Genomic DNA, 101,687 nt, shown 5'->3' with positions numbered 1-101,687 from the left:
CAAATGTTTATGCTATGCTATGCTATTTATAGCACTCCTATATATATTTATGCACCATGAGATCTTAGAAATCTCGTTTTTATAGCCTACTTTTAGGTCATTACGGGCAAAAATCAACTATCAGATATACAGAGGATACGCAAGATAGCTGGGATAGGTAAAATTTTCACTTTTCAAAAAATGTTCAACTAGCTGTAACTTTCCGAAAAAGGCATCAAATATTCTCAAATTTTCACTTTAACCCTAAAAGGGATACCTTCATGGCCTCAGTTTCGTCACCTCGCTGAGTGTGTTCCATCAAAGACGAGCTCTGAAAGGCGCCTGGGGTCCAATGGACCCCAGGTATCCCTTTTAGGGTTAAGTTTATCAACTTATTGTGTATCAGTGGTCTAATTTTGGAAAAGATTGGGCTTTTCTACGTGAAGTTAGAAAAAATCTAGAAAAAGGTATAATTATCCGATAGCCAACTTTGAGCTGTTATATCTCCGAAATCAATGAACCGAATGCAATGAAATGTTGATCACTTATGACTAATATAATGAACATTTGACTTAATTTGAAATTATATGTAAGAAAAAAAGTTATAGCGATTTCATTTATTCATTTTTTTTAGTAAATTTTTCTATTTTTCATAGGCATACCATTACTTTTTCAATTTAATGCCGGCAATTTGGTTACTTTCCTTCAAAACATAAATACCGTGACCGGCCCTAATTCTGCGCAGTCCCTAATTCGGCGCCCTTTCTCGAATGTACCACAAAATCATGGACGCTAGTTCAATATTAGCTTCAAATATATTTTTTGAATATTGTTTCAATAGTAGTGAAAAAGTTTGTGAAGATAAATTTTTCAAACTAATAACCATTATTTTGTAAAAAAATAAAATGGTGTCGCAAGTACTTGAAATTGCCTGAAATCTGTGTCCGTTAGTGAAGCTGCGTAAAAGTTGCCTAATGAGCTGAAGCATTTTGCGACATAAATAATGAAGAGAATGTCTGATTTTCCATGCGCATCTTGTACTGCTGTCTTCAAGGAATCAGAATCGGCAACAAACGATTGAGCTTTCTTCTTCTTTTGTTAATCTTATTGTTCTTCTTAGGTGCGCAGAATTAGGAACCTGAATGGTGGTCCTAATTCTGCGCAGACATTTCAACACTAAGTTTTTGAACATATAATTAATAAACAAACATCATATAAATGGATATTCTATGTTTCTAGCAATCCGGTGAATGTAATTACGTTTCAACAAGTTAGCTTATAAATTTTAAAGGCTAGTTTACGATTCTTGCAATTTTGATCTGATAGTTCGACCGGATTAACCACTTGTTTTAAAACATTTGCAATCAACCTCGGGAGGAATTTTATGTATTCATGCAAGCATATATCAAATGGGACGATGTGAGTTTACATGAAATTTGCTTAAACAGAGGAAACCCTGAAGTTTAACAAGAAAGAAGTCTCAGTTTGCAAGCAAAGATTGTGCACCTTTTCATGGCGAAAAGTTTTCATTACTTTTAGAAATGAAAGTAAATTTTACTAAAATGTAATGATTGTACATATCACGCGGATAACTAAAAAAAGCTTTACATAGTAGTATTCGGTAATGCTACCAAATCGTTTTGTATAACATGATTTAAATTCACTTTGCTTAGTTATCAAAGTTGGTAGTACCAATGTTAGGGACATGCAAAGTTCCAATACGGTCGTAACGTCGCATGAAAGTTGAAAATTAAGAATTCAATTGAATTTGATCTATGAATCATGTTTTCATTACAATATGTTATCTTTCTAGAGTTTTTTCCATGTGCGCAGAATTAGGAACATTCCAAAAAAGGGTGCGCAGAATAAGGAACATTGACACACTTTAGAAATTCCATGATTTTACATAAAAAATGAGTGTTTTGTATAAAAAATATATTTTTCACTTAATTAAAAGGCTAATAACTATGCGCGGTCAAAAATTCAGCCAAATCGATTCCATTTAGAATTTATTACAGCTGATTGAAATTGAAAAAGTCTTAGGTGCGCAGAATATGGGCCCTCCACGGTATATTCAAGTCAATTGGGTTTTTAAATTAGGAAAAATGTATTGATTTTTTGATTTTATACGAAAGAGCACCTTTTTCTGAACCACCATGATTTTTTTTTTCAGATTTTTAGAACTTCATTTTGGTACCTAAAATCGATTTCGAAGAGATTTTGCAAAATCACCTTTTGACAGCTCCGATTCGACAAATCGCTCCCATACAAACTTCAAACTGATTTTTAAATAGGTTCCCGGGCACCAAAATTCATGAAAATTTGGATTTCGGCTCAGTTTTGCATGCAGATTCTGAATATGGAATTATCTCAACACCACTAAAGAAGTCAATTAGAGAAAAATTAAAATTAACTATAATTACCCATCATCCATCATTTTGAAACGATGTTGAAGTTTCGGATAAATTGGTGTTATATTAGAAAAATAATCTTATCGTTCTAATTTTTTTTTCATGTAAAGATTTTTAAGTTTAGCCAGAAGTTTTTGATAGCTTATTATATAAGTAATAAATGATAAATATAAATGATAAATAAAATTGTATTGCCTTTGGTTGGTTGAATCCGGAGATATAATAGCTCAAAGATAGTTATCGGATAATTATACCTTTTTCTATAATTTTTCTAACTTCATATAGAAAAGCCCGGTCTTTTCCAAGATTAGATCACTGATACATAACTAGTTGATGAACTCACAGTAAAAATTTGAGAATATTCGATGCCCTTTTCGAAAAGTTACAGCTATAGTTGAATTTTTTTTTTGAAAAGTGAAAATTTTACCTGTTCCGGTTATTTTGAGTATCCCCTGTTGGAATAGTTCCCTAACAGGGACATAAAAATGTCAATATCTCATATTGAAACCCGGCCCCCCTTAGGATTTGAAATTTCTATACAAAACTCAAACTATAAAAGCAACAAACGTTGCGAACAATAGGCATCCTACCAGGCAAAAAATTATTACAAGATTGACTGATGGACCAACAAGAATTTCGAAACCTCGTCATCCTGGGTTCGGAAATTGTTATCCACTAGGGTAACAGGGCAATATCTATGTTATGTTTTGTATATGTCCAACTGTGATGTCCTATTCTATTATGCATTTGTAATGTTACACTATACTTACCTTACTTACCGATCAGGCTAAGGCCTGGGTGGCCTCTGCTGTACATAGTAGCGTCTCCATTCCCCTCGGTCCATGGCTGTTTGTCTCCAGTTTCGCACTCTGCGTAGCATCCGCAGATCGTCCTCCACTTGGTCGACCCAACTAGCTCGCTGCGCACAACGTATTTTTAGTCCGGTTACTATTCGACATCCTGATGACGTGACCCGTCCACCGTAGCCTCCCGATTTTCGCGGTAAGGACGATGGTTGGTTCTCTCAGCAGCTGATGCAGCTCGTGATTTATTCGCCTTCTCCAAGTCCCGTCTTCCATCTGCACTCCGCCGTAGATGGTACGCAACACCTTCCGTTCGAAAACACCAAGGGCACGTTGGTCCTCTGCACATAGGGTCCATGTTTCGTGCCCATAGAGAACCACCGGTCGGTCTAATCAGCGTTTTGTAGATAGTTAACTTCGTGTTACGGCGAACTTTATTCGAACGTAGGGTTCTACGGAGTCCAAAGAAAGCATGATTTCCTGCCACAATGCGTCTCTGAATTTCTCTGCTGGGGTCGTTGTTGGCGGTCCCCAGTGAGCCCAATTACACGAATTCTTCAACAGCCTCGATTTCATCACCGTCGATATAAATTCGGGGTGCCGGGCGGTGATTCCTCCCTGGAGCCCTTTGCCATCATGTATTGTACTTTGTCTTTAAAAACACATTAATGACTAATCCGATTCGCCTGGCTTCACTCTTTAGTCGGATGTACGTTTCCGCCATCGTCTCAAATTTACGAGCAATAATATCAATATCATTAGCGAAAACAAGCAGCTTAACGGATTTCGTGAAAATTGTTCCACTAGTGTTTATCCCCGCTCTCTTAATTACACCCTCTAAGGCAATGTTGAACAGCAAGCACGAAAGACCATCACCTTGCCGTAACCCGCTGCGAGATTCGAAGGGACTCGGGAGTGTCCCTGATACTCGAACTACGCACATCACTCGATCCATCGTCGCCTTGATAAATCGTATCAGTTTATCCGGGAATCCGTATTCTTGCATAATCTGCCATAGCTGTTCTCGATCGATTGTATCATACACCGATTTGAAATCGATGAACAAGTCTGGAGCTCGATTTGAATAGGTCGTATGTGCTTTTGTCGATATAAAATTCGATCAGTTTATTTTAGTCATTGTAGCAATATGGCAGATGTTTTGCAAACTTTTAATGATGGAACAGAAAGCCTGTTTTGTGAGGATTCTGCTGTATGTATCAACTTTGCTCAATTTCAACGGTTTTCGTCAGAATAATCGAATCCAACTGATCGAATTTTTAATCGACAAAAGCACATACGACCTATTCAAATCGAGCTCCAGAAGTGATGTGGTGGGCACGTTGTATTCACGGCATTTCTGCAACACCTGACGGATGGCGAACCGTTGTAGCGCGTTCACCCATGAATCCAGCCTGATATTGCCCCACGAACTCTCTTGCAATCGGTGATAGACGGCGGCAGGGATGGGAACACTCACTTGCAAGGAGTTACACTCACTTGGTATTTTCTCAGCTCAGAAGCGTGCAATCAAGAAACGATGTATGGACGACTTTTGCCATGTGGTTTTGTCTAAAACTTTGCCGAATGGAGTAGGGGTCGCACACGAATCCTAAAGTCGTGACAGAGCTGTGAAAGCAACTCTCCACGAGGTGAGTGTAATTTACATTCACCTTGTGGAGAGTTGCCTTCGCAGCTCCCTCACGACTTCGGTATGCGTGTGCGATCCCTACTTTATTCGGCAAACTTTTAGACAAAATCACAAGGTAAATGTCGTCCATACATCGTTTTTTGATTGCACGCTTCTGAACTGAGAAAATTGCAAGTGAGCGTAACTCTTTGCAAGTGAGTGTTCCCATCCTTGGACGGCGGCATAAAATTTAGAGTACCTTGTAGGCAGCGCTCAGTAGTGTGATCGCGCGGCAGTTCCCTTTTTGTAGATGGGACACAGGATACCTTTCATCCATTCCTCCGGTAATACTTCCTCCTCCCATATTTTGGTAATGACCCAGTGTAGTGCTCTCACCAGTGTTTCTCCACCGTATTTTAGGAGCTCGCTTGGTAGTTGATCTGCTCTAGCAGCTTTTTTGTTTTTCAACCGGGCAACCTCCTCCTCAATCTCTTGGAGGTCAGGGGCCGAAAGTCTTTCGTCCTGTGCACATTAGTATGGGACACGCTTGTATGGAAAAAATAAATCCTCGCTCCAGTCGACTGTTTAGATCCCATTTAGGTCCCATATGAACTGTACAAAATTCCAGCGCAATCGGTAAAACTATAATTTAGCGTAAGCGGTTCAAAGTTTTCATAGTATTTACTATGGGAAAAGTTACACTTTCAAACAAAAAATCCTAGAGGTCACCCTTTGTCTCCTTAATTCAAATCGATCAATGCTTCTTGTAGAAAAATCATTTATGAAACTTTCTGTCGAAGACCACGAAACGATTGAATGCTTGTGGAAAAAGTTATTGATTTATTACCGATTAGTGATCCAACGAACGACTTTTTGTTTTGTTTTATCAGCAGCACTGCTGCTGCCTTTGCTGCTGCTGTTTCTGGGGGTGGTGATGCCTCCCGCCACCCCATGCAACGTTTCTGTGATTCGGAGTCGCGAAGCCTAGAGCTGTAGCTGAGGTACTACCTATGGCGGATCGGATGTGCCTCCAGCCATCTTCAAGTGTAGCTGCGCCAAGCTGCTCTTCCGTTGGTAGGGCCACTGTTAGCTGCTGCGCGTAGTCTTGAGCCACTTCTACGATACGCAGCTGCTCGATGTTGAGCCGCGGCGTTCGACTTCGACGCATGGTGATAACTGTCGAAAGTTTTGAGCGCATGCATAGGTACAGCGACTAAGTAGTGATCCGAATCTATGTTACACTATAAGATGTTGTATTTTAAATATGTATTTGTAGTGCTTCATTATATTTTTCCGTAATAATGTAAGACCGTGTGATGCCAGGTGCCGTTCTTCTGGCCGCTCCTAGAAATCCTCTACATAGAGATAAGCGGAAGTTACATATGTCGATTCGGCAACGCTGTTCATTTTGTTTGCATCAGCTGCCAACACTTGCTGCAAAGCTAGATGTTCAAACTTTGTGCGTGACTTCGTAGTGGTTCAAGTTGTTTTGTTTACATTTTCTAATTATGATAGAATTTTTTTTTCAAAATTTTGAAAAAAAATAGCGGAGCAATCGATGAAATCTGAAATTTATTGCAAAGTGTTAAGCCTAGGGGCAAGACACTGTGCAATCCGGAGCAACTCTGAGCAATCCTGAGTAACTCTTTTTGCTCGAATCCATTCAGAAACGTCTCTACGAAGCGGAAAATCAGGCAAGACTGCTCGATTTTTCACTGGTATCAGGCAACACTTCAGGAAAACCAGAGTGATCCAGAGCAATCCTGAGGAATTCTGAGCAACACTTCGATAACAGAGTTACTCTCGCTGTATCTGTCCTGCCCCTAGTGTTAAGCTAAACATATCGGCAGAACTAAAGCAAGAAGCAGCAATGAAAGTTTTTTCGAGAAGTGCAGCAACAAAAGTTTCGTCATAAGCTTGAGCTTTTGAAAGCAGAATTAATTAAATTCTATCTTTTTACTAAACTTACATATACCGTCAATTTCTCGATATTAAAAATAAATAATTTTAATTTATTTAGTTCGGATTGCAATACCGTTCAATCGACGCCTTCTTACGAACGATCAGCCTGTTCATTTGGCTCACACTTTGACAGTTCTTTCTGCACGACTGGCTTACAATGGCCGCCTCCGCAGATCTCTATAATGTAGGATTACTAGCCGCTCCTTCGAGAGCAATGTTGTACTGTAAATTTGAACCTGCTTCAATTAATCCATGGTCACAAACGAGATTGATTGATTTTGATCCATCTAACGTTGCACGTTAGATTGGAACAGTAGTGCATCGCCTGTTATCGTATATTAGTCCCGTCTTTGCTGAGTTTCCTATTCAAATGGAACAGTTATGGCTATTATACGGATTGTAATCGCATAACTATCTTATGTGAATAGGAAACCAAACAAAGGTGGAACTGTTATGCGACTACGGACAGTATACGGGACTAATGTGATCAGGGTCGTGCAATTTCGAAAGGAAAACATGACGTACGACGACTGTAGCAAATCGTTTCCCATGCGAACGGACTGCTGTGATGCTTCATCTCTCACCCAGCAACACACTCGTTCGTTGCTGATACAGAAACAAGTGTGTATGAAACATGGGATGATACACTTGGATTTTCGTTTCATTTATGAGTCATTGAAATACTTCAACATGCTAAAAACACTATTTAAACCACATTTTTAAATAGTGGAGCACGCCAATAGAATGATAATTATGTTTTATGAAAGAGGATAACAAATTCGACCACTTAAATCCAATTAACCGGCGCCCGTAACCATTGAGAGACTAGCGCGCACCAGTGAGACACTAATGCTCTGACGGGTGAAGCACAAGCAATGCGACCGGGTGGGAGACTACCGAGTGCTACGATGAGTGGAAAAGTTTGTTTTAACGACCGAGTCATTAGAAAAATGTATGAAACACTTGAAGTGACTCATTCAAATGTTGCATGAAAGTGTATCATTGAAACGAAATTGTACGCCCCTGAATGTGATACATATAAAAATCAGTAGGTCCACCTAAACTTAATGTTCTTTTCTTTTTATTACAGCTCTTGATAATACAAATACTCAACATTGTCATCATGCTTTTCTATAATTTACCTAAAATACTTTTCAAGTTATTGGAAAGGTGTAATGGGGTAAAAATCTTTCATGTACGTAATTAAAAAATTAAATAAATATATAGGCATATATAAACAGCATGACTCATATATCGCTAAAACACATATGATGTGATGTTATTATAGGTAGGTACGGATAACTTTCGTCTTCTTGTTGTTGTTCTTTGCTTTTATTTTCTATCGCAATCACACGATCGGCGTAGTGTGTAACTGGTTCTACCGCTTATTACTAGTCTACGTCCTGCGCAAGCTATTGTTTAATCCTCTTTTCATGCGACTCGCGTGCTTCTGTAGATTCACTTCTACAACGACAGTGTTTCCCAATGCGGCCAATGAACGGTTCACAGCTGAAACACCAGTTGACCGGTATATTTTGAACATTCATATTATGAAAACTCAAACTGAAGTTCTTCTTATACACAGCTGCGCCTTTTTGTTGAGAAACACTGTCCTACAACAAAACGAGTTAGATTATGAACCACTAAGCTGGTTTCAAGTTTCACCAGTACACGCTTTAGACTGCAATGCAACGACATTATGTTGTTTGCTATTCTTTTCATGCAGTGATCTGCGGTTCCGGTATCACTTTCTGTCGTTTTGTAGTAGAAGCATATGAGTGCTCATTTGCATCATGATTACCAAACAATCTCACTGAGCTAGTTCTCTAATATCACAATACGTCCTCGGGTAATACCTTTCGCGCTCAAACATACATCACATTCTTTGAACTTTTTCTACTTACAATCCTATGGATTTGTGTGTAAATTCGTAGACAACGTTATACATAAAGTTTGTAATACCGGCTGGTTCCTAACTTTCTAGTTCGATTCAAAATCGGTGGAAATGTGGGTGCGTTTAAGAACTGACTGTCCCGTTTACTCCATTGGATGCCGGCAGATAAGGCACACTGTTCGAAACGAGATTGATGTCGTGGTCTTTGTAAATCGGCTCTTTCGCTCTAAGCCTGGATCTGTCGAAGTTGTGACAACTGAAATAACACTGATAAAGGAGGGCACAGATTGATCAAGATTAGCTTCATAGTTGAGCTCAACGACCTCCGTTGAAACAACTTACCGTCAAATAGGCAGCCACCACGCCAATGAATGCTCCGGCCAGAACGTCCCACCAGTGGTGACGGTTGTCAATTATGCGCGACAGGGAGCAAAATATTCCCCAAGTGGCCACCACAACCTGACACAGTGGAAGCGCTATGATGGAACCCATCTTCGGGCAACGCTTTTGCAGATACCAAATCATGAAGATCGATCCGTACACACTGACCGAGGAGTGTCCGGAAGGGAACGACTTACTAGCATCTCGTATGAAGTAAGGCCGGTAATCAGTGTTTGTACAGGTGTACGTAGAAACGTATCTGAAGGGGAATAGAATCATTACTTCATCCTGAAAAAAAGGAAAACATCACTCAAACTTACTCGCTTCCTTCACAGGTGATGTCCGGTAGACAAGTTTCAATAAAGTGAGGCCTATGTTCGCCAGCGAAGGTCTGAAGAAGAAACACATTTTATTGCTAAAACATCCTAAATGTTAGTCTTTGTTCGTTGAATACCTTGATTATATCCACTATCAAAATCTTTAGTATTAGCCCCTTGCCATACTTCTTAATCCAGTACCAACTTTGATTCCACGAGCCGGACCAGCGAGTACTTGTACCACTGGATCTGCTGCTCAGCAGCGACGATGAGGGAGAGTAAAATATTACTTCCGTTATCCAGATCTGAAAGTTATAAAGGTCACATTCTTCATTATAAAATTAGGATAAACTACGTTTCACTTAGTTATGCGAATTAAAGTATGAGAAAAATGTTACGTTCAACATGGAATTCGTGAGTACGCATTTTTATAAGTAGGGAAGTTACTCCACCATCCTCATAATGCATTCTTGGAGGGTATTGTACCATTTGGGCAGGTGTACCTATTTTGGGCACTTGTCGCTATAACTAAGTCAATTTCAAATCGATTGATTTGAATTTTTGTACAGAGTTAGGTACTGTACGTGCCTAACTCTGGACAAAATTTCAAATCAATCGGTTTGAAATTGACTTAGTTATAGCGACAAGTGCCCAAAATAGGTACACCTGCCCAAATGGTACAAGACCCTAAATCGACCTTGAGGCCCTGGAGAAAGCCAGAGTATCCACAGTAGGGTGGTCTTACAAGTTAATATTCCCACAATAGTGGCATCGATGAGGCAGAACACGGTTTCATAGTGGTCAAGAAGCAGATGAACCTAAATAGTGTCCTCCAAGGTATTGAAGCTCAATCTTGCCTATTTTTAACAATGATACTCCTACAAGAAAGGGCACAGACTAGAGTGTGCCATTTACAGAGGGATTACCCTTCTAAATTTGGCATATAAGATATTATCGCATGTCCTGTTCAACAGACTAAGATTTCTTGAAGAGTCCTTCGTTGGCGAATATCAGGCGGGTTTTCGTGAGGGCCGATCAACGACGGATCAAATGTTTAGCCTGCAGGTGATCCTAGATAAATTTCGGGAAAATAACTTGCCAACTCACCATCTGCTCATTGTTTTTAAAAGCAGCGTACGATTCAGAAAAGATATAGGCTCCGGCAGATAATGTCAAAACCTCGGTCAAACCATGGTTTTCCGACGAAACTACTTAGGCTGATACGCGCAACGCTTTATGGAAATCAAGTATTCGGATCGCAGACGAAGTGTTTACCTCGTTTGTGACCTTGGATGGATTGATGCAGGGTTATGCTCTTTCAAATTTACTGCTCAACAATCCACTCGAAGGAACGATTAGGAGGTCTGGCGTGCAGATAAATGACATTCCCAAGTAACCAAAAGTTCCGCTTCCCATGGCAAAATGCACTTTCAAGTTCCGCGAAGTTCAGATAAAGTTCGAAATGGAACTTTCTGGCTGCTTAAGAGGCTAACGATGAGCCTTGCTGGAACTTCGGTCACAAGTTCCGGCAAGGCTCATTGTTTGCCTCTTAAGCAGCCAGAAAGTTCCATTCGGAACTTTATCTGAACTTCGCGGAACTTTAAAGCTGCTTAAGATGCTACTCGGAACTTTGTCGGAACTTTCAAGTTCATTGAAGTTCAGTTCAGTAGCATTGTTTTTCAATGAAGATTAAATTTATTTCTTATACAGAAAGCAACTGTTTAAGCATACACGAATAAAAGACAAATATGAAATTATCAAATCAATGAATACTAGGCTTGAGCAAAAAAAATTGCCGCCCATCGGATTCGAACCGATAGTCGCTGCGTGAGAACCCTATGCTCTACCACAGTACTACAGCTGCGATTGTGTAGACAGAGGTAAAGTCTGACTTGAATCGATGTTCTGTCGGCAGCTAGTTTTGCATATTTGAACAGTAGTGAAGTTAGCTTGACTTTGTCAAGTGTCTTCAGCAGCGCAGCGGTAAGTCGGCAGGCTATCACGCAGGAGGATCCAGTTCAAATTTACATAGCAGCGACATGTGTGAAAATATAATTATCAGAAGCGATTTCCAGACGTGAAACACAAACCCACCAACAGGGTTGTGATTCTGAAAAACACATTTTTGTTTCTGTGTGAATTTTGTCAAAGTTCTGTCAGAAGCTGCTTAGAAGGCTATCCAGCGTGCTTATGTGAACTTTCAAGTTCCAAAATTACTTAAAAATGAAGCTGCTTAGAAGGCTAATGAGCAACTTCGAACAAGCTGCTTAGCTTATAAAGTACCCTTTTATCTGAACTTTTGGTTACTTGGGTTATCATTACACGGTCGCACCTGCTCCTCGGCTTTGCGGACGATATTGATCTCATCGGCATCGATCGTAGGGCAGTGGAGGAAGTTTATGCTCCTCTGAAGAGAGAGATAGAGAGGATAGGCTTGCCGATTAACTCTACCTAGACGAAGTACATGATAGCGGGTAGAGACAGAGGCAGGCCTAGTGGGGTGTCCGGCCATTAGGTCGAATGCCATTTGATCGAATACCATCTGGCCGAATGGGTCGTTTGGCCGAACGCCATTTGGCCGAAAGGCTCATTTTGTTGAATGCCGTTTGGCCGAAAAATTAATGAAATATTTCGATGGTCATATTAACAGTTAGAATATGAAAAACACCCTCTGAATTCTTTTGGTCATGCTTCGGCCAATCGATCCATTCGGTCAGATAGCATTCAGCTAAATGGCGTTCGGCCAAACGCCCTTCGATCAAACGGCATTCGGCCAAATGGCCGGACACGTCAACATTTAAAAATTTGAACATTCGTTTTTATAAATAAATATTGCAAGTTATTACTTAAAATGATTATAAACGAAGAAAATTAACACTGCCAGGTAGTTTTGATCATTTTCAAACAAAGTAGAAGGAAATTTCTGATACACGGTGAATGGTGACCTATCACGGAATCAGGCGATCTTCCCATCCTCTACTAAATTTACACTATCACCATTTGTTCGGGCAAAACGCTATCGGTGCAGAGCCCTACCATCATCAACCACTACAACTCATATACACTACTTTCTGTATCACACAATCTATCTATACCACAACGTAGGCTAAGTAAGACGTATCTCTGTACAGTGATTTGTTTTAATAGGAAATAAATATGTAAACCGAAGTGTTTTTACTCTTTGCCGTACGGAATCGAGCCACCTCCCTACCACTTGCTCGATCACCATTTTTGTGACAAAATTTCTACTTTTGTGGTGATTACTTTATTGTTAGCCTCTAATGATGGCAATTAACAGCGGAGCCGGGGCGATTCTATTTCATCCGACGTTTCGACCCTTTGGTTTGGGCCTTTTTTAGGGAGGTTATAGGGGTATCAAACAACGTTTTCAAGATTAGTGTAAAAAGACAGCCCTTATTCACTCCAAATTTTCTTAGACCCACGGTGAACGGCGACTTGGCGGTACTTGGGTAATGAAGTGTGAACTAGGATATCTGTTTTCTGTGTATATGCATTCGATCAGAAAAAGGTCTTCATTGTATCTGTATCATTTCACCAAACTATCTAAACTGCATAGATACCTACTTACCAGGAAAAGTGGCACAAATCCACTCATAATAATTACACCAGTGGCTACGGTATCTCCGGTAAACGGCCGTTGAATGGATCTATCGTCACAGTAATAGCCCCGTTTGACGAGTTGCGGAAAGAAGCCAAATTCGCTCACCAAAACGAATATCACAACTGAAAGAGAAAGAAACAAATTGGAAAATAATGTACAGGGGATGGCCAAAATGTTTGGGATAGGCAACTTTTTTCTCCCACAAAAAAATTCAACATGCTGTAACTTTTCATAGAGTGCATCAAAAAATCTCAAATTTTGACTGTTTGTCAAACTATTATATGTGTATCATTGGTACAAATTTGGGCTCGATTGATTAATGTATCGCAAAGTTAGAACCGTTCGGGTAAAACACCATTTTTTAGACAACTCATTTTTGAGCTGTCATATCTCGGAAACCAGTGAACCGAATTGAATGAATTTTTTAACGTTTATCAACAATATATTGATACTTAATACGACGTTATAAAATGTAATATTTTCTCACGGCGAATCAAGTTATACCGGGTTGAAATTTTTACCCATATAGAGGAAAATAAGTCAAATTTACAATACCACACAAAAATTACTAAATGTGTTCTTTCTTCAATCTAAATAGGCTCTAATATATCTGATTAAAGATAACTTGAGGACAGAAGTGGAAAATCTTTGGATATCAACACTAAAATTTATTGACATTGATGTAAAAAAAATACATTTTTTCGAGAAAAATCCAAAAAGTGTCAATCCATGATAACTTTTTTCAAAGTTTAAAAAGTACTTATGTTTTAATCGTTGGTGAAGCATATACATATTGTTAGTTTACGTTCAAAATTTCATTCAATTCGGTTTACTGGTTTCCAAGATATGACAGCTCAAAAATGAGTTGTCTAAAAAATAGTGTTTTACTCGAACGGTTCTAACTTTGCGATACATTAATCAATCGAGCCCAAATTTTTACCAATGATGCACATATAATAAATTGACAAACAGTCAAAATTTGATATCTTTTGATGCACTCTATGAAAAGTTACAGCATGTTGAATTTTTTTGTGGAAGAAAAAAAGTTGCCTATCCCAAACATTTTGGCCATCCCCTGTAACTTCATGATCAAAAATCATCAACAATATCAATCATTCTTTGTAATTATTAGTCAAATAATAGTTATGCGGTGAAGTAGTTTACTTTTAATTAAACATCTGAAAAACATTGTATATTAGAAACATAGTCATGTTATTGGTGTATTCATTCCATCCCAACTACGGAAAATAATATATTAAAAAGCACTATCATAGCTGAAAACCAAATAAATAATAACATACGAGAATCTTGTATGTGGTTTTATCTGGGGTTTTATTGTTCTACAATATTTATAATGAACATCATTGCATTGTGGAACTGAAATCCTTACAACTAAACGCAACTTCTAGCCATATCTAGTTGTGTTTTATGGGGTAATAAAATATCCAAATAAATGTAACCAGACCTGGTAGTGTTTATATTATCATTTGATAAAGCTATATGTAATTTCGTTGTCTTATTCAGATATAAACCGCTGGAATCTAGTGATGAATGTCGTATTAGAAGGTCGTCAAAACAACAAGGTTAGACAAGACTTAACAAAAAATGTTTGAGCCGTTGAACTGCTTTATGTACAATACGCCGTTGCCGTTCCTATTCTTTCACACATTTGAAAATGTTTAAAGTTTAATATCTCAAAATGATTATGAAAAAAATATCGATTCCAATACGACAGTAAGGGGATTCACTAAACAGTGTAAATAACAGCGTAAGCCAGAATTATCTGATCATCGGAAATGTTTAATGAAATTGTGAATATAGATGACCTTGGTGATCGCGACGTTTAGTGTGGACTAACGAGCCTGGATAAAACAAAGAGGAGAAACGTCAAAATTGGAACAGTCGATCTAGTGTCATCCCCATAGTTCCAATCGAGCAGGAGACCTGTCAAAACGACAAGGATTCTCCACTTTGGTATACTCGAGACACTTTAGTGTGGACGATATTTGATCAGCAGTTTTATCTGTTTAGTAAATACCATTAGTTATTTTTGAGGGTTAAAAATGTGGTAGCCGTGGCCCGTGGCGTAGTGGCTACTCGTTTGTCATTTTAAGGTCAAATTCATCCCATACAAAAATGTATGGAAAAAAACCCAAGATGGATCATTTTAAATCGCACATATTCTGAATCTAGAGGTTCAAAAATACGGTTCTAGCGAAAAAAATTTGAGGTACATTCACTTTTCATTATACTTCCCATTGGACATAGCGTGCTCTACTCATTGGTTCTTTGTGCAATTTCGATTGCTCTGGTCAATCACGGAGTAGCAACTACAAATTGTGCGGTCATCTATGCTCATTAGAGTGGGTCAACTTTGTATGGAGAAACTTTAAATTTGATCGTATCAACCTGGAATAAAGCTTTTTCAATCTATATTAGCGTCCAAAACAACTGTGCAAAATTTGGGAGCGATTGATTGCATCCCCGTATTCCGCATTGCGATTGAAATTTGTATGGACGTTAGTATGGGAAAACGTACTTTTTTGCATTTTACTCATAAGTTGAATTCTTTTGTCTAATACCATGTATAGCCAAGGATATGCCGAAAAACTTTGCCAAAGACCGCAAAGTGATCCGAAGCTTGTGAAAAAAGTTATTCGCCTGGTAACTTAGGCGAAAAATTGAGATTTTATTATTTATGTTATTCCTTTACATGTTAAACGTTATTGTCGCGCTTATCTTTTATTAGAGTCCTGCGGCGGTCGTACGCTCGCAAGACATACCGCCGCATGACAGTCGCAAGGCAAAACAAAAGAAAAAGTGTTCCCGCCAAAAACAAAAGCACGTGGGTTTCGTGAAGTGACAGATGTTTTCGAATGTATTTGTGACGAACGGCAAGAGTAGCTCAGTGGAATGAGTGTTCTTGCTGTCAAACCCCATATAATGGAATTATATACTTTTAAATCTGGTGACGCTGTTATGATTAGTGACTGTCGCGCTGATATCAGAACCAGAGGCAGATAATCGTCATATTCTGATTTTTCTTGAGAGGCATAATAAGCACCACCGGGCAATCTGTACGTCATAACTTTTTTCACAAGTGTCGGATCACTTTGTGGTCTTCGGGAAAGTTTTTAGGCATATTCTAGGCTACACTTAACCGTCATTGGTTAGATTGTTTTTGACAAAAAATTTCAATTTATGAAAAAAATGCAAAAAAGCACTTTTTCCATACCAAATTCCATACAAATTTCAATCGCAATGCGAAATACGGGGAAGCAACCAATCGCTCCCAAATTTTGCACAGTTACTTTGGACGCTAAAATGAATCGAAAAAGCTTTGTTCCGAAAAATCGACTTTGTTGACCCAGTCTAATGCTGATGCTATGCTCAAAATGTTTATTTTCCTGTAGTCAACAACTCAAAAACCGGTAGAGATATCACATTTCCGAGAGCATTTTAACCTCTCAAGATCTTAAAATCATCCATTTTATTAGAAGCGGTCAGTTTTTGGTCTTTTTGTTAAAATCAAGCTAAACAATACATAGGGACGGCATAATACTACTATTAACCCTCCAACGATCGCGCTGTTGTATTTTGTACAACACGTTAAAAAAATCTCGCTTTTTGTACTCCGCAGTCCGCATTAGCGTGGTGCTGACGCAGGTAGTCAACCGCGCGAGTTATGGAATGTTAAGAAAAAAACAACCACGTCCTTAGCATGCGTCACTCGAAAACTCCGAGTGCTTGCAAGTCCTCCTCGAGCATGTTTCATATCTAGTGTTCGTAGAGGATCACTGGTCTTATTAGCGTCCTTAACACGATACATTTGGTGCGGGGTGAACTCACACGCTCGCAGAGGAAGCAGCTTAGAACTCTCCGGGAGAAGGGAAAAGACCAGAATGAGGCCTTGTCCATAATCCTGAATAAGGAGAGCGAGCCCACTTCGTCAAAACTATCGAGAAACGACCTAGATAAATCCGCCACAGAGGACCCCAAACAAAAAAGGGTGAAGCACCATCTAGATCCGAGAGAGCGCGCCCAACAGTCCTCAAACCGCACGCCTCAGAAAAACGTGTCTGGACAACAAAACCTACCCATGAGGAAAACAGCTGGTATCAGCTACAGTGATATGGCTAAAAGCGTGAAGGTCGGGATAATACCCAAAGACTTTCCCACCGTCCAACTCACTACAGCCCAGCTAGACCTTCTACAAGAAGCACTCCTGCTCAGAGTAGTTCAACAGCGAAACGAGCCAATAAAACCCAAATTCAACAACCTCATCTACAAGTCCGGTTACATGGTTCTAATCTGTAAGGATCAAGAGACTGCTGAGTGGTTAAAGAGAATATCCCCATCCATGAAACCCTGGGAAGGTGCAGAGCTGATGGCAATGGACGAAGTGGCGATTCCACGTCCAGAGATGATCCGAGCATTCTTCCCACAAAGCTCCAGCTATGACGACGACCGAATAAAGGCTCTCACAGAAAGCCAAAATGACATCACAACAACTAACACAGCGCAACATTTTTTTGTCTCAAGAGCAAACTTATGTGTCTCTGACAGATTTTGGGCCGCTGAATCCGAATCCGAATCAGATTTGCTCTAGCACGTCACAATTTTGAGCTATACCCTAATTTATAGGGTAAAATATACGATTTTGGGCTTTTTTGACTGCCAGCCATTAAGCATGGAAATATTTTTTTTAGCAATCAGAAGGTAAATTGGTCAATTAACATCTAAATTAACAACTCATGCAAAATATTTCGTTTTACCAAATCAAATATGATAGATTTAAGCATTTTATGTTAGTATCGAAACTTGCATGCAACTTTTGGAGGGTGACTTGTATGGGAAATATCGTACCTAACATAAATCGTTTAAAACTAACAAATTTAATTTGGAAAAACAAAATATTTTGCATGAGTGGTTAGTTTAGATGTTAATTGAGCAATTTACCTTTTGATTGCATAAAAAAAATATTTCCATGCTTAATATCTGGCAGTCAAAAAAGCCCAAAATCGCATATTTTACCCTATAAATTAGGGTATAGCTCAAAATTGTGACGTGCTAGAGCAAATCTGAGCCGGAATTCGGATTCAGTGGCCCAAAATCTGTCAGAGACACATAAGTTTGCTCTAGAGACAGACCAAAAGTTATTTTTTGTTACGCTGTGTAATTGGCATATTGTGAAACGATCCATTCTGAAAGACATTCATGTCATTCCAGACGAACTAATTGCGATATGAATATGTTTTTATTTTTATTTTTAAAAATCGATCTTTAAAAATGTATGACAATATGTGGTGCGGTATGGTCTTGGACGTGGTGCATTCACAGCATCAATTAAGGTAATCTACTCATGCTCAGTCGAAGATCCGTCAAGCATTTTTTTAATTATGCTTTTGTCATGGAATCTTGATATTATGTTCAATAAATAGTGCATAAGGATGTTTGGGGATACTTGAAATTTGTCGATTTCTGAATGCTGTTTGATTATCTAGGTGACTGTGGGAACAATATTCAATAAACACGACAGCACTGAAATGTCAAATGCATCGATCCAAGCGTACCGTACAATCGAACTGCTGCGGAAGATAAAAAAATAATAATCAAGGTACAAGATATTATTATTATTATTATTTCTTTATTATAGAGATTTTCAGCCCTAGGCTGGTTCATCTCTTCGTCACAAGATATCTTGTTACATACTAATAATAATAAAAAATGCCTCATTTTTACGTTGGTTACGTCTCTTGGCACTCAATTTTAAGCTTCCAGGATGCGCGCCATCAAGCTACCGAAACTGCACCGCACTCGCGCTGTATAGAGGTAATCACGTTCAAATATATGCGTGTCTTTTTTGTAGATGTAGTTGTGAAACTGCGAGGAAAATATTTGCACTCTTGCCCCGGACGTTGGTTTTATCATTATTTACCCGTTTTACCCAATTCGATTGGGTAATATTTGCATATGCAATCTGAATAGCCTTTCAATCGGCGTGCACTTTTGTGTGAGGAAAAATTTGCGCTAGTGTTCGTGTGTTGAAATGTCACTTATCTCTATACGAAAAGCGAGGTTTTTTGGTTGTGTTGTACTTCTTAGAGCAACATTAACGGCGGCTACTATTCGAGCAACCCGCGCAGCGCTACCATTTTGACTTAACCACCCTTTTCCACACCGGTAGCAATCAAATTAGTCACCCTGGTTCGTATCGGGAGGGCTGTCATATTTCCATAACATGTTTAGCAGCGCAACTGTCCCGCTACTATATTTGGTCACCCACCCATAGCGGTACTATTTTGCGAGCGCATCCAGCAGCGACCGGTAAAGTTTGCTGCAATGATGGAGGGCTGCTAAACGGGCTATAGAAGCGCACCGTTAAAGGTGCTCTTACAACAGCGCGCGCGCTGAAGGGTTAAACTACATAATTCTACTCTGTTTTATTTTATGTGATTCGTTTAAAATTTTTGTTCTTTAACCCTTCAAGACGCGCTGTTGTAAAAAGTACAACACTACCAAAAATCCTCGCTCGTCAGTTTTAGCCATGATTTATCCCATAATCCGAACAAAGTTCTGAGTCAAACTATGACGGGCTGAAGGCGTTTATTTGACAAGTGAAAAGCACATTGTTCAGGAGCATATGCTTATCGATACATCACCCAAGTAACCAAAAGTTCCGCTTCCCATGGCAAAATGCACTTTCAAGTTCCGCGAAGTTCAGATAAAGTTCGAAATGGAACTTTCTGGCTGCTTAAGAGGCTAACGATGAGCCTTGCTGGAACTTCGGTCACAAGTTCCGGCAAGGCTCATTGTTTGCCTCTTAAGCAGCCAGAAAGTTCCATTCGGAACTTTATCTGAACTTCGCGGAACTTTAAAGCTGCTTAAGATGCTACTCGGAACTTTGTCGGAACTTTCAAGTTCATTGAAGTTCAGTTCAGTAGCATTGTGTTTCAATGAAGATTAAATTTATTTCTTATACAGAAAGCAACTGTTTAAGCATACACGAATAAAAGACAAATATGAAATTATCAAATCAATGAATACTAGGCTTGAGCAAAAAAAATTGCCGCCCATCGGATTCGAACCGATAGTCGCTGCGTGAGAACCCTATGCTCTACCACAGTACTACAGCTGCGATTGTGTAGACAGAGGTAAAGTCTGACTTGAATCGATGTTCTGTCGGCAGCTAGTTTTGCATATTTGAACAGTAGTGAAGTTAGCTTGACTTTGTCAAGTGTCTTCAGCAGCGCAGCGGTAAGTCGGCAGGCTATCACGCAGGAGGATCCAGTTCAAATTTACATAGCAGCGACATGTGTGAAAATATAATTATCAGAAGCGATTTCCAGACGTGAAACACAAACCCACCAACAGGGTTGTGATTCTGAAAAACACATTTTTGTTTCTGTGTGAATTTTGTCAAAGTTCTGTCAGAAGCTGCTTAGAAGGCTATCCAGCGTGCTTATGTGAACTTTCAAGTTCCAAAATTACTTAAAAATGAAGCTGCTTAGAAGGCTAATGAGCAACTTCGAACAAGCTGCTTAGCTTATAAAGTACCCTTTTATCTGAACTTTTGGTTACTTGGGCAGCTTAATAAGATGCAGACAAATGTTTTGTTAAACTCTTTTGTTAAGGAATCAATGCTTGTCGAATAAATTTCTTGTTAAACTTTTGAAAAGTGTTTTAATTTATCATTGTTGATACCGATGAGGAAAGTCGAACATTGACTTCTTCTTCTTTCTTCTTTATGGCTCTGCGTCCCAACTGGGACTTGGCCTGCCTCGCTTCAACTTGGTGTTCTTTGAGCACTTCCACAGTTATTAATTGAAGGGCTTTCTTTGCCTTCCATTGCATGAATTTGTATATTGTGAGGCAAGTACAATGATACATTATGCCCAGGGAGTCGAGAAAATTTTCCCGACCGGAACGGGAATCGAGCCCGCCGTCTCCGGATTGGCGATCCATAGCCTTAACCACTAGGCTAACTGGAGACCCCAACATTGACTATTTTCTCAATTGAAACATCATTTAAACAGTTACGTGTTGAGCATCATTTTAGTTCAGATATCATTACCATTATTAAGCCACAATTCAGCAAGCTTGCTTGTTTGTGACTTGCAATTGTTAGTTGGGTCTTCACAGTAGAGGGTGCGTCGATGGGAAAGTTGAAGAAGTCCAAATACACCCACGGCGTGTGTATGGGAAAAGTTTATAACAAAAAAATAGGCATCGTCAAATTTTTCGCTATTCAAAAATAGAGGCTTTCAGCTTTCATTTGCAGGGTCCCTCAAAAAAATCCACCGAGGGATCCCGAACAACTTTTTCAGAATATTGTTTTTCCCCATACAAAATGAACGGTTCCAAATTAATCCCTATTTCTACTTAACAAACATACCCAATTTTTGTATGAAAAAGTTCCTCCGATGGAATATTTCGATGTTGGGTTGGGCTTGAATGAAAGCTGGTAGCGTCAACTTTCACGTAGCGTAAAAATTAGCGATGCCCATTTTTTTGTAATAAATTTGTTCTACCAGACACACCGTGCACCCTCAACTACCGATTTGGTGAAATCCAACTAAGGAAGATTACAGATCAACCGACTGCCGATACCGCCAATCCGACTGGAAGGCCGACCCAAGAGCAATCTGAGGAGTCCTCCTGTTCGGGCAAGGTTCGGCTAACTGGAAGGCCGACCCAAGAGAAATCTGAGGAAGCCTCCGGTTCGGGCGAGGTTAGTAAATCTCACCCCAAAAGCACCATAAAGGCTAGTCTGTCCGCCTCTAAAGGAAAAGCTCGAAACTTACATGCGATCCCCTGCTCTAGTGGTACCAAACCAAAGGTACCTAAACAGGGCAAAGGGGATGCAAAAAGCGACAGTTTGACCACAGAGGCGAAACTGGAGGGCCAGGTCAAACGACATCCTGATGATCCGCAACATCCTAAGCCGGACAGTCGTCGTCCGGAAAAAAGCGGGAACCCCAGAAATGGCGGCTAAAGTTCTGCAAGTGAACCTCCACCATGCTGAGAGCGCCACGGGTGTGCTCTGTCGGTGGTTCACCAAAGAGAATTTAACCGTTGCCCTCATTCAAGAGCCATGGGTCAATAAATCCAGAATACAAGGTATTCCACAACACTCATGTAAGTTGGTATATGATGACAGCTAGCTTTCTCCTAGAGCGGCTATTTTGTTACATAACAACTGTAAATACTTTCCAATTTCAGAACTCATAAAAAGGGACATCGTAGCGGTCAGGATGGAGGTACCTTCCGCTAGAGGGAGTAGAGAGATCTTGGTGGTCTCGGCATACTTCCCAGGTGACGTGGACGAAATCCCTCCTCCAGAAATAGCTGCGCTCGTAGCCTACAGCCACCAGCACAACATCCCCTTCGTCATAGGGTGCGACGCAAATGCACATCACACCGTATGGGGAAGTACCAATATAAACACCAGAGGTGAGTACCTGTTACAGTTTCCCTCTTCCAAGAACATTGACATTTGTAATGTTGGTGACAAGCCCACGTTTGAAAACTTCATTCGTCAGGAAGTTTTGGACTTGACTTTATGTAGGGTTTTTTGCCCTATTCCCGGCACAACATGTAAACAAAATTATGTATACCCTAAATTCACAACAAAACGACTGTTTTCAACCACTTCTTCCGTCTGAATCAGATACCTTCTTGACTGAACTTGTTTGTAACAGTGATTGTTGTGAAGATTTTCTGCCGGAAGATTGATTATGAACGAGTTTATCAGCACCAATTCTCGGCACCAGTGCCGAACTTCCAGCAAAATCAAATGGGAAATCACTTCGGCACCCATCTTTGTGCTGCAGAAGTGCACCCGTCTGCGAGTAATATTTGTTTTGAGCACTTGTGCGGCTTCAGAGTGAAAGTGTAGCTCATTGACTGTGGCTTTCGTTGCGAAAAGGTTGTGAGAGACGATTACCTACAGAAGGGTGTTTGGAAAATATGCGGCAAGTGATATTTTGATTTGTTTTGCTGTGAGCTGCCGGAAATTGACACGGGTGCCCAAGTAGTTCGAAACCCTAGTCGGTCTATCTCTGATAAAATAAAAAAACTGGAATGTTTCTGAAGAAATATCAATGTCAGACCACAAACACATCATCTTCGAATGGGAAGGGGGTCCAACGATAGAAAAAAAATCACAAAAAGTCCATAACACAATTGGAAGATGCGTCCAAATCCATTAAAAACAAAATCCTTAACGCCTACCAAGAGAGCTGTTTGAAAACTGAAATGTCCACTAAATCGAGGTATTCCATGTAGATGAAAATGCATGGGAATTCCCTTGCCTGGATCGCCTAAAACCCGCCTTTTTTTCGATCGCAGTACGCAGTTGCGAAGAAATGACAATAGGGCTCTGTACGAAATTCTCACCCTCTCTTTCACTCTCATTGAGATTTAGTAAACAACAAGGCCAGGAAATGTCAAAATCCCATACAAAATCAAAACAGTGCAGTGCCCTATTGCAATGGTCCACTTCACGAATTTATGCTGGCCTGCGTACTCTCACAGGAAATTTGACGTTTGGGAGGTGTCGGCACCGCTCAAACGTCAGATTTTCTGTGAGAGTAAGCAGGCCAGCATAAATTCGCGCAGTGGACCATGGCGAGCGTTTCCTTTTGAACACTAAACTGGGCTTGAGGATCAATAATTAACAATAATAACAATTATTGTTTATCTACATGTGCACTGTGCAGCCGAACTTGTATCAAATGAACCCACGAAAAGAACCCTATAGTATAGAAGTATACTTCTCTATATATCAAAACCTATTGCAGTTAACAATTATTGTCGTTGGCGTCGATAATTTAGAGTGAGGCCTATTTTTTCATTTTTTTGACTTTGTTATCAACGGTTTCGCTTATTCTAAAAATAAATGACAATGTGGTGTTCTTACCTGCAATCGTGACTATTGTATCAAAAAACGCTGTCCAATTAAACGTTGGCTTGGATTTGGAAAAAATCTTCAATGATTCTGTATCCATTTTCCTCTACTTTTCAAATCGAATTTGAAATAATACTGATCACGCAAGTATTCACAAACCAAATTATCACTTTGTCTTTCAATATTTCAGATAACACGGAAGAAATGTGCCTTTCAAATTGAATCAATAGCAAATAAATATCACTTCACAGAACCCATATCTACCAAGAGGCCACTAGAAAAAACGATCACTGATTGTCCAGCACCACTTGAGCAAACTCTATTCGCTACTGCTTGCTTTTGGCACGGCGGCAAAACGACTGGCATTCTCCCTATGAATGCTTGCTTATGCAATTTAATCCCTCTTTGAAAAAGAAATGCACATGGCTAACAAGCAGAACCGACACTTTGTTCCTTGAGCAGCATACGAGCGAGCCGGCTGTTGACAGACCAAACGTAAATTCCGAAATGTTATGCACTGATGCAAGTAGGTATTACTTCTACTGCTAATCACACGGCGTGCAAAAAAAGTCTACTGCAACCGACCGGTTAGTTCGCAATCACAATTTATACTGAGTTGCTCCAGAAGATGCTCACTCTCCTAGGTTCATACTGTCTCCTGCGACATTCACGCAGCCAGCCAGACCCCGAGAAGGTGTGACTGGTGTGATAGATAAGCTAAACTGACTGAAATTGTAAAATGAATCATAATGAGTTTGCTTTATTTACACTTCGCCGGTGTTATAAATTCTCGCAAAACATTCGGTAGCTATACCTATCGCTGGAGTGTATGTATCTCTTTTGCTCGTCATTTCAAACTGGTCCAGAATATTCAAATATAAAAAACAAAAAATCTGGATTTACAAATTCAGGGACCAGTGCCATGTAATCTCTGGAGGAGTTACTAATCGATCCTACCATGATGTTTGTGGGACTTAAGCACAAATAGTTCCAACACAACTGCTAGGGCAATTTTCTACGACCTTGCAAAAAATATTGGAAAAAATCTGAAGTGAGCTTCTTGCGATACTTTATGAAAAGTTTATACACAATGCTTTTTAGTGTAATTTATAATGAAAACTGTGAAAAAAAACTTCAGCAAGAAACCTAATGAGTTCCTGGTGAAATTTCCGACCTATTTTTACAAAAGAGTGCCTACAAAATTTTTCGAATTCTTTAATATCGGTTAGATTTTCTCCACATATTTCTTCAATGCATCTACCCAAGTAACCACAAGCATTATATCATTGCACGAATTAGACTGAACACCGACCTTTGCAATGCGAAATGCAGTAATTCCACACTTGTCATGCAATAATCCTTTAGATTGGCATTATCAAGGTATTGATGCATTACATTTTTCTTTATATTAGGGTGCATTGAAAGGTGATATACGATAGTTCAATTATTCAACACTGCAAAAACTGCATAAAAAACTAGCAAAGGTTGCTCTAAAAATACAGACACTGCGTTTCTGTTGCAGTGATAACAACAGATATTTCATTAACTAAAAGAAAAGGAAACTGTTCTTCTGTCTCAATCATTGCTATAGTTGGCAAAAAGACTATGTCATATGTAATAGAATCCGTGCAATCACATTCTGATAAATCACTGATGAATTCATAATGCATTTTAGAAGAATTTTTTTTTTCAATATACGAAAATTGAAACACTCTTCGCACACTGCTCATATACTAATTGTGGTTTCCATCATTATTGGCATGTGTTAGCTGTCAACAGAAAAGTGAAAAGGTCATCTCTAAAAAGCATTTGCTGAAGAAAGTCGTCGATCGGTAATTCAAACGAGAATTAAGTTGGTCGGGAGTCAAATCAGAAGTGTTGAAGACCACTAGAGCTGACCGTAAAGTTTTTCACTCTTTTTGATTTCATTTGTTTACCATTAGAGTCAAGCTTTTATACCGTCAAGGTACCATCCACCGTGGATCTAAGAGGATTCGGGGCAAATAAGGGCTGTCATTTGACACCAGTCTTATAAACATTGTTGGTGCCGATTTCAATTACCTTCATTATATGCAGGTTAAAATTAAAGCAATATCCACAGAAGTAGAAAATTTTTCACAAAATTTGGTGATATAGTACAATTCTGGAGCTCGATTTGAATAGGTCGTATGTGCTTTTGTCGATATAAAATTCGATCAGTTTATTTTAGTCATTGTAGCAATATGGCAGATGTTTTGCAAACTTTTAATGATGGAACAGAAAGCCTGTTTTGTGAGGATTCTGCTGTATGTATCAACTTTGCTCAATTTCAACGGTTTTCGTCAGAATAATCGAATCCAACTGATCGAATTTTTAATCGACAAAAGCACATACGACCTATTCAAATCGAGCTCCAGAATTAGTAGAGGGTAGTTATTGAGAATTGAGCGACGGTCCACCCTCTAAACATCTACCGACGGCGCGCCTCTTTAGTGCGTGCCTCTTTAGTGCGCATCTTGCGTGCACCTCTTTTATAGCCTCCTTAATAATGTTTACCTTTGAGATCAATCAATAAAAGTTGTTAACCGTGACCGCGCGTGTTTGAATTCTTGTCCGGTATTTAATCCGAAGTTCTGTCCGCTATCTTTCGCCAACCACGTTGTTCCGTTGCGTCGGAGTGTCCTCCCAGACCCACAGGTTTTGGTCCCAGTGGAGGTTGCGCGGAAGTAGTGATTTCGGTACGGTTAAAACGCGAAAAAGTATTCGATCGGTTCGGCAAAGTTTTGCCGCGGAACGTGTCAGTGCGTGTTCATGTGTGTACACAGGAGGATGGAGGCGATCAACAAATTCACCAAGCTGAACAACCAGAACTGGGCTTCTTGGAAGTTCAGAATGGAGATGATGTTGACCCGCGAGGAATTATGGTACGTCGTCGGAACGCCGAAGCCCGAACCCATGCAAGCCGCCGCCGCGGCACAGTGGGACAAGGACGACAGGAAGGCCCGCGCTACCATGGGGCTGTGCATTGATGAAAATCAGTACAGCCTCGTGAAGACTGCAGCTACTGCCATGGACTTTTGGGAGCAGCTGAGAACGTACCATGAGAAGGTCACCGTGACGTCAAGAGTTTCCCTCCTGAAGAAACTTTGCAACGTGAACCTGCTCGAAGGCGGCGACTTGGAAAGCCACTTATTCGACGTGGAAGAGCTCTTCGAGAGGTTGCAGAATGCCGGTCAAGCCCTGGAGGAATCCCTGAAGGTAGCTATGATCCTGCGAAGTTTGCCGGATTCATACAGCAGTCTGGTGACCGCGTTAGAGAGTCGCCCCGACGCGGATCTGACGCTGCAGCTCGTAAAATCAAAGCTACTGGATGAATACGAGCGGCGTAAGGATCGTTCCGGTGGATCATCGAGTGACAAGGCCATGAAAGCGGGTGTGAAAACGAGTTCTACTGCTGTTTCGGAGAAGACGTGCTTTTTCTGCAAAAAGAAAGGGCACTTGCGTCGGAACTGCCGACTGTTCCAGGCGCGGCAGAAACAAGACAGCGGTGAAGGCCAGAAGAGCGAAACCCCGAAGGCGAAGCAGGTGAGCAGCGCGGTGCTATTTATGGTCGGATCGAACCACCGCAGCAAGTGGATTATTGACAGCGGCGCTAGCAGTCATATGACCAGCGACAGGCAGTTTTTTGCAACGTTGGACGAGTCAAGCGCTCCTGATGTGTTCCTGGCAGACGGGACTGCTGTGAAGTCGGCCGGTTGCGGCGAAGGTAAGGTGTACGGTGTCGATGGATGTGGTGGCACGGTGGAGATCACGCTCACGAATGTCCTCTACGTGCCGTCACTGAACTGTGGATTGCTTTCTGTGACGAAGTTGGCCTCCAAAGGATTAACGGTGGTTTGCAAGGACAACTGCTGCAACATCTGCGATGGTGACGGTAAGGTCGTCGCCAAGGGAGTCCGTTCGGGAAGTTTGTACCAGCTGAAGATCGTCGAGACGGTTATGCACGCTGAAGCTACAGGTAAGCACCACAATGATTTTTGCCAACATCGGTGGCACCGCCGATTCGGTCATAGGGACCCTTCCGTTGTGGATAAAATTTCCAAGGATAAGCTGGCCGTTGGGTTTGAGGTTAAGGACTGTGGTATTCGACTGACGTGCGAAGCGTGCCTGGAAGGCAAGCTGTCGCGCACACCGATCCCGAAGAAAGCGGAGCGGAAATCAACACAGATCCTGGATTTGGTCCATACAGACCTGTGTGGGCCAATGGAAACGCCAACACCGAGTGGGAACAGATATCTCATGACGCTTATTGACGACTACAGTCGATATTGCGTTGTGTACTTGCTGTCGAAGAAATCTGAGGCCGCAGACAAGATTGTGGAGTATGTGCGTTACGTGGAGAATCGGTTCGGCAGGAAGCCATGCGTCATTCGATCCGACGGTGGCGGGGAGTATGCGAATGACAAGCTGCGGAGTTTCTTTGCGAAGGAGGGGATTCGCGCGCAGTTTACCACCGCGTATACGCCCCAACAGAACGGCGTAGCCGAACGGCGTAACAGATATCTTCAAGAGATGGCTCGAACGATGCTCCTGGACGCGGGGCTGGACAAAAAGTTCTGGGGAGAAGCGACGCTGACAGCTGCATACTTGCAGAATCGGCTCCCCTCGCGCTCAGTGGACGTCACCCCCTTCGAAAAGTGGTTCGGCCGGAAACCCAACTTGGATCATCTGAAGGTGTATGGTTGCAAGGCGTGGGTGCACATTCCCGACGTGAAACGAAAGAAGTTCGACAGTAAGGCGCAGAAGCTCACTTTTATCGGGTACTCGGAGCAGCATAAGGCCTATCGGTTTGTGGATCTGGCTACGGAGAAGGTTACGGTGAGCCGTGATGCGAAATTCATGGAAACGGACGGCGAAGTTGCGTCTCCGGAGAAGGCGCGATGCGATCCCGTCAAGGACGAATTCCAGTGGATTCCGGACGAAATTCCGAAGCGTAGTGCAGGACCAAATGCTGAAGCGGACGAGGAAGCGGAGCCGTTGCAGAGCGATGAAGAGGCTGAAGAAAATGAGTGTTCTGATAAGTCGGAGAGTGAACAAAGTGAGACTGAACATTATTTTGACGTGAGTGATTCTTATTTGATGGACGATCCTCTTGACATTAAAAGTGAACCGAACAATGACGTTGATGCGGATAGCGTTTCGGCGGGCAGGCAGACGACGAGACGGAATCGAGGAAAGTTGCCCGGGCGCTATTCCGACTTCGTAGTTGGAGTGGCTACGCAGTTGATGGCTGAACCAGTGGGCTACAGCGAGGCGGTGAAGTGTCCTGAAAGTGAGTCGTGGAAGCGTGCGATGGAGGACGAACTCCAGTCGCACACGCAAAACGGTACTTGGGAACTGTGTGACCTGCCTCAAGGGAAGAAATTGATCGGAAGCCGCTGGGTATACAAAGCAAAGTGCAATGAAGCGGGCGAAGTTGTAAGGTTCAAGGCACGGATTGTGGCGCAGGGATACAGGCAGCAACACGGCTTGGACTTTGAGGAAGTGTTTGCCCCTGTTACCCGACATGCCACGTTGCGGACGTTGCTGGCGCTGGCTGGGAGGAACGGGTTGCGTTTGATTCACCTGGATGTCAAAACAGCCTACCTCTATGGCGACATCGACGAGGAACTGTATATGCGTCAGCCACCAGGTTATGCAGTTCCAGGGCAGGAGGAGAAAGTGTGCCGCCTGCGTCGCAGCATCTACGGTTTGAAGCAAAGCGCGAGATGCTGGAACCGGAAGTTGACTGAAGTGTTGAGGAGCTTGGGGTTCAAGTCAAGCACAGCGGATCCCTGCTTGTTTGTTGCTGACCGGAATGGGAAGAAGACCTATTTGATCGTGTACGTCGACGACTTCCTTGTTGGCTGCGCGGATGAAGAAGAAATTTCCCGGATTTTCGATCAGATGAAGCGACACTTCGAAATCAACTGGCTGGGTGAAGTAAAGTTCTTTTTGGGAATGGAAATCGAGCGTGGTGCGGATGGTATCTACAGTCTGAGTCTAAAAGCGTATATCGAAAAACTCATTGCGCGGCTGGGATTCGAACAGGCAAAGCCGGCCAAGACACCCATGGACCAGGGATACTTGAAGGACCGTTCGGAGAGCGAGCCTATGGAAGACGGCACGATGTACCGGAGCATTGTCGGTGCGTTGATGTACGTGGCGACTTGTGGACGTCCTGACATTGCTACGAGTGCCTCCATCTTGGGCCGCAAGTTTAGCAAGCCAAACGACCAAGACTGGACGGCTGCAAAACGGGTGGTCCGTTTTCTAAAAGGGACTATGGACTGGAAGCTAAGACTCGGTGACGGAAAGGGCAACGTACTGGAGGCTTTTTCGGACGCTGATTGGGCCGGTGATGCCCAAACACGGAAATCGATGACCGGTTTCGTGGTGTTCTACGCTGGAGGATTGGTATCGTGGACCAGCAGGCGCCAGAACTGTGTCAGCCTTTCAACAATGGAAGCCGAATATGTGGCACTCGGCGAGACATGCCAAGAAGTACTCTGGATGCGGCGTCTGTTGGCAGATCTCGGTGAAAATGTGGATGAAGCTACAGTCGTCTACGAGGATAATCAGGGGTGCTTGAGTTTCGTGACTTCCGAGCGTACCAGTAAGAGGAGCAAGCACATTGAAACGAAGCAGTGTTTCGTTCGGGACCTCTGCGAGCGGCGACTGGTGCAGTTGCGGTACTGTCCAACAGAAACCATGAAGGCAGACATCTTGACTAAACCGCTCGGGGCGGTAAAGCATCGTGAACTGGCAGAGTTGCTGGGACTAGGAGGAGTCTGAGGGCTTACCGTCGAGGAGGAGTATTGAGAATTGAGCGACGGTCCACCCTCTAAACATCTACCGACGGCGCGCCTCTTTAGTGCGTGCCTCTCTAGTGCGCATCTTGCGTGCACCTCTTTTATAGCCTCCTTAATAATGTTTACCTTTGAGATCAATCAATAAAAGTTGTTAACCGTGACCGCGCGTGTTTGAATTCTTGTCCGGTATTTAATCCGAAGTTCTGTCCGCTATCTTTCGCCAACCACGTTGTTCCGTTGCGTCGGAGTGTCCTCCCAGACCCACAGTAGTAAGGTCGCCTAATTCCGTGGTAGGTCACCATTCACCGTGGTAGTAGGGACCCATTCACCGTGTATGAGAAATTTTATTCTATTTTGTTTAAAAATGATCAAAACAACCCAGCCATGGGAATTTTCTTGGTTTAAATTCATTTCAAAACGAAAAACGAATGTTCAAATTTTCAATTTTTTCTAGATATATGGGATAATATGGGGCACGGTGAATGGAGACCATTGATTTATAGGGTACCCATTTACCGTGCCTTTTTGGTTCAATTAAAAAGTACGAGTAATCGAACTTTCTTATTCAACTTACTTCGGTAATGCAAAATACATACCTGATATGTGAATTTAATTGCTTCTTGGTGGAATAAAAACGTTACTACATTTAGTTTATCGCTTAAATCACCTTAGCGCAGTTTTCGTTTTTTCACAATGAATGCTTCATGTAAACACACTTTAGTGTCAAAATGATACCTACTTTAAAATGTTCCTAATGAGCGTTTTGACCTGGTAACAATACATTAGTGTTGTATTGGTGAAATTGAAAGGAAATTGTCATATCATTCAATCGTAATATGGTAATAATGAAAAAATTTTCGAAGGCACACGGTGAATGGAGCCCCCACGGTGAATGGCGCCTTGACGGTAATTGTATTGTTTGAGCAACCTTTGCTAGTTTGTACATTGCATTCAGTTTTTGCAGTGTTGAATAATTGAACTATCGTATGTCACCTTTTAATGCACCCTAATGTAAAGAAAAATGTAATGCATCAATACATTAAAAATGCCAATCTAAAGGATTATTGCATGACAAGTGTGGAATTACTGCATTTCGCATTGCTAAGGTTAATATTCAGTCTAATTCGTGCAATGATATAATGCTTTTGGTTACTTGGGTGATCTGTGATTGACGATGTTGACAAATTTAAATTGCGAACTCTTCAAAACTTTTTTTCAACTCGCACATCTAAATCTATCTTTTAAGTAAGTGTCTAGACACTAGCTAGGGTTGTTTTTTATATCGGTCCCGTGCCGAGATATGTGTTGAGTGTCTCGCGAGTGTATTGTTGATAGAAAAAGAATATTCAACTGTCCACATTTATAAAAGCTTACAAGCTGTATCGAATCGTTCCACCCAGGAGGCAGATTCGGTGGGAAAGCTAATAGACAGCTGGCATCGTCTGCCGAGTTGCCGAAGCTACTGCTTGTTGTGTTAAAGTCGACAGTCTCAAATCTAATAGCGAAAAAAGGTGAGTTTAATATGTTTCAATAAGTGTAATTCATACAGTTATTTAGAGCTACTGCTGGACGTTTATTTGAAGTTCAAGTCTATGCAGCCACTGACGCTCTTATTAGGCTCTTGGTCAGCTATCATGTTTACAAAAGTGAATATGGTGAACAGTAGCAACTAAGTGGTACTATTAAACTACTGATCAACGTTGTTCTTTTGAAGCTTAACATTATTCTGAAGAATGCTGCTTTCATTGTACAGCTAAACTCCATTAGTGCAGCTGAATAAGGTGACTAAGCAAATGTTGATACACTTTATTAAAGCTACTTTCAAGTGGAATAACGGCATCATACGTGTTGGAGATAGCTTATCTTCATCATTAAAACACTATTCAGAAAATGATGGAGAATTCAAACAACTTATTTTAAACTTCTGTTCGATTAGTTGATTAATTAAAAGAAATATGATGAACAAGGACCCATATAGCCGAAGCGGTAAACGCACGGGTATTCAGCATGACCATGCTGAGGGTGACGGGTTCGATTCCCGGTCGGTCCAGGATCTTTTCGTAAAGGAAATTTCCTTGACTTCCTTGGGCATAGAGTATCTTCGTGCCTGCCACACGATATACGCATGCAAAATGGTCATTGGCAGAGGAAGCTCTCAGTTAATAACTGTGGAAGTGCTCATAGAACACTAAGCTGAGAAGCAGGCTTTGTCCCAATGAGGACGTCACGCCAAGAAGAGAGAGAGAGAGAATGATGAACAAAAATGCCATTTTCACTGTAGGCAATTATTCAAAACTTTGTTAAACATCTACTTTTTTCAACTGCCGGCGCTTTTGTAAAGCTCTTGTTAAACAGACATGCTTATTAATGATTCCGAATTGTTTCTTTCCAGAGGGAGAAGAGAAGGGTATCAGACCATGTTAAGAACTATCCCCGCCCCAACCCAAGTAACAATTTTGATTTTATTGAAGTTTTTAGCGATTCAAAAACCCTAACCATAAAACCGTTGACGCTGACTTGAAAGTACTCTCGAGCTCTTGTATGCAGTGCTGAAAAATTAATTTTCTTCATATCTAAATTCAATCACCTACAGCTCATTTCAGAAGCCTAACCTGAGAATATGATATATGAATAACTTGTGCGCCTAGACCAGTTCTGCAGAAAGTCACGGAAAAACCGCTATTTCTCGAATATTTAAGGTAAATGTCACGGACTACCTTCGAAAAATGCAAATGATATTCACGGTGAATATCATTTGTCATTTTTCAAAGGTAGCCCGTGACATTTATCTTAAATATTCGAAAAATAGCGGTTTTTCCGTGACTTTCTTGCAGAACTGGTCTAGGCGCACAAGTTATTCATATATCATATTCTCAGGTTAGGCTTCTGAAATGAGCTGTAGGTGATTGAATTTAGATATGACGAAATGATTTTTTCAGCACTGCTTATATGCCGCCTATGGCCCACGTTCTGGCTAGTTGGGTCAATCTTATTATGATCTACAGGACTTCGTATGCAAACCGGCTTAGGATTTCGGATGGTATCATAGTTTTATCGTATCCCTGATACAACCTTCTAAATAAAACCATCTTCTGACTTGTCAAATATTTGTTACGTTTATTTTTCACTATCAATATTCGATCGTCAGAATAATTTATGCTTGGTTGTTTATCCATCCAGCCATCAATTGGAAAGATGCTGATCTGGAATTCAGATTTGTTCTCCTATTTAATACGTGTTAGGAGACATGCCACGGGAAATTTGTGGTGAATGTGACAAAAAATAAGTGCGCCACACAAACGGTGTATTAATTGGAAGTTAAATGCTTGTGGTACCGAGATCCGAAGCACACGCGTCTAAGTAATAGAATGAATGAATGTGTCCGCGCTGCGGTTAGTCAAACCATCAGTAACAAAGTGCCACCAATACACTATCGATACATACACGCGGATGCGGGACATACTATCAGCTTGCGCTGTCTACCACATCCCCCCTTTTATAAACAAAAGACTATTGCTTTAATAACAACACTCCATATAAGCACAAATCGGGCCATTTTCTGCTATGCAACCCTCACAGTCCGTTCGAACGTTGGGGAGCCTTATCATCTTTGGCTTCTCGGAACAGCTCGTTCAGTTCAGTTCTAATTACTGATTCAAATATCCTTTCTATATAGACAACTTTATTTTCATAAGAATTTCTTCCTTTCTACCATCTACTTTTCTTCGAGGGAGTCCACCAAGAGTTTACTTGTACGATGAACACTACATATAAGCACAACTTCACCACGACGCTTAGCTTTCCCCGATTTATACGCTCATTCCATTTCTTCCCGTCACTCCCTTGGTGAAGCAGTAGTCAGCGAAATTGGTAGAAGGAACCACTGTAGAAAGACTCCAACTCGCCTCGAATGAGGTCTGCGACTTTGTATCAGTTCATTCATCGCTCTATAGATGGTTAAGTGCGGAGCTCCGTTGTAGATCCCCTTACTCCTCCATGACACTATTCACGGTGCAACAACACAATGTAATCCTCAGACAGAATCATTGATAGCGCATATTTGTGTAGGCCAGGTCGCAACTCAGCTGTCCCACATATCTACAACTACAACCCCCTTAATCCCTATCGACCAATCAATGTGTTAGCTTCAGCAAAGACCAGCATTCCGTTTCTCAAAGCCAATGGATGAATCAACCAACTTCGAACCTCGGAAGACTAGATCGCATGTACGCATACGAAAGATCAGCACGTAGGGCAGAATTCGGTTTCCTCTAACCGACCCACGGCTCTCGGTTTCCATTGTGTATCTCACAGTCTGCAGCTCGCGATCATTCTTATAGGGAGAAGTCAACTTCCATAACTTAAGAGATGCCATTCACAGCAGCTTCCACTTTCATTTCCGACAATGCAGCCAACGCTGGAGAAACACCTACATCTGAAACCTCCTGCCAAGCAGAAAATCTTTGATGATTAACGAGCATAAATTTGAACGCCTGTGGCTTGAGCCATTCAGCTGATCTCTGTGACAACAAACCTCAATTAGCAATTAAAGGTGAATGCATGCCTGCATTGAAGGTTTTTCTTCTCAACAAAAACGTTGTGTCAATAGTAACACAACAACCTCAATTCTCCAAACGATTACATGACATGAGATTGTTGTATTGTTTGAATTCATCTGCGCCAGAACTGCAGTGAGCCCTACCTGCGAAGACACAGCAAATCTGTGATCTAAAACACAAGCCTCTTCAAAAATGTGTTGCGGTAGACATTGGAAGCAGTTTTTTTTTCAACACGGGCACGTTTTATGCTTCCAGTGAGCTATTCGCTCTTTGAAGGAAGCACGGCACTAGACAACGGACTACCATGCAACGTTCAGTGACACAACCGAAAACTTTTCCTGACAGCTGCGGCAGGAATCGAACCCGCGCTCCTCAGCACGATGTGACCAAGTGCTTGGTGACACTAGCCGCACGATCACGAAGACACGAAGCCACGAAGTTTGGAATCTGTGATTGGCCTCGTACAGGACGAATCTGGTTGCCAAAGTTTGTTATATGTAAAACCAGAAATATACCAAAAAGTCCAAGAAAACTGCGAAGTTCCACCTTATTCCTCTGTGATTGCTAGATAAAATCCTATCATATTACACTCAAGACGATCAGCGCACTTTATACTTTCATGTATCTCGTTCTTTTATCGCATCCCAAGTAACCAAAAGTTCCGCTTCCCATGGCAAAATGCACTTTCAAGTTCCGCGAAGTTCAGATAAAGTTCGAAATGGAACTTTCTGGCTGCTTAAGAGGCTAACGATGAGCCTTGCTGGAACTTCGGTCACAAGTTCCGGCAAGGCTCATTGTTTGCCTCTTAAGCAGCCAGAAAGTTCCATTCGGAACTTTATCTGAACTTCGCGGAACTTTAAAGCTGCTTAAGATGCTACTCGGAACTTTGTCGGAACTTTCAAGTTCATTGAAGTTCAGTTCAGTAGCATTGTGTTTCAATGAAGATTAAATTTATTTCTTATACAGAAAGCAACTGTTTAAGCATACACGAATAAAAGACAAATATGAAATTATCAAATCAATGAATACTAGGCTTGAGCAAAAAAAATTGCCGCCCATCGGATTCGAACCGATAGTCGCTGCGTGAGAACCCTATGCTCTACCACAGTACTACAGCTGCGATTGTGTAGACAGAGGTAAAGTCTGACTTGAATCGATGTTCTGTCGGCAGCTAGTTTTGCATATTTGAACAGTAGTGAAGTTAGCTTGACTTTGTCAAGTGTCTTCAGCAGCGCAGCGGTAAGTCGGCAGGCTATCACGCAGGAGGATCCAGTTCAAATTTACATAGCAGCGACATGTGTGAAAATATAATTATCAGAAGCGATTTCCAGACGTGAAACACAAACCCACCAACAGGGTTGTGATTCTGAAAAACACATTTTTGTTTCTGTGTGAATTTTGTCAAAGTTCTGTCAGAAGCTGCTTAGAAGGCTATCCAGCGTGCTTATGTGAACTTTCAAGTTCCAAAATTACTTAAAAATGAAGCTGCTTAGAAGGCTAATGAGCAACTTCGAACAAGCTGCTTAGCTTATAAAGTACCCTTTTATCTGAACTTTTGGTTACTTGGGATCTCTCCACTGTGTTTTCAAAAGACCGCAGGCTACACCGAACAGCAGGCAAGTGCAGCGATACAGATCCAAATCCGTCACGAAACCGGTGGTATCCTGACCTCAATTTCGAAACCCTCCTCCTCCACCTGAAGAAACGTCTATTCCACATCCAACGAGACAAAACACTTCGCACTATCAAAACCTAATAATGACCAAAGAAAGATTCAACAACTGACTTGCTTAGTTTACTCGCAGCGCTCTCATCTATCCACAATCTTATTGCCTCGTCTTTCACCGTAAGTACTTGGGGTGATACTCGGGAGCTCGGGTTTCTAAGCAGTCCGATGTTTCGTGGACAATTCTCGACCAAGAACAGTATTCGAACACAGGTGGAGTGGCAAAACGATCGGGAATATGATGATTAACAAGCAACATCAACGGCATTCAAATCCCTGACTATTGCTTACATTCTCTGCATCAAAGATTATTTCCTAGATCCCCCAACCGCTAGCGAGCGTACTACTATTGTTTTTCGAAAAGTGAGGTTACAACAGACTAGACATCGTTAGTGACAATGCTGAGAAATGGTGTTCCACAGAAATCATCCAATCCAAGGTACTCCTATTTCAGAAGGAATACTATGAGAAAATCTGAATTGCGACAGATTGTTGGGTCAAAATTCAGCTGAACAACCTGATCATCTGTTGACAAACCAGCATCCTAAGAAACGAAAAACACATGGCACAAATCTCACAAATGGAGGAGAACGTGCCTCTGGAGTTGACCTACTGGGACCTGATATAACCCGTTATACATAAGCATGAGTATAACACCAACTTTAGAAACACCTTTCCGAACTGATATGTCTGTAAATGTGATACCGCCATGGAAGAACATCTATCAATCAGTGAATTTAATCACATTTCGGTTTCCTCACTTACGCATTTCTACGTACTCGTTTGTTATCTCTGTTTGAGTGAATCAAATCACCTTTCAAAAATCATCAGTGAATTTAATCACTTTATTTCTTTTCTTATACGCATCAGTGAATTCAATCACATTTCTTTATATACGCCATGTGAATTAAATCACTACACATCCGACATCCAATATATGTAGACCATTCACGAGCAGGAGGAGATAGCTGTACAACACCATTCAGTAAAGAACAATCGACTGCCTATAACCCGAATTAAGGAATACAAAGTATCACATAGGAGATACATTCCACTTAATAACATCCAAAGCGTATTTCACAAATACCAATTGTACATTAACTTCAAATATTGACACACCTAGATAATAAACGACAGCCATCTTTCCCAACAAAAACGTGATTTTGCAATAATTGAGGTATTTTTCTTCTCGATGACTCAGCGTTTGAATAGCACCAAAATAATCGTTTTCAAAACCAGGAGAACTGACCAGAACCTTGTTTTGGAATGATATCAAACGCTGGTCTGCTGATATCAAACGTTGGTCGATTTTTTTTTCAAGCGTGTAAATACCTGTGTAGAGTTATTGAATCACCATCTAGCCAAGAAAACGACCAGACCGAAATTACCTGTTAAATGAATTTTAAGATCATTAGTGTTGGGCGATGAACGAACCAGTAGATTTGTGAACTTTATTTGTAGGAAAATAGTAACAAATTTCGTTTGGTGATTCGCTACCGCAAACTTCGTAAAATTTAGTATCTTGGAGCAGCGGATTAGTTGAGCTGAATGCCGCAGGTGTTTCAAATACGCGTGTGAGACGGTTTCCCCTATTGCTAGCAGCTACAGTGTTGCACAGTATACCCCTTATGGGTATGTTTAAAAAACTAATTGAATTTAACACCTTAGTTCACTGTATATCGAGATTCCCATGTTACAAAACAGGGCAAATTTAGATGGTAAATACACTAGGTGTTTAGTATGTAAGGTATAGATTTTAAGCTCAAATTCGTTATTATTCATATGCTGATAGATTTGGACACTTTAGGTTTTCCCCAATGGCTATTTGTTTTTATCGATCGTTCTGTCCACTCATCGTATCTCCGATTCGTGACCTTTCGGGTTACAGCCCATCCTCTTTGTACGCTTTGGGTGTGGATGCGTCTGATCATTCGCGTTCATAAAAGTGGGAACGTTGGGGCTCGTCGGATCAATAGACGTGGCGGAACCAACAATTAGGTTTTTTTTTTCAACGTGTAACTATCGATATGCAAGGCAAATATGTTGCAATTATCAAAAGTAAAATATGTTTATAAACTCCCATATTAAAAATGGCATCAGCACGAATAATTCAGACTGTAATAGAAAATATAGAACAAAGGCAGCAACCAATTCTCAAGTACCTAAAATACACCTCGCCATACATATTTGCGAGCATGTGCAGAAAGCTTCAGCTAACCAACGCAGCGCAGTTTTCATAGAGCGAAGAATAGCACAACATCAGCCGTACAAGAAGCCGCGTACAAACACACTCACTGCCCACCGTCAACCACTGCGTAATCAAGGCCAACGCGCATTGCCCTATATAGTCGCATCTCTTCTCTCACAGTGAATTGAATCACGTTCCATCTAGCATCTTTCGTTCTATTCAATTTGCTTCCCGAACGTCCAACCAACTAGTTGAACAACACGTCCAATCCAGAGAATTCAAATTCTCACAAAAAAATCTCTCACTCTCTATTACAACCATCCACTGAGCAGCAATACAAGCTGCCACTGTTGCTAATGCACGCCTAGCGCCACATACATATACGCACCACAGGTGATGCGCGGGCCGAACGCACATTGCTATTCCCACGTGGCTGGCAGTGTGGACGCCTACGCGTGAATATGTGAGCTTATCGCGTTTCAACAGTAGGTACACGGCTGCTGTTCACTTACACTATTTCCAATCATTGTCAAGCGTCTGGGTTGATGATTGAAGAAAAGAACGCCTTTTTTTCGTGCAGCATGAATGATGCTATCTTTTTAGCCTCGTTCTTAATCAAATGATGGGTTTGTACATACCTTAAATCCGCACATGGCATTTAAATCGATATGCCTGAACCAGCTCACCAGAAACATCCCGCAATGCAACAGGCAAGGATTGCCCGAAGCAGCCACTCCATGATTCTTCCTGCACTCAATCACAAATTTAATAACCCCACCTCACTGAGCATGCTGCTTCAATCACCATTATTTTACCCTCCTTAACCTCACAGGGCTCACACTCCTGCTTTTCTTTCATTTTCAATTTTTTTTCACTGTTGATCACTTAGTTTGCCGAAATTTTCCCCAACACTTTGCTTCTTTTTTCCAATATGGCGTACCATAAGCGTGGCCGGATTCACTTTCTTCTCTGATATTTATTTCCTAATTTCACTTTCATTATTTTTTTCAATTATGTGACTGGAAAAATTATCTCCAATATTATTTTCGTCACTGGTTTCCACATCCAAACCATGTTTCACTTGATATATATTTTTTTTCACCCTCGTCGCCAACTTGTGGTACCGAGATCCGAAGCACACGCGTCTAAGTAATAGAATGAATGAATGTGTCCGCGCTGCGGTTAGTCAAACCATCAGTAACAAAGTGCCACCAATACACTATCGATACATACACGCGGATGCGGGACATACTATCAGCTTGCGCTGTCTACCACAATGCTTAAAAAAGTTAAAAAAGTTAAAAGTTAAAAAAGATTTTTTTCAACATAGCGGAGTTTCAAAAACATTATGTACTTTTTCAGAAAATAAAATGACGGAAACATGTTGAATCGTTAAGTTTGATCTTAAGCTGTACGTGAAATCAGAAAACTGAGTAATGATTTTTCTGTATTTACATAAATTACCCCGGCTAGGCGACATATTTTTTGTTATAAAACTTTGTGTTCCTGATGATTTCTCCAATAGGGCTAACACCCTCCTGAGGTGGTCATATAACTGAGCTCATGATAGAACAGAACTAACGGTTTTATCACAGCATCTCTTCATCTATGTTACGGCCACGAAATCTTTTGTTGGTTTTCAGCATTGCCTCACAGTTTTGTATATTTGTTTACCACCAGTAGGGGTGACATTGGACCTGGGGGGTAACTTTGTGCCAAAAATCAAGAAAGATGTTTCGCTCAAAAAACTAACATTTGTTATAGTGATCATCAAAAAGTTCATAGATTATGGTAAATCTAACTTGCGTTGACCATCCGGTGTAGAAAAAAGTCACATTTCGTTGATTTTACTTTAATAAAACGTGATGTGAATTTTATTGTTAGGGGGGCTGTACAAAATCGTTGTTTTAGTTTAAAAAAAATTATAAAAGCAATACAATCAGAATGAGAACCCTATAAATGTGAATTAAAAATACTGAGAGCATTCACATCATTTTATGCATAATACGTGTAAAATGTGGAAATAAATGTTAAATTCATACGAAATTGAAAATGCACGCATATCAGTTTATAGGTAGATGATAAATAAATATTACTTTCGTCTTTTGATGATGCTAGTTTGAGTTTGAAGGGATAGCAGATGTATTGTATTGGACTTTGATCGTTTTCTATGAATGTTGTCAAATTTTCACGATTATTTGTCTGTGATGTTATTTTAAAGTGACTAGACACTGATAGGTTTATTTATTTATTTATTTGATTTATTCCAACTGACCCTTATAAATAGGTCTTATTGAATATCTTAAGACTAGTATACATTTAACAACAAATCTCTTAACCATATGAATACAAAAACTCACGCAAATATCAGGTTGTGCAAGAGTATCTATAAATTCAATAGCTATGATTTGCAAGCGGTATTTTCTCATACTGAACTATTTTGTTCGAATTTAATTGTTTGGTCCAATGTCACCCCCTAGAAGGGGTGAAATTAGACCAATTTCAGTTAAGCTATATCATTGTCAAAATTAAAGTTAAAGCAATTATACTTTAAACACTCATTAATAATATGAAAATGAACGTGACTATCGAATTTGACTTTGATTTAGAGCTGAAATAAAGTTGTAACGACCTACAAAGGGATGGACTATGCTATTTTGGCCCAATGACACCCCCACTGACGGTACTAAAAAAATCTCGCGACAACATCCTCAAATGCAAGTTTTATTGAAATGGTATATATGTTGTGGTGCTTCTCTCTTGACAGTTATACTGATAATGATAATCCCAAGAGCTCGGCCTACTCATCGAGCTGCTAAACTACCACATCTCCTTCTCTTTCGAAACTGACCATAGTCCGTTAACCGCAATTACTTCCTCCCGGTCACAACAAGAGATGGGTGTTTAAACCGCTCAAATTAAGGATTGGCCCGGAAAGCAAAACGTTGCAGATTCACTATTTCGTCTAAACGGAAAACTTTGTTTCTGAAGCAATCCACCTTTGAGGTGAACTTGGAAATCTTATCGCCTAACTCAACGGACAGAATCCGTTCCTGAGGCAGTCCACCTTTGGGTGAACTTCATAATTTGATCGCCTAACTCAACGGATTTAATCCGTTCCTGAGGCAGTTCACCTTTGGGGTGAACTTATTTTTCGCCTAACTCAACGGATTGAATCCGCTCCTGAGGCAGTTTACCGTTAAGGTGAACTTGATGCTTGTTTCGCCCAACTCAACGGATGGAATCCGTTCCTGGGGCAGCCCACCTTTGGGTGAACTTCATAATTTTATCGCCTATCTCAACGGATTTAATCCCTTCCTGAGGCAGTCCAGCTTTGTGTGAACTTTATAATTTGATCGCCTAACTCAACGGATTTAAACCGTTCCTGAGGCAGTTCACCTTTGGGATGAACTTATTTTTCGCCTAACTCAACGGATTGAATCCGCTCCTGAGGCAGTTCACCATTACGGTGAACTTGATAATTGTTTCGCCCAACTCAACGGATGGAATCCGTTCCTGGGGCAGTTCCTTGAAAAGGAACTTGATTGTTTTGTCCGATTCAGGTAACCGAAGTTCGTTGCCTAGACAACAACTTGTTTGGCTTGACTCTTTTCTTCGCAGGATGTCCCATATTCTCGGCAGACCAGGAAGAGTTCCATCTTGATGGTCAGCTTCACTTGCAGCTCTTGCACGTCCTTTCACGGACAACGGATCTTGATTTTTTTCATTGTCTGGATTGGATCACCAAAATCCGTCCAAAGTCGTTTTAGCAAACGCTCCGATGATCATTTCGAAGGCTCGAAAGCAAACGGGGTTCGTTTGTCGCCAATGTGGTGCTTCTCTCTTGACAGTTATACTGATAATGATAATCCCAAGAGCTCGGCCTACTCATCGAGCTGCTAAACTACCACATATTTAATAAGTGATAAAACCAATTCATGACTACTAGCAAGTTTTTAACTGAATAATTTTATAGCAGAAGTTATATGATAGTTTTATGGAATGCCAAAGGTGCAAAGTAAAAAACTATTACATACAACTAATATAGAACAACTAGCTTTTTCACATGCTCGTATAAAACCAGGATAAAACATGAATAAACCTTCAAGGCATGTTGATTGTTTCTTAAGAAACCCCTGTTTGCAAAATTTAACGACAGTCGGTTGAGTAGTTTCTGAATCCTTAAGGGTCAGGCAGACAGACAGACACACGGACAGACAAAAATTTATTTATACCTATATACACCAATTCCATAGAAAAACGATATAGTACAACTCCGATTGTCGTGAAACTTGGTGGGTTCGTAGTTCTTCGAAAATAAATGGACCAGTATTTTTTTATTTCGTCATTAGGGTGACCAATTTTCAGATAGGATGGTCCCAAAAATCAAGCTTTTTAAAAACTAAAAAATTTCAAAAAAGTATAACTTTTGAGCCTCAAATAAAAAATTGAAAGCTATTCAATTGTAGATTTAAGAAAAAAAATACATTGAAGAGACAAAATTGTGTTAATATGAAAACATATGCATTTATTTCAGTTTTTTCACGTTTTTATGGTTTCGGAACCAAAGGGTTTATATTTTTATCAGAATATTCAGGAAATTTGGCGTAGCATATAAAAAAATAGAGATGTATGTTTTTTAGTTTTCGAGATATGGTGTTGTTGTAAATGAAGGGAATTACCCCATACAAAACATTTTTTTAAATTATATTCTGACTCCTCATAGAACTATGGATACCAAAAAGACCAGGAATCACTCAAAAAAGCAGCAAAAGGCATGGTTTTATGAGGATTTACAATATCAGGCAAGCTAATGACTCTCTATTTTCAAAAAAATAAAAACATGGCGATTCCCTGATAAATTAGCATTCGATTTTAATAGGTTGAAGCTGCATAGGAAACAGCAAACAAACGACCTATTCAAATCAAACGCCAGAAGGGAAAATTTCTCAGTTAATTTATTGCTCTTTACCAGCTATACCAGTCGTTTGAAACATGCAGGCGAAAAAAAAAATCAAAATTCGAAGGCACAGCCCCAGTGTGTTTAATTGACATTGACAAAATTGAATCTTTGAAAAAAAAAAAACTTTTATATTGGTGAGATTCGATCCCACGGTTCTATATCGCTAGTCCGGCGCTATAACCAATCAGGCCACAGAATGGGGGGAAGTTGAAGTTTTTTTCAAACATGATGGTAGGTTTTATTGAAGCAGAATGCAATATCAGTTAAGATGGATTATAATTACAAATGGTGCTACTGACGAAATAACACTTTCATGAGCACGTGCCGCCGAAAATGTTTTTATGCAATTCAGTATTATAATTTCAGTTTTATCTGACTCATTTCAGTATAATAATGACCTACTTTTCCGTACAGGCTCATTATGCAACTGAAATGAGTTGCATAATGAAAAAATAGTTGCATAATGTTCATAATGCAACTCATTTGGGTTGCATTATGAACATTATGCAACTCAAATGGGTTGCATTATGAAAAAAACATTGCATAAAATTTTGTATGCGACTCGTTGCAAAACTCGATTTTTTCAGCACTCGTAGTATTTATCCAACTCGGTAAGCCTCGTTGGATAAATGTACAACTCGTGCTGAAAAAATCATCTTTTTGCAACTCATTGCATAAATAACTATTAGCTTAGTCATCCTAGACTACAACAATGACCAAGTTGTGGGATTGAAATTGGAGGTACAGTGTCGGACAAAATAATAGGACCACCAGCCATTTTTCATACAAAATGACCAAGTTGGATGAAGTGATGCTCGGTTTCTAGTAAACCGATTTGGCTGAAATTTTGACAGTCGCCATGGAGTTACGTGAATTTTGATTTGTATTTAATTGAGTGAGTTCTGCTCACTACATTAAAAGTTACAGATATACGAAACGACAAAATAATAGGACCACTTCCAGATTGCCTTTATCAAATGATATATGAGAGTATCTGATACTTGTTGATTGATAAACAAGTACTAAGATTAAGGATGCCATTTAAACTTGGGGACATTTTTATTTAATTGACCACAAATATCCATCATAAAAAATTGGTGTCAGAATTTTGTCGCACCGTATATCTGTAACTTTGGAAGTAGTGAACAGAACTCAATCAATTTAATACAAATCAAAATTCTCGTAAATCCGTGTCGGCTGTCAAAATTTCAGCCAAATCGGTTTACTAGAAACCGAGTACCATATCGTCAAACTTGGCTATTTTGTATGAAATAGGACCGGTGGTCTTATTGTTTTGTCCGACACTGTATGTTCAAGCTGATAACGATTATTATTTAGAGAACTTTCACTTGTACACTGACAACACATTGGAAGATTTTTTCTTTAAACCACGGTTTAAAAATCATCCAATGCGTTGTCTAAATTAATTTAAAACATAGGTAATTAAAATAATAATATAATAAAACCCGACGTGAAGTATCAAGACAAATAAATAAAAACTGTAAACTTCCACTTTCATTAGCATCGGTCACCGTACAAGATATCCAAAGAAATCAAAACAAATCTTGCTACTCACGTATCCACACAACTCGGCGGAGTGTAACGACGCGGTGCACCAATCGGAACGATCGGCAGTTAATCACGCCATCCCATATCCCTTCTACTTTGCTGCGCATCTCGAGCCGGACGAAATTATCGATTCACTAGGAACTGGTTTAATAATCTTTTGTTTGTTTTACTTAATTGCACAAGAAAGGTCTCACTTTGGTGCACTATCGTGGATTGATTATGTAAGGAGCTCGAATGAGTATTAGAACAGTGATAGCGGTGATTCTAATTGAATTAATTTCCCATTCGAAAGCTGGGAAGACGAATTTCGCTGTTCCTCCAATCAGCGTCACCGCTACACAACAGGTCCTTTCTTTCTGTGATCGAACCTGCTGGCATGAATGAATTTTGACAGCTGATTGCTGACGGCCGACGGCCCGACGACGTCGTTCTACGGTAGTTTGCGTGATTACGGTACTTCTTGAGAAACGGGAGAAACGAGCATGAATGAATCGGTTCCAAGTTGGTGTGCGTGCGCGAGAGCAGAAACAGAGAGAGAAAGTAGGCAAGTCGACTTGCCTTTCAGTCGACATACGCAGGTTTGTTTTGTAAACACCGTAGTAACTGTGAACGCTTCTGCGAATTTATCAAAGAACTTCAAATTTATCCATGTAAATAAAATGACCTGCAGGAATTTAACAGAAAACATAGTGTTTTTGATCCACAAAGCATTCGTAGACCGGACATATTCGTCGTATCCGTGCTATGACACCGGGCTGGAAAGTATCGCCCTGCGATCGGAGCTGTTTCACGTTGTTGTGCCGTACGATGCTAGATCGACCAGGGATGAAACCGCGGACAGCGCGCCAAAATCGAAGAAACTCAAACGTTCTGCGAAAGAATTCGATGAAGTCACATTGAAGGTAAGCGATTATATTTGTAGCATGTAGCATAAATACCTATGGTTATACAAAAGTTGAAGTTACCCTCCTCTCCCATGATTTTTTTTTGATGAAATTTTGTCAAAAAACTGTTTTCCCGTTGAATTGGGTTTTGAAATGTTAAAAAATGTATTGATTTTTTAATTTTATACGAAAGATCACCTTTTTCTGATTATGATTCTGATATGATTTTTTTCAGATTTTTAGAACTTTATTTTGGTACCTACAATCATTTTCAAAGAAATTTTTTGAGATCACCTTTTGACAGCTGAGCAATTGTTTGACAGCTCCGCCCTGTACAAACTGAGACGAGAGGTGATTCGACAAATCGCTCCCATACAAACTTCAAATTGATTTTTAAATAGGTTCCCGAGCACCAAAATTCATTAAAATTTGGATTTCGGCTTAGTTTGACATGCAGATTCAGAATATCGAATAATCTCAACACCATTAAAGAAGCCAATTAAGAAAAATAGTTCAAAAGTTTATTTAAATAGTAATGCGAGCCTGTTATATTGTATGCTTAGGAGATGTTAAGGAAACACATTTTTGAAATATTATTCGAACCATATCCTCTTCTTCTTCTTGGTGCAATGTCCCCATTGGGACGAAGCTTTCTTCTCAGCTCAGTTATTTAAACTGAGAGCCTCTCCTCTGCCAAAGATCATTTTGCATGTGTATATCGTGTGGCAGACACGAAGATACTCTATTTAGAACGAAGTCATGAGGAAATTTGTTTTACGAAAAGTTCCTGGACTGACCGGGAATCGAATTCGCTACCCTCGGCATGGTCAAGTAGCTAATACCTACGCTTTAACAGATTCAGTTTCTGTAGGTGTTACATATCTATAACGATCTTTTGAACTTTGCGTTGGTTTGGTTTCGGTCTCTAACGGAAGGTTTTTCCATAGACAGACACGCTCCGTGTATTACCGTCAAGGCACCATTCACCGTGGATCTAAAAGGATTCGGGGCAAATAAGGGCTTTGACACCAGTCTTATAAACATTGTTGGTGCCGCTTTTAATTGCCTTCATTATAGGTTAAAATTAAAGCAACATCCACAGAAGTAGAAAATTTTTCACAAAATCTGGTGATATAGTACAATTAGTAAAGGGTAGTAGCATATAGTAGTAGGGTCGCCTAATTCCGTGGTAGGTCACCATTCACCGTGGTAGTAGGGAGCCATTCACCGTGTATGAGAAATTTTATTCTACTTTGTTTAAAAATGATCAAAACAACCCAGCCAAGGGAATTTTCTCCGTTTAAATTAATTTCAAGTAATAACTTGCAAGATTTTATTAAAAAAACGAATATTCAAATTTTTGATTTTTTCTAGATATATGGGACAATATGGGGCACGGTGAATGGAGACCATTGATTTTTAGGGTACCCATTTACCGTGCCTTTTTGTTTCAATTAAAAAGTACGAGTAATCGTACTTTCTTGTTAAACTTTCTTCGGTAATGCAAAATACATACCTGATATGTGAATTAAATTGCTTCTTGGTGGAATAAAAAAGTTTCTACATTTAGTTTGTCGCTTAAATCACCTTAGCGCAGTTTACATTTTTTCACTCTGAATGCAGTGAACGAGCAGAAAACCGTTTCATGTAAACACACTTTAGTGTCAAAATGATACTTTTAAATGTTTCTAATGAGCGTTTTGACATGGTAACAATACATTAGTGTTGTATTGGTGAAATTGAAGGGAAATTGTCATATCATTCAATCGTAATATGGAAATAATAAAAAAATATGCGAAGGCACACGGTGAATGGAGCCCCCACGGTGAATGGCGCCTTGACGGTAGAATTAGAACTCTACGTCGACGGTGTGTCGAGTGAGGGAGGGATGATGAAGGCCGGCTGCGTTGCATTTGTCCTTGCTGTAGGCGTAATTGGAGGAACATCGGCATCAGTGATGTCAGATTTTTTCACAAGTGCTTCCGTAGATGAAAATTGATGAGCGGGGGGGAGATTTTCAGAATTTTTATTCCGTAGATTCAGGTTGAAAATCCGTAGATTTCCCGTAGCTTTCCGTAGGTTTCCGTATAAAAACCGGGTTTTCTGTAGATTTATTCTACGGATCCGTAGTTCCGTAAAATAAGCGCAATTCCGTAGATCTACGGAAATTTCCGTAGATCTGGTAACGCTCGCGATGCTTGCCGACCTAGTCATGAAGCTAAGCCAAACGCCCCACCTACAACTGTTGGGCAGGCACAATTGTCTCGCCCACTGGTGTTTTACAGTTATGTACAGGGTGGCAACGTAGAAATGATACAATCGAAAACTGATGCAAAATTCAAACAGGATTAAATTTTTCTGCAAATTCACTTTTAGTTGTTGTGTTACTATTATAAGTATTAAACTTGCAAAATATTTAGTTCAATTAAAATCATTCCCCTTTGTTTTGAATTACGGCCCGCAGACGCTTCTCGAAGTTATTACAAGTCGCACGCACCTCTTCGTCCGGCATTTCATCCCAAATTTTTACCAAACGGTTTTTAAAGGTATCCAAAACCAAGTTCTTCGCGTCGCCCAGGTTCCCTAGCATGTATTCCCATGAACGAAAGTCCAGCGGGTTCAAATCGGGAGACGAAACCAGCTATTCCGATGAGCTGATGAAGCACAGTAAATTTTGCTTGCATCACTGTTCAACAACCACTGCCTTATGTGTCGGTACTGAGTCCTGCTGAAAACAAAAACTTTCTTTTCCAAACAGTTTCTTGGCACTGGGGAATAGGTGATCTTTGATGACGTGTTGTAAAAAGTACTCTTTGTTGATTTTTATGCCCCTTTCGATGAACAACAATGGTAATTGGCCTTTTGTTGATATGGCGCCACAAACCATCACCGCTGCAACACTTCGATATCGTTGAACCTCTCGTTTGTCAGCAAGAATTTCACGAAGACTTGCCTTATACACACGATCAGTTTGTTTAGTCAGAGACGCTTCCAAAGTAAAAAAAAAATCGTCCGAAAAAAAAACAATGTTGCGAGCAGCGTGCGTCTTACTTGAGCAGAACGCGAGATCTGGCAACCCTGTCGGAAATATTCGTCAGAGTCAATCCGTGAATCCTTTGTTTCTTAAAAGCTCCATATCTAAGATCCCCCAAGCACACTTGTTTTCAATGCAACAGCATGAATGGCAACGTATGGCTCCCAAACTAGTGTATCACTTTCACGTTGCCACCCTGTAGTTATAGGTGCATGTATAGATGTGAGTATTGGTGTATGTGTGTTTGTGTTGGTGTATTGTAGGAACCAACTCTTTCTATTCCATTTGAGATGCTAGTTATTGTCAAACTAATATTTATAAGTCAAATCATCTAATAGATGATGTAATGCCCATTTAAAGTAAGTACAGCCAGTTAAATCATACAAATAAATATTAGTATTAAGGCGAAGATACCCAAAGCACAAACCCCAAAAATTCACATGACGGGCAACGCCGACAAGTCGATCGACTGGCCACCACCAGCGAATAAGCAATCAAGCAAATGGGGTTTCCTGGATTTTGCCGATCCCTGAATCGACCGTGGGGTTTGCTGGGCTTTCACCGGTATAAACCGGACTTTTGGTGACTTCACCTCTCACGGGGGACTTTTACGGTGGTGGTCGTATATTGACGGACGACCAACGGTTACCACTGGATAGTGTCCGTGCGCACGCTTGAGAGGAATTTTCGGATTTAGTTCACTCGCGGTACCCTGCAATCACGGTCAACTAAAATGTGCGGGCAATCACTGTACCGACTAAACTTTCGACCGTGTCGGGACCTCTCTTTAGACTGCCGGCCTCAACGTTAACTATTAGGAGCGCCGGGGCTAACTAGTAGACTTACTAATTCACGATTTTAACACTCGCGCACTGATAACAGTCTTGATGGTGAACTAAACCACTTTTTCTGTATAATACAGATAACTTTGTCGCGGACTACCCGAATAAAAAATACTGTTGAAAAACCGAACGTTGTATTGTAACAGTACAATTTAGAACCATTTTGTTACAATAAACACCACTGTAAAAATAAAAAATACAAAAACAATAAGATGTAATGTAAACACCATTCAGTGAATTGTAAATAAGATTTTTACAATATATTATACAGGTTGTTAAGTATCGTAACAATACAAAAAAATATTTTTCTGCATATATATTTTTTTGCAAAACCATACATTTTATTGTAAATGAATTGTTCGAAATACTGATACGTGGGCTTTAATATACCGTATATTGTATGGTACATGTAGTTTCAAACAATAAAATGTACCGTAAATATATTGTTTTTAATTGTAATTTCACTACTGGCTATACATTTAATCAAAAGGTTTAGGAATCGTTCTCTTTTGTTATGTTGTATTGTTCTACATTAGATAAACCATATAATGTTATATTATCTACAAATACAGAAAGAATAGTGTTGAACTCATCCACTGATTTATGGTAATCTGGCATGCGTCTTTCCGGGTTGACCTACATTCGTATTCCTCTCATCGCACTCTACATACCTAGCCCGCAATATCTCTTGGATCTGCTGTCCTTAGGACACTCGGTTTACCACTTATTTAAACATTTTATTGACTTTAAATAGATGTTTCAACTTATTCACTTTTTCTCTTTCATTTCCTTTGCAACAAAAAAGTCACGAACATCAACAAAACAAAATCTAAAACTGAATAAATAATTAAAAATGCACGGAAAAAGATTGTTTCGAAATAGTGAATGGTTCAAACGTAAGAAAAACAGTATAATATATTGTTACATAAAGATCAGATGTAAATGTATAGTAGCTGCAATGTGCACAGCTTCTAGCGAACCATTCCATTACAATACACTATATTGTAGCTGGTACACTGTATGGTACAGGAATGGTTTTTACCAAATACCCTATGGTTAGTTTTTATCCGGGTACTCACGCGGATATTCAACTTTAACTTAACTGCCGTCTAACTTCGATCACTATCCAGGATACAAGAGACCTTCCATGTGGCCAGGGCAGCCTTATATTGGTTTGCCCAACTATTCGGGAGGAATAGCCTCAATCATACAGCAATCGGATGATCCTATTCCAAAACCCACGTTCTTCGTAGCTAAGGCCGCATTCCGTATTTGCTGGTGTTGGTCTTGGCGCACACGAAGAGAGTCAAGCGGTTTATCGCATCCAACTGTGCTACCTAGCTATCTTCGAATTTCGGAATTGAGAGCTCTCACTTCACCCTTGTAAACTGCAGCAAATGTTGCAGACCGACCAGGAATCGAACTCTTTAACCTCAGCATGACCATGCCGAATACCCACACGCCGTTACAGTTGTGGAGAGGCCCTCTTCAGGAATTCCTCTAGGCATTTTTACGTCTACACCCACCTCATCTTTTGTACATAAACAAAAATAAATCAAATATTGTTATAAAATATTTCTCTTAACATTACTTTCTTTCAGGTTAAAGATAAACATACCGAATTTTTAAATTTACATAAAAACGTCGAAAAAGCGTCCGATTTTAGTAATAAAATTGCTCTAGAGTTTGTAGATGAGTTCAACAGGAGTGTGCATTACGATGTGGATAAAGTTTTCAACGGCGCCAATGATTCTCAGTTCATTGTAAAAACATCCATGAACAACGAAGACTATATTATTCCCCCAAATTGCCGTTTTTTCAATTCGGATGTACGAAATTTGAGTGATTTTTTAACTACAGAAGATAAATTTGATTTCATTGTACTGGATCCACCATGGTGGAACAAATATATCCGCCGAACAAAGGCCGCTAATGAAAAATCCGGGTACCGAATGATGGACAACGATAGTCTGAAAAGTATTGCTTTAGAGAATCACGTTCATCATAGAACGGTCGTAGCAATTTGGTGTACCAATGCACCAAGCCATGTTGACGCTATAGAAAAGCAGCTCTGTCCTAAATGGAATCTCAGGCTTGTGGGTACATGGTACTGGACCAAGATTACAAAGCAAGGAGAACCAGTTTGCACTTTTAATGAGAAGACTAAAAAGCAACCATACGAAAGACTTTTCATTGCTGTGAGTAGCAACAGTGCGGTCAAGGATATTGCAACCGAAAAGTACATTTTTAGTGTTCCTTGTGCAATCCATTCGAACAAACCACCACTTCTAGGTAATGTGTGATATACAAATAACGGTTCGTTTTTTCTCAATAATTTACTGTGCTTTATTACAGAACTGTTCACTGATTACCTTCCTGAGCGTCCAAAGTGCCTGGAACTGTTCGCTAGAAATGTTTATCCGAACTTTACCTCGATTGGAACGGAAGTTTTAAAACTGCAAAACACTCGATTATTTCAGCTACTGTCTTCGAAACACGAGGTACAATAAATAAAAGAAAATACTGTCCAAAATTGTCCTTATCTCTACACGTGTGTAACGTAAAATGCCTTGCCGCAGTCAGTTGCTAGTGGTGCCCATTCACTTGATCAGTTTTGTAGCCGTTCGGGTTCATTTGCTGCCATCGCCAGAAGTCTTCACCTAGAAGAAAAAAAAAATACAAATTTGATCAGAAATGTATTTGCATATTTTTGCCGATGAAAAATTAAAACTAATTTTTTAAGAAATGAAAATAAATATTTTAGGTGTTGTGAAAGGCTGCAAAACGATGAGTCGATAAAGCTAGTACTCTTTGACCAGAAAATATTTGACCACTTTTTACAGTTAAATTATTCAAAATCAAAATTGATCAAATACCTATTTGGCGTTTGGACATAGCGTGTACTAGCACCTTAACCCATAAACACCCGGGACGATCTACTTTTGGTAGAAATGCAATAGGGAAGTGGAATCATCTCGGCAGGAGTCCTATTTTGGGCACTTTTCTGCTATAACTCACCCAATTCTGAACCAATTGACACAATTTTTGGAAATCGATGAGATACGTATAGTATCTAGCCGTGTACAAAATTTCAAGTCAATTGGTTTGGAATTAACTGAGTTATACTGCCTATGATCGCATATCTGTCCCATATGAATAGGAAACCCAGCAAATATGGGACTGATATGCAATCATAGGCAGTATAGCGAAGAGTGCCCAAAATACCGACCGCTGCCCAAGTGGTACGCTTTTTTGTTTTAAAACATATCAACCCGGATTTTTTTATAGTTTATAGTAGTAGGAATAGTTGTGCCAAGAAATGCATGATACCTCCCCCCTTTGTACCCTTCCCCTTTTGCTGGGAGCCGAAAATACGTGTTTTTTGTATTTTTTATAAATTCTACATGTTTTTGCTCAAATTTCATCGTTTTGCTAATCATCAATAGTTTTCACTGATCCTCGACATACAATGTATACTACCCATCAAAGTCTGTTGAAGTTTCGACCCCAGAGCTATTCTAAGGCCTCCAAAGTACTCCGAAGTTTGTGACACAAATCCAACATTCTCAACCAAATTTTATACACAAAATTGTATACACAGAACATAGTCTACGGTACTCAAAAAGCCTCAAAGCACCCCTAGAAAATTCATGATACATGAATTGGGTGATGTAGGTAATCCAAACTACTCTGGAATTGATTTTCTTACTACCATCGTTTGTGTTCACTCTGTTCAAGTAATTTAGCAACTTGATATTGTGGTAATTGGACATTCCGTGAAATACAAATGGTCTCCAATACACTTTGGAGTATGGGTTACGATATGTACATACTGTATCATGCTTTAGGTGTAAAAAAATGTTCGTGGAATGTAGTCTATACTGCTGATTGAACCTCAGTGCACAGCTATATTGCTTTTGGTACATTCCTGGGATATTCCAGGCTTTCCAAACTATTCTGGAATTAGTTGAAGATCCCACTACAGGCATAATTCTTTCACGATTGTGTCTGTTGCACCTCATTATATTACGAGTATCTCTATTTGTTGCTATTTGGGTGTCCACTGGCATAAAAATGAACCCAATGTATTTTGAAGTATAGGTCGCAATATCTGTAAATCTTAGAACTTGTTCATTGTAGCGAATGCATGCGGAATATAATCCACGCTACTCTTAGAGCCTCAGAGTGCAGTTCTGATAACTTAGCAACATTCACTTGGTGATCTAGGTCATCCAAACTGTTCTGGAATTAAGACCTTCAAGCTCTACTATTGTATCTATTTACTTTATCGATGCAATTCTTTCACGATTACTCCTCTTGTATCTCATAATATTTTGAGTATTTATTTCTTTGTGTTACTTGTGCATCCACTGACATACAAATGATCTTTATGGTATTTTGAAGTGTCGGAACGTACCCAAGAATTTCTCTAGGCGTTCCTCCAGAAGTCTCTCAGAAGTTCATCGTGAGGTTCACCGAGAATACCTCCTAGAGAATGCCTCAGGACTTCCCGTGAAATTCTTCAGGACTTTCCCAGCAGTTTCTCGAAAATTTCTTCAGGAGCTATGCTGGTATTCCTTCAGGAGTTCCGGAAATTCCCCGAGGATTCCACGGGAGTCCCCCAAGGATTTCTCCTGGCGTTCCCTTAAAACTCCTCAAGGAAATTTTCCCTTGAATTTCTCCAGTAATTGCTCCTGGGATTCCTCCAGGAAGATTTCCAGGGATTCCTCCAGGAATTTTCCTAGGAATTTCTCCAGGGATTTCTCTAGAAAATCTTCCAGGGATTTCTTCAGGGATTCCATCAAGAATATCCTCAGGGATTTCTTCGTGAAATCCGCAATGGATTCCTCCATGGACTCATCCAGGAATTCATTCTGGTATTCCTCCAGAAATTCCTCCAGAAATTCATTCAAGATTTCCTCCAACAACTACTCCAGGGAATTCTCCAGAGTTTACTCTAGGAATTCTTAAAGTGATTACTCCAGGTATTCCCCCAGGGAATTCCTCCGGGTAATTTTCCCGAGTGATTTCTCCAGTAATTCGTCCACGAATACCTCCAGAAATTTTTCCATGAATAACTGCTAAGTTATCTATGAATTCATCAAGGGATTCCTTCCGAAATTCCTGCACGGTGTCCTCTAAAAATTCTTCCAGGGGTTCCTTCAGGAATAACTCCAGGAATTACTCCACAAATTTAACCCGGAATACCTCCAGCGATTCTTCCCGGAATTTCACACAGGGACTCCTGTAATTCTTCCAGGAATTCCATCAGTCATTCCTTCAAAGATTCCTCCAGGAATTATTCCTGGAAATACTCCAAGATATATTCTAGAAATTCCTCTAGCAAATGCTCCAGAAGTTCAGGAATTACTCCGGTAATTTCTCCAGGAATTACTCTACGAATTTCTCCTGGAATTACTACAGGAAATCGTCTTGGAATTGTTCCGGGAAATTCCTACAAAAAGTATTCCAGGAATTCCTCCAGGAAAAACTGCAAGAATTCCTACAATAATTGCTGTAGGAACTATTGATCCAGAAATTTCCTCAATTCCAGTTGTTGCGGGAAATACTTTAGGAATTCCTCGCGTGAATTCGGAATTACTCGCATGAAATACTCCATGAATTACTCGCATGAAATACTCCATGAATTCTTACAGGAATTACTCCATGAAATCCTCGAGGAATTCCTCCAGAAAATAATAATTGAAAAAAGTAATTTCAAAAATCCCCCCAGCAGTTCAAGGAAATCCTTCAAAAATTCCTCTAAGAATTTCCCTGAGAAATTCTTCAAAAATTCCTTCACAAATTACTACAGGAATTCTTGCAAAAAGTACTTCAGGAATTCCTCCAGGGTTTTCTCCGGATATTGTGGGAGGAATTCCTGGACGTATTCTCGGAGGAATTTCTGGGGGTATTCCTGTAGGCATTCCTGAAGGAATTTCTGTAGGATTTCTGAAGGTATTCATTGAAAATCCCTGAAGGTATTCCTAGAGTTATTTATAAAGGAATCCCTGGCCAAATTCCTGAAGGGATTCTTGGAGAAATTTTTGACAGAATTATTGGAGCAGGTCTTGGAGAAATTCTTTTTAGAGTTTCTGCGGAATTCTTGAAGGAATTTCTGGAGAAATTTCTTGACGGATTATTGGGTGAATATTTGGAGAAATTCTTAGAAAAAATCCTGGAGGATTTTTTGGAGATAATTTTGAAGGAATTCTTGGAGAATTTTCTTGAGAAAGAAGAAGTCTCGGAGCAGTTCCTGAAGAAATCCTTGAAGGAATTCACGGAGGGATCCCTGGAGTTGTCCCAGCGGAGGAATTTCTGGAGGTTTCCTGAAAAATCTAGGAGATATTCATAATTGATTTTCTGGATGATTTTTTGAATGAATTCTTGAAGGAATTTCTTGAAAAAAATCCCTGAAGATATTTCGGGCGAAATTCCTGAAGGAATTCTTGGCAAAAATCTTAGAGAGTTTTCTGGTGAAATTCTTGGGGAAGGTCTAGTAGGAGTTTTTGGAATTCCTGGAGGTATTCTTGGAAGAATTCTAGGCAGATGTCTAGGAGGAATTCTTGGATGAATTCTTGGAGAAATTCCTTTATGACTTCTTCGGGGAGTTCCTGGAGATATTATAAGAGGAATTCCTGGAGGACTTCCTGATGGAATTTCCGGAGAAATTTCTGGGGGAATTTCTGGAGAAAACTCTGGAGGAGTACCTGAAGAAATTTCTGGAAAAATCCCTTTAGGAATTCCTGAAGAAAACCCTGGATTAGTTGTTGGAGGAAATCTTGGATAAATTCACGAAGGAGCTCTGGAGAAATTCATGGAGGACTTTAATATTGCTTTACTGAGATGTTTATAGTTATGCAGCATTATAATTACAATTTTATATAGTACTATAAAGCAAACATAAAGCGCTTATATACGGCTTCGCAGTTACTTGGGTTGGTAGAGTCTACAAGAGGCATCGGGAGAATTTTTCAATGTCGTTTCCAGTTTTACAACTCGGTAGGTAGAATGCATCGGCAATAATGTGATGGGACACAAGGTCGACCATTCATGGTGCACAATTCTGGCCTAGATCTTTTTGAAGTTCTGTCAATCGAAAAGGGCCACATACATGTATGTTTCAACTTACACATCTCATCAACGGTATGAACGGCTTTCCAACCGAGCTCCGTTTCGGCCAGTTTCGCGTTAGCAAACATCGCCGAAATATCACCAGCGCGTCGCTCCTGAATGACGTACGGAATTTTGACCTTATTCACTCGCTCGAACGTATTGATCAACTCCATCACAGAGATGCCTTTGCCGGTTCCCAGGTTGTACATCTACGAAAAAATATAAAATAGGTGTTACTATCGGAATAGGGCTAGATTTTACCAGACGCCATTGACTAACCTTCAATCCCAGATGCTGTTGATCCAGTTTGTTCAGCGCCGCTACGTGTCCAGTAGCAAGATCCATCACGTGGACGTAATCTCTCACACCTAGCAGTTTACAATAGAATCATAAGGACAGTGCCATAGATTCGTGAATAATTTTACTTACCCGTTCCATCGGGTGTGTTATAGTCGTTTCCGAAAATGGTAAGCACATCTTTCTTCCCGATCGCTACCTGACTGATGTAGGGCATCAGATTGGTGAACTGCTTGGTCGGATCCTCCCCAATCCTTCCGGATTTGTGCGCTCCCACTGGGTTGAAGTACCGCAGCGCAATAATGTTCCACTTGGGATCAGCACTCACGGCATCCTTCAGCATCTCTTCAATGAAGTACTTTGTCCGACCGTAAACGTTGGTCACGTTACCGGTGGGATTCTCCTCTGTGATTGGCAACGTGTCCGGTTCTCCGTAGACTGTGCACGAGCTTGAAAATACCATCTTGTACACGCCGTGGCTGTCCATCACTTCCAAAAGGTTGATCATTCCGATCATGTTGTTCTTGTAGTATAGCAGGGGATTGGTCATGGATTCCCCCACGGCTTTCAGTGCAGCGAAATGTATCACCGAGTCGATTTTGTGTTGCTGGAAGATTGCTTCCACCGCGTCCTTGTCCAGCAGGTCGCATCGGTAGAATGTAATTTTCTTTCCGGTGATTTCCTCCACGCGTTTCAGGGCGATAGACTCGTTTTTAGACGAGTTGACCGAGTTTGTGAAGTTGTCGAGGGCGACAACGCTGTAACCGGCTTCGAGCAAGGATACGACCGTGTGCGAGCCGATATAGCCGGCTCCACCGGTTACCAGTACGGTGCCCCTTTGTTCGCCAGTCATGGTGATGGCCTGGGTTCAGATCTACAATAGATGCAATGAATAAAACAAATAAATTAATATATTTGCGAATTTAGAATTGAATGGTCGATTATGCACAACGTCGTTCACGTATTTGCAATTAATTAATTTTGAAATGCCCCGACTCGCCGTCTACGTAAAATGTCACGGAAATGTCATGAAAAAAAAAAATGTCATGACGTTTTCCAATTCTGAGTAACTCTCGCTGAAGCCGGCCCACTAAATATTTACACCTTGTCTTTAAAAATGTTTAAGGGGGCGATTTTCTGAAAGTCCTCGCCAAAAAAGTAAGGAAAATGCATTTGGTTACTCAAATTGATAGACCCCCCGTTAGTAAGAGCCACAACGTTTTTTGCAGACCCCTCGGTTTTGGTCAAATGCTGGCTCATTTAAACTGTTATAACTCGAAAGTTTCTCCAAAAACTACCTCAAAACAAAATGTTGTTAAAAAGAGGAAAGATAGAGCTACTATTTACAGTTATAAAAAGTTGGGTCGGTCATATTGATTTTGGCCGCCATCTTGGATTTTTATACCAAAACATATTTTTCACCATATTGGCAACCACCGATTTTCAATTTTTTGCATTGATTCAAAGCTGAGACATTTATACACAACATACCAAAAAATTAGAGATGTCTTTTTCTCCGTTCAAAAGTTATCTGCCGTTTTGTAAATCATGTCTTTTTTCCGCACTGGGCCAGGGGCCGGTCGTTTACTTAAATGCAGCATTATTTCGCAGTGTTTATAAACACGAATTAAAAATCTGAACCCACTAATGGAAAGCTGAAGATTTAAGCTTTCCAAAACACTAAAAAAAGTTATAAAACCCGATTTAATCCACCTATGGTGAACAGAACCCTTCTTACATTTATTAAAAATATTGTTGTATCATTCGTATTTAACAAATTTATTTTGTGTGACTGACCAAAAGTTCTAGAAAATATTGTGGATTTGGCATCTAGTGGATTGGTTTTCAAAATAGCATCATGGATCATGGACTAAACCACCAAAAATGCCAGACACCTTCTAAAATCTTGTTTCATACTTTAATAGTTTATTTTCAAAATTACGGGATCCTATTACAGTACAGTATCATTAAGGACAAGGAAACACAAGGAAATTAAAAAAAAAATAGCTTACATATTCTGGAATATTGTATCTTTTGTTAACTGCCAAAAGATCTTGAATCGATTAACTAATGGATAAGAAAATCAGCGAGATACACTTTGTCTAATATCTCTTAATCAGTCGAATAAATTAGCTCCGAAGTACTTGGTATTCATGGTTATGGCGTAAAAAGGATAAAAATGATATATCTACTATGTAAATCAGTTTTGGCATTAGCTAGTTATTTTGGTTCTTGTATTTTTTCCACAATATATAAATTCAAAGATTTCATTTAACACATTTTTTTGAAAAATAATTTTCCTTAGACTGGTCAAAAGCTCATGCAAGATAACAAGCGAATATAATAATAAAAAAAAAGGAATTTATTAAAATACTCTTCGAAAGATATCTTAGTAACCACATGTCCAATCGAAATAAAAAAAAAGAAAATTTTACAAGGATATTGTAGCTTTCATTTGATGCTCAGAGAACCCAAATAGGTTGACAGACGGCTGAGATATTTATTATGATACACTTGGTCAAAAATCTCTCAAAAAGTTAACCTGTATTACTCCCAAGTACTCTTTGAAAGATATCTCTGTAATCAAATGTCCAATCGAAATAAAATTTCTGGGTGATTTACTAGGGTGTTGTAGCTTTCATTTGATGCTAAGAGAACCCAAATAGGTTGACAGGCGGCTGAGATGTTTAATATGATGCACTTGGTCAAAAATCTGAAAAATAAATTAATTGTATAAATCCCAAGTACTCTTGGAAAGATATCTTTGTAACCAAATGTGCTATCGAAATAAAATTTCTGGGCGATCTACTAGGATGTTGTAGCTTTCATTTGCTGCCAAGAGAACTCAAATCGGTTGATAGACGGCTGAGATATTCATCAATATGCTAAATGTCAAAAATCTCCCAAAAAGCTAACCTATATTACTTTAAAGTACTCTTCGAAAGATATCTCGGTAACCAAATGTCCGATCGTAATAATATTCAATAGGGTTCTACTAGGATGTTGTAGCTTTCATTTGCAACTAAGAGAATCCATATCGGATATCAGATGGCTGAGAAACGTGCGTGACTTTTTTTTGTAACATACGCACACACATACACACACACACACACACACACACACACACACACACACACACACACACACACACACACACACACACACACACACACACACACACACACACACACACACACACACACACACACACACACACACACACATTTGCTCAGTTCGTCGAGCTGAGTTGATTGGTATATGAGACTCGGCCCTGCGGGCCTCGGATCGAAAGTCGGTTTTTCGAGTGGTATTTATACCCTTCTTATGGGTGTAAGAAGGGTAAAAACAGTGCTCGCATCTTTGAGAAACAGTTAAAAACGGAAACGAACCTCCGAATTTCTCGAATGTAGCTGCAGGCGCATGCGCGTAACTATAGCGCATTTGGCCCCTCAGCTTCAATATCGTGCACGCTGGCTGTAGTGCATGACAAGCGCGCACGACATTGAAGCTGAGGGGCCAAATGCACTGTAGCTACGCGCATGTGCAGGCGTATACTCTGATGCTGTTGCATGTCGTTGCCGGTGAGCATGGAAATGTATGGAAAAAACGTGGCTTGATTTACAAAACTGCGGATAACTTTTGATAGGAAGAAAAGACATCTCAATATGTTGTGTATAAATGTCTCAGCTTACAATTGCAAAAATTTTCAAAATCAGTTGTTGCCAACAAAAAAGTTTTGGTTCAAAAATCCAAGATGGCATCCAAAATCAATATGGCCGACCCAACTTTTTATAACTGTAAGTAGTAGCTCTATCTTTCCACTTTCAACAACATTTCGTTTCGAAGTGTTTTTTTTTGGAGAAACTTTCGAGCTATGACGATTTAAATCAGCCAGCATTTGACCAAAATCGAGGACTCTGCAAAAAATGTTGTAGCTCTAACTAACGGGGGGTCCATCAATTTGAGTAACCAAATGCATTTTCCTTACTTTTTTGGCGAGGACTTTTGGCGCCACCTTAAATATTTTTAAAGACAAGGTGTAAATAGTGGGCCGGTCTCAGCGAGAGCTACTCTACTACCAACAAAAACAATGGAACCCATCTACCATAAGGAGACCAGGAAGTCGATCTCTAATGTAGATTTGTTGTGTTCAGGGGTAAATTGAATAAGATGAGGGAAATCATCATTTCCTAGCAGGGATGGCATGCTCCTTAGTGTGTGTGCAAGTGTTTTCATCTTCTTCTCCTTTATGGCTCTACGTTCCCACTGGAACTTGATCTGCTTCTCTTCAACTTAGTGTTCTTTGAGTATTTCCAAAGTTATTAATTGAAGGGTTTTCTTTGCCTACCATTGCATGAATTTGTATATTGTGAGGCAAGGACAATGATACTACGCAAAAACAAATATCCTTGTTTGAAACAACAAAACGCATGGTTGACTTTCAAACTTAGCATTTACTTATCCCAAAGTTATATATCTTCGTTCTTACTTAGAGATTATCGATCAAAACAACCTATTCCCATCATTCCATATAACGTTCATTTGTTTCAAGAAAATGCACTCACACATCTTTAAAATTCTTACCCCAACATCGCCACAACGAGGAAAGTATAGCAAATCCATCACCCCAACTTCCAAGTGCAGTTTTGGCCGTGATGGATAACGCGCAGGTACCTACTCAAGACAGCATACTCAAAAAGTTGGTCGGTTTCGTCTTTCTGCTTTTTTATTATTATTGGGTCACCATTCCATCCGCTCGCTAATAAAAACCTAAACGCTAAGGGAGCCTTTGGAGTACCAGGACGTCCTCCACAGTATTTTTCTTTTACTGCGCCTACCGCAGTAATTGGTGCAGTCCGAGTTTGTCCGAGACAATCAGCTGCCCTTCTGTAGACTTTAATTTGAAGGGCGAGATTATGAAGATGTTAATTAGTTAAAATTTTTACCTAGGGAATCGCGCCACTTGGGCGGTGGCTTCTATATTCGTCTGTTTTCCACTATAACTCAGTCAAATTTAAACCAATGGACACAACTTTTGGAATGTGGTGAGATAGGTATAGTATCTACTCGTGTACAACATTTCAAATCAATTGGTTCAAAATTGACTGAGTTATAGTGGAAAACAGACGAATATAGAAGCCACCGCCCAAGTGGCGCGATACCCTATATGATTTCGCATTATGCGATTTATTCTGTGTTTTCTTGCCTTTGGCGTTTTCCAATCGCTATCGATCTGTTTTTATTGTTGCTGTGATTGAGTTTGATGTTGCCTAGTTTGGGTAGTGGCTACGGTTAGGATAGCTCAGATTAATCTTCAGCCTAAAGGAACAGCAACGATCAATCTTTGCAGACTTATGCTGGATGATTCAGCCCAAATCAAGGGGCCTTAGTCCGAAAACCTCACCTTCGTAAGGGGATTTTATATCAAGGAAACCTTGTGAACCCAGTATTGGCTATTTTCAGTAAGAATGGAATGGCAAATTCGCGTGTCATGCCTCGAGCCTGTATGCTTGTCAATAACGTAATCGTTGCTACACTCTTCTCTGAATTAATCACCAGTGATGTATGTGCTGTCATAATTGATGTAGAGTATGTGTGCCATCAGTAATCTCACGCTCCCATATTCATCCTATTTGAAAAGAAGCGATTATGGCACCAACTGATTCCGTTCTTTTTGTTTTCATGCGTGCTCACTTCTAATAGAAAATACAAAAATATAAAACAAAAGAAACAATTTAATCCTTTGTTTTTTCGTAGGATAAAAATGGGAGCCACGTGCTTGATAAAGGATTCCTTAAAGGGAACCAATACCCTATCTGACCATCGATGCATCTTTTTTGAACATGTGAATGTTATTTCACAAACTTTGCGTTTCAGGAATCCCTGGTCAAGTGAACCGCAGATTAAGTCACACCTCGTTGTTTCCACTTTTGGTTAATTGGGACAAAGTTGTCCTTGCTCCAAGTGATCTGACAATTGCTTTTGTAATTTTCCAAATAGGACATTTTCCACGAAATTCCCTTCCCGGGTAGAATGGACATCTGGTTATCTGGAGACAGGTATGTCAGACAGCATCGTATGTTAAGCTAGTATGACACTCTTTGACCAATGCCAAATATTTGACCATTTTTGACAGTTAAATTTTGACCAAGGTGTACATGGCAAACAAAAATATTTGTCACTCTCGAAAAACGAATAGGGACAAACAGAGCCAAACAACCTGCCAAAATTTATCTGTCAAAAGTGGTCAAATATTTGGCGTCTGGGCAAAGAGTGTAATAGCACCCTTACACTGATGGCTCACTCCTCGAAGGCCGAGCCGGGGCGGTGCTGGTGTCTACTCTCGTGAGCTGAGGCTACATCAGTCTTACGGCACTGTTTTTCAGGCCGAAATATTAGCTCTTATGTGCGGGGTGCAATCAGCACTTCAGCGGCACGTAATGGGCAAAGTGATATGCTTCTGTTCAGCTAATTCAGGCTGCTTCGGCCAACGCTAGGTCGTAATTAGTTATCGCTTGTCGAACTTCATTCGAGGAGCTGAATTCAGAATGTTATGTTGTTTTTAACCCGCTATAGGCTCTCTTCCCGAGCAAAGTCTGATAGCAAATTTAAAATTAAATTTGATGTTGTTATATTGCAAATTTTGATAACTCAGGTTGTTGTCATTTTGGTCGTTTTAACGGTTAAAACATCAAAAATGAGAGCAGAAAAATGTTCCTGTGACAGCAAATTGAAAACAAATCCTGCTATCAATGACAGCAAATTGATAACAGTTTTTGTTATTGACGCAAAAAAAATATTGCCTTCCACGGTCAGATTTTCATCTACCCCTCAGGCATCTCCCTCTTTCGAGGCGAGATTTTTCGATTTCCCTCGTGTCTGATCCGATCAGATGCTATCCGTCGGATATGCAGACAATTTATATTTACCAATAATTCCAGCTTCTCACAATTTTGTTCTCCTATCACGAAACGTGGCACAAAAAAGAACGTCTCTCCATCACACCTTTGAGAAATATCACGATCAAGTTGTCCGCTAACTCTTCGTCTTTTGTCTTCCGGTCTCCTTCTTGTTTCCGCTGTATTAGATCTTCACTCCCGAATTTGCTTCAGTGGATTTCACTCATCCACAATTTGCTTCACCAGAAAGTTTTCAGCTTCTCCTGGCCCTTCGCACTGCAATGGGTTCATGCTCGTCGCCAATGTCAAGTACCAGTTGAAAGTTGTAATAATAATGATCCTTCTCACTAGTATGGCTTACTCAGTGATGTACCAAACTACCACAGTACCCTTCTGGTCCCGAGATTGATTGATTGATTTATCTTTATTTGAGAGACTTTCAGCCCTTGGCTGGCTCGTCTCTTCTGGTCCCGAGATTATAAAAACGTAAAAAAACTAAAACATTTGCATGTTTTTAGTACGTTTTCCAGTTTAGTGTACTCTGAACATGATCTCTCTCAGACATGATGGTCTTACTAGATCTTGTTCTCGCTTTTTTTTTTAAGGTTTTCTTACTTGCCTGCTTGGTGATAAAAGATCGCTTTTCTCCCATCAGTCATTGCTCAAAGTGGCATGGGTTTCCCGTGCTGATTTTACAACAAAAAAAATTCCTCATAGGGCTGTTACATCTGTCGAACACGTCAACCTAGGCATGGTCATGCTGAATACCCACGCCTGTACAGCTGTTGCCATAGGGGCTTCAACAAAAATATAAACTTTGCTATAAAACTGAATCGAACAGCTAAGGCAAATGATAACACTAGTTTACAGCATTTTTGAACTCGGTAAGCTGATGATCGTTTTTGGTGTAGAATCATGCCCTGAGTTCGAAAACGCGAAAGAAAAAAAATACAGTAGAGCGGATATTTTTTCGACCTTGTATGGAAAGGTTGATGATTTGAAACCGATTTTTGTTCTATTTTTGAGCAAAGTCGCTCACTTCAAACATCTCATTCTCCGCAATCAATGCTCCGATTGAGCTGATTTTTTTACTTAGCTCACCTACATATGATATGTAAAACGAACGTTGAGAAAGAATTTTTAAAATGCTTTTTTCTTATTGCAAAAATACATTTCTTCATATATTTTTGAAAATTTTGCTAAAATTTAAGGAGATCTTCCCTAAAACTCGCCAATATCTTGAATTTCGTCAATCTGACGCAAAACTTGAATTCAGATGATCGAATGGTATTATATTCAGCTTTTAATTTATGGAAAAAAGATTTAAAATTGGTTTAACAAAACGCAAGATATTTGAATTTAAGTAAATTTCTTATTTTAACTCTTTGAAGCCGAAATTTTTCCAAGCGTTATTTTAGAGTTTTTATTACGTTTTTCTGTAGCTTTGGTGGTCAATAGCATAAAAACGGTAGAATATTATGCAGAATATTTTTTCTGGATATCCTAGGTCATCCAAACTATTCTTGAGTTTAGATCCTTAAGTCTACGGGTGTAACGAAAACTTCTTTTATTTTATTCTGAAAGGTTAATATACAGTATCAGATCAATCAGGATATCCTAGGTTATCCAAACTGTTCTTAAGTTTAGATCCTACCCAGTCAACCAGTGATCGTATAGGATGTTGAATAAGATGTTAAAGTGGAGGCGATATATGTACATTTTACATGCGCCGAAATGGAGTCATGCATGCATATGGCCTCCACTTTATCATCTTATGCAACATCTTATACGATTACTGGTTGTCTGGGTAAAGTCTACGGGTGTAACGGTAACTTCTTTCATTATACAAAGCTACGATTTGTAATCTATCATGTCCAGTAAGTCTTCTGAAAGTTCAATAGACAGTATCAGATCAGTCGGGATATCCTAGGTCATCCAAACTGTTCTTGAGTTCAGATCCTAAAGTCTACGAGTGTACCGGTAACTTCTTTCATTGTACAAAGTTTCGATTTGTAATATATCATGTCTAGTAAGTCTTCTGAAAGGTTAATAGACAATATCAAATCAGCCGGAATATCTAAGGTCATCCAAACTATTCTTGAGTTTGGATCCTAAAGTCTACGGGTATAATCTATCATGTCCAGCAAGTCTTCTGAAAGTTACAGTAGTTGTTTTTATCAACTAATCTTCATAACAGTAAGGAAGCCCATATAATATCCCAAAAATATATAACAACCCTTTTTGTTCCTCTAACAATTTTGGTAAATACAGTGGATTATGTAACACTACTTAACGTCGTGGCAAAAGCTATTATCACAAGTGTAGTCCTGAAGCTATTGTCTCCGGGGTAGTGTTTTTGATCTGAAATATCTTGAAACTATATTGAAATGACTCATGATATGCCAGGAGGATTACAGATTATAGTTTAAAGTGCATTGTGGGAATAACTACTGCTACTATCAAGAGCTAAACTTCAGGATAGATTGGACGACCCTCAATATCGCAAAGGTTAATAATAATATATAGTAGCATTCAGGTTGATCCAGCAATCGCGACTGATTATGAAACGTTACTCGGTATGTCAGATATAGCTTATGTTACGAGTGTAGACCTGAAGTTCTGAACTCAAAGATAGTTTGGCTGACCTGGAACATTCGCATAGTGTATTTAAATGACATTTGAGATTTCAAGAGCTTCACGGATCTCAGCAGATTATGCTGTGCTATTATTAATGGTGAAAACACAAAGTTTTTCTTGTAGATTTGAAGGACTTCATTATAGAACAGTTTGGACGAACACGAATGTCCCAAAGACTTATAATACGCTAGTAGACTTCAGGTTGCTCTAGTAACTGCGTGTAACGTGTAACTAGAGACACTACCTAAATGGCATTGAAGATGTCAATAGCTTCTTTAATCCCAGTAGGTTATGCAATGCTATTATTTGTGGCGAAAATACATAAAATTATTCTTGTAGATTTAAAGGACTTAACTGTAGGACAGTTTGGAACACCTAGAACATCCTAGAATATAAAACACCTTTTGATATTCTTGACGAAGTCTAAATGAATGCATATAAACGTAATCCACATCCATGTTCAGCTTTTAGAACAACTGGTATGCCATTTATTTCGTTTTTCCAAATTTCATCGTGTTCAGGATGTTCTAGGTTATCAATGAAGTCCCAAATACAAATATTCCAATTTTTCCCTAATAGAGGGCTCAATTTGCAGAAACTTTGCTAAAGACAGTATTTTGTTTGTTATTTTGTAAAGTTGTAAAACTAGATATTGAGCTAAAATTCAAAAACTGTTCTACTTTAAAAAAATAAGGTCGGCTTCAAAATCAGCGCTAAATTGTGCTTCAATAATTTTGGTCGTTGACAGAAGCTCACGACTTTCATTTTATTTTGTAAACTAGTGTAATGAATTATTAGGTCACACACAAATATCATTCTCAGGTTTTTACGCATCATAGGTTTGATTTTGTTATTTGTTGTGTAAATCGTAAACACAACAAATAACAAAATCCGCCATGTTTTTGTTTGTTGATAGTTTCATATTTTACTCCACACTCAAGAAATTTGATGCATTCTGGAGATCGTATTCCAAGCTAATATATACAAAACTAGACAACTTTTTTCGATTTAAGAATATGGCGATAACATTATATGTCTCATATCTTGACATACTGATTGCAGCACATTGGTAATCAAACATAAAAAAATACAAGAATTTGTTAGGAATTAATTCTATAATATTTAATAAGTAATTTTTAATCTATTTTTATTTGTATTTGTATTTGTATTTGTATTAATAGCTAGTTCTTTACACAGAATTATAAGTTATATATACAATCGTTTCACATCTTTCTGTACAATGCATGTGAGCTTGGGCAGGGACAAACATCAAATTTTCGCTCCAGTCGACTTTTTTGATTCCATTTATGTCCCATATGAACTGTACAAAATTTCAGCACAATCAGTGAAACTATAATTTAGCGCAAGCGGTTCAAAGTTTTCATAGGATTTACTATGGGAAAAGTTACACTTTCAAACAAAAAATCCCAGAGGTCGCCCTTTGTCTCCTTAATTCAAATCGATTAACGCTTCTTGTAGAAAAATCATTTATGAAACTTTCCTTCGAAGACCGCAATACGATTGGTTGCTTGTGGTAAATGTTATTGATTTATTACCGATTAGTGATCCAACGAACGGCTTTTTGTTTTGTTTTATCAGCAGCACTGCTGCTGCCGTTGTAGCATGGGGTGGCGGGAGGCATCACCACCCCCAGCAACAGCAGCAGCTACAGTGCTGCTAATAAAACAAAACAAAAAGCCGTTCGTTGGATCACTAATCAGTAATAAATCAATAACTTTTTCCACAAGCAACCAATCGTTTTGAGGTCTTCGAAGGAAAGTTTCATAAATGGTTTCTCTACAAGAAGCGTTGATCGATATGTATTAAGGAGACAAAGGGCGACTTCTAGGATTTTTTGTTTGAAAGTGTAACTTTTCCCATAGTAAATTCTATGCAAACTTTGAACCGCTTGCGCTAAATTATAGTTTCACCGATTGCGCTGAAATTTTGTACAGTTCATATGGGATCTAAATGGGATCTAAAAAGTCGACTGGAGCGAGGATTTATTTTTTCCATACAAGCGTGTCCCATACTATTGGGCACGTAAGAATTTGCGTGCGCGGAATAATTTCAAGATGCTTCTACTATGACTGGTGCTGCAAGATGCAAAATGTGTTATTATTGATAGCAAAGCTTGCGGAACAAGACGCGCGTTATCGTTGATTGTTGTGCTTGTATCTATCGCTAGCTAATTCTCGCAGCACCATGCTATTATGGTACTTTCTGAAGGACACTAACGGCCGGCAATGCTTCTGCCGTTTAGTCATAAATGGGAACTTATAGTCGTTAAAGCGGTACTTTGTCTCTAGCTGGCTATGAAAACGCGCAAAGGTTAGTTATCTATCTAGCACAGGTTGATGGTGCTTTGTGTTCCAGCATTTCGCTACTACGCTTCGTAGTGTTAATAACTGGTTGTTGGGTTGTGTATTAGCAAGAAACAATTCCAATTTATTACACGACTGTGGAACTGTGCCAATAGCACTAAGTTGAGAGAGACAGGTCATGTTCCAGTGGGAACGTAGATCCATAAACACGATACAGATTCAAAACGATTAAGATCACTAAATTGGGTCATTGGCAACAGTGTGCAACGCAAGAAAATAGTACAAAAATATGATAACGTTGTGGTTTGAATAAATTATTTCAACACCAAAATGACGAATCGTGTTGCAGCGATATGCAAAACAGAAAAGGAATGGTCAACACTCAAAACGAGTTTCTTAACACCGATCGATGACATTAACGGCTGATATGCTGAATCAGTCGGTTGCAGAGATTAGATGAGTGTATACCACTTTACATAATTGATTGCCCTTTTATTTGTTTTCATAAGCGTCCTCAACACAGAAATCAGAACACCGGACTCCACCCAACAAAAACCGGTTCCTCGGTGGCCATATTTTCTCCCAACTCATCCGAAAACGGCGCTGGAAGCTCGACTTTCAAAGTCAAGGTCACAAACGGCCACGTCGCCACATCGAGGGAAACCAGTTTAGCACAACGAAAAGTGACTGATCCACTTTCCATTCGTTGAATGGAGAGATCATGCGATCATTTGCATACAGCATTCTACGTTAGTAGTTCACGAATCTTCCCTCTATTCAGAATCCATTCATGGCTATGCCTCCTACACGATCGATCAAACTGTTCCATCTTCGTCGTTCTTACACACAGTCCCGCTCATGGCTATAGGAAGCGGTGCCGTCATCCAGCGCAGAGCTGAGATTCCCAGAGCAGCACTAGTCATGCTGTTTGAACATTTCTCTTTCAACTTAACATCGATGACGAAAAAACCGTTATCAACCTCATTTCTTAGATCTGCGTTGTTGATATCTTCTCTTTTTCACATTTTGTGTGTTTCCACCACCTTGTGATTTCTTAAATGACATTTTCTTCAAAAGAATTTCCGCTAATGGCACATACACGATGATATCACTCACAATTCACAACCTTATCAAAGTTATTAGTTGATTGGTTTCTATGAACAAACTTGCACTTACTTTCTGTGCTTCAAGAAAGTGAACAAAACCGGAATTGGAAACAGCGCTTCTTCAAATCACTTTCCAATAATAGCACTACCACTTTTTACTAGTTTTTATCAAACTATTTCCCAAATAAAACTTGTCACCACCCAAAAGAACTAAAGTTACATCACTCGAGGAACTACAGGTCACTAGCGCGACATTTTCCTGCGACTTGATCGTAACGGCACCAGTGGCAGAACTGGTAAAAGTTGAACACCTACCACACGCGCAGACAGAAGATCTCCTAAGAAGAAAGGCCGCGCAGACCCGAGACGACGAGACGTTGAGTCGAGGAGAATCGAACAGCCCGCAGGGCAACCGCAGCGGTCGTTGGCGTACCGAGAAGTGAAGACGAACTCGCGAGCGAACGTGCGCGATGCGGGCTCGCTGCTGCGCGGGTTTCTCCAGTTGGAGTCAGAGACACGGGGAGGAAGTGCTTCTTTCTCGCGGATCTGTCTGGAAGGCTTTTAATGCTGTTTTCCCTCATTCTCTCGTTTCCAGCGATGCCGGATCTTCTCTGTGGGTGAGGTATTGAGCGAACTACCAGGCCAGGCTTGTGCTGAAGTAGTACGTAAAATATTAAAATAAATATCAACCTTCGCGTAACATTGCTATAAGTATTCTAAACAATTATTCATAAATTATTAATTATTCATAAACCACGTACTCCCGACACGAATGCCCACTGTTTGGTGGTGTCGTAAATAAATAAATAATAATAATAATAATAATAATAATAATAATAAATAAATCACGTAGATCAACACATTTTCATCGCAGAAAATCGGTCCCCCCTCGTAGACGTTTGTCCATACAACATTTTGAGATTTTATACGGAACGTAGACTTTGGTCTGAACACCCCTCGGCCGGTATTTTGGGCACTATTTGCTATAACTCAGTCAGGTCCAATCCAATTGACTTGAAATTTTGTACACGGCTAGATAGTACGCGTATCTCATCGCGTTCCAAAAATTGTGTCAATTGGTTTATAATTGGCTGAGCTATAGCAGAAAAGTGCCCAAAACAGGACCCCTGCCGAGATGGTTCCACTTCCATATGGCTTATTTTTGCTCCAAATCTGGCCTTATAATTATGTGATTTTTAAAATGCAACCTAAAGAACTTTTTTGTCGTATCTACCCCCATAATACCCCGGACAGACATGTGATACGAGTGTGATTCCTGTACAACGGTACGCAGTGTCAAGAAAATTCTGACAAGGCTGACTTGAACTGAGAGAATTTTCAGTATGGCACTTATTTCAAGCGCAATTGTACAGTGATTCTTGTATCACATGTGTGTCATAAGTATAAGATATATATGGGCATTTTAAACATCGTTGTGTTGTGAAACGACTTCTGCTGGATTTGGAAGAAGCATTAGTCGGACCGGCTAACAAAATTAACGCCAACAAGGAAATATTAGTGTGCAAACATTGTGTATATTCTCTCTTCTTCAACCTAGCTGAACTCCTATCGTTTGAGCCCTAACATGCTGTCTAATCGTCTTATTTCTCTCTATAAACATTTTCTTCGGTACTAGTACTCACGGAACCGCCTTCATTTCGCCATCCTGGGACGCTCCACCCACGGCCACCTGCAACGACCTCGTTTGCTCGTCGCGGGAATCTGGACCACAGACAATTCAGTGTGACATCTCCGTCACCGCTTGCGCGGACCGGGGTGGGCGCTGCGTCGTCGGTGTGGAACCCCTGCCTTCCTTGGGAGTCTACGCTGGCAGGATGATGGCTTCGCGAGCAAGCTGGTCGGATCGGAATCCGTTTCGGTTGAGTGGATGTGGTTCCACGGGTACTCCTCAGAACCGCCCTTTCCGAAATGGGCAACTCGAAGCTGTAAGGAAAAGAGCCCTTTCGGGAAATGCTGATTAGCCTCCGTATATGGAACGAGCAGTGGTCCAGGCTTACTTCTATATGAAGGCTCTTCTTGTTTGAGGCTTCTCCCCGAAGTCACTAGCTTCTGTCAGCTTCCGGGTGATTCAGCTGCTCCGACGGATCTATGTGCTGCTCACTCCAATTGCTTCCGTAGCGTGGTATCCTGGAATAGCCTCTGTGTCAGTGTTATGCCGTCTGGAAATTTCTCTGTCCACTTACCGCGCAGATTTTGGTTACTGTTCTGGCGTTCCCCTAGACCACAAGCGGATGCGGAGCCGGGAAGACGGAGTCTCTTCGTGAAAACCCGACGGATGTGGCGTCTATTTTGATTCTGTAAATGGCAATGCTATTAACTGTTTGCCTACAGGGGTTTGTTGGCTTCACTCACCGATCGGATGGTGGTAATTTTCGTGGCACTTCCTGGCAGATTATGAGCTCCTTCCGGTCAACGGCTGCTTGGACCAGGCTGTCCGAGAACAAAGTAGTTGCTCGGATGTACCGTTCTGCACGCACACATGTGCTCCGTAGTCCCAAAATTCCTGCAAGGCAATAGTGTTAGGACTCTGCCGGCTTGGATGTTTTGATTTTTCTTACCTAGACTTTCCTGAGGTTACTGGTGATCCTCTTCTATGCACTGGACCGTTCCGGTTCGCGTGTGAGTGCACCGGTTCACGTGGTTAGTATCAGCCTGGTGGTGAGACTCGGCAATGAACTTCCACCGACGATCAGCGACACCCGAAGAGTTTTCTCGCAGGATTGATTTTGGTTGGCGCTTTTCGGCGGTGTTTCGCAATTTCCGAGCGATTTTGTCACCGTGCGAATTTGGTATTTGCTGCCCGAGTAATACACAAAACTTAACCACCAGTTCCGCACTCTGCGTATAGGGTCCGCAGATCGTCCTCCACCTGATCGACCCATCTAGCTCGCTGCGCACCACGTGTTCTTGTACCGGTCGGATGACTCTTGAGAACCATTTGGACGATGGTTGTGGACGATGGTTGGTTCTCTCAGTAGTTGATGAAGCTCGTGGTTAAGTCGCCTTCTCCAAGTCCTCGTCTTCCATCTGCACTCCGCCGTAGATGGTACGCAACACCTTCCGTTCAAAAACTCCAAGGGCGCGTTGATCCTCTGCACGTGTTTCGTGTCCATAGAGGACTACCGATCTAATCAGCGTTTTGTAGACGGATAACTTCGTGTTACGGCGAACGTTACTCGATCGTAGAGTTCTGCGGAGTCCAAAGTAAGCTCGATTTCCTGCCAAAATGCGCCTCTGAATTTCTCTGCTGGTGTCGTTGTCGGCGGTCACCAGTGAGCCCAAGTACACGAATTCTTCAACCGCCTCGATTTCATCACCGCCGATATAAATTCGGGGTGGCGGGCGCGGTCATTCCTCCCTGGAGACCTTTTCCATCATGTACTTTGTCTTCGACACATTAATGACTAATCTGATTCGCCTGGCTCTTTAGTACGTTTCCGCCAATATTACAGTAGTTTACAAAATAAAACGAAAGTCGTGAACTTCTGCCAACGACCAAAATTTTTGAAGCACAAGCGCTGATTTCGAAACCGTGCTTCAAAAAATTTTAAGCAGAACAATATTGAGCTCAATATTGAGTTTTACGACTTTTTGAAATATGGAATTTACTAAAATTCAAATATCTTGCGTTTTGTGCAACCAATTTTAAATCTTTTTTCATTAATTAAAAGCTGAATATAATACCATTCGATCATCTGAAAGCAGGTTTTGCGTCAGATTGATGAAATTCAAGATAATGGCAAGATTTAGGGACGATCTCCTTAAATTTTAGCAAAATTTCCAAAAATATATGAAGGAATGTATTTTTTTCAATAAGAAAAAAAAATTCCTTCTCAACCAGGGTTGTTAACGTTAATCAACGATTAACGCCGTTGACGTTAATTTTCTCCGAAATCAACCTCAACGGCGTTGCGTTCTTTTTGGGGTAAATAACGTTAACGTCAACGGGATGCGTTAAATCAACGTTAACGAATAGCGTTAATCCAACCGTTAATTACTCACTGTGATTTGAAAAAAAAAACGATAGTGTTGGCTGGCAGTGCTTCCTAAAGGTGCTAGGATGAATCTTGTTTGTAAAGATTTTTGAGCAGTCATCTGGCCAGTGGCCTGGCCGGCGATTTCGATTTGTGTAGTTTGGATCGGCACGCGTAGTTCGTTCCGAGTTTCTCTGGCCTGATCACTCCCAGCCCCGGTATAGATAGACCTGGCGTAATAATTAAATTAACATACTTTCCACGGCTAAGGGCCTGGGAATCCTTTTGGTGGTAAACTCACTCTGCTGACGATAGATATCGGTTCACTGTTTAGCTAGTCACGCTGCATTTTTGAGATGAGAGCTTATTCTTATTTTGTATTTACTATGAGATAAGTATTTCATTTATTTATGTGCTAACGACAAAAAACAGTTTTTATTGTTTGCTTTGAGAAAACTATAGGTTGGGCGTGAGCATGAGCATAGATGACCGCACAATTCGTAGTTGCTACTCCGTGATTGACCAGAGATTTTCCGGAATCCAGTTCCGGGGCCAAGTTTTGAAAATGGTTCAATACCGTCATGGGGCATCTCAAACATCATGATTTTCAAAATACATCATTCTGGGCAAATATTGCGTTATCTGAAATATTGTTGGCCATTTTAGAACCGGTATTCGGATTTCACGGGAATCGGTTCCGGTGGTTCCGGGGTCAATTTTTCGAAGATGAACATCAGGAAATCATACGGAAGTTCTTCCAGGAATTCCTCCAGAAATTCCTTCAGGAATTCCTCCGGAAAAAAAATGCCTCCGGGAATTCCTCCGGAAATGCCTCCGGGAATTCCTCCGGAAATGCCTCCGGGAATTCCTCCGGAAATGCCTCCGGGAATTCCTCCGGAAATGCCTCCGGGAATTCCTCCGGAAATGCCTCCGGGAATTCCTCCGGAAATGCCTCCGGAAATTCCTCCAGGAATTCCTCCGGAAATTCCTCAGGGAATTCCACCGGAAATTCCTCCAGGAATTCCACCGGAAATTCCTCCAGGAATTCCACCGGAAATGCCTCCGGGAATTCCTCCGGAAATGCCTCCGGCAATTCCTCCGGAAATGCCTCCGGCAATTCCTCCGGTAATGCCTCCGGCAATTCCTCCGGAAATGCCTCCGGGAATTCCTCCGGAAATGCCTCCGGAAATTCCTCCGGAAATTCCTCCAGGAATTCCTCCGGAAATTCCTCCAGGAATTCCACCGGAAATTCCTCCAGGAATACATCCGAAAATTCCTCCAGGAATTCCTCCTGGAATTCCTCCGGAAATTCTTCCTGGAATTCCTCCGGAAATGCCTCCGGGAATTCCTCCGGAAATGCCTCCGGAAATTTCTCCGGGGAATTCCTGGAAGAATTTCCGGAGGAATTCCTGGAGGAATTTCCGGAGGAATACCTAGAGAAGTTTTCGGAGCAATTTCTAGAGGAAATTCCAGAGGAATTCCTGGAAGAACTTCCGTATGAATTCCTGATGTTCACCTTCGAAAAATTGACCCCGGAACCACCGGAACCGATTCCCGGGAAATCCGAATACCGGTTCTAAAATGACCAACAGTATTTCAGACAACGCAATATTTGCCCAGAATGATGTATTTTGAAAATCATGATGTTTGAGATGCCGCATGACGGTATTGAACCATTTTCAAAACTTGGCCCCGGAACTGGATTCTGGAAAATTTGTATACCGATTCCATAATGGCCAAATGTATCCTAAGTGGCCAATCATCATGATAAAATGCCATAATTTTCAAAATCATGAAGTTTGATGTGTCGCATGATGGTGTTTGTTTATTTTCGAAAATTGGACCCCGGAACCACCGGAACCGATTCCCGGGAAATCCGAATACCGGTTCCAAAATGGCCAACAGTATTTCAGACAACGCCAAAACAGCACAGAATGATGCATCTTGAAAAACCACGAAGTTTGAGGTGTCGCATGATAGTATTGAATCATATTCAAAAATTGACCCCGGAACCGGTTCCCCGGAACATCCGTAAAACGGGTTCCAAGGCACGTAGTGACCGGGATGCACTTCTAGACAAATTTTTCTATCATTCTAGTGCACTAACGTCTGAAAACTGAACGGCTCTCATATCGAAAATTTACTTTTTCCAAAATGGCCAAATCGAATGACCCATTTTGATTCCGGAATAACTCCGGAACCAGGTGGCCACTCCAACAATCCCTAGCAAATCCTTAAATTAGAAGGATATCCGCTTATTGTGTCAAAATTTGGCCGAAAAATATTGAAAAACAAAAAAGTTATTACAAAAACAGTATTTTTTCGCACTCTCGTTAGGGGGAGTTGGTAACGGAAGGGTTAAATAAAGTATGCTCTCGGGAAATTCTAGAAAACAAACTTTTATGCTCCCACTCGATCATTAGAGCATGTATGAGCATGAGCATGAACATAGATGACCGCACAATTCGTAGTTGCTACTCCGTGATTGACCATAGCAATCGAAATTGCACAAGGAACCAATGAATAGGGCTTGGGACTAGCTCAACACAGTTCGAGAGCTCTCAACTTTAATAGGGTCAATAATGGCGCCGGCCACGTCCTTACGGTCATCGAGGATGGGAGTGAATGTTAGTAAGACAAACGTTGTTATAAAGACCGCGAATCGCTGCATCTCCACGTTTGTCTCAGGAAGGAATTTTTTGTTAGTAGGGTAGGGTACATTGTCAGTCTGGGAGTCACCTATGGTTGGTTATGCTCCCACTCGATCATTAGAGGATAGAAACTTGTTTTATATAAACAGTCATCGAACAAATTACGCCTTGAATGGGCCTTTAAACATGATAATGTCTTGTTATAATGAGCATAGCGATAGAATCGATGTAACTATGAGTAGGAACATGCTTAAAAAAGCTTTTTATGCAAGAAATCAGGCGCAATTAGGTTAATGCAAGTACACTCAGTAGCAAAAAAAAGCCGAGCTGATTTTTCTCCTAAAATCCGTCATGTTCAATCTGCTGCAACTTTGTCAATTACATATCAATTTTTTTGGTTGAAAATTTTACCACTTCATCATCAATATATTGATAATTTATGGTCAAAATTCCAAATTGATAGAAATTATGTACTTTGAGTTATAACAACTTTTATGAAAAAATCCATTTCAAAAATCCGTATTTCAGTGAAAAATTTAAGTAGCTTCATGAAAATTTCACTGCAGCGTCAGTAAATATAGAAAATGTTGTGGTCAAAATTTGAAATGTTTTCATCCAGCGGTTTGGGCCACAGAATTCTCAAAGTTGAAGTACCAGTGTGGGTGCCTACAGTTTTCACTCCATATTGACCATGCTGAAACAGCGGTGCAGAAAAAAAGCCGAGGTCAATTCGTTCCATTAATGTTTAGATCTAAGTTTTAATAAACGAAAAAATCCATATTGTGTGACATATTTTTATAAATTGTCGTGTATTATGCTAGTTATTTATGACATTCTACACGTAACACATAGTGCGCTACGCGTTACACGTAATGCGTTACAAACATACATATGGTAGTGAATATACAAGTAAGTAGTTTTAATAATTTACAAATTTTGGCTACTGTAAAAACTTTATCATATAAGCAAACAAGTTGAGGGGTATAATTTAGAACCACAAAGTATGATATAATAAGGCATGTAACATCACTTGTTTGCTTATGATGAGGTTTTTAGAGTAGCCAAAATTTGTAAATTATACAAACTACTTGTATATTCACTACCATATGTATGTTTGTAACGCATTACGTGTAACGCGTAACGTATGTGTTACGTGTAGAATATCATAAATAACTAGCAGCCCACACGAAAATTTCTAAAAAAATATATCATACAATATGGATTGTTTATTAAAACTTAGATCTAAATTTTAATTGAACGAATTGACCTCGGCTTTTTTTCTGCACCGCTGTTTCAGCATGGTCAATATGGAGTGAAAACTGTAGGCACCCACACTGGTACTTCAACTTTGACGATTTCTGTGGCCCAAAACGCTGGATGAAAATATTTCAAATTTTGACCACAATATTTCCTATATTTACTGACGCTGCAGTGAAATTTTCATGAAGCTACTAAAATTTTTCACTGAAATACGGATTTTTGAAAAAAAGTATGTCCAAAAATTGATTTTTTCCTTTAAGTTGCTATAACTCAAAGTATATAATTTCTATCAATTTGAAATTTTGACCATACATTAAGGACTGTATCGGAAATTAACTATAAACATTCAAAATGGTCTATCTCGACGTACGGTTGGTCTTTTCATTCCGGTTCTTCTATGAAATCTTCCCAATATAGTAAAGTTTAGAACAGCTGGAAGAAATTTGGAAAATGTTTAGTATTATTGAAAATATGGTTCTATGAGTATTCCACACAAAATAGCAATCTGTACAAACTGCATTTTTTTTTAATTTTTTAACGTTTCAAACATTTGTAGCGAAAAAAATTTGTACGGGGAAAAATCTGGAAAATAATGATTATTACTAGCAGTTATGTACACATCACATATCACTCAAAACCGACTTTTAAAATTCTTATTTTGGATAGAAAAACCTCCAACATTAAGAATATGGTGTATCCCAAAAAACACCTACTTTTTGGTCGAACTTTGACGCTCTGTTTTAAATATCTTTAGAGGTTATAAAAATCCGTTCTCTGGTAAAACTACTTCTTCAACAGATTGAAATTAATACCCAATCGAAAAAAATGCAAATTTTCAATTTTATGTATTTTTTTATTTGCGTAATCGTTCTTTGAAGACGCATAAAAAAAGAGCTCCTCGAAAAATGGCCTTTTTTCATTTTTAAGAATTGCCCTAAACTGCGGAGGGTATTTTACTTGATGAAAATAATTTTCCTATATCATGAGCATTCTGGAAAAGAATATATTTGCGCAAAAATAAGAGAAATAATTGAATATTTTCCCACAATTTTTGCAATTTTTAATTTTTAGGATGTGTCCAAAATTTTAAAAACATATGTGCAATCTTTGAGATAAAAGTCCAAGTTAAATGATTATTTTTGGAAAATCAGAACTGCCATCCTTTATTTAAGAGATTTACATAGTATCTCCAAAAAATAAAGTTATGTTTATTTCGAACAGATTATTTTTCAGGCAATTGTGAACGTTTATAGTTAATTTCCGATACAGTCCTTATATCAATATATTGATGATGAAGTGGTAAAATTTTCAGCCAAAAATATTGATAATTGCCAAAGTTGCAGCAGACTGAACATGACGGATTTTAGGAGAAAAAATCAGCTCGGCTTTTTTTTGCTACTGAGTGTATAATATTACTGTAGCTATTAGTGTAGGGTATTTCCCTTCTTAAGTATGTGGCTCCCATTTTGATCCTACAATAAACAAAGGATTGAAGCGCTGTTTGTTTTGTTTCTTATTTTTGTATTTTTTGTTAGAAGTGAGCACCCATGGAAACAAAAAGAACGGAATCAATCGGTGCCGTAAATAATCGCTTGTTTTCGAAAAAGATGAATATTAGCGTGGGACACAAAAAGACATTTTACTCCTGTACACTTTTTGGGCTCCATTTTGGTCCCATATCATCTATGCAAAATTTCAGCTCGATCGGAGAAACTATATTTTAGCGCCAGCCGTTTTAAGTTTTCATACGATTTACTATGGGGAAAATCACCTTTTCAAAGAAAAATCGCCACAGGTTGCCCCTCAACCTCCAAAAATATATCGATGAATTATTTCTGTTGGAAATTTTACGAGGAACAAACCCCCTGAGGACCGCAAAGCGATCTGAGGCATGTGGAAAAAGTTATTGACTGAAAACCGAATGGCATGCCAACGCTGTTTAGCATGTAAGGAATAACAATAAATAATAAAATCTCGTCATTTTATCGATCGGGTAAGACTTAATAACTTTTTCCACGAATGTCGCATCACTTTGCGGTCTTCAGAGGTCTGATTCCTCGTGAAGTTATCTACTGAAATCATTCAACGATATATTTTTAGGGATCAATGGGTGACTTCAAGCGTTTTTTCTTTGAAGAAGTAAATATTCTCCATAGTAAATCGTATGAAAAACTAAGAATGGCTGGCGCTAAAATATAGTTTCTTCGATCGATCTGAAACTTTGCACAGTTGATATGGGACCAAAATGAAACTCAAAAAGTATACAGGAGTTGAAGTTTTTCCATTTTTTATATTTTCCCAAATAAACCGTGTACCAGGCTAATGAATATGGGAGCGTGAGATTACTGATGGAACACATACCCTATAAACAATTGTAACGGTCTACGAATTGATTGACAACAATAAATAAATAAATCGAACATTGACCTTATGGATTGAAGTGAGAGCGGTTTTTTCGTCACTTTCTTGTAGAACTGGTCTAGCCGCACAAGTTTTACATATCAATTTCAGCTTGAAAAAATGAATGTGATAACAGCTAGATATGCCGAAATGACATTTTCGGCACTGACTGATGAAACAATAAAAAGCATGTTTACACGAATAAATGTTGCGTAGACAATTTGAGATACGCATGGGATGTAAGATTCCGTCGGCCGAGCAGACCAAATGTCGACACGTTATCCTTTAGCTAAGCACAGAAAAAGGTGTTGCGCAAAATTAAACTACATCCTATAATCCTAATCTTATAATAACTAAAATATCTTTATTTTGATTGCTATTTTTTTTATGAATCATTGATGTTTCAGCCAGTTTTAATTACCACTTACAATATATTGCTTCGTTGATATCACTCTCTTTCCGTTTCTTCCATGTATCTTTTACTTCAGCATTCTATTGATGCCCCTGTCTGAGCCATTTCCAAGTTTCCAACCGGTCCAATGAAATGAAGTGCTCCAATCACGGCCGTTAGTCAATCTGAGCCGTATGCCATGATCACCACCAGCGAGAATGTTGAATGAAGCAGACCAAAAAAATATGCTCATCTTCTGTGCTTCTATAGGTATGCTTGTTATAACTCACGTGTCTGCTCGTTGTTGAAGTTGGAACTGTTTTTAATAGGAGATCGCAGTCAATCATTAGACAAGTTTTGAATAAAATATTGTTTCCATCTTTTACTAAGCCCTTAACAGCAGATTTCACTCGGTATACATCTATAGTACCGTAGACCGGGGTCAAATTGATCAGCGGGGTGAAATTGATCAATCAGGGACTACATTGTAATTCCATTCTGACAACTTCTATACGTCGTTATGATCATAATGTTCTTACGTTATTCAGTTCAGATGCCTAGAGATGAGTATGCACTTTTCAGTTTTTAGAAAAAGTTAGTCTTACATTACTTTTTTGAAGGTTTTTTAATGTGTTTATTACTTAGATAAAACCGTTGGTTCTAAACAATCAATTGCCACTAGTATTACCTGTGAACTTTTTGTGTTCACATTTGTATGGAACCTTTATTGTGATGTTATGTACATATTCTAGACAAGAATCAGTTATTAAACTATTGCATTTTGTTTAAAAATTAATTTAATGTGGCTGAACTCGCTAATTTCATAGAAAATTGCCTACCTTTAGGCGTTTAAGAGTCAATTTCAAAAGTTAATTTAGCTTTTTAAAAGACAAATTCACAAGTTGTAAAAGTTTTGACACGTAATTCGTGCTCAAACGGTCAAAATTAAGTGGATAAGGCGATTTAGAATTTTAAATGATGTTAAATTGTATGCTGATCAATTTCACCCCAAAATGGTATTTTAATTTTTTTAGGGTTTGAAGTTGTTAACTTTATGTTAAAATTTGTTGAACGAAAATTGTGTCATGCAGTTTTATAAGGTCCACCCAGTACTGATTTTTCATAAATTCTTTTGATAATATTTGGATTGGTGCTCACGTTATCAGCAAAAGGTGTTTTAAGGTGATCAATTTGACCCCGGTTTACGGTATCTTGATACCAAATTTGCTGAAATCGTAATCCCGTTTACAGTATTTCGACAAAAAAGACAATTGAGCGTATCGAGAATCTGCTGTTGGAATTGAAGGCAGGTAGCAGCAAAAAGTACACAACAAATTTATCTTCGTGTTCACGCCTTCACCACTTTTTATTTTGTTTTCAGACTATTGATTCACTCTTAGAAAACATGCTGGGCGATGGTCGTCCTCTACTTTATTCATTTTTTCAATCTTTTATTTATCCGCGATGATGTGTTTACACTCGTACAATGTAAGCTCGATACAAAACGTGTTGACTCGGAACGGGAATCGGGTCGTCATCCCCAAAGTGAGTAATTGATTCAACAGATGATGGGCTTTAACAAGAATGCAACACGATTTGGCAAAACCCTGAGCTCAGTCAGTACTGTCATGTAGGGTATCGGGATGCTTCGTTGGCATAGTCCCCTCGTTCGGCCTATCTTAACGTTATCCAAAAACTCAAACAAACACGCCGAACTGGATATCGGAAAAGCTTTGCGCCAAACACCTGTAACATTTCGTTTCAATTTTAGCACTTTGGAGTATTAAAATTGTATGAAAATGTCACTTTGTTTAGCTTTTGTAGACGCCATGATTCTTCGGCTTAGTGGGTAGTCTATACACATGATCATAAATGGCATGATTCTGGAATATTTCGAATTGCCTTTTCAATAACTGAACATTTGATGCGACGGTCAAAGATGCTATTTTGAATTTGTATGTTTGTTTTTATCGAATAATAACTATTTTACAAATTACATGTGGGCCGAATATTGAGGACATTTTTTTCACTATGTACCCAAATCTTGGCCCATCAGTAAAGTGACGTCAAAAACACCGATAAAGTGACGCCAACAACATTGCTTGCGTAAGAACCAGAAAGAACGAACAGAAAGATAGATTTTGTGTGCGGTGACTGTAAAAATATAACACAATAATCGGGTTGCATTGTTTTCGTTACTAAAAAAAGAACTTTAGTTTAAGTGATTTATTTATAGTTTTTTGAAAATTTGGCTCCAAAAATGTAATTTGAAAGTATGATTGGTGAACAAACAGAGATAATACCTCAGCAGAAATATTGAAAAAAATGAGATAATAAGTGGTTCTAGTGCATGGAAAGCAATAGGCCAACGTTGTATCCACTAATAGGCCAATTTATGTACCATAGACCAACGTTGCATACCATCACATCGAATCTTTTCAACTTAGTTAAGTAAATTCTTGAATATTTACGTAAGTTTACTTCCAGTTGGTGAAACATGCATAGCCTAGAGTGCATAATAGGGTCAACATATTATTTCTAGTGCTATTAATTCATGAGTTATGGTAAAAATTGTCAAGGCGGTTTGCAAATTAGGCCAAGGAATGATCCATATACCCTATTTTCCAAAAACTGCAGAATGATCAATACATTGAATGATGTAAGCATTTGTTAAAAAAAAACAAATTGGACTTTTTTTACATTTCCTCATCTGTAATATTTAGTCAGAGCAAATTGCTTTCGAAGTTATATTTCTGTAATTAAAATATATTCTCAGTTATTTTCAGTACGGAAAGCAATACATCGACATCAATCACTGAAACAATTTATCTGATGGAGAGAAATTGAGCATGAGCATGAGCATGAGCATAGATGACCGTACTATTCGTAGTTGCTACTCCGTGATTGACCAGAACAATCGAAGTTGCACAAGGAACCAACAGACGGAGCTTGGGAGTAGCTTACCGTCCTCAATGTGCATCTTCGAGAATTCCAAACTTTATTAGGTCAATAACGGCGCCGGCCACGTCCTTACGGTCATCGAGGAAGGGAAGGAATGTTATTATGACGTGCGTTGCTTACTAAAGACCGAGATCACCTCTGCGTCTCCACGTCTGTCATGGGAAGGACTTTTTGTTAGTGGGGAGGGGGAAAGGGCGCATGATATGAGTTCACTTTGGTAAGTGGAGTGATTCATGCAACCCTATTAATATCAAACCACTTATTTTCATTTGGACTAAAACAAAACACATGCCGACATCGAAGATGACGAACCATTCAGATAGTTTTCGAAGTGCGAAAATTAACGAAAGAGAAAATAAAGTGATTTCAACCAACGTGGCTTTGGAACTTGGGCCGACACTTGACGTGACGAACATTTCAATGTCTGTTGACTTAAATCGCAAAAAATGTTGTTTGTTGCATTTATCGTATCATAAATCGCCCCGTACGAAGATGAGCAGTCAAATAGACGACGACCGAATGAAAACGCGGCCTGTACACTCTGCCACCAAAAACTCACTAAATCACCCCGTACGAAGATGAGCAGTCAAATAGACGACGACGACGACCGAATGAAAACGCGGCCTGTACACTTTGCCACCAAAAACTCACTCAATTTATCTGATGGAGAGAAATTGCAAAAAAAAAACATTTAGACATTTTGTTGAAATCTTTACTATGGAAAATAGGACAAAATTCATCGAATGGACATTTGGTCGAAAAGCATTCACTGATGAAAAGACATTCGAACAGTAATTAATATAATGAACTTCGGTATTACATGAAAGAACAACCTAGAAGGAGAAGAAATCTGACGAAGGCAGTTTTAATATCTAAACATAGTTACATTATGAAACTGGAAAGAACTCCGCTCCCAGCTTATGTGCAAAACGGAAGAGAGATATTCGATAACATCTCAACATTCAACATTGTTCTTTCAAACACATGTAAAAAAAAGAAAAATATCTAATGATACAAAATGCCAGCTGTAATTATCAAACACAGTACGAAAAGGAAACTTAAAAGAACAGCTTATTTTCAAAAGAAGGAGGAATCCATATAGGCTTAGTGTACCAGTTATGGCTATAGTACCTCAAATTCGCCATCAACAAGAAAAAAATTGTGAACAAAAGATCACGTTCACAAAACATGATTGCACTCATTAACCCTACACAATTTGCTCAAATTATGATAGAAATAAATCATTTTCCTTAAAATAGTAAATAGTGCGAAGTAGAACCGAAATAAGAAAATATGTCCATAACCGGTACAGGGTTCCTATCATTGGCACATGCCGTAATAAATACTAAAAGTAGTTTTGGCTCCGGTTCTATATTTTTTCTTCAAAGTATGAAAACTTATCAATCATTCAGTATTGTTTTGTTCCTTGCTGTGCAGTGCATGCATTGCTCCTGTATGCACTGAAAGAATTTTCCATATTGGTAGTATGTGTCAGCTTCTATAGATTTTTGCAATTAGAGTTTACAAATATTGAATATATGCCACACACATACCTCCGGATGAACATTTACAACTTATTGGTAGTATGTGTCGCTCTTATAAAATGTAAGTCCATAGTTTTTACTCTTCATCGTTGATGGCTCATTCAATTGGGTTCTTTAGGGGTATCCGGATTATTCCATAATCGGATTCTCCGCCCAAAAATTAGTCGAAATCCAAAATTTCACAATTTTTGGAGTCCGGAAACTATTTTTACAATGCATTTAAAGTTTGTATGGGGAAATTTTTTTGTTCGGGTCGAACTGTCACTTTATCGATTGAACTGTCATTCTATCCACGAATATTAAAACTGTTTTGTTAATTAAACCATCAAAACAAAGGTATTGGAATCCAATAAAATCACGTTTCACTCAGAAAAATGAGCTCTTTCGATTAGGCTATAAAAAATAGCAATATTTTATTCACTAAACAACCCAATTTATTTGGCTAATTATTTATTTTTTTCTGAATTTTATTCGGCATTTCAATCAATTTATTGATTTTCCACAGAAATTTAAAGCACGTTTATTTGTTGGTATAATATTGAAGTACAACTGAAACTAACTGATTCTTATCAACACAATTTAAAAATGTAGATGGTTTTTTGGTCGGATGCAGGAGTAGTGAAACGTGTCCGGGCCGCCCATGGGGTGAGTATCTCAGCATATTCGATAAGGTTCGCTATTGTCTCGCGCGAAAATGAAAACAATAGATGCGCGTGTGTTTAGTGTTTAGTACAGTCAGGTTTTTTTTACGCGGTTTTGATTTACGCGGCCGCGTAAATGAAAACTCCATACAAAAAAAAATTCATCGTCTTATTTTTGCATGATTCGTCGAGAAATGGTGAGACTTTTTTTACGCGGTTTTTCGAAATTTGAACTGAGTTTTTTTTTACGCGGTACGTATCCCCCGCGTAAAAAAAACCTGACTGTATTGTGTTGTTCCATGTTGTGTCTGCATATGGTTTGGTTTATTAATGTGTCTTTTGTTGCGTTCAGTTCATTCCTGCGTGGAATGGAATAAAAGTTTCTGCTCCCTGGTGGGGTGGAGACGCGCGACAGGATTTCTTTTATTAAATAATATGTTTTCGTACAGACAAGTGGTCGATTGTGTGCGAAAGTTAGTGTTTATAATAGAAATACACTAGAACTCCAATGGCGCTGTAGTCACATTTCTTATTTAATTATTTTAATAACTAAGATTGCAATAATTTACTATTTTCAAGTGCCCATCTTGTAGAGGACCTTTTGTGATTGTAAACAAAATTAACTTGACACTTCTAGTACCGCTGATGACGCTGTAATGGCGTGGCAAACTAGATGTTAGTCACACGAACAGTCGCGACATTGGACTTCTATGGCTAGTTATTCTACTGTGGTCGATTGTGTGCGAAAGTTAGTGTTTATAATAGAAATACACTAGAACTCCAATGGCGCTGTAGTCACATTTCTTATTTAATTATTTTAATAACTAAGATTGCAATAATTTACTATTTTCAAGTGCCCATCTTGTAGAGGACCTTTTGTGATTGTAAACAAAATTAACTTGACACTTCTAGTACCGCTGATGACGCTGTAATGGCGTGGCAAACTAGATGTTAGTCACACGAACAGTCGCGACATTGGACTTCTATGGCTAGTTATTCTACTGTGTTTATTGATCCATTGTCAAATTATATCAACAACCATAGGTGACTCCCAGACTGACAATGTACCCTACCCTACTAACAAAAAATCCTTCTAGACAAACGTGGAGATGCAGCGATTCGCGGTCTTGATAACAACGTTTGTCTTACTAACATTCCCTCCCATCCTCGATGACCGTTAGGACGTGGCCGGCGCCGTTATTGACCTTACTAAAGTTTAGAGCTCTCGAACTGTGTACATTGAGAATAGCATGCTAGTCCCAAGGTCAAATGGGAGCGCATCCAGGTGCATTTTTGACTCGCGTTTTTGAGAGCACCGATCTCTTTATCCACAAAATGCCCAAAAACGAAAATGCTACTCAATGTTTACCGCGAGTGAGCAAGGCTACTCATTGCTTTTTCGGCTCTATTTGTTTCTTGGATGACGAGTACCGTGCTTTCGGTATTTGCAAGGCAGCCATTGTGACGGTCATCTTTGGATTCGCTCATATATGTCCTTCAGAGCGACCATTTCGAATGCCTCCTACAAAGTGCTATCCCAGATCAACTGTCACCTAAAACAAATGAGTACATACGTGGAAAGTTATCAAACCAGTTTCATCGACGGCCGATCAACAATGCATCAGATCTTCACCGTATCTCTAGAAATACGACAGTATCAACCGCGCAGAGTTTTTCCTTCGAAGAGAAGTAAAGCGCGGGTCGCGACTCCCGAGATGAACTAGCCAAGGGCTAAAAATCTCGTTTATACAGATAAGAAAACCGCACAGAGTATGGAAAATCATGAATGACAACGGGTTTCCTGGGAAGCTGACCACACAGATAAAAGTAACAATGCCTAATTCCATATAAGGGGTTGGAGTAAACTATCCAAATCTTCCGGATCTCACCGGGCACAGCAACAAGGTAATATACTCTCATGCCTACACTTCAACATCGCTCAGAAAGGCAAAGTTCGACGAACCGGGATTAGCACCTTGAATGCGAGAACAAAATGAGATTTAATGATGATGATGGTTTCCATTCATTGTAGCACGGTACTAAGGCCGATAGCAATGGGCTGTCCATCCAATGTGATTTGATCAAGCAAAACATTAGAATTATACAACCAAGATCATACAATTATATATAGCGCAAGCCATCGCATTGGAGGATGCCCCAATGAATGTGAAAAAGAATAATCTGTCATTCTCCACATAAAAGTTATAATAAGAAGTTGGCATCTCCACTCTTCCCAACCATTATGTTTCGACTTACAGCTCTTATTTCCCTCCACTCCCAAAAATAGTTGTTTTATCACTAGCGTGAGCAGCTTTTTCTATCTTCTCGTTCATTCTTTTCAACAAACACAAGAAAGAGCGAGATAAAAGAGAGGCAAAATGCCCCCTCTTTTATCTTTCTCTTTCTCATGTTTGTTTACGAGAGTGAGTAAGAAAAAATGCGCATGTCAGAGTGTTTTATACCAAATGTTTTATATTATCAAAAAAGTATAGTTTTATAGTTTATAGTTTTCCCTCATAACTTACCTATTTTTATCGTTTATTCTTGCTAACATTGTTTATTCTGTAAAAAATTTGTTTTTTACCTTATTGACCTTTTTTTAACAAAATATATCGTTGTTTGACCCGTACAGTTATCTCTATTTATTTATGTCATCTTTTTCCTCCTTGATTCTCATCGTTTGTCGATGCACCTTCCGAAATTGCACTTTCTTCATTGTTATATATTTCTTCCACTTTTCGTTTCAATTTCTCTTTGTCCATCGCAACTTCTTCCCATTCATCATTATCAATACTATTGTCTATCCGGTTGGAATCAGGACAGACATTCAATCAAAAACTGCCATTTCCTTGGACCACAAGTGTCGCATCTGTTTCGCATCTAGTGCGCTGTGTTGCTGACAACAACGGGAAGGATGCGCACTACTTTTAACATGATTCAAAAACGTCGCGAGTTGGGTCGCGTCGCAACTTGATTGTGCGAAGTCCGGTTTGGTGGCGGCCCGACAATATCATATCCAATTAGATCGTGCTCAAGAGATTTTCTCCACATCCAACTTGGTCTACCTCTTTTCTACCACAATTTCTCACTTTATTGCTGTTTGATGGCGTCGTTGTTTTATTACTTCTTTGAAATCCTTCAACTTTACCGTATCTTTCATCTAACGAACACTTCCCCCTCTCTTCCGTCTCTCCCAACACTTCCTTTCTAATTGCAGTAAAAGCAAAGGAAAATAACTTTCCCGCTGCCGTCAACCGGCTGGCCACACCCACACTATCTACACTGCTTAGCTTTCTACACGTTACAATTTTTGCGAGAGCAAAATGAGATTTAATATGCGAAAATGAGTTCAAGTGCTCCGGTGGCAATCGAACGCATGACTCCCAATTCGCTAGACGGGCCCTTCTATTCCTCCAATCTAAGGAACCATTTGACCATCTCCGTTTCCTGAAGGCCGTTCAGTGTCCCGCCAGACACGCGTTTAATCATCACAGGAGAACAAAGAAATGTTGTTCCAAGGATTTGATATTGATAAACATGAAAAAATCAGTTTTTTTTTTAAATTCAAATGGTAATTTTTATTCGTTCAATTTTCTCTCCTGCCGTTAGTATAAACGTTTGATGTCTGTTTGTGTATATATAAAAATAAAACCAATCCTTCCTAGTTCAACTTTCTCTCGCTGGTTGCTCATTAGTTTATTGTTTGATTGACTTAGCCTATCATTGCCCTACAAAATACAATATCCGTGTTTCGTCTACATTTTCTCAACTTTCTTGTCCTCTGTGATGGGACTTTCCTATAAGTAAGTGGGCTCAGTTTCACATCAGTTTCCAATCTCTTGCGGTATTTTGATACAGATACTCAATCACTGTCTGCGCCTATCGTTGTTCTTTCAAGACCTTCTTGAATGCTCTCTAATTAAGTTCAACAACGTGGTGGTTTATGTGGAGAGAGGGATTATTTCCTTTGTTCTCCATCAATTCCAATTTCTAAGCTTCCTGAATGCTGTTTACGTAGCCTTGAATATGTAAATACGTTGTATATATATGTAGATATAGACACACAAATATCACATGTTTTACTCTCAGTTTTAACAAGAAAAAAAAAATCATAGCTAAACTATTGCCTTGGATTTTCCTCTGTTTCAACAATGAAAAAGTGGTTCGTGTCATCCCGAAGCACAGTGAACAGAAATGGGGCTCAAAAAAGCATTTTTCAGAAGCCATATTACCATTTCACAATTTGTTATGCTAAGATATTGAGAATCAGAAAAATGTTGCGGACATGAATGTAAAAACATGTGGACAAGGCTGAGCAACCCTGATTTAGACCATTCTCATACGGAATCGGATATTTCAATAGAAAGTAACCTAAGCCGAAGACATTTCCAAAATATTAAGGGACAGTATAAGCCGTGGTAGGTAGCCCGCTACACTCACTCAAGGGACCAATGAAATAATTAGTTGAAACTAACAGACATCTTCAATGTGTTGGTGATTTTCTATTTTTAGTCGACAATGGCGCCTGTCATGTCCGATTGCAGGTCAATGTGTGAAGGAGGAGGAAATGTTGACACAATCCCTTGTCCACGGCACACGGTTCATGCGAATGGCAAAGTGTTTTGAGAATCCTAATGGGATTTTTGCAGACTTGGGACGTTGGGAAGTTTTTGCTGAGAATAAGAACAATAAAATGCTAAAAGAAATTTATGATTATTTTAGAAAAAAAAAAAAACATTTGAATGACCTTTTAAGCTTAAAACCTTCATTTGAAAGTCTGCCACAACGGAAAAAGGTGGAGAGATGCTTGTTTGAACAGTGTGCAGTGAATATAGATATCCCATGATTGTAATTTTTATATACATTTATAACCGAAGTTCCGAAAGGTCCTCAGAAGTCTTAAGAATTTTATACTGATTCCGTATAATAGGTCATTTCCATTAAATTCCTCTTTTTATTTTGGAATACAATTGTTATATACCAATCTAAAACAGCGGTTTTTAAAAAAATACGTTTCTGGGCTTCATTTTTGCCCACTGTGCACTGGGGGATGATGCTCGTTGCTCAGACTATACATGACTTACACTGCTATGATATATAGGTAAAATTGGTTGCAAATAAGCAAACAAAAACAAACAAAGAAAAAAACCTTCGTTAAACATTGATCACACTAGTTCGCTGTTGGACAGTGGTTTGCTTACTGCTAGGTGATGCCGCCGATGAGGTGAGAATGATTGCCGTATCGTCCACGACCAGCGCCGTCTGGGAACAGCTTGCGGACCCCTGCATTAGCGATGACGACGTCGTGGCGCTGGTGGACGCCTTAAAACTTAAAATTTCTTCATCTCCTGATAAAAGAGTATCAGATTCTGAGTCATTAGGTTTGGTTTTTTGTATCATTTTGTATTTTACCTGAAAGTAGGGGGAATCACAATTTCAGTAACTCAGTTTTCGTTAACAGTGAAGTTTGAGGGAATGTGTCGGAAAAGTCTTTTGATTTACGCAGGAATACACATAGAAGAAACGTAAACGTAATGGTAAAACGAACGAAACCTTCTACTAAATAGAAGCGTACTACTACGACGGCTACAACAACGAAGAATAACAAACACAGCTAATAATCGTCACGTACAAAGTAAGAGAGGCAAATCAGAGAGACATGGCTGGAATTCTCATAACTCATTGGTTTTTGGTTGAAAATGTCCTCTTACTTTTTGCAACAGGCTATGTTCCCTTCCGTGGTGATGTGAAGTACCTGTATTGCGCTTTTTTCGTGTGTGCCTCATTAGGAAATTGTCGGTAACCCAAAAGATGAGAATCTGAAAAAAAATCGGCAGAAATTACTAGAGCTCAAACCCAAAATACCATCGCCCATTCATACATTAACGAAGAAAGGAATCACCAGCATCACCACGGCCAGTTCGATTCGGGGATCCTTGAACGGTGAGAGGACAAAGTTTTTCACGTTGTCCCAGATGTCGAGCTGAATGAAAAGAGTCGTTATGAGCTTAACGATCGCCATCAGTCCGACGTAGATCCACGTCTGGTAAAGCCACGACTTTGGAGCTCCTGTAATCATAGCGGAAACAAAAAAAAAAGTATATGAAGTAAGTTATTATCACATCTGAAACTCTCAACGTGCAGAAAAGTTCCAAGATTAAAATTTGGTTTATTTTTTGTATTTTATTATTATTATTTATTTTTATTATCGAGATTTTCAGCCCTCAGCTGGTTCATCTCTTTTTCCATTTTGTTTGTTTGTTTCACGAGGATCCAGGTAATTTTTAGCTAGACATTTTAAATATTTTCAAAAAATATATCCACTAACTTTTGAGATTACAAGCAAGTTGGGTAAGTGTGCCTATTGTTGTGGCATTAGTGTATATTAATTAAAAAACCCGATTTAATCCACCTATGGTGAACAGAACCCTTCTTACACTTATTGAAATTATTGTTGTATTATTTGTATTTAACATATTTATTTGGTGCTATTGACCAAAAGTTCTAGAAAATATTATGGATTTGGCATCTAGAGGATTGGTTTCCAAAATATCATCATGGACCATGGGCTAAACTACCAGAAATGCCAGACACCTCCTAGAATCTTGTATGGAATGTTTAATAAATAGTTTACATATTCTGGAATATTGTATCTTTTGTTAACTGCCAAAAGATCTTGAATCGATTAATAAATGGATAAGAAAATCACCGAGATACATTTTGTCTAATATCTCTTAATCAGTCGATTAAATTAGCTCCGAAGTACTTGGTATTCATGGTTATGGTGTAGAAAGGACAAACATTATATATCCACTAAGTTAATCAGTTTTGGCATTAGCTAGTTATGACTGTCCGGTTCTTGCATTTTTCCCACAATATATAAATTCAAAGCTTTCATTTAACATATTTTTAATTTTCATAGGATTCATGTTTATTTGTAATTTGTTATTTATAATTTTGTTGAAAACAATAACCTGCTATAGTATACACTATATATGAGGTCAGCATTATTTATTGAAAAATAATTTCCCATATAATGGTCAAAAACTCATGCAAGATAACAAATGAATATAATTAATATAACCGAGCGATATTTATACCCTTCTTATGGGTGTAAGAAGAGTAAAAAAAAGATCGTACCACCTACTGAAGGGTGTCTGCCAAAACGTTAATCAGTAGTTTTCTATCCAAATTTGCTTGGAAAAATATAAAAACTATCGTTTTTTCACGGAAAAATAAATCGCTTGCACCAACATTAGGCACACTGTTCCTATTAGGCCGGAACAAATCTCATTTTCTTCTTTTGTCACTTTGCTCTCTGACTCGTCAAGGGGGCGGATGATAAATAATAAATGTATTTGATGAAAAATTACCCAAACAATTAGGCAAAATCGTCAAACTCATCGGATTCGTTAAGAAATTTTGTCGATGACCCTAATTTCACTTTAAAATTTTGAAATTTCTTAAATAATTTATTTGTGTCCCCCTTCAAAATGTCGAATTCGGACAAAAAAATTCCGAGGGGGGGGGTGACATAAGAGAAAATCGAAATTTGTGTCAGCCTTATGGAGGTAAAATTTAATTTTGGTTCCCATTGTTGCGGTATCCCATTGAATTCATATGGGATTTTGGAGGATAGGAACATTACCGCAACGTTCCTACAGCAGCAAAAATATTAGGGAAAATATTTTTTTGAAGTAGGTTTTTGGACAAATCTTAAGCACACATGGTGCAATCTCATAATTGAATCATGACACATCTATTAAAAATGCCTTTTGGTAACATTCCAGTCGAAAAACTGCTCAAATGCCACTACAGCAACAACAGGTACTACCGCAACAAAGGGAACAATTACCCTAACCGTGCAATCAAGACTGCAAAATATCCTTCTTTTTTTAAGGATCAAGATTATCATGTCTATTCAGTGGCAAGTACCTAGTCCACGTTGTCCGCGTCGTTTTTCTTCAAGCAGAGTTTCGTTATTTCGTGGATGTAGCGTGCAGAGCTGCATAATATCAGTCATGTCAGTTGACTACTGATTTTGCACTACCGTCGCTATCACTGCAGGCCGATTAATAAATATCAGAACGACAATGACAGGCAACGACTTGATACTGACCCGCACTCCAGATCACTATCATTGCAACTGAACTGATATTTTGGCGAGTTCAGTGAAATTTCAAAATGTTTAATGACCAACATGAAATACTTGTTATTTTATGCCACGTATTAAAATATCATCACTGTAGGTGTTTAATTTGATTTTAAACGAATTTCAAAGATGGCCTATCAGTGATATCTACACTCCATCATAGTCAGTTCAGTTGTGATGGAGGAAGCAAAGTGACAGTGACTCAATAGAGTACACGCTGACTTGGATCGCAGTTAGTCTATCAATATCGGCGATTTTCCTACCTTTGATAGTGATAGAAAGCAACTCTGGTAGCGTGTAGATGTGTTTATCTTCCGTTTGTTTTTTTTTTTCGTTTTACTCATTTTACGCGGTTTATTTTTGATTAAAAAAGCGAAATGGCTGGTAGCCGGCAGTTAAAATGTAGTGATCGGAGCGCGAGAGTGGTATCCGGGATCAGTTGCGCAAAGTGATTTCAGGAACCGCCTAATTATACTACAGGTTCCAAGAATCACCGCTTTCAGGATGCTGTTCAAGTCCTTCTTCAATTCCAGCTCTTCTAGGGACCTGTAGGCTTATCAATATTCAAACACTGAAACAGCGTCGTGAAACTGCAATGGTTTTATTTGTTAACGACATCGTTTCGCAGCGAATTGATTCAACTGAAATCTTATCAAAATTAAACATTTACATACCATCACGGCAATTGCGAAATCGACACTTGTTTAAAACTACCCATAGTCGCACAAACTATGCCAAAAATGAACCTTTGAATCAAATCATGAACATTTATAATCAACACTGTGAAACTATTGACTTAACTATGTTGCGGCATAATTTAAAGAAATATTTTAACACTATAAGAAATAACATCAGTAGTAGTACTTAAAATATTTTAAAAGCACAAATTATACACACATCCACCAGCATACTTTATTTATATATTTTCTTATATGTATTTTATTAACAATATGTACTATAACTTTAAGAAATGCAACAAAAACTGTATGTATATGTACTAGTCTACGTTGTTTGACGAAACTGAATAAATAAATAAATAAGCAGAGATTTAGGGACATTTGCGGTTGATGAGAGGACAACCGGAACTATACGGCATTGGCGTAGCTAGCTTTTACTTTTTCCTTACTCACTCTCCTAAACAAACATGAGAAAGAAAAGGATGAAAGAGGGGGCACAGGCTCCCTCTTGCATCCCGCTCTTCCTTATGGTTGTTTAGGAGAGTGGGTGAGAAAAAAGAAAAAAAAAATAGCTACACCAATGCTATACGAACGTCCTTCAGGAGCCACATCTGCTTCAACTCCTTCGCTAGATCGTAGTACTTGATTATCTTGCCGGAGAACGTTGATTGGACATTATGGTGTAACGGTACAGCGATGTCGATGATGGTTACCCGCTTCATCCTTTTGTCGTAAACCACAATGTCAGGCCGGTTGGCACAAATGAGGACGTCCGTAATGATCTCGCGAGCCCAGTACAGCTATTTTCCAATACCGGGTCCGGCGGCTGGTACTTGTAGTAGGGTACAAATCTGTCAACCAAGTTGTGTTGCCAGACAGGGTGCAGCATTGAGCTTCATAGGCCCTGAACCATTCTGTGGTGTTCCTGAGTGTACTCTTAGGATGAAACTAAAAACATGGGAAATATCCATGGTAGAATCCAATTGGAATACCACGGATACATCCACACAAGCAAATTCCTAAATAATGGACGCAGTGGTTAAAAGGCTCTACAGAAAAAAAAAGTTGTGCTTGAAGGCAAGCTGTTTGTGCACAATCTTAGCAACTTCGTTGTGACGATCGAGGTGAGCTGATCTAGCTAACACTGAACAGCTTGCAACGACATGCTCGATCGATTCTCCTACTGAATTGCACTTCCTGCAGCGGTCCTCCACGTTTTCGTGCAATATGTACCGCCGATAGTTCTTCGTCGCAATTATCCGGTCCTGGATGGCTAGCATGAAACCTTCTGTTTCCGAGAAGAGGTCACCCCGCACCAGCCACGCGTTCGACGCCGCCTTTCGATGTGCTCGAGCTCCAGTTGATGGGGGTGCGTCCCATGAAACTCCTTCTGCTTCCACACTACGATCATCTCGTCAACGGTCTTGATGTCGCAGTTCAGCTGGTAATTCTCATGCGCCAGATGCAGGGCGCTGTAACCGTGGTCAGCTTCACAAACAGTGCGGTACATTTCATGACGGTTCTGGCTTTCTACAAAATATGCCCGCAACTGCTGGATCTGAGAGACACAAAGTGCCTGGGTATTGGTGACGCCTCTTCCTCCTACTGCACGTGGCAGGGTGACTCTCGATGGACGACTTTGGATGGCGCATGTGGTGCTTGGTGAACGCCACTCGTACTGTTCGTTCTAACGCCTCGAGGTCAGTCTTGGTCCACTTTACCACCCCAAAGCTGTAGGTCAACAGGGGCACAGCAAACGTGTTGATCGCCTTCACCTTGTTGTCGACTGACACAGGACACAGTTGACACGGTGCAAGAATTTGTCCAACAGTTCTTTCACTGTGTGGTGAATACCTCTAAGTTGCAGGAAGCCGAAATATTTGTACGCTTAACTTTCAACCATATTCCGAATCTGCTCCTGTTCATTGACGCGGAAAAAGCTGGCGTCAACGACTTGACCCCGGCGAAGATGGACTGACCGACATTTGTCAATTCCAAACTCCATCCGGATGTCGTTGCAGAACACCGTCACAAGCTGCAACAATTGATGTAGCCTCTGTACTGATTCCGAAAACAGCTTCAGGTCGTCCATAAAGAAGGTGTGTGTTATTCTTCCCGTACTTTTCAGTTGGTAGCCATAGTTGCATTGGTTGAGTGCTCTGCTGAGGGGGTTCATGGCAAGGCAGAACAATAGCGGACTAATGCTGATGCTGAGAGTTCTGGAACGCAAAACAGCTGTTCCATCTTTAATTTGTAGGGACGTGCTCCATATCCCCATCGCGTGATGCATCACGCGTTCCCGTCTACCTTGTACAACTGCAGTACTTTAAAAAGGTACGAGTGCGGTGCTGAGTCGTACGCACTCTTGTAGTCGATGTACGCCATGCTAAGGTTCCTCTGCTTTTCGGTGGCTTGACCCACAATGACTGCATCTATGATGACCTGATCTTTGCAGCCTTGCGTGTTCTTGCGACACCCTTTCTGTTCCTCGGTCATCACGATGTTGCCATCGCAGTGGGCCTGTATCCTCCTCGCTATTACCGACGACAGCACTTCGTACAGACTCGAAAGGCAGCTGTGTTTTGGTCTTTCGGCAGAAGATTAGTGACACCCTGGTAGCTGCGTGGGGTCTTCTAGCACCATGTTGAAGCATTCCGCCATCCACCCGTGCTCAAGTAGTTCGAAACCCTATATGATATTCCACTGGTATGTAATGCAGTAATATCTGACTGACAACATATAACTGTGATCAGGACTTACTCTCGCACTCCGTATACCTAGCCATCAAGCAGTCTGTTTTCTGGTGTCTAATTTAGTGCGTCAAGAGCTCGGCTTCAAATAAAAACAATACGCTTTCACTTGTATAGTTATTGGGCACAAACGCTGGTGTGTTGTGGATTGGCATCTAAGCCGAAAGAGAGATGGTTCGTGAAAAACTGAATGTTCATGGTGTGGGCTCGGGTTCAGTTTGGCTTTCAATTCCGCAGAATTATTACTTGTTCTAGGGCTTAGTTGGTTAAAGCGCCAGTCCACAGTGGTTCCATTTGTTCAAAGAAGCGGTCATAAATCATTTTCTTCGTTTTTTGAAGGGCAGAATCATTATAAGTGACCAGAAATAGCATGTTATGACTAAAAACGGATATTCCAGTTCATTTTCATGATCATCCCTTGAAAAGTATGAACTTTGAACATTTTTATTTATGATAAATGGAAATAGCATTAAAAAAAACCTTTATTTTGCACAGAAATTAATAATCAAATATTTTTAATTATTATGAAGAGTGGGTCGAATTCTGAGGAATTTCTGCTAAGTATTGCACGTTAAAACATGTATAGCACGACTGTATCATAATAGATTCTTGTGAATAGAATCAGTATTAGCATTATAATTGTGATTTTATTAGTAGGTTGTACTGCTATAAAATAAATATATGAAACTGAATATTTTTTTCAGAAATAAGGTAGTTTGCATTGTCGAAACACAGATAAAATCAGCACATATCGAATTAGTATGTATAACTACAGTACCTAATGCCCAAAAAGAGATAATTCTGAAACAATAGTAACAATAGTGCAATTACAGAATCAATTACTTCTGAAATTATTTCAAACAAATATTCAGGATTAATTCACAAAACGTACGTAAAAGGAAATTTTTCAACCATACAAATATTGCTTTACACAGTTATATGTCATATAATTCATGAGCCTGCGTATTGCACAATAAAAAAGATTCAAGTGTCTGTCCAGTCGTATTTGTTTCTTATAATTGCATTGCAAATGCTATCCAGTAATATAGTACATGGAATTTTAATCATATATTGCTCTAACCCAATAAATGAAATATTTACAAATACCCCTCGTCATTACAATTTAATCAGTGCCTGCTATTTTAAAAGAAATCAATTTGTACACTAAGATTTAACGTTAATGAATTTATCAAATATTCCGATTTGGGAAGATAATATGAGGAGTAAATACGCTCTTTTAGTAAATATTACTAAAAGAGTGTATTAACTCCTTCTTCTTCCAGCACTACAGTATTAGGTACTGAATGAATTTTGAGGAAATTTTTCAATGTTGGCAGCAAATGCAAAGCTTCTTATCAAATTCGACAATTACAGAGGTAAGTTTTGACGAAGCCAAATAAGAATAGTTGTTATGCAACTATTGATATATGAATACCTCAATACCTCCAGAAGTGTATTTTTTTTTCATAATTAAAAAAAAAACATTTTCAAAGATTGTTTTCAAATAAAATATCCCTCAATTATTGTAAAAAGCTTTGAAGTATCTCCTGTAAAAATTTCAGTCATTTTGGTACGCATTTCAGACAATTACAGAAAAACTAGTATATATATAATTTTGTAGTTATTTTAATACATATTTTTTATAGAAATAACGGGTAACTTCCAATACATCCTGCAAGCTTGTATGCAGATATTTGCAGCTACAACCTTCACAGATTGATTCTCCTACTCAAATCTGATCATTTGCTGGCGGACGATTGATTAAATGTGGTTAAGAACATGTTTGAAATGTTACATGAATTTTTATTATGTATACATTCTATTGGTAAAGTTATGTGCCTATTACTCACATTCCCATTGGTTCAAAAACATCCAGATCCGGTTTTATGCGCTTCGAATTGGAAGATAAACATCTATTCTGATTCTCTGCGTTGAAAACCAATTGAAAATTTACTTGCTTTTGTTATACGAAGACGCGGAGTACAACTCAAAAGTCATGTGATTTTTCGACAAATTTAAAGAATGTAAAATTGCATAACAGTACCCACGCTCTCATGCAAAATATGCAACAGAAACCTACATAAAAATGGATTTTCTGCATTCTTGGGAACATGATTGATTTATAAAAATTATACAAACTCATAAATTAGACAATCAATTTTTCGATTTTTGGCCTATGGTGGTACCACTGTGCAGTCTAGCGAATACGGATTCGTGGATTCAAATCCCACCAGAACGCGATTTTTTTTTCACAAATTCATCTCTCAATTTGTTAATTAGCAACATTCTGTGCCTTCTAACTACAAATTTTTCTGTATGTTTATAACATACCAGATAATCTGGTAAATGCCAGTAAAGGGCAACATATATCAGTGTAACCTACAACCAATAAGACGCAATCGGTGAAGTACTAGATTGAAAGTAGTGAGCCGGATTTTTGTAAGGTGAGATGATCAATTTTCCATTTCTTATAAAAAATGGTGCAAACAGTGTGGGTATTATGATTTCTTGACTAATTTGATGATGTTTGAGCAAAAGTAACTGTATTTTTGTATTATTTGTTTCTTGCAACTTAAACAACAAAGTTTTCCAAATTTTTGCTCAAACAGCATAAACTTAGGCAAGGAATCATAATGCCCACGTTTTTTGCACCATTTTATTACAGAAACGATGAATTTGCCTTCTCATTATATAAAAATTGAGCTCATTACTACAAATCTAGTACTTCACTGATTGCGTCCTATTATGTTCAGGCTACGAGTTGCATTATTAAATAGAATAAGAGAGGTCATCATTGATTTGTACCGCAAAGTCATGAAATAATCACATTTTAGGGTGATACAAAACTTTTCAGGTGCTGCAATATTCAGTATGAGTTTTGCAATATGCGATTCCATATTTATGGCGGGTAGTGTAGTGTACATATTCTATATATGTACATTGGACACCACATTTTAAGAAATGGCACCCAAACAGCCTCCTGTCACCGCAATACTGCCCCACAGGAAAATAACAAGCCAACATCTCTGGTTCCCACTTCCAGCCGCCTCGTTGAACACAATAGCGGCGGCTCGGCGGCTTGGTTCCCCATGACAGCGCAATGTTTGTAAACAAACATAATTCCAAGAGTAAAAATCAAAAGCGGCGAAACTTTTTTTTCACAATCATTTTTTTTTAGCTTTTAAAATCGTTAGTTTAAGCAAAACATGATTTTTAATTTCGCAATTATTTATTTAAAAATGAAGTCGTAATAGTATCAGCTCGTCTTCGTCACGGGAATAAAGTTTCCATAAAATTTATAATTGTTATTGATATGATTCAGCCACAATCAATAATCGTTCCAGGATTTTGATGCTGACCTCAAAAACATGGCCGCGTGACAGGAG

General features: G+C 39.4%; 4 protein-coding genes and 1 long non-coding RNA gene across 7 annotated transcripts in view; 1 reads left to right on the top strand and 4 right to left on the bottom strand.

The window, feature by feature from the left end:
- Positions 1-7,846: 7,846 nt before the first annotated feature.
- Positions 7,847-46,087, bottom strand: LOC109427882 (putative phosphatidate phosphatase). The gene is made up of 6 exons (XM_062851534.1): positions 45,748-46,087; positions 12,964-13,118; positions 9,512-9,679; positions 9,378-9,448; positions 9,019-9,316; positions 7,847-8,943 (listed from the first exon to the last, which is right to left on the bottom strand). The coding sequence occupies exons 1-6, from the start codon at positions 45,845-45,847 to the stop codon at positions 8,800-8,802; spliced, it is 936 nt and encodes a 311-aa protein (XP_062707518.1). The 5' UTR covers positions 45,848-46,087; the 3' UTR covers positions 7,847-8,799.
- Positions 46,088-46,209: 122 nt separating this feature from the next.
- Positions 46,210-81,990, top strand: LOC109428192 (N(6)-adenine-specific methyltransferase METTL4). Of its 2 annotated transcripts, XM_029878439.2 has the most exons (4): positions 46,210-46,318; positions 46,411-46,642; positions 52,102-52,792; positions 52,856-53,010. In XM_029878439.2, the coding sequence occupies exons 1-4, from the start codon at positions 46,227-46,229 to the stop codon at positions 53,008-53,010; spliced, it is 1,170 nt and encodes a 389-aa protein (XP_029734299.2). In that variant the 5' UTR covers positions 46,210-46,226. The 2 variants fall into 2 exon arrangements, with proteins under 2 accessions (XP_029734299.2, XP_062707517.1); XM_062851533.1 differs by lacking the exons at positions 52,102-52,792; positions 52,856-53,010 and adding an exon at positions 81,674-81,990.
- Positions 52,822-71,358, bottom strand: LOC109428193 (UDP-glucose 4-epimerase). 2 transcript variants are annotated; one of them, XM_019703893.3, is made up of 5 exons: positions 71,195-71,358; positions 58,046-58,787; positions 57,896-57,984; positions 57,633-57,825; positions 52,822-53,160 (listed from the first exon to the last, which is right to left on the bottom strand). In XM_019703893.3, exons 2-5 carry the CDS (start codon positions 58,764-58,766, stop codon positions 53,087-53,089), a joined length of 1,077 nt encoding a protein of 358 aa, XP_019559438.3. In that variant the 5' UTR covers positions 58,767-58,787; positions 71,195-71,358; the 3' UTR covers positions 52,822-53,086. The 2 variants fall into 2 exon arrangements, with proteins under 2 accessions (XP_019559438.3, XP_019559437.3); XM_019703892.3 differs by lacking the exon at positions 71,195-71,358 and adding an exon at positions 70,950-71,188.
- On the bottom strand, positions 72,659-73,710 carry LOC134287085 (uncharacterized). The gene is made up of 4 exons (XR_009997004.1): positions 73,459-73,710; positions 73,253-73,403; positions 73,084-73,195; positions 72,659-73,027 (listed from the first exon to the last, which is right to left on the bottom strand). It is a non-coding gene; the product is annotated as an uncharacterized LOC134287085 (long non-coding RNA).
- An 8,282-nt stretch (positions 81,991-90,272) lies between the features above and the next one.
- LOC115269612 (uncharacterized) overlaps positions 90,273-101,687 on the bottom strand; it is a 15,066-nt gene continuing 3,651 nt past the window's right edge. Inside the window, exons 2-4 of the mRNA XM_062851528.1 lie at positions 92,604-92,791; positions 92,478-92,541; positions 90,273-92,070 (exon numbers count right to left, since the gene is read on the bottom strand). Of these exons, the coding sequence (XP_062707512.1) occupies positions 91,877-92,070; positions 92,478-92,541; positions 92,604-92,744 (399 nt within the window). The 5' untranslated portion in view covers positions 92,745-92,791 and the 3' untranslated portion in view covers positions 90,273-91,876. The remainder of the gene's footprint in view (positions 92,071-92,477; positions 92,542-92,603; positions 92,792-101,687) is intronic.

Source organism: Aedes albopictus, chromosome 2, assembly GCF_035046485.1.
Source record: "Aedes albopictus strain Foshan chromosome 2, AalbF5, whole genome shotgun sequence".
NCBI classification, from domain to species: domain Eukaryota; kingdom Metazoa; phylum Arthropoda; class Insecta; order Diptera; family Culicidae; genus Aedes; species Aedes albopictus.
Note: the sequence above shows the minus strand (reverse complement) of the source record. Positions and strands in the feature narration are given on the sequence as shown.

Excerpts from the sequence above, each read along its gene's own strand:
- LOC109427882 (XM_062851534.1), bottom strand. The coding sequence starts at position 45,847 with ATGCGCAGCAAAGTAGAAGGGATATGGGATGGCGTGATTAACTGCCGA. Across the intron at positions 9,449-9,511 it reads TGATAGTGGATATAATCAAG|ACCTTCGCTGGCGAACATAG; the intron begins GTATTCAACGAA and ends TTTCTTCTTCAG. Across the intron at positions 9,317-9,377 it reads ATCACCTGTGAAGGAAGCGA|ATACGTTTCTACGTACACCT; the intron begins GTAAGTTTGAGT and ends ATTCCCCTTCAG.
- LOC109428192 (XM_029878439.2), top strand. The coding sequence starts at position 46,227 with ATGAATCGGTTCCAAGTTGGTGTGCGTGCGCGAGAGCAGAAACAGAGA. Across the intron at positions 46,319-46,410 it reads CTTTCAGTCGACATACGCAG|GAATTTAACAGAAAACATAG; the intron begins GTTTGTTTTGTA and ends AATGACCTGCAG. Across the intron at positions 46,643-52,101 it reads TCGATGAAGTCACATTGAAG|GTTAAAGATAAACATACCGA; the intron begins GTAAGCGATTAT and ends ACTTTCTTTCAG.
- LOC109428193 (XM_019703893.3), bottom strand. The coding sequence starts at position 58,766 with ATGACTGGCGAACAAAGGGGCACCGTACTGGTAACCGGTGGAGCCGGC. Across the intron at positions 57,985-58,045 it reads TAACACACCCGATGGAACGG|GTGTGAGAGATTACGTCCAC; the intron begins GTAAGTAAAATT and ends GTAAACTGCTAG. Across the intron at positions 57,826-57,895 it reads AACAGCATCTGGGATTGAAG|ATGTACAACCTGGGAACCGG; the intron begins GTTAGTCAATGG and ends ATTTTTTCGTAG.